The following is a 144,179-nucleotide window of genomic DNA, read 5'->3' as shown; positions in this document are numbered from 1 at the left end:
GCAATGTTCTTGACTAAGCTGCACCTTTGCCGTTTGAAAAAGCTGGAGAGCAGCGGCTAACTTGGTCTCTTTTTGCCTCAGTTCTTCTTCCAAGCTGCGAACTCGTATAACCTCGTCATCCAGACGAGTTTGCATCTCGAGCTCGCGTGCTGTTTTCTGTGCAACGGCCTGTTTTAAAGCCTCGACACTTTTGATCTTTTCCTCCATGGACTTCCTGATTAGTTCCTCTTGTCGGGATTTCGCTTGCAGCTCCTCACTCTGAGACTGCAATCGTAGCTCAAGGCTCTTGGCGTAAGCCACAATTTCAGCGTTTGCGGCCGAGAGCATTTTAATATTGGCGGAAACCGCAGAATCCATCTCCTCCATTAAATTCCGCAGTTTAACCATACCCTCTTCCCTAAACTCCTTCAGAAACGCAATCAGTGGTTTGCACATATTGCTTGCGAGTTCGTTCATCATTCCCTCCACCTCAGCTTTCAGCTCAAGCAAATTCTTTCTCAAACCTTCGAGCCCGCTCTCTTGCAGTTTGACTGCTAATGACATCAAAGCCTGATAGCTTTGTTCTGCTACACGCAGCCGATGTGTTATCCGGCTGTCGTGCTGTCTCATTTGTGCAACGCGCTGGTGAAGATTCTTGAAATTTAGGATGTAATTCTGCTGCAGGGACTCACAGTATTTCTCACAATCCTGAAATCTATCCGTGATGGATTCTTCTTGAGATCTCACTAGACTTTCCACCATCTTCACCACACCAACCAACTGGCGCAGTTGCTGCTTTTGCAAAAGTGAAAACTCTGCGATATGACCAGCGGCCTTTGTATTCACAGATCCTTCCTACAACCGTTCGATTGGTAAGCTACTCGTTTTTTAGAAGACACAAGCCGTCGATGCAGAAAACATGACTCGAAGCCAGAGAATGCGGTTGCAGGTTAGGAATTTCGCCTTCGACGTGATCTATGCCAATTCTGTAAATTAGTTCGACAGTATGGCTATCTACAAACCTTATAGCCATGTAGCCATTGGCTTGCTCTTGACGCAGCTGACCATTGCTCTTCCTTCGGTGCCAAGGGGACGCCCGAACAGAGTGTCAACGAGGCGGGCTGCAGAAAACAAAACTGATCAGAAATTGGAAATTACACTACGACTCCAACACCTCAGATAAGCTCCAGGTGATACACTCACACTATAAGGCGCTCCAACAAGGTCGGGGGAGAGCGATGAAAATTTCGTGACAGAAGCGTTTCTTCCTTCATCCGCGAGTTCCTCCACCTTTAAGCCTACTAAGCGGATTAAAGGGATCGACAAGGAGTTGAAAACATCATTTGCCTGCAGCCATAACGGAAAATCACTTTTCGCTTCTAAAAGGTAAACCTTAAGTGCTCGGTCATCGAGGAAAAACTTTACCTCAGCCATGCCTTTGAGCAGCTCTGCTCTCAACGCTTCAAAGCACAGCTTAGACTCTGCAAGCTGCTGCCAAGCAGATCGCAACTTTGCGTGCAGTCGATGAGCCTCCAAGCTCCCATTTTTGGCCCTTTCCATCGCCAAAGATGAGGGATTCGACAATGTTTTTGGATGCCTTTGGTGGATGTAATGGAAAGGCAGGCCGCAGGCAGAACAGAGTTTGAGATGTGAGATGACGATGTGCGCAAGAAACAAATGGACAAGTGCTTGAGGAGAAATGACAATGCGCAAGAAATATATTCCATATGGCAAAGGTTTGGCATACGTTAGTTGTAATTCCATCAACATTCAACTCAAGCAAGCAGAGTTACAAATTGCACAAATTGCTCCCCTTCTTTTTTTTTTTGGACACTCACCCACCTTGTAAATTAAGATCGATTAATTAATTTGTGTCCTCTCACGAAATGTCAATTAACCTAAGATAACAAACAAGGATAAACTTAATTAAGCCGTTAATTTTTCATTAACCATCCAAAAATTAACATCCGGTATCGTTGAGCGATCCGATAACTATTACATTCATTGCAAATGACATTTAGCTCTTTTCATGTTCTCCATTGGATTATTTGCTATGTGCATTGAAGAGAGAATGCAAACATAGATTGAAGTGTGTTTGCTCCTTGTATTAGAGAGGGCTAAGGTCAAATATTTTTAAGACATTTCTATTGAGGAGAGAATGAAGAGTTGGGTGTAAGGAGCATGCTTAAAAACATGATGATATAAACATTATATGGATAGATATGAATAGATAACAAATCTCTGGAATTTAGAATTGACATCTCACACATCGCTCTTGTCATGTCCAATGTTGCCTTATCTTAACAAATCCTAGAAATATTCTCTAAAGGCCTAAGAAATGTATTGATTGTTGATACTAATGAATAAAAACATACACACACAAAGAAACACACTACTTCCCCACCCAAGACCTCGAATCATTAAAAAAGTTAAATGTCTCATTACATAGAACCATCACCACTGGAGCAAAGTCTACAACATTGTTACTTTACACACTTGCCTCTATACTATTTGCTCCATGATCCTTCTCCATCAAGGTCCGAGGTAGGTGAGAATTCAATCCCGATCTAATCAAACTCTAATGCAGAATTAATCTAGATAACGAAATACACAAGCGTCGATGAAAATAAACAAATCCCAAACTGACACATTGCCATTACATACAAAAGAAAATTAAGAGAACCAACCTCCAAGTGACGCATAATCACATTCCAAATAAAGTAACCAATAAAAAAGCAACACCTATCAAAGTACACGAAACACAATGAACAATAAAAATTTCATTGGTGACATTTATAAAATATTCCATCCACCCTTACAAAAAAAATCCAAACATGGTCGTTCCAACAAACGTGACCACTAACCACTACCACAACTAACAAAACAATTTATTGCATTTCACCAAAAACTTCCCCATTATAAAACTTCCGTTCATCTCCATCCATCTCCGTCAAGAAACTCCGCCAACACTAAACCATTGCAACACCGACCATATCTCTGAAGAAAACTTTCCACCGTCACCTTCTAGCATAGGAGCTCCACCATGCAAATGACAAATGCCAAACTAGCAATGCTATATGTAGCAGAACCTTAACCACCACTAAACCGGTCCATAGAACTATCAAAACCTTCAAGGCAGCACCAGACCATTTCTCTCAAGAAATCATCATCTTCATTCAAATCCTTACTAAAATCATTCACATCTTTGAAAGTGCACAACCAATAGGAATAGGAACGACATGACCAAACATATCACCACTTAGAAGAACATAACCACCACCAAAACACTCTAATGCAACACCAGCAAAAGAACTAGAAGGCCACCAACATCAAACACTCCACAAGAAGACCCGCCACTTGTTGTTAGCCCAAAACATCACAACCAACCCCAACATTACCAGCCATTGCATTACAAATAGTAGTAACCGTGAACTACCATAACCAATAGCTAACAAACCACTAGCAGGTACTTAATTCCAACAACCATCCCCTGAAGAAACTTTATCAACCACATGTGCACACTCCGCAATGCATTCATCAAGAACTACCTCATAACACCTTCTCTTACCCGATTCATCATATGGTCTTTCAATAAGGGTCTCACAAGCCTGACGCTGAATATCCTCAGTAGCATTGTACTTTTCAAAAAAAGAAATGTACCTATGACCAGAAAATTTTGTTGCAACCTCTGTAGAAACATTTTTATTGAGGGAGTGTCTAAATTTCCTACAAAAGGGCAGAGTCCTTATGCTCATTTCATTCCTTTTTAGTTTAAAGCGGTCCTTTTGCCTCTCCATTATCTTGATCTCCTTTTAGATTTGAACATATAGAATAGGTTCTCAAAGCCATAGAAGCAAGAAAGCTTATAGGAATATGAAATCCCCTGCCCATGGAGTCCTTGAGCAAGAGCAAAAGAGGAAAGCTCATGAGCAAAAGAGAGCTTGGAGAGCACAATCTTGAGCCTTTGCTAATGTCCACATCCTTCCTCTTCTCCTCCACCCCCTTCTCCTCATATTGGGACTTCCCATGACATGGCCCCTCTGCCTTCTCCCCTTTCTCCTCATCCTCCTCCTCTCCCCCTCCTCATGTGCCTATCTTATAGACTCCCCATGATTCTGCTACTGCCCTTGCCCCTTGTCCTACTAGTTTGGAGGCCTTTGCTACTATTGAGAAGGATTTGACTTACACAAGTCACAGGCATACATTATCGTGCCAATAAGATCTTTCACTCATTATTTTAAGATCTCATGCTTTTGTCATAGTCAGCTCTTCTTACTCCTTGATTGATCATCCTAACTTAGAAGAGTGTAGAGTATGTGGGACTATGGATTTCCATTCCATCAAGATAACCACTCATCATGATCCCACCATCTATTTATTGAGATGCTATGTGATGAAAAGTGTGCTCAATCAGGATAGTGTGGATGGTCGTGGGGGGATGCCATTGATTCCCATAGCATGATCTTGAGTGGTACCTATTTACAACACGTATAGAAGCACGGCAGGTTCATTAATTTTTGCTAGTATCAGGCTGATCATGAGGCATACATCTATTCCCATCCTGTGATCACATTCAATGCATAGCAGCAAAGGGACTCCATGTTGGCAACTTGGTGTGGAGGACCATGAGAGCTCAATAACTACAGTTGGCATGAGAGAAAATCTTGATCAGTAGCATATAATGATTGTATTGATAATGATGTTTATTTATATGGACATTATGTTGAGTTCTTGGATCATCATATTGAGGATTGATGATGGTTATTTATATATTATCATTGTATTTGGTTCCTGTCATTATATTGATGATGAGTCATTTGAATATTTTGTCAAATGTAGTATTGAGTTCCTATTATTATTAATTTTCTTAGCTTATATGGTTGAAATTCATTAGTGCATTTTAATGTAGATCGAAATTTATTTTGGGCTCCAAAATACATGCATAGGTGCTCCAAAAAATATACATTTTTGTGCTTCTACCATCATGCACATATGTATGATGGTTACAATACTTTGGACAAGTCTTGGAATAACCAAGATCCATGCCCTCACAAAGTTTTGTCAGATTTTGATATTATTTGTGATGTAATACATGCGTATTTTGGTATTTTTACAATGTATAAGTGCTCCAAAATATATGCATTGTTGTGCTGAGAATTATCATCATGTGCATGTGTCCGATGGGTACAATACTTTGCACAAGTCTTGGAATTACAAAGACGTATATGCTACAAAATTTGGTGGTATTATGATACCCTTTGTTTTGTAAGACATGTGTATTTCTGTGGTTTTTACCATGTACCATGCATAAGTGCTCCAAAATATATGCATTGTTGTGTGTCTACCATCATGCGCATGTGTTCAATGGCTATGATACTTTGCACAAGTCTTGGAAAATCCAAGACCCATATTCTTGCAAACTTGGTGATATCTTGATATCATTTGTGTCATAAACATGCCTATTTCCATGTTTTTTACCATGTACCATGCACAAGTGCTCAAAAACATATGAATTGTTGTGCTTCTACCATCATGTGTATGTGTTCGATGGCTACAATAATTTGCACAAGTCTTGGAAAAACCAAGACCAATATTCTTGCAAAGTTTGGTGAGACCTTGATATTGTTTGTGTCATATAGACTTGCCTATTTTGTGTTTTTTACCATGTACCATGCACATATGCTCCAAAAAATATGCATTGTTGTGCATCTACAATCATGCACATGTGTATGATGGCTACAATACTTTGCAAAGTCTTGAAATAACTAAGATCCATGCACTCACAACGTCTAGTTGGATTCCAATATCATTTGTGTCGGAGGACGTGCATAAATTTTTGTGTTTTCTAATCATGTACCATGCATAAGTGCTCCAAAAAATATGCATTGTTGTGAGTCTACAATCATGCATATGTGTCTAATGGCAATTATAATACTTTTCATAAGTACTAAACTAGGTAATATTCATGTTCTCACAAAGTTTTGTGGGATTCTGATATCGTTTGTGTTGTAATACATGCGTATCTCCGTGTTTTTTATCATGTACCATGCATATGTGCTCTAACAAATATGCATTGTTGTGCTTCTACGATCATGTCTATCTGTCGGATGGCTATGATACTTTTCAAAAGTCATGAAATAGCTAATATCCATCCACTCGCAAAGTTTGTTGGTTTCCAATATCGTTTGTCATAAGACATGCAGCAGCTCCATGTTTTTAATCATGTACCATGCATAAGTGCTCCAAAAAATATGCATTGTTGTGATTCTACGGTCATGCATATGTGTTTGATGGCTACAATAATTTGTACAAATCTTGAAATAACTCGGATCGATGCACTTGCGAAGTTTGGTTTGATTTTGAATCTTTGATATCGTTTGTGTCATAAGACATGGATATTTCCATCTTTTTAAATCATGTACCATGCAGAAGTGCTCCAAAAAAGAACATCAAGTGAATTCTATTATACAGTGGAACTTAATATCCTAAAAACACCCATTGAAAGGAAAATCTGATATATACTTTGACATGTGGTTATGGTTGACAGATGCATATTTTTCCTACATGGTAGCATTGACATGTAAAAAAATGGGCCACTTTGATTTCCCACCCTTCCATTCGGTGTTTTATGCACATGAAACTTTGCAAGAGAATTTAAATGATTAGAAATAAGAGTCATCCAAATTTTGGTACTCATCGGATATTTGGACATGCGGCAACATTCCACCTTTTTCTTACATGGAGGTACCCACACATAGAAAAATGTGCCACTTTGATTACCCACCCTATCAATCCGTGTTTGATGCGCATGAGGCCTTACAAATACATTCAAATGACTGGTAAATGAGAGTTGTGCAAAGTATGATTCCAATACCATACTTAGACATGCAACCACCTATGCCTATCTTTTTTACATAGAGGCACCCACATGTACAAAAATGGACCATTTTGATTGCCTACTATTCCAATTGGTGTCCAATGCACATGAAACTTTATATTCACTATGGAAAAATATAAATCAATTGACTTAGTTGCCACCATTATGTGGTCATAGTTATATCATTTCCTTCACCAAGTGCTATGGGAAAAAGCCCCCTTCCTCCCAATTTGATATTCAAAGGTTATCACTACTAGCAATTAAACATTTACAGCATATAATTAGGAGCATTATTGAGTTGAGAGTGATTCTAAAAAGAGAATCCACATTGATTCAGGCCCAAAATACTTGCTACCATAGGGGTTACTCAATCTACATTGTCAATTTTTAACACTCAATGCATGGCTCAATAGTTATGAAGGAAATGTCATGTCCAAGATTAAGCTTTAGAAGAAAAATAAAATCACATACCAAATAATATTCTTCAATGTGCAATGGGGAGGTTTGCTTCAAGCAAACAAAGTCACAATGTTCAACTTAGGTTTATGTAGGATTGCACCCCACTACAAAATAAATACGATTTCAATGGTGTGGTTGAATCAGCTTATATGTGAATGGAGAGGACACTTTGGTTTATGGAAAAATAGGGGGAAAATATAAGGATGTGCCCTATTGATCTAGAAATATGCTTAAGACTTGCTACATAGGAGGCTTAGCGGAAATATTAGGGAGGGGTGGGCAGGAGGGAGGGGGGAGACACGCATAAAATGCACAAGCCAAGGAGGAAATTCTAGGGGGAAGCAAGAAGGAAATGCTAGGGGGTGGGGAGACAAAATAATAAAGTGCACAAGGCTAGGAGGAAATGCTAGGGGGGTGGGGGGTAGGAAAGGTACAAGGACTTCACAACAAGAGAGTGGGGTTACAAAAATTGTCAAACTCTAAAACTAAAACAGATTAGGGGCCTCTAACATACTCTTTATTTATGGGCACAATGAGCCATGGTAGCATATCCATACCTCTATCCTACCTCTACACCTCATGACCCATTACATGCACATGACATCCATTGTCATTGGTAATGGCATGCTTGCCACCTCTTTTAAGGCCTTCATCCATGCCTCCAAGAGGCCAAGTGTCCTCATGTGCATGACATGTAATACTCAAGTGCCGCATGGGTACCTTGAGCATGACATGTAATACTCAAGCACCACATGGCTACCTTGAGTAGTCACACTTGTGCATGCCATCGATCAAGGTATTGGGCTCCACGTGTGCATGCCACATCATAGTCATGTGCTACCTAGCTACCTCGATCTAGGTATTGGCCACATGTGCATTCCACATCACACTCAAATTGCCACATGGGTTTACCTTGAGATAGTCCACATGTATATGCCACCTAGATACTTCGATCTAGGTATTGGGCTCCACATGTGCATGCGACATCATAATCAAGTGCCACCTGAATACTTCAATCTAGGCATTGGCCACATGAGCATGCCACATCACACTTAAGTGCCACCTGGGTACCTTGAGATAGTCCACATGTGTATGCCACTAGATACCTCGATCTAGTTATCCCATCCACAAGTGCATGCCCCATCAATATCAATTGCCACCTAAATACCTCGATCTAGGTATTGGCCACATGTGCATGCCACATCACACTCAACTACCACATGGGTACCTCGAGTTATTCCACGTGTGCATGCCACCTAGATCTTCATTTCCACCTTGCTTTGCCACCTAGGAAGCCACTTGGACAAACGTGTCAAGGCACAGGTATAAATTGCCACATCATGATATCCTTTCAAGCCACATCATGTGCCACATAAGGTGCCACATATGAACAGTACCTCGTTCGAGGTATATAGGTGTCCTAGATGGCTACCATGTGGAGTACCTCGATTGAGGTATTTTGTCCACTTGTAATGACACCTAGACACCCAAGCCTAGGAAGCGAGACATCCAAGCCTAGTAAAAGGGGCATGTGTCACTATGTGATTCAGTGAAATACCTTGATCGAGGTTGGGCTACCCACTGTCTGTTCTTTGGATTCCTTTGTATTTTGGTGTGCTCCTTGTGTCCCATTTTTCCCAAGACTACACAAAGTGTATACCCTTATCTTGCAACCACCCCGCCCTCCTATCACCCTGCAACCTGCCCTGTGCAGAGTCAGCTTGATGTGACCTCATTCTTTTGGTTTGGCATTATCTTCTTTATTCTGATAAGTCATCTTCTATTCTTTGCTTGCCTCACAAGCTAGTTGGTCTCGATTCTAGTGGCAGTTCATTGATAGTCTCCATGGCCTCAATGGCAAGATGTAGCTTGTCATGGCTTGCAAGAGAACCAGACAGAGGCTGCGAGATAGGAAAGTTGAAAAGCTTAGTCAAAGAACAAGAAACATATTAAGGGCCAAGGAAAGAAATGGCATAGCATCGAAACGGCAATGGAAGACAATTTTGCAACGTTTACGAAGGGAGAAACAATGAGAAGAAAGAAGAATTCTTGCAGAGCAATAGCAGGAAGCCGTTGCAGATGCATGCATTTGATCATTTCCATTGGGAAAAGAACACAAGTAGTAGTGGTCTCACATTTGGTGGGAGCATTCGAGGCAGCAACATCAGGCCATTCAAATGAATACTAGTCTCGAGTCTTCACCAGCTTTAGCATGCCCAGCTTACATCAACAAGTTGTAAAGAGAGTGACATTAGCTATGTTGGCACACAATGTCAAAGATGTTGTCAATTACAAGGACCAAGATGGCTCTATTAGTTGGACACAGATTGGAAGCAATACAAGATCATCCCAATCCGAGAAGTTTGTGGGCTTCAAGAAAACATAAGAAAGGGAGAGACAGCCTAAGTGCAAAAGTTATTGATTGAGTGACAATGTGGGATGAGCACATCATATACATGCTTGATATAACACAGGTCAGTGGTTGCCTAAACCAGTCCGGTGGTTGTTCGTGAATGAGTTTTGGAATAGTTTGATTGTTTAATTTAATTTCTAAACTGGGCTGGCTTGGACTTAATGTGATTGTCCTAAACTAGCCCGATGGGTGGAACATCATCCAATATATTTCCTATGAATGAGTTTTGGAATAGTTTAATTATTTAATTTCTAAAGTGGGATGGCTTGGACTTAATGTGATTTTGTCCGATTGGAATATCATGCAATATATCACTATATTGTTTTAGGTCAAACACTAGTTATATGATTGTACTAAACTAGCATGGTTGAACAACAATATATTTTACAACAAAAAGAGATAATAATGTATTGTTATTATCCGATTGATGATCAGCACAGTGGTTAAATTTGCTATATTTCTAGTAGTTAAATTAAATTTCCAGGTTGGTTTGTGTCATATTGCAGTTAATTTTTAAACCGGGCTTAATGTGTGTCCTAAACTAGTCTGGTGGCTAGAACATCATGCAATATATCACCGAGCTGGCTCAGTTCAAACACAAGTTATGTGAATGTCCTAGACCACAAATATAAATAGCGGATGACCAACCCAGTGGTGGGTTGCAATTGCTACGTTTCCTCTATTGTGCTTCTTAGTAGTTAAATTATTTAAGTTTAATTTTCGAGCTAGTGGTCCAAGTCTTGTACTCGTTAATTTCCAAACCGGGATGGCTTGGACTTAATGTGAGTGTTCTAAACTAGCCCATTATTTAGAATATCATGCAATACATCATTGAGCCTGCTCAGCTCAAATCAGAGTTATGTGCTTGTGTCCAATTCCAGCGTGGTTGAAATAAGAATATATTTCACAAACAAAAATGATTGATGACCAGCCCAGTGGTTGGTTGAAACTGCTATGTTTCATTATTTAAGTTTAATTTCCAGGCTGTTTTGGGTCATACATCATCAATTTCCAAACCGGGCTGGCTTGGACTTAAGTGATTGTCCTAAACCAGCCCTATGGTTGAAATTGTTTTGTTTTGTAGTAGTGAAATTGTTTTGTTTTCTAGTAGTTGATTACTTTAATTAGCTTGATTAGTCTTTTTTTTTGCATGTGCCTGTGTTTGTTTTCCTCATACTAGTGTAGAAAGCATAGTGTTTGTTTCCCTGAAAGGGAGAGCAAGGAGCATAGGGGGGCAAGTTTCGGAAGGAGCTAGAAGAACCCAGATTTTTAGGCTGGCTAGATTTTTAGGGAAAGCATTAGTGCAAACTTAATTTTTTGCATGCACTTAAATTAATAAGATCTAGTCATCATAACTTAGCTTAACCTCATTGATTCATGAGGGAGGGGAGTGATCTAATTAATTGAATTTCCATTAAAATTTCTCTAGTGGGACATTTAACCTCATTGATTCGTGAAGGAAAAATTGGGGAGGTATTTATCAGCCATCTATCAAAGATAGCGGGTTCAATCCCTCGATTGGCATCGGATCACAAGCGTAGAGTTGAAGATTTTTTGAGAAAAATGCAACCTAAGGTTTTATCATATCAAGCTGCTCTGTTGCAAAGACATTTCTCATGGAATGAGATTAAATACACAGTCTACTCTATGGCTAGTGGAAAATCTCCAAGGCCAGATGGGATTCCCATTGAGTTTTATCAACATTACAAGAAGGTGTGTGGTAAGGACATGCCTATTCTCATTAACCATTGTTTTCATAAGGGTTATCTAACTAGGAGGATAAATACAAGCATAGTGAAATTAATCCCTAAGGGCCAAAACAGGTGTCTACCTGGGCATTGGAGGCCCCTTACTATGTTGAGCTATGTTTATAAGTTATGGCAAAATCTATGGCCAACAAGATTAAGTTCATTCAGAGCAGAATCCTTCATGCTAGGTAGTATGGTTTCATAATTGGTAGAGATATACAGGATGCTATAATGAATGTTTCCCTTCCTATCAATTATGTTGTGATCCATAATGAGAGGTTTATTTTGTTGAATTCATATCTTGAAAAAGCCTATGGCAGAATTAGTTGGAGTTTTACCATTGCCACTATGCATTAGGATTTGGTCAACAATTTTGTACAATGACAACAGTATTATTTTCCACTAGGTTGAGACTTAATGGTTATTTGAAAGGTTCATTTGCACTTAGAAGATCTATTAGGCAAGGATGCCCTCCGGCTCATTTGCTATTTGCGATTGTGACTAGACCTCTACTTTGTCATCTTGATTATTATTGGCTTAATAAAGGATGCATTAAAGGATTGTCACTACCATATGAATCTAACTTTTGTACATAATTTTTTGCTGATGATAACTCGAGTCTTCTGGTTGGAGGGGAGGAGAATTTAAACAATTTCTCGTTTTTCTTTGAGAAGTTCTTTGTGGTCTCCGATTCTAAAATCAATCAAGAAAAAACCATTGCAGTTTGGTTGGGGTGGCATGCCTTACCTGAATGGTATGCAAGGTTTTCTTTCACATGGATTAGAGCTAATGACATTATATAACTTAAAATTAAAATTCCTATTATAAAAAAAGTTCAACTTATATACAAAAAGCTGTTTCAAAAAGCTTAGCTTATATACAAGAGGCTCAGCTCAATTGGTGAGCTAGGTGTTTTATCGACACAAGAAAACTTAGCTCAGCTAGTGAGATAGGTACCCAAAATGCTTACTTGACACTTTGCTTAGCTAGTGAGCTACCCAATGCAGCCACCCTTTGCATGTGTTTTGCTTTGAGGTTTTTGTGGATGCAATCTCGGATGTAAAGATTGTAATATGCCATTGTCTAAGTCATGGAAACATCATTTGTGCCTTCCTATTGTTGCACCTATCCACAGTAAGAAAGTAGATGTTGCAAGATCATTAGCCATTTGGGTTAGATGTGCAAAAAGAAAGGGCCTTGAAGGGTAGAACTGGCCCCCTGAAAGGAAGGATCCTGAAGGGAAGAAGCCCAAGCTCAAGCCTCATGAAGGGCCAATCCTTCCATCAAGACCGATCCTCCCATCATGGATCAAATGTACCCCAAGAAGGGAGCTCAAAGAAGAAAGTAAAGTGTGGAACTCATGATAATTCATCTAAGATTAATTGCCACTAGCATAGTGGTTTCCTTTGATTATCAAGATGAATGGCATACAATTCATTCAGAATCTGTGGTCACTAACCTGATGGTTGTACAAGGTAAGTGTCATACATTTTCCCTCGTTTGCCATTACTAAAACAAGCACGGGATTTATTATTTGGGATTTACTAAAACAAGCATGGTGGGTTTGGCATTGTAAATACATTTCCATTTTTCCAGGATAAGTGGAATACATTTTCCTTGTTTAGCTACACCCATACAATGAGAATATATTTTCTTGTACTGTCTTAGTCTTTCATGTAAGAAAATAGTACGCAGCGAAAGATAACAACAAAACGCAAGTACACGATGGAAAGCTGGAGAGAATACAAAAATTCTGATATACCAAACTGCTGATACAACTGATGGTTGGCTGTCCACCCGTGCGCTCTACAGACAGAGCTTCGATGGTGATCTAGACAGATGCTGGACGGAGGACTATGAGCGTGAAGAACTGGTGATCTGATGATAGGGGGTGGCCACTTATATAGTGTAAGTGGTTGACGGTCGGCCCTGTAATAGGCAGTCGGCCTAATAGACAGTCGGCTTGGAAGACCACCGACCCTTCAGAAAACATGCCGGCGGGCAGATGAAGGATCGCGCATAGGTCATACCGTCGGGCCTGGGGCTACCGGCAGCCCTCGGACCCTGCCACTAGGGGCTTTGCCCCCAGACCCCCACCGGGGGCCTGCGCCCCCCGGACCCCCTGCAATCGGGGGGGCTATCGCCCCCCCGAACCCCCCCTTTTTGCAGACGGGTATCTACTCTTGGCTCCTAAGCCGTCTCATAACCATCTGGTCTACTCTAAGACCCCTTCCAGTGTCTAAACTGGGGATCCCTCCCAATATCCGATACCCATCATGGCTTCTCCTCATATGGGGGCCTTACAACATTGGGTACACAGAATATTGGTGGGTTACATGAGAGGTGGACATTTGAGCTAACTCTAACACCCCCCCTCAATGTTCACCCGAAGATGAACTACGTGTTCGGACCAATGCCGAGTCGATGTAGATGCCGCAACAATAAATCACTCCCAAAAGCCTTCATGAAGATGTCTACGCAATTGTCCTCTATGGGACAATACTCCAGCTCTATGACTCCATCCTCGATGAGCTCTCGTACGTAGTGATACTGGATCTCTATGTGCTTTGTACGAGCATGGAACACAAGATTCTTTGCAATGGCCATGCAACTCTGATTGTCGCATTTTAGAACCGTCGCATCTTCGATTGGAACTCCTATGTCTTGCAGGATCCTCCTTAGCCAAACTGCTTCACAAGCAGCAATGCATGCTGCCTTGTACTCAGCTTCCGTCGAAGATAGTGCCACTGTTGGTTGCTTCTTGCTAATCCAAGAGAACACTCCTGAACCAAGTGAGAAACAATATCCAGAAACTGACTTTCTAGAATCACAATCTCCCGCCCAATCTGAGTCACAGTAACCCGCCAAGGTCTTCCCTGCTCTGTAGGTAATGCCATACTCCAGTGTACCTTTCACGTACTTTAGCACACGCATCCCTGCTTTCCAATGGTTCTCTCGAGGTTGATTTGAGAACCTACTAAGTACACCAACTGCAAAGCTGATATCAGGTCTAGTGTTGCACAGAAAAATGAGACTCCCCACAAGTTTCCTATACTCCTTGATGTCGACAAGTGGTGATGCATCCTCCACTGAGAGCTTACCATTCACCTCCATGGGAGAGACCACGTCCTTACACTCGGTCATATCGAATGCCTTCAAGATCTCGCGAGCATATCTCTGCTGAGAGATGAAAATCCTGCCAGGTTTTTGCCAAACCTCAATGCCGAGGCAAAAGTGCATGAGCCCCAAATCTGTCATCTCAAACTCGGAACTCAACGACTCCCTCAACTTTTGCAGCATCTTCTCATGATCTCCTGTGATGATCAAGTCATCCACGTAAAGGACTATTACCACATACTTGCCATCCTGCTTACAAACATACAGGTTAGCATCAGAAGCACTTTTTGAGAAACCAATAGATATGAGAAAGCTATCAATCCGTTGGTGCCATGCCCTTGGGGCCTGTTTCAGCCCGTACAATGCCTTCTTTAGTCTGCAAACCTTGTTCTCTGAATTGGCACCTCAAATCCTGGTGGCTGGAACACATATACCTCCTCCTTGAGATGTCCATTCAAGAACGCAGATTTCACGTCCATTTGAAACACCGGCCACTGCTTATGAGCAGCCAAGGCAAGTACCACCCGAATAGTTGTCATCCTTGCTGTAGGAGCAAAGGAATCCTCAAAATCAAAGCCTTCAACTTGAGAGTATCCTTGTGCAACAAGCCTAGCCTTGTACTTTTCCAAAGATCCATCAGATTTGTACTTGGCCTTCCATATCCATTTGGTACCAATGATCTTCCTTTTTACTGGACGATCAACCAAGTCCCAAGTCTGATTCTTCATGATGCTGTCATACTCCTCTTGCATGGCAGCTTTCGAATTTGGATCGTCCATTGCCTCATCCAAATTCGTAGGCTCTTGAACTTTCATAATCTCAGCCATCAAGGCCATATTGACTATGTGTTCAGAAGCCCTTTTCTGCTCCTCTATCCTCTTTGATCGTCGAAGTCCATCTGCAGATGACTCCGCCAAGTCTGGAACCGGATTCTTCTCATCAAAGAGCTGCCTTGACCACTTTGGAAGTGGCTTACCTTGTGGAGCCAAGGCATGTTGTGGTGTTGGTGGAGTCTCTTCCTCGAAGTACTCCTCCTCATTCTGCAACTCTGCTTTAGATACGGGCACAAGGTGAGTTACTTTTACGGCTGATGATAAAGTGGAAGGGCATACCTCCTCCTCCACTGTATGTGGCTGTTCCCAAAACACCACATCACGACTGACCACGATCTTCTTTGCCTCTGGATCATATAGCGGGTACGCCTTTGACTCCTGGCTATAGCCCATGAAGATACACTTTCTGCTCTTTGGATCTAATTTCTTTCTGGTGCTATCTGGAACATGAACAAAGCACTCACATCCAAATGTTCTGAAATGAGAAGCGGAAGGCTTTTTACCTGAGTTAGCCTCCAAAGGTGTTTTGCCCATCAAGGCCTTTGTGAAGCTTCGATTGAGGATGTAGACTGCTGTATTGACTGCCTCAGCCCAAAAAGACTTAGGCAATCCTTTACTAGTGCCATGCATCGTGCCATCTCCATGGCAGTACGATTGCGACGCTCTACAACACCATTTTGTTGCGGAGTACGTGCAGTCGTGAGTTGGCGCTTAATGCCATTCTCGTGCAAGTATGTGTCGAACTCTTTTGATAGGAACTCTCCTCCTCGATCCGTGCGAAGCTTCTTTACCTTCAGCCCGCTTTCGTTTTCCACCATCTTTTGCCACTGTTTGAATTTTCCAAGAGCTTCAGCCTTATCTCATAGAAAATACACCCACATGTATCTACTGTAGTCGTCGACGATAAGCATATAGTAGTTACATCCCCCCAAAGCTTGAGTCGGAGCTTTCTCACTGAGATCAGCATGAACCAATTGTAGAGGAGCCTTTGCCCGATAGCCGCTCTCATGTGGAAAAGCCTTCCTTTGTTGCTTGCCCATCATACAAGCTTCACAAGGTTCCTGCACCTTTGAGAGTGCAGGCAAGTGTGCAACCATCCCTGTTTTCTGCATTTCCAAAAGAATAGGATAACTAAGATGACCAAATCTTTCATGCCATACCTTACTGATGCCCACTCCTGAAGAGACTGTTAGTGCCGTCAGCTCGTACAGATTGTGTGGGGGTTAAAGGTCACTGTGCCTTAACCCCAGTTATGTACAATACTCAAACACATATATAAATGAATGAAAAAGAAGATTAGGGTGGTTCTGCACCCACCAAACTTGTGTGGCTCTCTGTCTCTCTCTCTCCTTCTTCCGTTCTTGCTTCCGTTGAGAGCACTCTCAACTAGTATCAGAGCCCGAGTGATCTAGCTGAGTGTGCGTGAATGCTTGGAAGCTCAGCAGCTCTGTGGGAGGAAGGAGAAGCTCTGTGGGAAGCTTTGTGGGTGATTTTACTTGCATCCGAGTGTGCAGAGACCTTGGAGGAACATTTGGAAAAGTCACTTTGGCTTTGCGAAGTGGTTTTGAGAGCTTGTTAAGAGCTTTCAAAGAAAAAGTCGTTTTTTGAGCTTTTCCCTGTTCCGTTCGATGACAGAGACTCCGTATTGACTTGTAGAGGCAACTATTGCTTGCTTTTGGTGTCCACATTACTTCAAGAGCTTGGAAACACCTTCATTCTTGAATCCGGGATCATTTCATTGGATTTCTGACTCACTGTGTCAATTCCTGCGTTTTTTGCCTGGGTGTTGGAACTCAAGTTTGGAGCAACCATTTGCAGATCTGTCAGTTCCGGTGGACTCAGGAGGTCCTAAAACTTCTATGTTGCTCATCATTCGCACTCCGGTGGAGTTTACAGATAGCTCTGTTTCCAAAAACGTTTTTCAGTCCGTGTGTTGGACCCAGTGATTGAGACCACGGTTTCCAAAACTGTCTGTCCCATTGCGTTCCGGATGCCCAAAAACCCCTACCTATTAGTTCTTGCGCGATTCGGTGAAGGATTTTCAGAGTTATAAATCTCTGTGTATTCGATTTCGTCTCTCTGTTATGCATTTTTCATACTAAGGTTTTGAAACCTTAGATTTATGCCACATGGCAGTGGATAAGTGTTGACTCCCATTTCTCACTCATCGGTTGGGATTTTGGAGTTCTGGCAGAAGAGAGATATTTGCAGATTTTCTTGCTGAGTCCGATTATGCAATGGCACCCATGTTTTGAGGCATCTCAGGTTCTATTTTCAGTAGCGCTCATTACCATGGGACTATGATTTCTTGAGCATACCTTATGCAGATCACTCTGGTTGCAGTTTGAGCAGTGTGCGCTCATTTGTGGTATGCATTGGGTTGCAGTGGATGATTTATAGGCCATTTGGATGCATTGCGGTCCTTGTTGGATGCGCTGATAGGCCCAAATTGCCTTGTGGGATGCTATTTTTTATGGACGCTTTGCACATGGATGCTATTTTAAGCTGAGGGACAGCTTTGACACATTGCAGGTGATGCACTGATAGTGCTATGCTCTCTTGGATGAGATATTATTGATGCATATGCCAGTGGACAGTGTTTATGCTTGAGTCATTTGGCACTTATTGGCATTTTCTTTTGGGCCAGATTTGCTCATATGGATGCATAGTATATGCACATGAGTCAGATGCTTTGAGCTTTTGGTAATATTTCACTCTATTGTGGCATACACATTTGGGTGCACTTGGTATTTGGTGTGATTCTCTCTTGTAGGCACTAGCATTTGGGATTTTGCTTTATTTGCATCATGGCATCCTCTTCCATGCCTGAAAAGGAGTTTTTCAGCATTAAAAAGTTTGATGGGACAAACTTTTCTTTGTGGAAAGAACAGATAAGGGATGTGCTTATTCAAAAGAAGCAGATTAAACCCTTGGCAGGGATTGAAGCTAAGCCTGCAAATATGTCTGAGGATGATTGGAATGAGTTGGATGCATTAGCAAAGTCTACTATTAGACTTCATCTTGCAGAGTCAGTTTATTTCACAGTAGTAAATGAGCAGACTACGGAAGATTTGTGGAAGAAACTGTGTGCCACCTATGAGAAGGAAACTGCCTCTAATAAAGTACCTCATGAAGAGGTTGTTTGAGCTGCAGATGAAGGAAGGGGTCTCCATTGCTTCTCATTTGAATGAATTCAATATTATTTTCAGCCAGCTTCAGGCTCAGAAAATGAATTTTGATGCGGAGACTAAGGCAATATTTCTCTTATGTTCATTGCCATCCTCATGGGATACCTTCCGTACAGCTGTCAGTAACTCTGCACCTGGTGGAGTACTGAAATTTGATGATGTTGTGGGTAGCTTGTTGGCCGAGGAGATTAGACGGAAGTCTATGGATGGCAACAAGCAGGATGCAGCCTTAAATGTGCAAAGGGGCAGATCACAGTTTAGGGGGAAGTCCCAAGAAAGAGGGAAGTCACGTAGCAAATCCAGGGCACGGAACATTGAGTGTTACCACTGTGGCAAGAAGGGCCATATGAAAAAGGATTGCTACAAGCTGAAAAGAGAGCAAAAGGATAAGAAAAAGAATGCAAATTGGGGTGCAAATCAAAAGGAAGAGAGTCCAAGGGAGGACAAAGGAAAAGTGAAGATCGAGGAGATCAATGCAGTCACACGTGATAGTGACAATGATGTTCTCTTCATGTCTAGTTTATCTGCAGAGTTGCTTACCACTTCAGATGATGCATATTCCCAGGATTGGATTTTGGATTCTAGTGCTTCATTCCATGTTACTCCCCATAGGGAATGGTTCTCCACTTATGATAGTGGAAAGACAGGTTGTGTGCATCTTGGAAATGACTATGCATGTGACATAGTGGGAGCAGGTGACATAAAGTTTTCTTTTGCAAATGGGTCTGCATTCGTTTTGAAACATGTGAGACATGTGCCTAAGCTGACCAAGACTCTTATTTCACTGGGTCAGCTAGATGATGATGGTTTTCATACCACTTTTGGCTTTCAAAGTTGGAAAATTCAGAAGGGCTCTATGCTTTTGGCCAGGGGTGCCAAGTGTGGGACTTTGTATCCCTTACATGTATCAGGGGTATTTGATCATGTTGTTGCAATAACCGAGCAGCCAAGCACTTCTTTGTGGCATTGCAGGTTGGGGCACATGAGCCAGAATGGAATGAAACTCTTATGCCGTTTGGGTTATGTACCGCATTTGAGTTTCTCTGATTTTGAATTTTGTGAGCACCGTCTCTATGGGAAGCAGACTAAATCAGCCCATAAAAGAAGGGGAAAGAAAGAGTTTGAAATGTTTGATTTGGTGCATTCAGACGTATGTGGTCCCATGCCTACACGGTCATTAGGCGGGGCTGAATACTATGTGACATTCATTGATGATGCAACTAGGAAAGTGTGGGCTTATGCTATAGCTCAGAAGAGTGATGTGTTCCAGGTATTTCAGAAATGGCTGGCCTTGGTTGAGAATCAGTCAGCTAGAACGCTTAAATGCCTACGGACTGACAATGGTGGAGAGTATCTCTCTCATGACTTTCAGCATTTCTGTGATACACGTGGGATTAAGAGGGAGCTCACATCCCCTCGTACTCCAGAGCAAAATCCAGTTGCAGAAAAGATGAATCGTACCATTCAAGAAAGGTTGCAATGCATGCTTTCCAATGCAAGTCTTTCTGGTGGTTTTTGGGCTGAGGCAATGAAGACTGCAGTGCACGTGATCAATAGATCACCTAGTAAGAGTTTGGATGGTGGTATTCCTGAAGAGGCATGGAGTGGCAAGATGCCCTCTTACTCTCATTTGCGTATATTTGGGTGTGAGGCATATGCACATGTGCCAAAAGAGCTTCGAAAGAAGCTAGATCCTAAGTCTAGGAAATGCATCTTTCTAGGTTATGGTGAAAGTGGAGAGATGGGCTATCGTCTCTGGGATCCAGAAGGAAAGAAGATCATACGCAGCCATGATGTGGTCTTCAATGAGAAGAAGATGCATAAGGCATCCATGAGGGATGTGGAAATGAGGAGAATCACTTTCCAGGATGTGAATCCACCTGCATATGTTGATAGACAGCAAGCTGTCCATGCACCAAATGTGCAAGAAATGGTACCACCAAGTACTCCTACAGGTATACAATCAAGGGTAGATGATGGATCATCTATTGGTGGAAATGATGAGCCAAATGTGGCTGATATGCAAGTGGGACAGCAAGCTGAAATGCCCTTGAGACGATCATCTAGAGTGTCTAGACTGCCTGATAGGTTTGTTCCAGGGGTAGACTATGTGATGCTTACTGATTGCGGGGAGCCTTCTTGCTACAGAGAGGCTATGATGCGTGAGAATCAACGCAAGTGGGAGTATGCTATGCAATCAGAGATGAGTTCACTTATGAAGAATAAGACTTGGGACTTGGTTTCTTTGCCACATGGAAAGAAAGCATTGCCATGTAAATGGGTCTACAAAATGAAGGTCACAGGTGATGATGTGCCTAGATACAAGGCCCGTTTGGTTGCTAAAGGGTTCAAGCAAGAGAAGGGTGTGGACTTTGATGAGATATTCTCTCCGGTTGTGAAGATGACCACACTTAGATGCATGCTTGGACTAGTGGCAGTAGAGGATATGGAGCTTATGCAAATGGATGTCAAGACAGCTTTCTTGCATGGGGATTTGCATGAGGAAATTTACATGGTGCAGCCGGAAGGCTTTGAAGAAAAGGGCAAAGAGCATTTAGTTTGCAAGCTGAAAAAGAGTCTCTATGGTCTTAAGCAAGCACCTAGAGAATGGTATCAGAAGTTTGATGCTTTCATTTGGTCCCAGGGTTTTAGAAGGAGTGAAATTGATCACTGCCTCTACACTAAAAGGGCTAAGGATAATAGCCTGATAATCTTGGCACTATATGTGGATGATATGCTATTGGCTAGCAAGAATACTTATGAGCTAGATGCATTAAAGGCCAAGTTGCATGAGGCCTTTGATATGAAGGATTTGGGATTTGCAGGTCATATTCTTGGTATGCGCATCACGCGTGATCGGAGTAGGAAACTCCTTTGGCTTTCACAAAAAGAGTATGTTACAAAAGTATTGCAGCGTTTCAATATGGAGGGGGGGAAGGCAGTGAGTACTCCATTGCCTCCATATGTGAAACTGAGTCATACAGATAGTCCCAAATCAGATGAGGAGAGGGCCATGATGGCCAAGGTTCCTTATGCATCAGCGGTTGGGAGTCTTATGTATGCTATGATAGCTACTAGACCAGACATTGCATTTGCAGTGGGAGTTGTTAGCCGGTATATGGCTAATCCAGGAAAGAGGCATTGGGAGGCAGTTAAGTGCATCATGAGGTACATGAAGGGTACCAAGGAGATGTGCATTTGCTTTGGTAAAGGAGACATGCGTGTACTTGGGTACACAGATTCAGACTATGCAGGGCATGTGGATAGTAGGAGATCCACTTCCGGTTATGTGTTCACCTTTGCAGGTGGTGCAGTGTCGTGGATGTCTCGTGCACAGAAGTGTATTGCTTTGTCTACCACAGAGGCTGAGTATGTTGCAGCCACAGAGGGTTGCAAGGAGGCTATATGGCTTGATCGGCTAGTGGGAGATTTGGGGATTCATACAGGTGTACCGACATTGCATAGTGATTCCATGAGTGCTATTCAGCTAGCACGGAATCCAGTCTTTCATGCAAAGACCAAACACATTGAGCTCAGGTACCATTTCATCAGGGAGGTACTTGAGGACAAGCGCATAGAGCTTGTCAAGGTTCATATAGATGGTTCATACAGATGATAACCCTGCAGATATGCTGACGAAGAGTCTACCTAGTCAGCGGTTTGAGTATTGTCGTGCATTGATGGGCATTGGATAGTATGCTCACTGGTTGTTCTCCCTTAAAGGCACATTGTCCTTTAAGTGGGAGGTTGTGGGGGTTAAAGGTCACTGTGCCTTAACCCCAGTTATGTACAATACTCAAACACATATATAAATGAATGAAAAAGAAGATTAGGGTGGTTCTGCACCCACCAAACTTGTGTGGCTCTCTGTCTCTCTCTCTCCTTCTTCCGTTCTTGCTTCCGTTGAGAGCACTCTCAGATTGTTCTTCCTTACTGCCTTGCCGACCACCTTGCCCGCTGCATTAAGGATTTCTGCTCCGGTCCTCTTGAAACGCACCTCCAAGTTGCGATCAGTTATCGCAGCAACCGAAAGCAAGTTCTTCTTTAGCTGAGGAACTAGTAATACATCAGAAAGCTCTTTAGTTTCACCCTCTTGAATGGAAAGAGAGATAGTACCTGTACCTTCCACAGGGCATTTTGCATTATTACCGACCGTCACGTTCATGGGCTCTTCTAGAGGCTTGAAAGAGCTATACCAGTCCTTCTTTCTGGTCATGTGACGGGACGCTCCACTATCAAGGAGCCACGAATCATTCGTTGTTGAAACTTCTGTTGAGGAGCATATTTCTTCAATTGCAACCCATAGCTCCAACTCAGTTTCAACTGTGTTGGCAGATTCCTTGCCTTTCGAAGAAGACTGTGTAGTGCCATTCTTTTCGTCCTGCTGCTTCTTTCTGCAATCCTTGATCATGTGACCGCTTTTGTTGCAGTAGTGGCACTTACCTGAAAACTTCTTCTTCTTACCATTCTTCTTCTCTCCACCCTTCCCTTTGGATGTGGTTGAGAATGCTGCATCACTTCCGCCATCGCGGGTCTTCATTCGCATCTCCTCCTCTAGAAGCATCGCGCTGAACTCTTCAAAAGTGAGGGGTGGATTTCTTACCTGCGTGTTGAGTGTCGTGACCAACGCATCGTACTTTTGTGGAAGGATCCGAATGCACCTTCTGGCCAACTCTTCGCTGGTCTTTGTAATCCCAACCGCCGCCATCTGATCACGTAGATTCTTGATCCGTGTGATGAATGTCTCAGCTGATTCTCCATCAGAGCACCTCTCTGCAGCAAGCATATTCTCCAGATTTTGAATTCTGGTCTGATTCCGCGTTTCATACTGACCTTTCAGTATGTTCCAAGCCTCACTTGCCTTGTCTGTGTGCTGAATCAGAGTCAAAACAGAATCACTTGAACTGGTAACAAGAGCGCAGAGTGCATCTGCGTTCCTTCGTTTCCATGCCCGAAGAAGATCTGCATTTGGTGGCGTTATGACGTTGGGGTTGTTTGGATTCGGTGATCCAACCGGTTCTGGATCCAATCCCAGAACAGTATCCAGAAGCTCATATGAATCCAAGATCGCGCTGATCTTGAATTTCCACAAAGTATAATTCGTCCCATCAAGCTTGCCTTCAGTGAAGGCAGGTGGACGAATTCGCAACGGGGTTGGTGCAGCCATCACTCCTAGTAGCCTTTGCTAACAAAGCTCGTTGAACTTGCAATAAAGTCGTTACTCAGAGAGGTGCTCTGATACCATGTAAGAAAATAGTACGCAGCGGAAGATAACAACAAAACGCAAGTACACGATGGAAAGCTGGAGAGAATACAAAAATTCTGATATACCAAACTGCTGATACAACTGATGGTTGGCTGTCCACCCGTGCGCTCTACAGACAGAGCTTCGATGGTGATCTAGACAGATGCTGGACGGAGGACTATGAGCGTGAAGAACTGGTGATCTGATGATAGGGGGTGGCCACTTATATAGTGTAAGTGGTTGACGGTCGGCCCTGTAATAGGCAGTCGGCCTAATAGACAGTCGGCCTGGAAGACCACCGACCCTTCAGAAAACATGCCGGCGGGCAGATGAAGGATCGCGCATAGGTCATACCGTCGGGCCTGGGGCTACCGGTAGCCCCCGGACCCTGCCGCTGGGGGCTTTGCCCCCAAACCCCCACCGGGGGCCTGCGCCCCCCGGACCCCCTGCTATCGGGGGGGCTATCGCCCCCCCGAACCCCCCCTTTTTGCAGACGGGTATCTACTCTTGGCTCCTAAGCCGTCTCATAACCATCTGGTCTACTCTAAGACCCCTTCCAGTGTCTAAACTGGGGATCCCTCCCAATATCCGATACCCATCATGGCTTCTCCTCATATGGGGGCCTTACAACATTGGGTACACAGAATATTGGTGGGTTACATGAGAGGTGGACATTTGAGCTAACTCTAACATTTCACTACTCCAAGACACCCCATGATGTGCTCATGCATGTCTACATCCATTTTGAAGACAGTGTTGCCCTCTTTTTCTAGGCACAGCTTGCAACTAGAGCTTAATAGCTCTTACTAGATGAGAGTAAACAAATGTTTGCAAACTCTTATGTAACAGAACATCATTATGGACTCTCTTGGATGTTTCTTTGTACCAAATAGCTCCAACTACTACATTCCACTTCTCATAGCTTGTTCCACAATGATCTTTAAATGCTTCCTGAACCTTGTGCTTGGGTTTGGTACACTACAACATAAAGTATGGGTCATCTTTCCCCTTGCCATCATGCTCCCACTCTACCATCATGGGAGATAATTGCCATCATGTTCCCCCTTGCCATGGCTACAAAGAAATTCCATGTTAGACCGGTCAAGGATTTAAACCTTGAGAAAAAGTAGAATCCACTGGCTGATTTAAATTTAGAGAAAGCACCATCTAGCCACACCCATTGTTGGTTTATGTTTTCTTATACATGGGATCATTATTTTTTAGGCATTCCCAATGCAAGGGAGTTTCCATTTTCCGAGCAAAAACCCCCGAGCGACAAGTAGACAAAAGGTGGGAGGGGTCAAAATATATAGGCTCAAGTCATTTTTGGAGATCACAAAATTCCAAATTATTTCTAGGAATATGTAAGTAAGTATGAAATATTGATGAGTAGAGATAGATATAAATATACCTTTATATAATAAACATATATAATGTCCAAGTGGTGACTTATTTTATGACTTTCAAATATCCTTTCTTTTCCTTTCACCATTGGCTGAATCATGGAATTTGAGCAAATATCCTATTTTATAGTTCCTCAAGATGATCTAAAATATATATATAACACCTTTTTAATAGACCCTCCAAGTGTATTCTGCCATAGGAATATGGTTTGAAGAGCTTGCCCCAACCCTATTCCACTGGCGGAATACCCTTGCAAAGCCTACAAAGAAGGGGTCATATCTTTTGCTCAGCTCAGATTGACGAGCTGTAAAAAGGAAAAATGTCCAAAATTTCATGATCTATGTAATGGTAGTCTTAAAGTCATAATTTTTATAGGTATAAAAGAGATAAATTGGAAATTTCAAGATGTACATGAGAGTTACAACTTCTCCCTAATTCATATTATCGTAGGAAGGAGTTCAATAGGGACCACATTTCCTTAAAAGTACTTAGGTTTAGAGAATCAAGAATATTTTGAAAATCCCTCGATTCCCTTCCCATATTTGATAATGTATTATAGATTATTCTATGATCTTTTACTCATCCAAGGAATATGGTATACGGTGTTACATGAGAGCTTCTCAATACTTCAAATATGGGATTGTTGAAGCTAAGAAAAACTCTTTTAAATCGATTGGATTACCATAATCCTCAAAAGAGAGCATGGTAGGGAGTTTCTAAAGTGTTCACTATTTGTTCATCTATAGTTGGTATTCTCTAAAATGAGGGTTATAATGATAATAAGTATGTATATGGTTCCATAAATCATAAATTAAGAAAGAATTGTATATTCCTTTGAGATATATACTAGCATGATTGGTGTCAAAAATTATCGCTCGGACCATTCTGCTCGTACGTTTTTGCTCGAAAATTATGCTCATCTCCCAATGCAATAGAAAAGCATGCTGCACAAACAAGTATGGTATATGGAGCCTAATCTTTTTTTAGAGGTTGTTTTTTTTGCCATGATTTTGACCCAAGCGTGTTTATACCCATTCTATGAAGGGGGGGCAAAGCCCCCCCTAGGACTATCACCGAGGGTTCCGAGGGTGGCCAAAAATACATAAAAATTGATGCATGAGTTGTGTGGTCAAATTTATAAGATAAGGATATGGCTCACATAGCAGGAGATCAGTGGATATACTACTTGAATCTTGTATCTTCTCACTTGCTAGATAAGAAAAATGCAGGACTTACTATTTCTCTGTGGACATAGTCCACACTAGGTGAACCACGTATATCAGTGTCTCTCTTTCTATTTCATTTTGTGCGCTTTCTGTATTGTGTATTTTATGCATCCCTCTTCTCGCATGGTTGCTTTGTTATCGTGTTGCTCCTAACCAAAAGGTGTCATGTTCCCTATCATCTAAAATGTAGAAATGGTATGTGCATTGCATTGACATGGACTCTAAGTCAACAAGCAGATTGGCATCATTCATGTAATAATCAAGCAAATTATTGTACATAATATGCACTAGAATTGTAATTTACTTGTTGTACCAGTGAGCTGCATTGACATGGACTCTGAGTCAACAAGCAGATTGGCATCATTCATGTAATAATCAAGCAAATTATTGTACATAATATGCACTAGAATTGTAATTTACTTGTTGTACCAGTGAGCGCTTTGTATCTCATCTTGTCTATCCTTGAAATGAGTGCTTTTTTGCAAACTCTATGACAGAGGCACTAGTGTCATGGGGAAATTTGGCAAGGCACTTCCTAAATTGCTTATCTTGCCAACTAGCCGTGAAATTATGAAGCACATATTTTGGGATGGATTGAACCACTCTACAAGATTCCTCAGTTGAGTGCTCGTATACAATAGTAGCTATCTCTTTTTCTCCAATCCTTTAACATTAACATTTTCAAACCTCCTCCATTTTAGAGAAACAGGGTTGTCTTCCCTCATTTGATTTGCGCAAACATCAAATTGCCTCTTCTTCAAACTAGAATGCGTGCATGTGCCACGAAAGCATTCAATGTGGTTCCACTCAGAGTCTCCCTCTTACAAACCACTGGCTCCCACAAAGACCTTAGGATACCAAACCTGGCCTCCCTCGTAACGCATGATGAGGATCTGGGTTGCCTACAGTCATTAGCAAGACATGTGCATCTATCTCCATGGAGCAATATTAGACCTCAAGTCATTCGAAGCTTACCAGACCAAGTCAAAGTCTATGTATTTTTGACAACAATACACATTCTTGTCTTTGAGTTTCCTGATGTACCAGGCTTGCAATGCTCAAAGATTCTTTTCCCAATCAAAAGGTGAGGGTTTCAAGCCATAAACTTCAGATAAAACTTAGTCTGCTTACCTAACATGCAGGAAATGAAATTTTGGAGAAACAAACACTATGTTTTTTGCACTACGATAAGGAAAACAAACACAGGTACATGCAAAAAGGCAATCTAATCAAGCTACTAGAAAACAAAACAATTTCACTACTATAACACATAACAATTTCAACCACTAGGTTGGTTTAGAATAGTCACATAATTGATGTTTGACCTGTAGTAGCTGGCTGATATCGTTCCAACCACTGAGCTAGTGTAGGACAATCGCCTTAACTCCAAGCCATCCCATGCATGACTCAAACTAGCATCAAAATTAAACAACTAAATTAATTTGACTACTAGGAAACACAAACACATCAATTAGATAATATCAAAACTTAGTTTAGGACAATCACATCAACCAACTAAATTATATATTGATGTTCCAACCATCGGGCTAGTTTTGGATGGTCATAGTCCAAGGCAGCCTATATATGACCCAAACTAGTCCAAAAATTAAACTAAACTAATTTAACTACTAGTAAAATAAACTATTTTAACTACTAAGCTACACATCAATTTCAACCACCTGGTTGGACATCAATTATTTTCGTTGCAAAATGTATTTATGTTTATTTCTATTCAACCATGATGGTTTTAAAAAATCACATAACTTGTGGTAGACCTAAACCAACTTGGCGATATATTGCATGATGTTCCAACCACACCGAGCTGGTCTAGGACAATCACATAAGTCCAGGCTAGGCCAGTTTAGAAATTAACTAGTATATCACCTTGACCAGCATGAAAATTAAACTTAAATAATTTAACTACTAGGAAACATAGCAATTTCAACCACTAGGCTGGTCATCAAGCATCAATCCATTCCTAATTTGTTGATAAAATGCGATCTAATTTCATGCTTACTACAAGTGAAATATGCTCAAATATACTAGAATATTTTGCAAGATGTCTACCAAATAGCTAGTACACTTACATTCTAATACTAAAAGCACACTATTGAGGATTTTTTTGACATAAGAAGAAGTGTCTACCATCAATGAGAACTTGTTAAAATAGGCAACATAGCATCATATTTTCCTTTTTGTCTCTTCTCATGAAGCAAAGAGACTCTCTTCAAATCTTTGTTCTTTATTATTGCTTTTAAATATTGTTTGTTTTTTTGTAGTTGTCACTCAAATTTTTTTTAAAGGTATTTGGCTATATGTTGCACTTTAGTTTCTAGATATATTGACCTCCAATATATGTCATTAGCAGAGGCCTTCTTCACTCCAAGGATATTGCACTTTTGTTTCTAGATATATTTAGCTTTAATATATATTCATTGGCAGAGGCTTCCATCACTCCAAAGGATGACTATTTGCTACTATCAACAAGCAATCAACCAATAGTGACCATATAGAACTCAAGCTATTGTATTGCTCCCAAAAACTCTTCATGAGTGTAGGTATTGTGGGATCTGTGGGAATGATGCTCATCTCCATCCTCCTATCTATCACTATACTGACCGCCCCTACTACCACAAAAATGGAGCACATAGACTTCTCCCATGAGCCATGCAGGTATGAGGGCTCTCAAGGGACAACTAATATTTTCCTCTTCTTACTTCCCTTTGCCCCTCACCACCATCACAATTCTTGCAAGAAAACAAATATGTTGCAAGATTGCTAATTCATATGCCTACATGTCATGCTACAAGATAGCATACCATATGCCGACATGCTCAAGTATAGATTTGACCTTAAGGCTAAAAATATAGACAATATGCATGAAGTATACTTGTAAATTTCCCATATAGGTGTTAGAATAGCTTTGACATTGCCAGGCAAGGCATGGCATTTTGCTTGGATTTTAAATTATAAATAGTTATTTTATTTATTATAAGTAGCATAACATCACTATAGTTATATGAGAGTCTTGGTCATTGTGCTTCAATGCCTTAAATTTCAACTGGTCTTGCCTAGTCAATCTAAACTCCTACAGCTCTTTGCCAGCACTTGGTCAATCTAAACTCCTATGGCTCTTTGTTAGCACTTGGCTTTTAATAGCTACTTGCCTAAGTGCTTTGCATGAATGGATATTGCAAGTCACACATAAGTGAAATGAAAAGAAGAAGTGAGGAAAACAGGGATGAAGCTCTCATCGCATGAACAAAAAACCATTAAGAAGTCCCTATATGATCCGAATCCGCAAAAACTGGATGAATGAAGTAGTCTTGTATCCAACTCGACACTACATGCAAAGGGATTTTGTTTCCCCTTACTGGTAGATATGATCTTGTTCAAAGAAAAGGACCCTGTTACCGTTTTGTAATAAATGGGATCTTTCTCTCCAAGATATATGGAAAAGGCATGCCATGTTGAATTGGATTAATGCAAAGAACAAATGAAAACTCATGAGGGCATATTTGGACACCACATTAGTATGAATTCATAAGCTATGAGAAAGTCTTAGCATATGCAAGAAGCCAAGAAACCATTTTAGATGGTTGCACATACCTTTCACCCTAGAAAGACCATCTAATCAACAAGTTATCCAAGTCCAAATTGTCAGAGCTTCAAAATAGAGAATAACTTTTATGAGAATCCAATCAAAGGGTTGCATAAGAACCATAATCCAAGTTGGCAAATATCAAGAATTTAGTATACTAACTACTAACAGTGAGGCAAGACTCGACAAAGATAGCTCATGTATATTGAAAATTGAGATTTTCTACTCCTTTAAAACAATCCGAGCATGAATTGAAGCTATTCTCTTGCACATACAATATCAAGTGGAACAACCTAGATATCCACAACTCACTCAAACATGAATTCAAACGGTAGAGAATAGCGGCGGCGCTATCGAAGATCCAAAATGACTCTAGATTACGCAAGGAGAAAAATGACTTGGACAATGGACCTCCTTGCTCATGCCTACCAACCTTTCCACAGGTTACAAAGACTACATCAACTGACTACGGACCCTAGGCTACAAGTAGTTTCTCACACTACAAAGGAAGGAACTGTGCCGACTAGGCGACTCTCATCTAAGCACCATATATCATCTCTACATAGGTATGACGCCTAAAAATAAGCTCCACACTATCTTGCCTACATTTTTGTAGGTCACATAGAGGTCATCAACAGAGTTGTCACCTTGCAATGGTCGGTCAAATTTGTCACGTGTGCCAGCTCCTTTCAACCTATCCACTCTTGCAAACAATGCCTGTCCTATGCTTCCATTACACTGTCATCACCATAAGCTATGGTTTCCTTGAAAGTTGCAAAGCATTCTACGTCACACCTTAAATAAATTCAAGGCCCCTACCGATTCTCTCCAACATTCCTCCCTTGAAGCCGAATGGGAGAGAAAAACGAAATGAGAGACTATCTACTAAATTTATTGTAAATAAAAGGAAAGACTAGACAACTCGAGACAAGTGCAACAACAATAACCACCATAAGGATTGTATCTACAATTCAAGACAAAATCTAAAAGGCCTAGTCATGATCCAATGATGTAGTGAATTAGTATGTTCATCCCGTAGCAATGCCTCGCAAACCCTTCAATCTTTCCACCTTCTAAGCTTTCTATCATTTCTAGCAATGCTCTTTTACATGACCTAGCTTGCTGCAATATCAATTGCCATGCTTGCTCTTTCTCGTGCTATTCTTTTCCATAGCAACATAGGTAGGTTCACCTCACTGTTGAAGAGATTCATCTCTCTTTTATTCACTAAGTAACAAAAGATATAGAATTAAGAAAGTTCATATCATCATCCACGCATAAGATTCTTACTGTTTCAGTATAGCTAGGGGTAAGACTCGTCAATAAGATAGCTTTTTTATCTTCTTCTTCAACTCTAGAACTGGGCACCTAAAATTGCTTCAATAAGGCCTACATCCGGCTAAGGAAGGTCCCCATGTTTTTTGTTTGTCCCATCTGTAGGTCATCTTGCTTCAACATAGCCTTCACGCCATAAAGTGTCGACACGGATTTCCTCGATGGACAACCTTAAAAACCTTCAAATAACACCTCTTACTTATGCAATACTTGAACTCCCTCAGACTTTGACGAGAAGAGATATTGTGGTGGCAAACCTAGCAAGTACTCACAAATCCTCACAATCACCTCTAATTTTACAATCACTTGGACTCTCATGCAATTCTCATGCAAAGTTCTCACAACCTGGCTCTGATACCAAATATTGAAATTTGACACCCTTACAACAATCTGAGCATGAATTAAAGAAATTCTCTCATACATGTGATATCAATTGCAACAACCCAGATATCCAAAACTCACTCAAACATGAATCCAAACGGTAGAGAATAGTCACGACACTATAGAAGATCCAAATTGACTCTAGATTATGTAAGGACAAAATGTGATTCAGACAATAGACCTCCTACTCTTGCCTACTCGCCTTTTCACACGTTATAAAAGACTACATCAACAGACTAAGGACCCTAGACTATGAGCTGCTCACACTAAAAAGGAAGAAAATCGTGCCCACTAGAGGACTCTCATCTGAGCACCATATATCATCTTTGCATAAGTGCAAAGCCTAAAGAGAAGCTCCACACCGCCTTGCCTATTTTTGTAAGTGGCCACGTAGAGGTCATCATCCGAGTGGTCACCATGCAATGGTAGACATAATTTGTCACGTGTGTCAACTCCTTTCAACCTATCTATGCCTACAAACAATGCTTGCCCTATGCTTCCATTAAGCTATGGTTTCTTTCAAAGGTTCCAAAGCAAGGCCCCCTCCAGCAACATACGGTGCAAACACGTTTGACCCTACAACTTTCCAAATTAGTACATTTATGGAGTACTAAGGAGCAAAGGAAGAGGTCAAAAAAGTTCAACAAGATGGTAAATTTTATTGCTTGAAAAGAGACTACTAATACTCAATGTGGTTGACTTCAATATAGCCCCGAGAGGGGACTGCCAACAACTTTTGGATAGATGTGGGAGAACTTTTGGAATATAAGATACTTGGTGGGGGTGTCTGATGATCAAGGGGTATGGGTGGTTATGTGTTTACCAGGGAGCATCAAAGTCTTCAAATGCTATGGACATGCTCTACACATTTGTATGAAGTCATGCATACCTATCAAGCGCCGCATATCATCATGTGCTTGTCCTTTCCTTACATCATCAAATCCACCAAGAATCCTCACAAATGCATTGCCCCCAAAAGCAGCCTGGTCTAGTAGGCTTACGATTGCAAAATTTCGTTGCCACACAATGTCCTCCAAGAGTAGGAAGTGCTTGTCTTTGCTAACAAAACATGAATACAATACCGACGACAAAAATGGGTTTTCATCATCAAAAATGAAGAGAATTCGATTTATGCTCCCATAATTCACAGTTCTAAATAAAGGATTATACTCCTACATAGCCATCTTCACTTATCACAGACCCATACACATGGGCCAAACACATGGTCATACATTTATATGGTGTCCCTCTCCATGACCTTGATGTGGCTATTTTCACTCAGTCATACCTACAAGGGATCACCGGTTGAACATGCTCATACATGTGGTTGAGTACGCTATTGATCCCTTCCTGGTTTTTACATGTGACAGTCTGCTACTTTCCACTAATAATGTCCTTGTCATAAGTCCACGGGTCATGACCTTGAGAAAAATCAGATCTTGAAGAAGCTGCTCCTGGCATGCTGTCACCACATCAGCACTTTTTCAAAAACCCTTTCTTTCATCATTCGTGGCAAACAGAGGGGTAGGCAATAAATTCATCTTGGCAGAGAAATGCTGTAAAGAAATTTGAGTGGTAGAGCTTGCAGTTTCACCCTAGCAAAAATCAGCCCTTAGAAAAAGTCCTCATGGCATGCTATCACCACATTAACATCATGCACACCACCGCTGCTTTGTTGCCATCCCAAGTAACTACTTGAATGCAGAACAGCGCTTTTCCATAATCCCCTTTCATTCAAGGGTGTGATAAATTCATCTTGGCAGAGATGCTGTAAAGAAACACCAGTTTTCTTTGCAGCCACCCTTCTCTCCGCTGTTGCTTCAAACAGAGGAGCAATTGCCCCAAAACCCTCTTGTATTGTCATTTGTGGAACCAGAGCTTTCTATTCTGTGAAACATCCATTAACGAAGGTGCTCAAGACGTGCTATTACCACACTGATATCATCCACACTACCTCTGCTTGCTGCCATTTCAACTAGCTTCTTGCATGCATCTAGAATCCTCTGCGGTGGGAGCTTGGCCTCACTCCCTATACAGCCACCTTCTACCTTACTAACTTCATCAAGGGTGTCAATAAATCCATCCTCAAGTACTGATTTAGCGCAGTCTACAGCTTCCTGATTGCCTACCTGAGATGATAATGCACACACTGTTAGATCAACTAACCGAATGAGAACTACAGCTCTCGTACAAAAATTAAGAGAGGGACTCAAATTACCTTATCCCACAACCCGTCTGATGCCAAGATCAAGAACTCGCAATCTGACGTGATTAAAAGCTTCTTTACCTCTGGCTTAGCCACAATGAAATCCTTCAAATGCCTATCACCAAAGCCCCTTGAAACAGCTATTACTCCTTGTACTCTCCAAACTCCATTGAAACAATCTACGTAGCCACCCTGAACAAGCTTTCAAGAGTCAGTGACGCCTGATGTTTAGACGATATTTACACAGACAAATTGATAAACCAAAGGTTCGGGTGATTTTCATTAGAGAGAAGCACTTACGAGGCTCTCAATCCTTTGTCTTTCATCTTCCCTTCCTGCCTTATGATCATGAGTAAGAGCTTCAGCTTTACCACCCCTGCTCATTATTATCCTGCAGTCACCTACGTTTGCAACCACCAGATACCCATCCCTCACAAGGGCAGTTGCACAGCTTGCACCACTGTCCAGGTTCTGCCATTTATTTAAAAAAAGATGTCAGGTTTCCCATACTTGCAAACCTTATAAGGAATAGATATACAATAGAAGACTAGAATATGTCCAAGCGTTAAGAACACTACCAAAGAAACAAGCCATACCTTTCTTAAAAAATTAGCATCTGTGGCAAGAAATGCTGCGGTCACGGCTGCTTCTATGCAATCTTCCCCTTCAATGGTCTTGGCTATCTCTTGAGGAAGATTTTCAGCCACAAATTTCACTGCACTGCAGCCTCCATGTCCATCGAAAATTCCAAAAAAAGCCTGCATGCAGTACACGATCGATCACCTTCCAATTCAACCTGTTTCACTGAAAGCAACGCAGCATCCTTTCGGAAGGAGAAAAAAAAAAGAAAAGGAAAGGAACCTGCTTTGAGTGCCCTTGAAAGTTCGTGATGACGCTGTGAGCATCCTCCATCACCTCCTTTCTTCCTTTCTTACAGGACACTCCGTAGTGTGATCCTCCTATATTGACCTCTTTAATCTGCTCTTGAATATTGCCAGGTGTAGGTACATTCGGAGAGTCTGGTATGTCCAACTTGGGAGGCCGCTTCCTCTTCAAAAGAGGGGAAGGGGCCTTGAATGTAGAAATCGGGTTCTCATCTTCGTGGACGTCATCTTGCCTGTCCTTGTGGCATTTGATGCTTTCAATCTTCTCCACATTCAGCTCCTTCAAACACCCAATTACAGGAGGGTCCACCCAGCTCTTGGGAGGCAGTGCACTGAATTGATTAACAGTTCTTACAACCGATGAAGACCTGGCAGAGTTGGAACGTGAGAGTGGCCCGGTGACAGTAGCGATCACGTTATTAGCTCCTTTCCAGGAGGCCTTCATAGGAGAAACGGCTTTGGGCGGGGGCGGGGTGCACATCCCCAGGTGTTCAGCATCATTAATTCGAGTCTGTGTAGATACCGGCGTAGACGTGGCTAATGTGCAGAGGCAAAAGGTGCAAGAGTTGCAAGAGCAAAGACGCCTAACTGCTGCATGAGGGGGAGTGTGATCAGGAGACGTGGGAAACGGAGAACGAGGCAGGAGATGAGAGAGAAGAGGAGCCAGGGTGGATGAGGAGGTTCCAGGGGGAGCAGAGGGGGAGCGAAAGCGGTGGGAGAAGGGGGGAGGAGACGCATTCAAAGGGGCAGCACAAGACATGCTGCGGCACGGGAGGCTAGTGGTCGAATGGAAGCTGAGCAAGGAACAAAGGCAGCAGTGCCACAGGAAGAGGAGTAGGAGTAGTAGTTGTAGCGGTAGTAGTAGGAGTAAGTAGGAGTAGGAGTAGTGGGAGTTGGGTGGACGATGGTGGGAAGCGTGAGGCGCAGACAGCCGTATGAACGTGGACCCGTCAAACACTTTGTTATCCTGGACTGAGAGTAACAAAGAGGCTGCAGGGCGTATGAACTTGGACCAAAAACGTTCAGGGATGCCATGTGAACGTCTCGGGCGTGAGAGCAAGGCATCAACCGGAACGGTCAAAATCTTTGACTTGTACACTTCAAACACACACACACGCGTCAAACTCGTCTCCCTTGCAAGTCATAGATTTTGACCGTTCCCGTTGATTCCTTGCACGCCTACGCGCAAACCTTTGGAATTTTAATTCCCTTAAAAATTATCACTTCCAAAGAAAAAGACAAAGATCTTAAAAATCAAAGTATGAATCATTTTGCAGAGAAACAAAGTCTCCAAAGTTGTGGCTCCATAATGTCATGCAATATACACAAATGCAAATTGTCTAATTCAACGCATCTCTACAAACTCAAATTACTTTAAGGCTATAGGTGGGAAAATTACTATTAGAGTATGAAAGATGGGAGGAAGGGGGGGGAAGGGAAGGGAGGTTTTGCCATGTGCCCCTTCTAGATTTTTCTGCACCCCCCTACACACTTATAAAAACATGCCCTTCCCCTTCCACTCTCCTCTATCACAACTCTCCATTCTCAATCCTCCCCTCGATCCTTCGCCCTCCCCTTCCCCTCTCTTCATATTCCCTACACCAGATCACCCGTTGCTCCTAGCAAGCTAAGGTCTAATGCACATCTAACACACTCCGGCAACCTCGATCGGCATCCAAAAAAGGATATAGGGTGTTGAATGAGGAGTCGCACTCTCTTGGATAGCAAATGTTGCCCTCGTGTTCCCTTTGTCACAAGCCTTTTTAGATCAAGAGGCTGCCCAAAAGATTTACATATGTACAAAGAATTTTGCACAGAACTAGTTCTTGGCGGAAGGAGAGAGGAACTTCGTGTTGAAAGCAGTTCCGAAGAATGGAAATAGCACTGTCACTATGAAGGTTGCCACCGAGCAAAATGCAAGATCACCCTAATGTGATTTCCTTGGTTGGCAAGTTGAACTGCACGACACATGAAGTCACCAGCCCTCAAACTAAAATGCCTCATTAAAAACTCTTCAGCACCTGCTCGGAAGGATTGAAAGATGCGCCCTCTCCTCTATCAAAACCCCTCACACCATACCCTCCTAGATATAAAATATTCTGATGGCTACAAATTTCTCAATCTCTCTGGATTTAATGCGTCTGGAGAATGTTGAATCAATTAGAGCTTGAAATTACAAACTTGTTTAAAAAAATTGGCCGCAAATTGGGTGAGTCAGTTGAAAGATATAGATTTTTGGAATTAGGATAGCCATTAGGTAAAGGCTTCTTGAGAATAAGAAATGAGTTTGCAACGTGCAATTTTTCCTGCAGCAGCAGATGAAGGCTTTTACAATATTTGTCCAAGCTTAATCAAAATAAAATTCCATCCATGGCTTGATTTCCTTTCCTAAGTTCAAAATAAAATGCACCCATGGCTTGATTTCCTATCCTGACCATTCAACCACTTGATTGGCACTTTAAGCACTAAAATTTCATCATCTTTCTCTTCCTTACTATGCAACACATCATCTTTCAAATTGCCAACCACGTTAGTAACAATTACCCATACAATTACTTTTGATAAACAAACATCAGTTAATCTTTCTCTTCCTCATTATACAACACGTCATCTTTCAAACTGCCGACCACGTTACTAACAATTACCCATACAAGTACTTTTAATATACAAACATCAATTAATCTCATACAATTATTGTTGACATACAAAGATCAAACATACTGACACAAACATCCAACGCCATCAGTATTAATCGAAATCACTTGACAAAGTAAAACAATTAGATTATACATGCAATCACATAATAACATAAATCAAACTAGCATCATTAGTAATGACCCACGGTTTTATTTTATTTTTAAAGAAATCACCCACGATATTAAGCAAGTTGGCCCAATAAAACATAGATTTGGCTATACACACAGTTACACAATAACAATAATCACACTAGCATCATTACTATTAAGTAGAAATCACCCACATATTGAGTAAATTTAATCACGTGTTCCTAACTAAACCTCACAAAATGCATCCTCTATGGACTATCTTTCCATAGACTATGGACCCCATATGAGCAAGAGTATAATTATTAATATCAATATCATAAGTAAATAATAATGGTTAAAAATGTCCATAACATCCCTTTTACTTGACCTTGATTGTGTTTTTAGCTTTATGAGTCAACAAGTTTATGGAAAATGATTTCCATAGCATCCCTCTTACTTAAGTTGCAACTGACCTTGATTATATGTTTAACTTTATGAGTCACCAAGCGTAATACAACATGTGAAGACCATCCATTAAGCATCATTGCTACGATACTGTAAAAACTATCTTCAAGACTTTTAATTACCAAGTTACACATTCAACATACAAACTTTGAAAAATATTCAAATTGAAATGTATGGACGAAGCAACATTTTTATCATTCCATCATGATAGTTACGAGAATGTCCATAATGTATCGATTTAGTTATTCTATTAATCTTAAAAAACACAAACCTATAATACTATTTAATCTCTTAACATTCACGCGATACCATACCAATAGGATAGGAAGAGAGGAAAGCATAAAATAATTCAATATGTATAGATAGACATATTTATAAAAGTGCTTTTATAGATATGTACATATACATATAAATATGTATTTATAGACATATATAGACATAATTATGGAGATATACACACACACACACACACACACACATACACACACATACATACTTCACAAATATCTATACATACATACATCTCTGTGTGTGTGTGTGTGTGTGTGTGTGTGTGTGTGTGTGTACATGCATGCATGCACGCACATACACACACACACACATAGTATAAGAGTATGCATATATGCATGCACATACATGGGCCAAACTAGAGGAAACAGTTAGGAAAAACCAAGCCCTTGTTGGAAATTTCATTAGCATAGAATGATACAAAATTTCATTTCATGTTGGCCATCTAGAATGTGAAGGTTGAAAGCTATCACTTGAATGGGCTCCCCAATCGACCGAGAAACCGCATGACATGTGTGCATGCACACATATGTTTATATACGTATGCATATAGATATAAGTGTATGCATACATGTGTGTGCGAGCACATGAGCATGTACCAAAACATATGCATAGAGGTCCGTGCATGCGTGTGCATGTGCATTGGAGGATAAATACTTTAATAAATCAAATTAAGTTTAATTTCAAATGTATTATTACAACCAAACCTTGTTTGGGTTACAAAAAATGAGTAAATAAGTGTCAAATCCATCAAGTAGTCCAGGTTGTAAGGTCAGGGTCCACTTACCTACCACCATCCAAATAAACCATATGTTAGAACAGTATAGCTTAATTTGGGTAGACAAGTAATACTTGTTTGCCCTAGCTTGTTATCGCTTAACTTAGGAACAAGAACATCTCTCCAGATTCTAGCGTATAAAAGTATAATGATTCACCAAGAAAAGCACTAATAAATAATGCATTAACTCAGTTTTAAAGGAAATGTACCAATAGACTAAAGTTGCATTTAAAGGAGTAAATTAAGTCTAGAAGAAATTAATTTTGAAAAAAATGTGTGTGTGTGTGTGTGTGTGTGTGTGTGTGTGTGTGTGTGTGTGTGTGTGTGTGTGTCCCACCCCCAACCCAGAGGGTAAGAACACATGGCGGGGAGTAAGCCCACCATGTGGAACTTACTCCCCACCTAATAGAATGCTAAGAGATTTCTGTACGGTAGAATGGATAAGTATGATAAGGGTGAAAAGTGTTTTTATAAGTAGTTGCGTACTCCAAATTCACAAGAAGGTGGATCCAATGTTTTTGCACAAGAAACCAATAGTTAGAAGTCAAAATTTGGGTAGAATGTTAATGCCTATTTCGCTTGGCTTGTTATTGCTTTACCTAGGAACAAGAACATCCCTCCAAATTCTACCGTATAAAAGTATAATGATTTCACAAAGGAAAGTAGGACTAATAAATAATGCATTAACTCAGTTTTAAAGGAAATGTACCATTAGACTACAGCTGCATTTAAATGAGTAAATTAAGTCAACTAATTTTTTAAAAAAAAGTGTAAGCGTGTGTGTGTGTGTGTGTGTGTGTGTGTGTGTGTGTGTGTGTGTGAGAGAGAGAGAGAGAGAGAGAGAGCAATATGAGGAACAACAAGGAGGGAATGAGAAAAATGGGTATAAGGCAAGTCTTAAGATAATCTCAACTCTCCACACTCTCTTCCATGCATCCCATTGAAAAAGTACTAACAGCAAAATAAAAGGTTAAACCTTTTAGTCAATCTAAACAAAATATATATCCCAATCTCTCTCTGTGTCTCTCCTTGATCTAGAAAAGTTTGACTAACAGCAGTAATTCATGCAATCTTTTTGTCCACTATTTGGAGGTCACAAGAGCCAAAGAGATGTAAAAGAGAGAGAATAAGTTCTCGTGATGATAGTATGTCATATGAGTAAAAATTATAAACAACATTCTTAGACATCCACAATGCATGCATGCATGCAACCATGTTCCGTGAGACTATGCATTGCATGCAACCAACATAGCCAAATCAATGGTAGAGGTGGTGGTGATGGACTTTTGGTGATAGTAAGGCTCAAATCAATGGACCTAGGTATAGAGCTACTCACAAAGGGACTTGATGCCCACAACCCCCATAGCCTCTCTATGCCTCCAAATAGTGCTACATGGCAAGTGCATCCTAGATGATATGATCTAAGGCCTTTCCTATGAAGCTAACTACTTAGTACTATGACAATGCTCTAAGGCAAGAGTCAACCCTTGTGTTTGAGATATCATGAGCGAGATGGTTAAAGGTCTATGTTGTTGAGCTCTTGATATAACACATATTGCGAGGAGGGGGGGCGATGGAGTGTTGCATCCATACCCATGTTTCCCTTGCCTTTCCTTCTTGATGGTCACCAACAAAAGTTTGGCCAGATGCACCATAGTGCATTTTTAATCATCTCATTCTTGATCATTATTGATAGACTATGCAAAAGGTTGGGCACAGTGCCCCTTTGCACATATTTCCTCTTTAGTGCATCTTTAATAATCTCATTCTAGGTATGAATGTGATAGTTCAGGTAATGGTTATAAGAATTTGAGAGGTCCACTTCCACCTATTGAGTTATGGGTGAGAAGGAAGGGAAGGCCTGCATGAGTTATACAAGTGGAGGATTAGGGGAGTGGGTTGCTGGATGGAGTTGTGGGAAAGAGGGGCATCACATGTCTAGTGATAGGTGCAATAGTAAAGGGGGCAAGGAGGGGGTAAGCGGGGAGAAGACATGGGAAGTGATGCCAAACAAAGGTTGGTGGAAGAAGTAGATAGTAGGTACAAAACGGTTGTGTCCATGATTTGAAGGTGACGTCCACCTTCCATTGGTGTCATAGATAAGCATGTGGCAATAGGGTGTGAAGATGTGGAAATGGCAGAGAAGAGAGAGGAGATAAGGATGCGATGGAAAAGTTTGGAGAGGAAGAGGATGATGGAAGGGTAGAAAATGGAGGCAGCTCTCTAAAAGGAGAGTTAGTGGTGTGCAGAGTGTGACTGAGGACAGATGGAGCAAGGTGCATGTAGTAGAGGGAGGTTGTTCACAAGGGAATGGGTGGGCAACAAATTGAGGGGAGAGGGGTAATAGAGAGGCGGAGGGTTAGGGCCACAGGGGGTTGGCTGGAGACATAGGAAGGGCTAGAGATGCACGGGAGGGGGTAGGGTACACAAGGGTGGACATGGGGGGATGCAGATATTATAGGGACAAGGGGCTGGGACACATGGGGGGACATAGTAGTGTGAGATGGGACACCAAGGTTGGGGGGCTAGGTTGTAAGGGGGGATAAGTCAATTGGGGATGAGGGGGATGCAAGGGGACATGGAAGTTGGAGATGTGGGGGAGTTGGGTACACAGGGGGACATTAGAGGAAATATGAGGAAAAGGGATGAACGTATTGGGTATGTAGGGGGGATGTGGGGTTTACATATGGGGCACATGGTGGGAATGGGAGGGTGCTAGAGGTTTGGTGGTATGCAAGGGGGACGCGATAGGGTACACAAGGGGGAGGCAAGGGACCCGAGTTCAAGTATGTAGGGGAAACAAGGGGGGGCATGCAAGGGTTAGGGACAAAGGGAGTGGGTATGCAGAGGGAAAGGGGGGGAGGGTAAATAGAGAGGGACACGAGGGATGATTCAAGAGGTTCAGTATGCAAGGGGGATGCCAAGGGGTATGCAAGGGGGAAGTGGGAGGACGATGGGTATGCAACAGGCTTGGATACAACAAGAAAGATGGGAGGTTTGGGGGCACAACGAGGTTGGGTACACGAGAGAGATGCAGGGTCTAAGGAAATGAAGGGGGAATGCAAGGGATTCAGACAGGGGATTAAGGCACACATGAGGGTTGGGTAATGGGCGAGTTGGAGGTGCATGGGGGCTAGGGGTATGGGATGCAAGGGGTGATGTGATGGGTGAGGTGGGACACAAGGATTGGGGATTGGGATGCAAGGGTAGACACTGGGACACAACAAGGGGATCTAGGGGATTTGGGGAGTAAGGGTGGAAGGCAAATGGGAATAGGGTGTGAGGGTCACAAGATGGGGTTTGAGTACCACAAGATGCAAGGTTGGGAGAATAAGGGAGAGGGGAGGAGGCAAGGGGGACTTGGATTAAGAGAAGGGGAAGATGCAGGGTTGGTCGAGGAGAAGTGGGGGGAGACTCAAGTGGGGAGTAGGGGATGGTGGTGGGAAGCTAGGGGAGACTCAGATGGCGGGGGTAGAGGGTGAAAGGAGAGGGCAATTGAGAAGGGATCTAGGATGAAGGGGTAAGAGGGAATGCAAAAAGAGGGTGGGAAGGAATGGGGGAGGTGAAGGGAAAGGGTACAAGGTGTAACATTTGTGCTAATGAGTGATTGGGGGAGATTTGCATCGATAGTGAGGGTAGCTAGTGAGGGACATAGGTGTTTGCAAGGGCACAATGGGTATCAAGTGAAGGGACTATGAGGGAGGCTCGCTCTGAGGGTAGGTGAGGGAAGGGTAGCCAAGATTTGTTAGAAATTGAGGGCTAGGCCTTGTCCGAGGGAAGAGACAATTTATAGGTGAGAGAGGGGAGGAAGCCAAGGCAGTGATGGTTAAAAGGGAAGAGGGGGGATGGAAAGAAAGTTCCCGAGGATGAGTGAGAGCAAGGTCAGGGGGTCTAGCCAAAGCGGACAAAGTTGGATCGGATAGGGGAGGGGGAGGAGTGGGCTTATCCATAGCATTGCCCATAACCGCTGACACCTTTGATATTTTTTATTTTGGTCTATTAATGAGGCCACTAGATTCAGCATCTAGGGTGCTTAGTAACACAAACCCTTGAGAGAGGATGACAATCACCTTGAATGGTCCATTCTAGGCATATATGATTTTTCCTTTTTTTTGAAAAAATTTGCTTCATACATAAGTACACATTCTCCTTTGGGTTCAACTTGAATTTCTTCAAGCGATGGTTGTGCCAAGCCTTTCACCTTCTAGCCTCAATTTGCATTACTTGTTGTGCTAATTGCCTCTCTTCATCAAGTTGAGCTAGGGCCTCTAGGACTCATGGAAGTATTCCCTTCATGGCTACCCAAGTTATACTCAAAAGGCATGATTGCCTCTTGTCTATATGCCAATTGGAATGGGGAGTGCCAATTGTGGCTCTATAATCCATTCCATAGGCCCACGACTCATGCCAAATTTGGGATGTTTCATAGTAGATCTTCAAAATTAATCTCCTGTGACACTTTATTTGTGCACTCTAGATCCATTAGCCCTATGATAATAAGCATAAGACTAGTGATGAAACATTTTGTACCTCTTGAGGAGAGTTGAAATGACATCATTGATGCAATGTGTACCTCGATCACTCATATTCTCTAGAGGGTAGCTATAACTCATGAACACTAATGAGATTAAGGAAGTTGGCCACATTGTCAACCATGTTATCCATCATTGCCTTGACCTGTACCCATTTGGTGGCATAATATTTGGCTATCAATGTGTACCTTTAACCTAATATGCTGAGCCAATATGGCCCACAAAATTAATGCCCCAATGCTCAAAAGGAGCATAAGCTCTCTAATAGTGAGAGGGTTCTGATTGAGGCAATTTGATCAAGGTCTTACCCTTTGACATGCTTCACGTTTCTACTTGAATACTTTGGAATATCACAAGATAAGGCCACCATAGCCTAGACTATAGCATGTTCATCACCATGATAAGTGCAAAATAATGGCGCTCGCATGAGCATCCACCAATATGTGTGGGATATCATGAGTTTTTGAACACACCTTTAAAGGATGCCATCTCTACCCATTTGGTATAGTTGTCTACATATCATCTAATACCATGCACATTTGAGAAGTAGCGCATGGTTTTTATTGGCCATCATCTCTTTAGGAAAAGTGCTAGTGGAGCATAGAGTGGCTACATGTTCGTACTAATATAGTGTTGCTTCTACTTGGAATAGGGTGATATTGCATAGATCATCTAGGATACCTTCTTCTGTGCTACATTCCTTAGACTCAAGACTTTAAAGGAGGGTTTTTTTTAGAGAAAAGAAACTTCTATTAATGCTTGGAAAAACCCCGTACTTCTAGCGTCCATAAAGGGACTAAATATGGTAAAATACAAAGAAAATGCTAGGAAAAAAACAGCATGTGCACCAACCGGCTCATTGCCTAGGTTGCCTCAGGAATAAGGGCTATTAGCCACAGAGTCCTATACATCCAATGGATATCACCAGTGAAGAAACTGTAAAAAGTGCCTACAAGCCAAGCCTTGCAGAAGCAATCCCACCTTGCAAAAGCTGTCTCACCTTTTGGCGGTCCCTCTCAAACCTGGACTACCATGCTCCAAGGTAATGTGCAGCATGAAGATGATATCCAACCAAATGGACACTAATGTGGCCGCCAGAGTCATCGTCAATGCCCCCATCACTTGATTGCAATGACAAACACGTTCCAAGTGGTAATGCTTGCCATCGTCTCCCAGATACTATCCTCTAGTGAGAAAGAGGAGCATGAGTAAGAAGGTGGTACTACATCATAGGCCTCTATCTAGGAGACCTGCTGACCATGGATCCTATAAGCTGGCAGCACTGGATCAATGGAAAAAGTGTTCCCACCTTCTATAAGCCATGCTACCATCCCCCAAATGAAATCTCTTTACATCCACTGTGTACTAGCCACTATTTGAAATGACACAAGCAAATTCTATGAGCAGCTACGCAGCCCCACAGGGATCATCTCTAGCATTCCCTCTGCACAACAAAGGCACCTTCCATCGACTCACATCTGCTCTAGCTAGGGACTGATGTCCAATCCTCCATGAGCCATCACCCAAAAAAAGTAGGAGATCCTCAGTGGTCTTAGGCTGTGGTCCAGAGATGAGGCCAAAATCATGAGCCTACCTGGGAAGATCTTGCTCTACCTAGTGTCCCTCCCTTGATGGGGTTCAAGGTGTGGCCTCTAGCTGGATCTAACAACCGATGTGATTATGTAAGATAAAGGCACCTCCTCCACTCTGTCTACCTCTCCTACCCGTGCCACCAAAACCACTGCCTTGGGTCCCACTATAAGTCACGAAGAGGCCAGCCCTCCCAGAGCCAAAGGCGCCACACTACTCCCTTCAGTCCGAAGAGAATCGTGTCTGGGTCAATGTGCCTAGTCATCCTACTACTCTGATCCGCTACCACTCCAACCCTACAAGTCACCCATATTCCCGCCATCGCTCCCCAACTCTGCCTGTAAAAGGCCACTTGGTCCCACCCTTTTAAAACAACGACAGAAAGAGAGGAGTGTGTCCTTGTAGATGCGGACCCTAGGGGTACCCTTTTCTTCAAGAACTACCCATCCTAGCAATGTGGAGTCTAGGGTGAGCGCAGACCCTCCCACCAAAAGGCCAATATCGCTACCTCAATCTCTGTCATCCTGGTGCCTGTCCCTCTTATATGAGAAAGCATTTGTGTCCTGGCTGGCACCTTGCGTGGTAGCTATCTCCAGGCTTTGAATGACCTTGCCTATGGCCATTGACCCACTGTGCCCAACCAATGTGTGTCCTCTGTCCCAACATACGTTCCTCCACATCCCAAATGGGGCTAGCATGGGTTTAGGATGGGAATCTTTTTGTCATCATTACACCCATCCTAGACCAAATGGTCTAGGATGGATTTAGAATGGAAGTAGCCACTTTTTCTCCCATCCTGAACCATGGCCTCTATACCTTGGCAACCAAAATGGGTTTCACTTTTTTAGGGATTCCAAAACATGTGAGGATGACAAGTGTCCTTGTCCCCACCTAAACACATGAAATGATGCCATGTGTCCTCTTCCACCTAAACCTAGCCCTAGCTCTTTTTTTGTTAGCATATGGTGGGATCGGAATAGGATAGAAATATGCATGGGACCACTTGGGACCACCTTTTCCCATTCCCATCCTATTTCTTCCCATGTGCTAAGCCCCTTATTGGCCTCTCTCATAGGTTTTCGTTTTTCCCCCTAATTCTCTCAATTCCCCCTCTAATTTACTATGGCCCTCACCTATCTACTTCCCCCATAATCTTTCTATTCCTTATTACCCTCATTCATCTTATTGTCCCTTATTCTCCCCCTTATCCTCCCTCAAATAGACTACTTATATTTTTTCTTTTTTCGTCTTTAGTGCCGTATTTTAAATTCTCTTTTAGGGCTTTTTTTTTTTGCACCCTTCATCCCTCCTTTCTTTACTTTTTCTTATAGGCTTTATTAACCTTCATCCTTACAAAATACTTTTTCTCCCCATATTTCCCCCCTTCCTCTCTCCCTATTTTTCCCTTCTACCTAACCCCTCAACCCGATCCACTTTTTTAAAAATCCCATCTTTTGCACTTAATACATATACATATACATATATGTATACATATACATATACATATATGCATATGTATACATATACATGTAAATACACACACACACACACATGTACATATACATATACGTGCATGTGTGTGTGGGGGGGGGGATTTTTATACTATGTTCTTTTTTTTAAAAGTATGTTAAAAACACTTGGGAACGTGCAAGACAACGTTTTTTCAAACAGATTATAAAAAATTGGCTGATCAATTAATTATTGTGTGGTAAACCTATGCACTTGTGTGGTACAAAGAAAATATACCACAAAGTTTTTAGATACACTACACAATATAAAGTAAACAAACTGTGCCATATTCTTGCACACCATATGATATGTTATCACGTGCATGCATGCCACATGTTGGCTTTTTTGACACATATTTGGAATAGGAAGATTTGAACACCACACAATAAAGCTATATACTATAGGTGCATGTGCGCTAGGTCTATAAAAACCCCCTCCCACCATATCCCACATAAGTTGCAATTTTCCCACTATAGTCATCATTGCGAGATCGCCTATTTTCCATTTTTCTCTGATTTAGAGAGAGAGAGAGACAGAGAGAGAGAGAGAGAGAGAGAGAGAGAGAGATGTTTCTATTTGTGTATATCAGTCAAGGCTGAGTGATGACCCAATTTAGTCGATCAAAAATGCCTCACCCTTGGCTAATGTGTGGAGAGAGAGAGAGAGAGAGAGAGAGAGAGAGAGAGTCACTATTTGTCGTCGTGTTTGTTGATTGAGGCTTGCTTTCTTCAGGGAAATTTAAGCAAATTTAGGGGAAATAAAGGAGAAAACTAGGAAAAAAGTAGAGGGGGGGATAGGAAGGGGGGGGTTAGGAAAATTAGAAAAAATATGTAGGAAAAAACATTAATGGGAAATTTTAGGGAGACAATTGGGGAAAAATATTAAGAAAATTAGTTTAAAAGTATAAAAATTTAGAAATAAATTAGAAAACTTAAGGAAAAAAGGAAAAAATGGGGAGAGAGAGAGAGAGAGAGAGAGAGAGAGAGAGAGAGAGAGAGAGAGAGAGAGAGATGTTTCTATTTGTGTATATCAGTCAAGGCTGAGTGATGACCCAATTTAGTCGATCAAAAATGCCTCACCCTTGGCTAATGTGTGGAGAGAGAGAGAGAGAGAGAGAGAGAGAGAGAGAGAGAGAGAGTCACTATTTGTCGTCGTGTTTGTTGATTGAGGCTTGCTTTCTTTAGGGAAATTTAAGCAAATTTAGGGGAAATAAAGGAGAAAACTAGGAAAAAAGTAGAGGGGGGGATAGGAAGGGGGGGTTAGGAAAATTAGAAAAAATATGTAGGAAAAAACATTAATGGGAAATTTTAGGGAGACAATTGGGGAAAAATATTAAGAAAATTAGTTTAAAAATATAAAAATTTAGAAATAAATTAGAAAACTTAAGGAAAAAAGGAAAAAATGGGGAGGAGATGTAGGAAAAAGTGAGGAAAGTTTTTAGGGGATTTTTAAGGAGAATTAGGAGAGAACACGGTATTAAAACTTAAAAGGCTTTTAAGGAAACTAAAGAGAGATAAGAAATGATAAAAATAAAGAAAAAAGAAGATATTAGGGAAATTTGTTTTAAAAAAGGAAAAAAGGGAAAAATTCAGGGGAGAATAAGGGAGTTTGAGGGAAAAGAAATTAAGGAAATTAAGGGGGGTTGTCGAGGGGAGCTCTAATGAGCAAGTGGTAAAACCAATGGAGGAAGGGATTGTGTGTGTGTGTGTGTGTGTGTGTGCGCGCGTGCGCCCCCATTGTTACCTCTATTAGAGTACAAGACTCTAGGTGAGGTAGTAGGTCATCAACCAGGTGATGACCTACTATCTACCCATAAGGAGGAGAAGGCTTTGTAAGTTTCAATTTAGTTGTGGAAATTATCAATGGAGATATTCTCTCCAATTAATTTCATCAAGGAGAGAGTTATCTTTACTTGAAATTCTTCGTGTTTTGGTTTTTGGAAAGTGTGTGTGAAAGCGGTCTCAAGATTTATGACAAAAGTGGATGGGAGTCGAAGTTTAGACAAGAAAAGATATCATGAGATAAAAAAATGAGGGACTTGAGTGTAACGAAAGTGTTTAAGAGGGCAATGGTGATAGGATTGAAACCTGTCATTTGTATGTAAGCAAAGGAATATGTGATGGAAGAACGTAGGGTCAGCGGTGTAGGCATGAGGTTTTAATGAAACCTATTGAATCTATGTAGTGAAATGTAAGAACAAGACGAGGATATTTTGTTCAATAGGAAAGTGTGTTTGTGTTTAAAAGAAAGGTTGTTAGGGGGGACAAGTATATTTCCATCCAAAAATAAAGGAGTTAAAAGCTTGGATTATATCTAAATTAACAATGAAGTGTGAGAAAAGTGTATCTCTAAATAAGAATTGAAGGGATATTTTAGTTACTATTCGATTAAAAAAAGAACACAAAATTTCTTGTTGTGATTATGTTTATTATGAGATTGAAAATAAAATAAGCCATTGTTAAGAACCCAACTAGTACACAGCTCCAATGGTTCTGGGCAAAGAATTTAGAAACCAGGTGCCAAAGGAAGTCCGACTGAGGGTAAGATATGAAACAGAATCATCTTCAAGAATTTAATATGTTTTAGTATGGAAGTGATTGAGAACTTTGGTTGGCAGCCTTTGACCTAGGGGGGGAGTGAAGGATTGATGGAGTGGAGACAATTTTGGGACTTTGGAGAATGTAGGCAGGGATTTCTTTTTTTGGAAAAGGAGCTATTGTTGTTGGAAGGGGAAAGGGGAAATGGAAAGTATGTTGATGGTGAGGGAGGTGCTTGGGAGGTTTAAGAAGGTGTAAGGGAGTGAGAAAGTCAATAGAAGTTGCATGGATTAGGCAACTTCAAGTAAAATTACTGTGAAGTGATAAAAGGTGATAAGGCAAAAGATGATTTCTTTGGGAAGTTTGGAAACTCGATTTAGAAGGGCAAAATTTTCATCTTGTAGGGATCCAAGAGGGAAAAGAGTGTCAAGGCAATTAAGCATGTGCAACAAGAGAATAGAGGATTTGCAACATATATTTGTCTTCTTGATGAAGCAAGCACAATTAAAGTAGGGTCAAAAAATCATACCAATAGTTTTTCAAGGAAAAAAGTAGGTAACTTGCATACAAAAGATTCAGTTCTTTGCAGGGTGACTAAGGTGGAGGTGGTTTGCTTAAATTTTGACCTTATATAGTGTCAATAATTGATTCACCATTTACCCATAGATGCATGAGAAAAAATTTTAAGGACTTGGTAATTTGCAAGGATGCTCAAACATTATCTTAGAATGCTCCATGAGGCCTTGCACTTCGGCAGATCAGTAGGTTCTCATGCTGAAAATTTGTTGTGGAATACTATAATGTGACTCCTTCTCAATTCATATAGTGCGTCAATGATTGATCTCAACCAAATGTTTTATAAACATTGGCTCACCGACGACTGAGAAGAGAAGGTAAAACATGGTCATCTATGTTTTTCTTGTTGGATGGTGGTAGGTATTCAGATATCCCCCTCATCAAGTTGTTTTTTTTTTTTTTTGAAACTCTCATGCCCCTCCATTGATGACAAAAATTCTATCTTTCCACTTCGCAAAAAATGTTGTTACTCTACTGCTTCTTATATACTCACGTTGAAAGTTTCTTTTTTGGTCAAGAAATATAACCTTTCTCTCTAATTCTCATCATTTAATTTTGAAAAAAGAGTCCTTAATATTTTACTCTCTCTCTCTGTCTCTCTCTCTCTCTCTCACACACACACACACACACACACACACACAAACCAAGTCCAACTTGGTTCGAGTCACATTTTCTCTTCTTAATACATTTTATCAATTCATTATTTTTTTATATTAATTATTTTCTTTTTTAAATGTTAATTGGTATTCTTATTTACAATATAATTGTTGATATTCTTACTTAAAACTAGGTCTTCAGCATTTATCTTATTCTATGAATTCTTTTTAGCATTTATCTTTAGTGTACGGATTTAAAATTTTGCCACTTTACTACTTCTTATATAGTCATTTTCATAGTTGCTTTGTTCAATCTTGAAGTCTAAGCCCCAATAATGTCATCTTAAGATCTCAAAAAGATTCTCATTGCTTCACCCACAAACAAAAATACATGAAAGTGATGAGAGGAAATCTTTGCTAGAATGATCTAGAAATTTGAAATCTCTCTGCTCTTTCCCCTTTTATTGGGCTGATCTGTACAAAGAAGTTTCAAGTGACCCCTCTAGTCCAAGCATCTAAAAATAAAAAAAGTAGAAGGGTAACCTCAAAAATACCCCCATCTACTCTATCATAAGCTTTCCTAAAATACAAGAGTGGAATGCCCTATAAATAAAAGAGACTCTTGACCATGAAAGCGAAGATAGGGAAGTGACCAAAGCCTTTGACATACTTCAACATGCTTCCATGGATCCCCTATGCAACAAAAAGTGTCCATCTACGTCAAAGACCACTTCCTTTGACCCGACAATAGAGATATGGTCTTATCCTCACTCATTGTTGATTGAAAACAATACCTATTCCTCCATTACATTGGAGAGGGAGGAGATTTAAATACGGTAGGCAAGTTGATGGAATGCTAAATAACATTGGAAATGGAGCAATCATGGATTCGGCATAGCATAAAAGAAGGTGTGGAGGAATGTTGAATTAATTGAAATTATTAATAAAATAAGTTGTAAGTTTCAATGATCATTAAAGGTCAAATTAGGATTTATACATGTGTGATATGGTTTAGAGAGAAGGTTCTTATAGAGGAGAGAAAGAAAGAGAGAATAAAGGGTTGGAAATTGCTTATTCACAAGAGGAAACAGCAAGAAAGTGTAAAAAGGCCATTGTGAAATAGAGAGATAGATTTGTGAAAATAAAGAGATAGATTTGTGTGTGTGTGTGTGTGTGTGTGTGTATTGTCACTTTTTTTAAAAATGTGTGTGTGTGTGTGTGTGAGAAAGACAAGAAAAAACCCCTTTACAAAGTGAAATGACAAAAGAGCAAGGACAATAGAATAGAAAGAGAAACTTAGAGAATCAAGGGAAATTTTGAATAAGTGGGTGAGCACCTACTAGTGTTTAAAAAAGGTTAACAAGAGTTTGGTAATAAATTCAAAATTATTTTTGCTAAAGCTGCAAACTTTTGAAAAAGTCCTGGCAAACGTCACTTTTATTGAAGAGGAGGGTCTGCATTCCTACCACCATCCAACAAGAAAAATATGGTAAGAACCAGCTTAAACCTTAGTTGGGAAGACAAGTGTCATAAACACCCCTCCCTTATTATCAGGGTCACAATTTAAAAAAACATTTAACCCCAAACTAATCGAGCTTAGTGAGAACTTATAAGTGTAAAGTTATTTGAAGTAACCATGAGGAGAATAATGAGAAATAAAGAAAAAGGAAACCAATGTGAGCATTTAATTACACCAACATTAATAAGAGACATAATAAGTACATAGATTATCTATTGATATTCTTACTTGGAACTAGGTCTTGAGAATTTACCTTATTCTATGAGTTTTGTCATTTATCTTTAGTTTATGTATGTAAACATAGTCCACACTTATCTTATTTTGTGGATTCATTAGTATTTATCTTAATGTATGGATGTAAAATGTTGTCACTTGGATTATTCATTTTCACAATTGCTTTGTTTCGTCTTGAAATATAACCTTCCTTTTGTACTCTCTCTCTCTCTCTCTCTCTCTCTCTCTCTCTCTCAATCCAAGTCAAACTTAGACTTTATTTGAGTCTTACTTTTTTCTTTTAACTTATTCTATTAATTCATTATTAATTTTCTTTCCATAAATTTCTTATTTCTAAGTTAAATTGGTATTTTTATTTTTCATTTAATTATTGATATTTTAGTTGAAACTACATCATTAGCATTTATCTTGCTCCATGAATCCTTTAGAAAATACGCTAGTGTATGGAGAAGGTTAATCAAAATGTAGTCCACATTCTTCTCATTGAAGCTACAACTTGTGAAGACTAATATGTTAGTTTAGTCTTTCCTAGACGAGCATTTCTAGGGTCAGAACATGCTCAAAAGACAAGCATGTCTGCATAGAAGATGCTCGAAAAAGATGGTTGATAGGGACACATCCACTTAAGATAAAAAGAATTAGTCACAATATCAGCATGACTAATTATATGATCATACTAAAGCCTATTTTTTTCTTATGTATTGGACCCCCAAGCTTTATGCCAACTTTTTGTTGACATATTGCCAGTTTGAAGAATAAGAAACACAATGCTATGGGGAAATTTTCCATCCCAATACACACCATTTTGGCATCCCTAGCACTCGTTAATTTGCGCCTTGTGTGGGCTACTTTTCGCACTAATTCGCTCATAACTTTCAACCGTGACCTCCAATCGTCCGCACCGGCACAATCCCATATTCAAGGGGACAATCCTAGGCACAATTATAACACGATGGTCCCTAACACACTGACACATCTCTAACCCCCCTAACTCACATACATCATCAACCGGACTTGCGGAGGAGTTACCCGATCGAAGATGGGAACAATTTCTTTTAACATCGCAACAATAATGGCCGACACAATAACAATCAAGGCAAGTAACCCCTGGGTTTATTAGAACTTCCAAAATACAGTGATTGGGGTGATCCAGCAGGATTCCTCCAACATTTTGATGCCACATGTCAAGTTGGAGGGGATCAATCAAATGAAACCAAGGTTGCATGGTTCCCCATGGCCCTTAACTATTGAAGCCTCCAAATGGTACCTCGACCTCCTAGTGAAAGAACGAGCCACATGGGACCTGCTGCTGCAAACCGAATTAAAGAGGCGGCTCCAAATGGAAAGACTCTCAGATGATCCCACTTATCGAGATGCCTCGTTCGAACATGTGAGTCTTCGATGGGTATGGTACTTTGTATGGGATTAAATCTCACTAACGTTTTGAGGCTCGTGCAAGGTATTTTGCCCATCATATCTCATTTGCATTGTCGGTATCCAATTTTCCATTACTTCTCACTATGCATCATGCCCGAGGGTCAAAAAACATGCATTGTGGTGCCTCATTTGAACCTATGAGTCTCTGATGTGTGCACTACACTGCACTAGACTCAATCACACCCACTATGAGACCTGAGCAAAGTACTATGCCCATCGAATCTCATCTGAATGTTGGGATCATTTTTCCTCGCTTTTACCATGCATCATGCATGAGGGTTAAAAAACACACATCGGGCTACCTCTTTTGAATATGTGTCTTCTATGGGTATGATAATTTCATGGGACTTAATCTCACCCACTTTGAGTATCGTGCAAATATCATTCCCATCAGATATCATTTGCATGATCGATCTCATTTTGCCTTTCTTTTTAACAGGTGCCATGTAGGAGGGTCAAAAACACACATCCGAGGTGCTTGATACTTGCACCACAAGCTTCATGTACCCTCACACTCCTTGTACGTTGCACCACAAAGAGAGGCTTGACATTCTAGTCAAGGATGGAAAGGAGTAGTTCAAATGCAAGAAAAAGAATTACTTTAAAATATAGAACTTTTGAAAAGCATGAGTGTTTGTACTAAGGGTTGCAATATTAAGAGAGAAGAGAAACAACGCTTTTTGCTTTTATCAAGCTAAAACTACAACATTAAGCCATCGAGGTGCTTGAATGGGTCGTATTGCCAGGTTGCCTCATTTGTTTAATAGGGCCTTGGGTTCTTAATTGGTATTCGTTCTTCTCTTGCTTTCCTTCTCTTGGAGAAGGAAGATTTTGCCCCAACTACTATCACCTCTAGTTACTCATGGGTTTCTTTGAAACAATTCTTTCCCCAAGCCACCTCACAAGATTGAAAGCCTTTAAACACATGCATAGTTCAAAGGCTACAGAACATGGCACTATATGGTGAAATGTTGAACAATTCAAAGTAATTTGTGTACATATAAACATCAACAATCCGATGCCATTATTGACACATACGTTCATATCAAACAATAATGCAAAAAAGCTGGAGAGACCATAATGATCCACACAATAGCTATGGCAATCAAACCGAAAGTTGCAATAATAACTAGAGCAACAATAATTACAATGATCCTGTGCATAACAACCATCCGATTGCAAATTAAATTTTGATATGCTTGCAAACTCAGGCATAACAATATTGCTAATTACTACTAAAAGGAAGAATCTAAAGTTAGAAGAGGTTCAAAGTAAATATTGTCGAAGCAATTAACACAACTTTTTATCTATGAATTGAGTGATCAAGGAACTCCATATCAAGAACGCGAGACCAAAAACCCATGATTTTCTAATATGTAGACCTTTAGATTATTTTCCCAAAGTGGCAGTCAGAAATGAATCAAAAGTCAAAATATATGAAGGCTAGTCATAGATTAGAAAAGCAAACCCTACAAGATGTCGTAGTTATTGCCAAACGGATGGGTGTTTCAGTGCCTACCATAGCACTAGGGAAAGGATAGCTTGACAAGCACCAACAAAAGAAAGAATGGTGATGATCACATATTTCTTTCACTATCCACAAAAGAGAAGCAATCACCAACCCATTTGCTCAAATTGAGATATGAAAACTCTAGATAAGTGAAAGTTCATAGCTGGATTTAACGAAGCCAATTTATAAACTCCTCTCTTTTGAGACATAATAGATGACAAAATAAATACAAGCCATCCAAAAATGGGTTCTAGACACGTGTAGACCTATGATGCAAATCTGAGAATTCCTCCATTCGCTTTTGAGGACATAATGGATGAGGAAATGCAAGCAATCCAAAAATGGGTACACCAGCTACATAAAATGAATGTATGCAAATCGGTGTTCAAAAATAAAATACAAACCCAAAGGACACCATATATTGGCGTACAAAGCTCAGCTTGTAGTAAATGGTTGGTTATGCACATCTAGTATTTAAGGTCAAGAGAGTCTATCTAGTCTTAAGCAAGCACACATGTATGATTTCATGAGTGCCAAAGTGGGCTTCAATAAGTTAGATGAGAATCATGCGTTCTGGTTTCAATGTGCAAGAGCAGGAAAGAGCATTTGCACTCTTGAGGTAGATGATATCATCCTAAGAAGAGGCAACAAAAACCTCTTTAGTTAGGTCAAACGTGATCTAGCTTCTAAGTTCAAGATGAAAGATCATCATTCAATATCTGCAGAAAATTAAGCTTTGGGAATTGTAGGATGCCATCTTCTTGTCATTACAGAAAGGAATTAGGTAATTAATCCAACACTCAATGACATACTTTGTCAGCAATGATCAGGTACCTGTTATCTCTTAACTCAAATGACATCTTGCTCATATTGACATTGTCTTAGCTCATTTTATGGTAGACACAAAAGCGAGTCATTACAGGTAGTATTAAGAATATTCCTTACAGATTTGTTCGAAGCTGCGCTTGTTAGAACCTTTCCCAACAAACCTGTTCAGTGGTCAAAGAGAGGATTACCGTCGAGGGAATAGCACTATCTACAATAGAGAAAAAGTCTTCCGCTCTTCAACCTTGGCCTTGAGCTCCATTTCTTGAGGTAGTGATTTCCCACTTTGTCTAGTTGCTCGACACCATTCAGCTAACTCCACCTGAAACCAGTTCGAAGGACCAAATAAATGACCGGTATATTGAAGATCCAGGGATTGGAAACCTCTCTCATATTATTGCTTTCCCGTTTTGTTCTTTGCAGCTACTAAATTAAAACTAGAATAGAGCCTCCATTTTCTTGTTATTTTCTAAATCCATGCTGCCATTCTGAGCTACCACCTTTAAATATGCATCAGAGAGTGCCAAACCATTAGTCCGCGGTGTTGAAAATGAATAAGCAGAAAAGACACTCTAGAGTCCCACCTCAGTGAAGCTTTGATTAGATACATACTGACTGTCAACTGTACATTCCATATCACCTAAGTCAACCACCAAGGACAACCTTCTTATTCCAAGGCTGACTTCTAGAGAAGCACCTGCAAGAAAGGCAATAAAACATGATTGGAGCATCGAACAGCCAAATATTATTCAAGAAAAAACACTTGAAAAGGCAGAGTAGACTTGGTATTTGGGAGACACATGCACACATGGTGATTTACATGTGCAGAGAAAAGCGCAAAATGTGCGCGTATGCATATATATCTAGAAGAACCGTAGAAGGTTCCCAAACTCATTCGTTCACTGCAGTTATGATTCAATGATTCAGTTCGTCACCCACAAGGTTATCAATGCACCATGCAAATCAAGGACTAGCTACTATGATATCCAGACCAACATTGTATTGTAAGCAACCAACAGAGGATGCACACAGCTTTTTTTAAAAGAGCAACCATTACCAAACTTTAGAGCACACAAATCTTCATAGTGTTCGTTATTCAAGGCTCTAAAGATTTACAAGGTTCTAAGGTTATTCCCAAGAACTCTGGACTATGTAATTGCAGCCACAGAAATCAGCATTTTATGCTAACCCAGAAAATTTAGAATTGCATTTGCAGATATCTGGACTATGTAGAGAACTTGTGGTTGTAGATTGGTTATAAGTTTTGCTGAGATATGCAGGGATAATCCACTAAAAATGCAATAAAATTTTGCAATATATAATTCCTAGGATAGGACAGCCCGTGTATACTTACGATAAATTAAAACCTACAGGTTTTGCATTGCTGTGTTTAAAAGTTTTAGGCAAAAATCAGACTGGAAATGAGCGCTAGACACTAAAACTTAAATACAGCGATGAATTGTTATGTTTCACAGGTTAGCTGACACTTAGTTTTTTTATTTGGGAGGGCAAAGAAAGGAACCTTCTATTAATGCTTGAAAAACTTCATACAAAACAGCAGCCCCGAGTGCTGAGTATGGAAAAAACCAGATCAAGGCTGAAAGAAGTAAAACCAGCCTGTTCCAAAGAAACCCAGCTCACTGCGTAGGTAATCTTTGGTACAGGGGCTAACAGCCAGATGGGGGGACTATACAGCCAGCGAATCCCTCACAGAGTTAAAGTGTAGAAAACTCCAGCAGGCCAAGCCTTGCAGAAATGTGTGCGCCTCGCGATAGTTGCCCTAGAGCCCCGGGTCCCACGTTCCTAGGTGGAGCACAAGGTGTAGATAATATCCTGCCAGATGGCGACCAAGGTACCCGAGTGTGGAACCGGATGCTCGTCCATCACCAGACTACAGTGAGCAACCCAAATTTTCCATGCCGTGATATTGGCTACTACTTCCCACATGCTATCCTCCGGAGGGGGATGAGGATCTGGTCTATCAGGAGAGACCACCTCATGGAGCTTTATCCTCTGAATGCTCTCACCCTGTATCCGGTAAGTTGGAGAGACCTCATCAATCTGGAACGCGTGACCTCCCTCAATCAGCCAAGCCACCATCCCCCAGATGTAGTCCCTCTGAAGGCTCTACATGCGGGTCATAATCCTAAGGGCCATCCAAATCCTCGTTGCACTACGACAGCGCCAGACACAGTGCAGGATCGTCTCCGATATTCCAGTAGAGCAACAATGACACTGCCCCTCCACCCGCATTTGCTCCAACCATGGGCCAGAAGAAGTAGGACATCTACCTCGACTGGACCATAAACGCGTCCAAGACCTGGAACAAACCTCCAGGGACACTCTCTAAGCCAACCAATGCCTCTCCCTCGAAGGGCTCCAAATCGAAGAATCCATCTGAAGCCTCCTACCAATCCGTGTGGTGTAGGAAAAGAAGAGCACTTGGTCCACCTGCTCGGCGAGGCCGATCTTGGAGGGCCAAAACCATTCTCTCATATCCCACTGGACCTCTCTCCAGAGCCTACCCTCCCAAAGCCAGAGGCGCCATCTGGGGCCATCCTGCTTTGGGATGCTGGGAGGATCAATATGCCACTCCTTCCCCAATCGGCCCACCACTCTGATCATCTACCAATGAATTGTTAGAATTATTGCTATAATTTCGCAGTGACCAATGTAATGTAATAAGTAGGTTAGGGGCACTTTTCCCTCACTTTGAGGTTTTTCCCCCTAACCACAGTTAGTTCACTAACTATGGTTAGTGAAGGATAAGGTTTTGTCACTTAGACAAAACCTATCACTCCATTCAGTTGTAATACACTCATCTATTTTTTGCAACTATCTTTTCAGCTCTCTCTCACTCCTGCTTCTTGCTCTCACTTTTGCTCTCTCCTCTTCTCACATCAATCCCATCCATCTCTGGCTCTCAGTGAGTGCCTGAAGTAGACCTCCATATCCTACACTGAAAAAAATCAGGCTGTGTGCTCCCTCGCTGCATCATCATCCTAAAGGGGACCCTGGTCCGAGAAAACCAACCCAACCATCTGCTGTCCAACCACACACGAGGCTCCTCCTACCAAGACTAAGGGATGGCTAGGTCAATCTCCCTCATCCGATGCCTTGCCTCTTGCAAATGTGCTAAGGCTCGTAGCCTAGCCTCTGCCTCCATGGGTAATTTACTCCATCTGCCAAAGCATCAAGCTGGGCCACTATCCCACTGTGCCCAACCAATGTGAGTCCGCTGTCCGAGCATACGCCCATCCTGATCCCTGATCTCCGGATGCCAAACGAGGGGCTAACACTCGAACTCCTCTCTACAATGGGGCTGAGTGCGGATGAGGCCCCTTGCTAATCTCTGCCAGACCCTATGGAGGCTCCTCATCAAGGGGTAACCCTTCCCCATAAGGGAGCCTCTGAGAAGATCCATCGGTGTGAATGCTGCCACTGCCCCCAGTGCGTGGGGTGTTCCTGAGAAGCCCTCGCTTTAAGAGGAGCTTCCAAGGCTCTGTGTCCGAGGTGAGGCTATGCACAACCAACTTGCCCAAGAGGGTTTTGCTCTGCATCTCTGAATCAATGATACCCAAGCCTCCCACAGCTTGTGGCATGATCACTGTCTGCCAAGCGACTCGGGCTCTAGTATTCCTCGTGCTATCTGATCCTGCCCAAAGGAAGTTCTAAACCAACGATCGGAGCTGCCCAATGCACCCTCTGTGAAAGCACCAACAGGAGGTGATATACCAAGCCGTAGCAAGGAGGACCTGGCTTGCCACTAGGGCACGGCCCGCTAGGGAGAGTTTGACCGAGCTCCACTAGAGAAACTTACACTGAACACTCTCGAGGATCGAGGCGATCTGCTGCTCTACAGTAATATCAATACTCAATTGGCATTTGAGGTATCTCGCTATCTGGCCCCACAGAATCTAGCGGAAGCCAAAGTCGCTCCCCCACTCTTAAATCTCATGTGTCTCTTCAGAGCCTGTGAAGAAACCAATGGATTTTGTCGAGTTAAATCCGCGTATTCGAGGCGTCACAGTAGATAGCCAGGGCTCCTCTACCTCTCTCCAAGCTCGCTGTGATGCCCTCTGCATGCAAGGCCGTGTCATCTATAAACTCAGAGCCTAGCAACCCTATGAGACCCACCACCTGTGATCTCAAGTAGTAGCCTAAAGCCTCCGCCACAAACAAGAAGAGAAAGAGAGAGAGAGAGAGAGAGAGAGAGAGAGAGAGAGAGAGAGCATCGCCCATGTGTCCACCGACAAGCATCTGACTAGAGCTCCCCGCTTAAAGCGCAGAAACTCCTTTGATCCATCTGCCTGAGAAACTCAAGTACCCTCCACGTAAGACCACTCCACCCTATCGTAATCCTCTCAAAATCCAAGAGAAGGACGGCCAACGGCTGTGACTCCTCCCTGGACCAATCCACTGCCTCCCAGAACGTGAAGATGTTGTCCAGGATGATGCGCTCCTAAACAAACCCCGCCTATGTGTTCGTGGATGATGTCAGTGAGATGGAACCGTAACCACAAACTCAAGACCTTGGCAAGGATCTTATATGCAGTGTCAAGCAAAATGATCGGTCTCCACTGTCGGATGTCTGACCTATCTCCCCTTTTAGGATCAAACAAATCCACCCCCTACTCAGGGACTGAGGAAGGGAGCCCGTGTCGAAGATCTCCTAACAGGCTAGACGGAAAGGGGTGGAGATGATCTCCCAAAAGTTCTGGACGAAGATCGGAGTCAAGCCATCCTCACTAGGACACTTCAGGGTCGAGAGTGCCTTGAGGGCTTCCCAAAGCTCCTCATCCGTAAAAGGCTTCCCCAGAGTCCTGCACAACTCCCACGAGGCTACCGTCGGAACGCAATCCCAAACTAGCTCACCGGCCACAAGGCACGCTAGAGTCATCCTCTCCATCTGAAAGAGCTGGTTGTAGAAAATTGTGGTCAGCTCTAGAATCTCTTGTGGATAAGTGTGCATAATGCCCTGCGGATCCCGTAAACGTTGCAACTGTGTGCCTGCCAATCTACATCCAGTGGTTTGAAAGAACTGCTTCGTCATCCTGTCCCCCTGTTGTACCCACTAGGCTCGAGAGGAGTGATAGGAGAACTCAACCCGCTGAACCTCTGTGTCCTGAAGCTCAAGGCACGTGCTCTCAAATCTGTCACTAAGCCACTGAGATCTTGGGTCCTGCTCCTAAGCCTCTCTATGGAGGCGAGGTCTCTCCGCAGTGCACGCTCGGGCTCCTGAAGAGCCCTCCTCTGTCTGAGGGCGTGAGACTAGAACTCCTCAATGCTCCTCTAGATCCGCATCGGCCACCCACGAAGCCCAGCCCTCGCAAGCTGCCAACTCTGACTATTACCAAATCTCTGCCATAACCTACTGAATCTCCCCATCTTGCAAAAGATCCTCTGGAATGCAGACCCCTTTTGGGGAAGACCTTCGTGGGGTTGCTCTAGGTGGAGTATTGCTGGAGAGTGATCTGACATCGTGGTGCCTACCAGAATCCCGGTAGAGCCGCCTTTGTGTAGTGCCCAGTCGCCAACGTAGAAACTGTCCAGCCTCTCAAGCAGTCCATCATGTCTCCTTTGACCAAAAGAGAAGAGACTTCTTCCATGTATCCTCCTGAACTCTGGCTCTCGCCACATATCTCTGCCACTGATCATGAAGATGAATTGCTCCCAGGTGCTCTACTCTGCTACTGGCATCTCAGAGAATGAGGCACCGCCCTGCTTGTCCTCCCCAAACTCTAGGTTGTTGAAGTCTCCTCCAACAATCCAAGAGTCAACATCTGAAAGACACTCTATCAGCCTCCTCCAAAAGACCGGACAGTGCTGTCTGCACGCTAGGGCATACACGTTCAAAATCCCAATCCTAAACTCTCCCATCCTGACTCCCATCCAAACTGCCCATCCTAGGATAAGCTCACCCTGATCATAGGCCACTGGGGCCACTGTCTGTGAGATTGAGATGCAAACCCCTCAACTCCATCTTACGTCAAGGAACCACACCTCTATGCCTCTCCCCGTAAGGAGATGGTGTCACCGTCTGATGTCTGATGCTAAGAACATATGCTCATGTATCAAAAGGATGTCCACTGCCTAACCTCTGCAAAACCTGCCGAAGGATCACGTACTACGGTTGACTACGAGCACGATCGTGGAGCCCGTACACGTTCCAACTCACTATGGTCCAGCTCATGAGAACAAGGAAGCAGAAAACAAGGCTCTCATGTGAGTGGGTGCATGTTCCAAAAGACTGCCTTTTGTGACTTTGCCGATGTAATAAAGGGGGAAAAGGGCCAAGGTAGAGTCCTTTAGGTGGAAAATGTGGAGGGACTATATAAGTCCCCATCCACCCCCTACTATGTACTTTTCCCAATCTCTCTCTATCTCTATCTCTTTCCTTCTCCCTTCTCTCCCCATCTCTCTCTTCCTCTCCCTCTTCCCCCTTTCCACACTTCTCTCTCCTTCCTCCTCTTCCTATCTCTCCCTCCTCCAATTTGCCCCTTGTCTCTTTCATTGCATTGGTATCAGAGCGCCTTCCTAGGACCCAGCTTCAACGTCAAGCTGTCAACGCTACCAAATCCTACCAACAGCATCAACCTGTCAACGAACGATGAACGTGAGTAAGAAGGGTCGATAGGATCTGCATTTTCACCCACTTTTCAACACGAATATCGTCAATCTGAATTTTCACAAGGCAGCAAGAAACACAAATGAGCAGAAAGCAAGACTAGCACCATCGACTTGCTTTCTCCCCTTCAAATCCGATCAGACGCTTCAAACGGGATTTGGCACAACTGAACAAGATTTGCCCCGAAGAGATTTGGATCCAACCGCATGCCTTCAGTTCTTGAATCCCGCCCTCGAGCTTTGTTCCATAAGCCCGACCTGCCAGTTCCGTGGGTCCGTCCTGCCTATTCCGTGAGCCCGTCGTGAGTCGACATGAGCCTATTCCGTAATTCTGTCGTCACCATTCTATGATCCCGTCGTCTCCATGGCTGTCATCCGTCAATTTCTCACACCGTTCTCTCCGCCGCCCTGCTGCGATTGGCTGAAATCTTTGGGTAAAATCAGCATGGATTTAAATGCCCTATCACTCAGCTTTGTCCACAAGGGTAGAATTGTAGCAATGCATGGCATTGCCACTCCTAAATTGCAAGTCATTTCAGCAAGGCAGTTGGCCAGAGAGCTCAGGGCATGCCTTCTACGCATTGAATGTATCCGTATCTCACGGGGGTAGCATTCCCCGTGTTGAGGATCGTGATATGCAGCAGTTGCTATCGGAGTTTGCTGATGTATTTGCTGATATGCCATCCCAATTGCCTCCCAAGAGGGATGTGGATCATGCCATTGTTCTAGAGCCTAGCATTAAACCCATAAACAAAGCCCCATACTGTCTCTCTTGCGTGAGAGGGCGCTGAACTCAAGCATGCTGACTCTGCCTACTTTGTGGAGGAGGGGGGGGAGGTGCACGAGGGAGGCCACGGGGGCAATCTCATAGCACTTCTCCTTTTTCCTCTCTGGTGCTTCTGGTGCATAAGGATGGATCATACCGCATGTGCATTGATTACAGGGATCTAAACAAGGCCACAATCAAGAACAAGTTTCCAATCCCCCAGGATAGATGACCTGTTTGATGAACTCAAGGGTGCTCACTTTTTCACGAAGATAGATTTGAGGTCTGGTTACCATTAAATCAGGGTGAAAAAAGGAGATGAGCACAAGATGGCCTTCCGCACAGAACAGGGCTTGTATGAATTCAAGGTGATGCCTTTTGGACTGACTAATGTACCGGCCACCTTCCTTGATGAACAAGATATTGCAGCCACTTCTTTTCATATGTATGCTGGTTTTCTTTTATGATATCCTCATTTATAGCAAGGATAGACAAGAGCACATTAAGCATGTGAAGCAAGTGCTGGAATTTTTTAGGATGCATCAACTTTATGCAAAAGCCAAGAAATGCACTTTTATGGCGGAGGAGGTTGAGTACCTGGGGCATATTATGAGTAGACATGGCATTCGGGTGGATCCTGCAAATGTGAAATGCATCAAAGATTGGCCACAGCCACAAAATACAAAGCAGTTGAGAGGATTTTTAGGTCTTGCTTTCTTCTACAAGCGCTTTATTCGCAAATTTGCCAAGAGGGCAGCTCCTCTTACTGACCTCTTAAAGAAGGATGCTTTTGGGTGGTCAAAGGAAGCACAACGCAGCTTTGAAGACCTGAAATTTGCTCTCACTCATGCACCTGTCTTGGTATGCCCTGATTTTTCACGTCCTTTCATTGTGGAGGCAGATGGCAGTGGCAAAGGATTGGGGGCTGTTCCAAGGCAGGAACACAGGGTAATAGCCTTTGAAAGCAAGAAGTTTGATGCCAGTGAACTAAACAGTAAAGGTCCTCTGCCTGGGTAGTCCCCCAAATTGATTGTAATAAATCATCTTTTTTTGCCTTTTTCATAGAAGTCTCCACCAGTCCTTTCATGTGCATTCCATAGAGCAAGGGGGAGTGTTTTCTTGTGGACTGAAGCAGGTTGTCATGAGTGGTCAAGCTCTCATATCAGGCCTGACTGAGTTTTAGGTGTTGGCATTGTTGTAGTATTTCGTATCACATCATTGCAGTCTCGAGTCCAAGCTTCATGTGTGCTTGCATTTGTGAGAGTGGTCTTGTGTATAGAGATTGAAAGGTCAAGGTAGGTAAGATGAGTGATGTCATCAATGCTATGGGTGTGTGTGTGTTCTTTGTGCAAATCATGTAGATTTCTCTATGAATGCCAATGTAATCTAGTGATAAAATATATGAGTCCATTATTCTGGAATGGGTAAAGGCTGAAGCAGTCCAACAGCACTCTGCATATAGTTTAAACATCCTTCCATAGTCCCTCCCAGTAATAACTTTGTTTCACCCTCTCATAGGTCTTCAATAGCCTTGTATGACCTGCCAAAGGTGACGAATGCAACTTGTGCAGTACCAGCAATTTCAACAAGATAACTCGTGTCATGGTACCATATCAGTCCAGTGTGGAGCTTATGATTTGGATGGGCAAGACAGTTAGGGTCCTGCAAGTCTTGAAATAGTGTGGCAGATTAAAGGTCCAACCAATACTCTTGAATCCCATGAATCCAATCTTTAAAATCTCTGAGATTGATGATAAAGTACAAGCCCACATTCTGGAATGTGAATCAAGCACTAAATTCTCCTTTCCTGCTGTGTATTCAATGTCGAAATCATAGTTCTGCACAATGGAAAGCCACCTTTTCTGTTTAGGAGATAAATTGGCCGAGAGAGGAAGTATTTGAGAGTTACATGATCTGTTTTGACCTTAAAGTCACCGCCAGAAATGTGATGATGCCAGTTCTTAGGATAGCTAACATTTATTCATCATATATATGGTAAGTCAGCTCTTTATCATCTAGCTTGCGACTTTCATACGCTATCACACCAGGCTCTTGTTCTAATGCAGCTGCAATCCCTCTACCACTTGCATCAGCTTTTATGGTAAAAAGCTGGGAAAAATCTGGGCACACAAGCATAGGAGCTGATGTCAAGGCATTCTTCAAGTCTGGGAAACTCTTTCCTGCAATTTTTGTCCAGAAAAAGGCCTCCTTTTTAAGCTGGCCAGTAAGAGGTGCTGCATAATGCTTGATAAATCTCCTATAGAAAGAGGTAATCCCAAGTGGTGTTTTTAGTTGTGGCCATTCTCTTACACAGTTGACCTTATTTGGGGTCCTCTTTGATTCCAATGCTGCTGACAATATGACCAAGATACTCCACCTCACTTGCCATGAATGCACATTTGCTGGTGAAACTTGCAAACGTGTTTCATGGTGCAGATGTATAGACAATATCTTCAAATAGCAAGCTTTTGTGCCTTGGGATATGTGCCAAGTCTTAAACAACTCCAATTTTACGCAAAGATTGCAAATAAGCTGCATGACTCAGTAAATATTTGCTGAATTGTCCAGTGTTGACGTGTCTTCAAACTTGACAAAAGCTGTACCATTTTCAACACAAAACAAACTTCATGATCGGAGACAAGTTTGCAAATGTCTTAATGGTGGTAAAAAAACCCTAAAACCCAGCTTGGGTTGCTTGACAGCAAAAAGAGTAAAAGTTACCCATTTGTCAAGCTTTCGTCCATTGTCTTGGTGGGACCTTTCCAACTGGGCTAAAGTGCAGAATTCCCAAGATGTTCCTTTTGTAGCAGAATATGGGCATAGAAAGTACAAGTGAGTTCCCTGAGTGTCTCAAGAATGGTGCATTACTCTTGCACAACAATATGTGGGATTGAGAAAACTCACTACAGAGTAAAGAATGAGCAAACATCCATATGCAAGCAAAAGGAACTGCGTTGAAGCTCTCCTTCACAATAGGACGTGCACGAGGGGAAGGGAGAGTGCAAGTAGTGAGAGGGAGACGTGGTAGTTGGTTTTGATACCAACTTGCAGGTGCGTGATATATGAAGAGCAAGAGCTGCATGAGCATGGAATGGGAATACAATGGTGGCCTATATACTAGGTCCAAAAGTGGTGGCATGGCACCCAACCCTCAAAATTTAAAAGTCGACCAAATTGGAACCACAGCTAAAGCTAGACTACATAATATTTCCATTGCTAGTATCCAGCAGATAAATTCCACTACCATAGAATGAGAATACAAGTTTGGCCTATATACTTAAGCCCAGTTGTGGTGTCAAATCCTGAAAATAAAAATTATGAAATCAATATCATGGCTAAAAGCTAGCCTGCATTGTACATTTTCATTACTTAAATCCTTCACTCATCTCATCCTCTAAACTTGCCCAATGTTCATGAGTAAAGCCCTTAAGGATGTATGCCTTCACACATAGTGTTACAAAACAGTACTTGAATACATGGTATCCTTTGAATACCTTTGTGTTCTCTTGGCTGCTTCCCTTGGATACGTTGACTCACCTTATGGACTGCATAAGAAATGCCAGGCGTGGTAGTTGACAAATGGATAAGGTTGCCTATGACCTAGCTGAACAGTGTGGCATCCAATGAAAGCTAAGATGTCATAGGCTGTTGGCTTGGCATTATACCATCCATGGGATTTTTCCAATGTCTGCAGTTCTGCATGTTGAACCTCTTTAAGATACCCTCTATATAGTTCACGTGTGATAGATGATCCTGTCATCAGTCAAGATGTATAATCTCAAAAGATATGGTAAACAAGTCTATTGTGTTGTAAAAAACGAATGCATCGTATGTTATCCATAGAAAGCACAGCAAGCACTAAATCGTCCTTTGTCTTCAAGTAGTAAAGATTTAGGTCTGCAAACTTTTTCTCAAAATCTTTTGAAAGAAGTGCTGATCACATACCATGGCCCATGGTTGACATGTACGATCACGTTCGATGCGTACCGTTCGATATTAGTGTGGTACTAAACAAACTAAAAAACCTTAGGCGTACGTCTGATGGTACGTTCAATACCCAAAAGAAAGACAGAGATTTTAGAGTTTTGGAGTAGATACTTGTACAAGCTTTAAAACTTGTACAAATATGTTATATAGGTGCTTGATGGAGATAAAGAGGGAGAGAGATGGAGATGCTTGATGCAGTTTGAGCCTTGTCACTTGTTGGAAATGGAGAGGAGGTAGTCGAGACTCAGAGTCGGAGGTAGATGCTTATTGTGAGATCATAGTGAGGAGAGAGGGGGGTTATATGAAACTTTGCCATTTGGGAGGCCCAAAATCAGTTTGGCAGAACCACCACCTATAACAAAACCAGCCATCCAAAACAAACGAATGCCCAAAGGAAAAAAAAACAAACAAACATAACGTACGGATCGAACGGTACAGTACGGGACGTTCCGTACGTCGAACAAGGGCAACCGTGCCATGGCCTTGATGCTTGCTTCAAGGGCTTGTTGCTCTTGCTCTTTGTCTACAAAGCCTTTTGGCTGCTTAATTTAGACTTCCTCTTGGAGATATCCATTCTAAAATGCAAATTTGGTCTATTGGGAAGATGGGTCAGTTCTTTCATGCTGCCATAGAACACATTGTCCTCTTTATGTTCAATTTTGCCACAAGAGCGAAGGGTTTAGGGCAGCCAAGTCCCTTATACTAGTTGTATCCTTTTTCCACCAACCTAGCTTTGAACTTTTAAACTTTGCCTTCAAAGTTCTTTATCATGTATATCCATGTGGTACACTTACGTTCTTTCCCCTTGGTAACTTATGTAAATCCTAAGGGTCGTTCTTCATTATTGAGTTATACTCATACTACATGATATTAAGCCATTCTTTCTCCCATGAAAGCTACATTGAAGGGATGGGATTACTTGATGAGCTTTTTTATGGTTTTATTGTCATCTATCTCCTCAATCACATCATGAATTATCTCCTTTGCATCTTAGATAGGCTACTCTGCATAACCAACAAATATGCATAGGTAGTGTAGCTTAACACATCGAGAGATCTCATTGTAGGTTTGACCCTTGTGAATGCCCCTTTTGGTGTCATATCCCTATAAAGCTTGATAGTTTCTCTCTTGAAAAAATACACAATTCTATTTAAAGCTTCAACCCACATTTGGCACTTTTAATATTTGAGGATTACTCTAGTGCACTCAAGTATATTTTTCAGGCTTAGAAAAGCCCTCTATGGATTGAAGTAGGCACCTAGGGCATGGTATGCGAAGATACATGCATTTTTGACAGCCCGTGGTTTTCAGAATAGCCCAACCAAGGCCACTCTTTATGTCCGAAAGAGTACATCAGAATTTTTTAATTCTAATCTTATACATGGATAACATGCTTATCACTCGGCCAGATATGGAAACAATTGCAAATTTCAAGGCTGATTTACAGCATTCTTTTGCCATGACAGATATGGGCCAATTGCACTATTATTTGGGCATACAAATTGCATGTGTTGAGGGGGGTATAATGATGAGTTTGTCCAATATAGTGCTAGCCTTTGTCATGGCTGAGTCTACCCTTCATCTCCGGAGTGCCAACATAAACTCAATACAAAGACCTTTGTATAAATGGATGCTCGGGTATGGGTGGGTGCGTGGATTTGTATGTGTGAAAGCATATGTTTATACTATGGTCTACACCCACTGTTGGTCGCTGATGATGTCAGTGGGAATAAAGAATAAAATAGTAGCTAGTCCTTGCTATGTTTGATGGAGTTTATGTCATTGCTATGTGTGATGGAGTTTATGGTTTTCAACCTTATGAGTGACTATCGTGAGATTGAAACTGAACACTGTGTTGTGTTTTTAGAGGATGAGTTTGGGCATGTTCCTGGATTGGTCTCATAGCCCATTCTCTACTGATTCCTGTGCATTTGATGTTGTCAGTATCAATCTTTATTGTTGGAATTTCAGAAATCAGGGTTTGTGAGCCTTAACAATGATGCGACAGCACAAATGTATTCGAATTCCTTGAAGTGTAGATGAGGATCTTTCCTTGCGACCCCATCCTATGGCAGTGGCATTCATGTCATATGCTTTGTCCAAAATAATGCATTCTTTATTCTAAAATGTACTATCCTTGCATGAGATTTGGCTTAAACAAAACAGATCAATCAGGGACCTAGTGCACACTGCATAGTACACATCGATAATGTGCCTCATCCCACCATCTAGAAGGCATATGGAAATATCACCAATCTCTTTATGGGAAATTTCTCACCATTCCCATACGTAAGCTCGCCATTATCCAAACGAGTGTTCATATTGAATTGACTCCTGAGTCCTTCGGTGTTGTAACTTGTAAGATATGAGGCTTTCCACTACCCAACAATCAAAAGCAATAATTTGAGGACTCCGGTGCCTCATAATTTTGTCAAGAAGAAGTCTCTTTCACCTAAAGTTTTAACCTATATCTACAATCATGTTAATCCTTGTGGTCCTATCAAGGAACACCGTTCCCCCTCTTGGAACGAGGGAACACCATTCCGGAGTAACAGGGGCGTGAAGAACTACCTCGGAGTGCCATGTGGCAAAGGAGATCCCAGAGCGCCGGGGAATGTAAAAGAACTCTGGAGGGCCATTTTTGCTTTAGTCTGCTGCCCTCACCCTGAATTCTTTACTCCCCTTAGCCTTTCCAACTACCCTTCTACTCCACCCCTCCTTTCCAATCTCCCTTTTGTCCACTCTCCACTCCATGGGTCCCTCAGGGAATGACAGTCCCATAGCATTTCCAAAACATCATTCCTTGATGGTTCGGTATCTGGTGCTTGGCATGGCAATCTATGGGCTGTAAAACAGTGCCATTTTTGGCACTTTTCCTTGCTCTTCTGCCCGCACCCTGCATCCTTTACTCCAACTACCCTTCTACTCCAACCCTCCTTTCTAAGCTTTCTTTCCTCCACTGCCCACTCCATGAGTCCACACAACTCAACTCTCCCCTCCACTCTTCTTCTAGCTTCTACCTTCCACTGTCCTACGTCCTCTCAAGCCTCTCTTCCCTCTCTATGTTCTCTCTCTCCATGTTGTACATTCATACGATGGTGTGGCATTTCCCTTCTAGAGTCTGTGCTCCCCCTTTTGGAAACATCCCTATTCGGGCATCTATTTTCCCATTCCCTTGTAACTATGATATCCCATCAACCTCTCAAGAAATAGAAGTTTTCTAGTAACTATGATATCCCATCAACCTCTTAAGAAATAGAAGTTTTTCTTGTGATGCTAGCCTACTAACATACAATTGAAAGATAAGGCCTATTAAGGACTACTTGAACTAAATTAGAATCTTTTATATCTATGTCAAATTGTGCCAATTCATTTTGGAATCCTGTAATTATGATATTGAATTGTACAACACCTTCAGTCTCTCCTTGTCTCAAGGAATATGACATGCTCTTCAAAGCAAGAATGCAAGGTATATAGGTCCTTCAAGGCCTTCCATGTGGCATCAAGAATATCAATGGCCTCGGTTTGTGAGATCACATGCTTTCGTACTGAGAGCTTTAGAATAGCAAATTCCCTTTTCAGCCCTTTGATAAATTGGCAATTTCCTTTGCACGTGCTTCTAGCTCTAGAAATTGTGCTTCCAAATGTGATTTGTATGCATTATGTCACTGACTGAAGTCAGCACGCAAGGCGCAGGGGGAGAGAGAGAGTAGTTCGAGAGACACCTGCGGAGGAGCAGCTGCAGGAGCCCATATTTTGAGACCCCCCCCCCCCCACCCCCACCCCCACCCCCCACAGCGGTAGGGGACATTGCTAAGCCAGTTGATCCTCCCATGATGGAGGTCCAACGTTCGCAGTGTTGGGTGATGGAAGCTTAAAAATGAAGCACAATGGATAAAAACGAGATGATGTAATAGATTGCTGCAAAACTCAAGTGTGGAGGTTCAAAGGAGAGCCAACATAACAAAACCCTAGGGCTAACTGCCCTAACTGGACTAAAAGTCCTAACTGAACTAGATGGTACATAAATTAATTGTACCAATAGTCCTAACTGACTATAACTAGGCCTACAAGGCTCATACCAAGGTATAAGTGGCATCTATGGATAGCCCATGAGATAGCCTACAAACCCCCTCCATGGTATGTGCTGAAGTATCCTGGACATGGCTCAAGATACCTAAATATCTAGTGTCATGGTTGCACATGTTCGTCCTGTAGGATATAGCAACCTATGATTGTACAAAGTACAACAGATCTGTTGGGTGTTGGAAGCAATGGAAGCACAATGGAGAAAAACGAGATGTTGTAATAGACTGCTGCAAAACTGAAGTGTGGAGGCTCAAGGGAGAGCCAACATAGCAAAACCCTAGGGCTAACTGCCCTAACTGACCTAGATGATACATAAACTAACTGTACCAATAGTCCTAACTAACTATAACTAGGCCCACAAGGCTCATACCAAGGTATAAGTGGCATCTATGGATAGCCCATGAGATAGCCTACAAACCCCTCTCCATGATATGGGCTGAAGTATCCTGGACATAGCTCAGGATACCTAAATATCTAGTGTCATGGTTGCACATGTTCGTCCCGTAGGATATAGCAACCTATGACTGTACAAAGTACAACAGATCAAGTTACAAAAGGTACTTAGTTTAAAGCTTGCCGAAAAGCCTCAAACTTAGGTTGAGGTAGAGCCTTCATAAAAAGATTTGCCAAGTTGTCTTCAGTGGGAACATAAGACAACTCAATATCACATGCTGATAATCGCTCTCTAACATAGCGATAGTGAACCTCAATGTGCTTTGTGCGAGCATGGAAAATTACATTCCGTGCGATAGCCAAAGCACTCTGACTATCAGGAGCAGTCTAACATGCACAAAGATTTAGCTTCCGAAGCCAAACACACTCCACTGTAGCTGTAAAAGCCGCTTTGTACTCAGCTTCACAGCTAGAAGTAGCAATTGTACTCTGCTTCTTACTGAACCAAGAAACACATGAAGTACCAAGCATAAAACAGTTGCCACTATGTGATACATGAGTGTCAGTTCAACCAGCCCAATCACTTTCAGTGAACCCATGCATGACAAGTGAAGTATCAGCCCCATAGAGAAGGCCTAAATGCTGAGTGCCTTTAAGATATCTGAAAACACGCTTCACGGCATGCCAATGGTGCATAGATGGGCTGTGCATATATCTGCTCAACTGTGAGACAGCATACTGTAGATTAGGTCTCGTATGGCATAGGTAAATCAAACAACCAACTGCCTGCTGATAAAGAGTGACATCACCTGTACCTCAAATGAGAAGTGAAAACCAGTTTCTAATGGTGTGGATACTGGCTTGCAATCCTCAAACTAAAAACACTGCAAAAGCTGTCCAATGTACTTGGATTGTGACATTAAAATGCCCCCCTCACTGCTAGATAGTAGTAAAGACCAAGATCAGACGTAGCAAATGTCTGCTGCAAATCAACTTTAAAATCTGCAATTTGCTGAGCATGTGTCCCAGTTACAAGCATGTCATCCACATAAAGGACTAAAATCAGCAAATCTGTCCCACGCTTGCGGATGTAAATGGTAGCCTCTGTAGGGCTGTTCTAATCCAAGTGTGAACAAATGAGAATGAATTCTCGAATACCAAGACCGAGGTGCCTGCTTCAATCCATAGAGGGCCTTTTTCAAGCAGCATACCTTGCTTTCAGAACCTTCAACCTCAAAGCTAGGAGGTTGGGAAACATAGACCTCTTTCTGCAACTGCCCATGAAGGAAAGCTGTCTTAATATCAAGCTGATGTATCTGCCAATGAAAGTGTGCAGCAAAGGCAATAACAATGCGAATGATAGTGACCTGGAAGTGGGAGCAAAAGTCTCCTCAAAGCCAATGCCATACTGCGAAGCATAGCCCTTAGCAACAAGACAGGCTTAACGGTCCACTGAACCATCAGCTTTCCGTTTGATCTTGTAAACTCACTTAGTTCCAATGGCATTCTTGCCATAAGGCAAATAACACAACTGCAAAGTGTCATTCTAATGGATAGAATCCAATTCAGCTTGCATGGCCTTCATCCAACAATCATTCTGAAAGGCATCTTAATGACATAATGGCTCTTCATTGCATGCTGTAGCAACCAAAGCATAAGCAACAAAACTAGCACGCTCTTTTTGGACAGCTACTATCGTACGGGCTAGCAAAGAAGTGTGTTGTTTGCTGTCTTGTAATGTGTCAAGGAGACAACGGGGTATCTTTTTAGGCTCCTAAAATTTTGCTCTGTCTTGGTCAAGAGCCTAGTGCAAATGATCCTGATCAATGATAGGCATATCAGGCTGAATATCTGCATGCACATGAGGCTGTAAATGACCAACAGATGGAGGAGGGACAACCTCAGATGGAACATCATCCCGAGCATCGGATGGAAACAAAGGCATCAAGCTGTCAAATATGTCTAGGGCACCAACAACGGGCTATTTTTGACAGTCCAGCAAAGGCATAGTGGAAGATTCATCAAACACAACATCCCGACTGACAAAACACTTGCCCGTGCGGGGCTGATATAGCTTATAGCCCCTGCTCTCTGAACTATACCCAAGAAAAATGCATTTAACAGCTTTATCATCCAACTTAGTGCGTCTCTGTGAAGGCACATGAGCATAAGCTAAGCATCCAAAAGTCCTCAGTTGGGAAATGCGAGGCTTACAACCCGTCCAAGCCTCATAAGGTGTGATAGTCTGCAATGCCTTTGTAGGACATCTATTCAAGATGTAATTTGCACACATGAGCGCATCTAACCACAACTTATTAGGCAAATGTTTGCCTTTCAACGTGCATCTTGCCATTTCCATCGTTGATCTATTCTTCCGCTCAGCCACGTGATTCTGTTGAGTATAAGGCACCGTGCATCAATAATTAATGCCACGGGAAGCCAAAAAAACAGCAAACTCCTTCGATATGTATTCACCCCCCCTGTCTGTATTAATGTGAGCAATGTGCAGCCCACTCTCATTCTCAGCCAAGGTAATAAAGTACTTGAAGCATGAAGAAACATCAGACAATGCGAAAATCCAAGTGTACTTGGTGAAATCATCAATAAAAGTAACAAAATAGTAGAATTCCCCAAGAGCATGAACCAGATAAAGCTTACGTGAAGCACCAACTCTCCCATCCTTGGAAAACGCAGCACGGTGCATCTTACCAAGTAAGCATGGTTCACAAACATGTTTGGTAGGCATATGCATTTTGGGAAGATCCACAACCATATCTTCCTTATATAACTTCTCCAGGGCTCCAAAATTGAGGTGTCCAAACCTCTCATGCCACAAATGAGTATCTGCCATGGTAGAATCAATAGCAAAGGCATGTGCATCGGCAAGTGCAGCATCATCATCTGAACATCTGTCATAAGCATCAAGTTTGTAAAGACCGCTAGACAATGTGCTAGTCAAAACCACGGTAGAGGCATGTGTAACATCATACACTGCACACCTCACACCATAAAAAATAAGTTGAAAGCAACATGTAGCAATGGCTGAAATAGAAATGAGGTTCTTACGAATGCCTGGAACATGAAGCACATGCTCTAGAGTGACAATACCACCAGAGACAGAAGTAAGAGCAACTTGCCCAATACCTTTCATGATATATGATGCATTATTGGCACATGTGACACTGCCCCCCTTAGATGTAAGCTCCAATGACCTGAATAACTTCCTACAGGAAGTGATGTGCTTGCTAGCACCACTATTAAAGAAGCACGCATCACGAACATCTGAAACTGCCATACAAGCATCATGAACATCAGGATTATACTGACATGTAACCAAGAAAGCCCCATGGTGGTCTTGTGCGAAATTAGCGGACTCATGTCGATCTTTTGCACTAGAAGAACCAGATACTGCAAGACCAGACTCCTTCTTTTTCTTTTCAAATGCTATGCGCTTCCTTCATTCAGAAATATCATGCCCAGGTTTCCTCGATAGTTACATCTCTTCTTCTTTTTGTTATCCCGTGAAGAATGGCACCATGTGAATGATCAGCATGGGAATGAGAGGGCTTTCTAGCTGAAACCTTGCCTTAACCTTTTTGTTTATGATGAGCAGCAAATGCTTGATCACTAGCCATAGTAGCATTGCGATTCACACGACTTTGCTGCTCATGAAGAAGAAGAAGAGCAACAAGCTGGTCGAATGAAAAATGATTGGCATCACTCCCCGCAACCAACCTCAATGTAGTAGCAAAGCCTTGATATGAATCAGGCAACCCATCAAGGGTATTAGAAACCAGCTGAGAATCAGGCATAATCTCATCAATGTTGGCCAGTTGCTCTTTCAAATCCTTCACATTAGTGAGATAGGGATCCATGTTACCACCCTCATCAAGCTTTAAATCTTTCAATTGCCTGCGGAGATAGGTAACCCTTGCCTCATTCTACACTTGATACAAAGATGCAAGCTGATTCCATGTTTGCTTAGCTGTCTTGCAACACCGAATATGAGGGATAATAACCTGTTTCACTGAAAGAGCAATCAAGGCATGTGCTTTGGCATCACGACCATCCCATTGAATTTGCTCCTGTGAAGGAGGCAAAGCACCTGAAGCAAGAGGTGCAAGAGTCCTCGCTGTAGCAGTAGAACCATCACCTGAAGACCCATCACCTGAAGAAGCAGAGGCCGCACGTGTAGCACTAGTAACAGTGTGTGTAGGCCTGGCCTCAAAACCTGAAACAATATGCCATAGATTCTTAGCAACCAAAACATGTCCCATCATGTATGACCACATGGGGTAATTGGTGCCATCAAGCTTGTCATCGGCCCCAATCAGCCCAAACAAATCATCTTTGCCACCAGCCTGGTGCTGAGATACAAGGCAAATGCACCAACTGGCAAAGCAAATGAGAGAAAGGAAACCTCTCAGAATCAAGTGCCAAAAAATTGCCCAAGCTTCAAAGCTTATGTCAACAAGAGACTCTGCTGTCCCAAGGTGTACCTGTTGCAAGAAAAATCCCCAAAGGCAACACGAGGCCTTCCAAAATGAAAATGAAGTAGAAATTGGAAAAAGCCAATGCAACAACAGCTTACCCAATGATGAACAGCAGTGACAGGCTCTGAAAGCGAGCAAATGAGGGCTGAAAATGAGAATTACAGCAAAAGAAGTGCTTCCACGAGGAGGAGAGCACGTAAAAATGGAGAGAAAGAGATCCAATGGAGAGAAGCTCGCAGCCCGAGGCAAAGGGATGCCAAATGAGGAGGGAAGGGCTCAAAGAGAAGCCTCCGGATCAATTCAGCAGCTCCAAATGGCTCCAGATGCTGCCACGCAGCTCGAGGCAGCTCATAATGCTGGCGCGCAGCTCGAGACAGCTTCGAAATGCTGGAAAATCTGAGAAATGACTGAGGCAGCCCGTACTGTAGTGAATGTACTGAAATTCTAAAAACCGGACAGAAGTACGGAATTTTTTGATAGATGTACGGATTTCCATACAATTTTTGACATATGTACGATTTTTATTTTATTTTTTTGGTGACAGGTTCGGAATTCCATACAGATGCTGTAACTGCTCGCATGTGGTCATTTTTTGTTGCAGCAGGCTGGAAAATGCACCGAAAAATAGTTCCCTTCGTGATAGTTGCTCCAAAGTGCAGTCTTCTCGCGATAGGTTTTTTCGAGACCGAAGTGCTTGGAAAGGTCTCAAACACTCGTGGGAGTGTGAAAACCAGCAAGACCAGCAAGAATGAGAGCTCCAGAGGCTGCCAAAACAGCTTGGGAAAGCTGTCAATGGCTGAGGGAATGGATTCCCAACCTGCTCTAATACCACTGTTGGGTGTTGGAAGCAATGGAAGCTCAAAAATAGAAGCACAATGGAGAAAAACGAGATGTTTTAATAGATTGCTGCAAAACTGAATGTGGAGGCTCAAGGGAGAGCCAACATAACAAAACCCTAGGGCTAACTCTCCTAACTGGACTAAGTGTCCTAATTGACCTACAACGTACCGCATTCAGGCTGCACACAAAGCCCTGGTCGCGATCCTGGTCGGAAGGTTTATCGCCCGATGTGCATGTGCTTGGTCGCGATTCCTCGCCGGAAGGCGTGTCGCCCAACGTGCATGTGCTGCTACCTGACAGCTGCCCCGTCACCTGACACTCTGCCACGTCTTATCCTTGCTGGTGAGCACATCGTCGTACTTTGTGGCTGCCTTATTGGTCACATAGCTGTGTGCATAGACCCCGAACAGGTTGTGCACCCACCACCTTACAAGTCGTCGCTCAGGCAGCTCAGCACCTGTACAGGTCATCGCTCAGGCATCTGCCATCCTTCCTTGTGATTGGAACCCCTCGTGATTGAAGACACATACTTTTTGACAGGAACCAGCTCGAATAGACCTACAAGTCACAGATTGGACAAGCAGACTTTGGACAGGAACCAATATACAGGCTTGTTGGAAGTGGACTGTCCTTTGATGAAATGGGGACTAGACCCCATTATTCAAGTTGAATAAGAAACAGGATGTCACCCCTTTCTCGAAAGCTTACAGCACAAAAAACAACTGAAGAATTTACAAGCTTATGGACATGTTCATAGAGCTACAAGCTGAAAATTTTGAGCTGAGATCAACAGTTATACAACTCCAGAACAAGGTGTTGACCCTGGAGCAAACAATGGAGAAAGGATGCAAACAGGTTCAGGATTTAATGCAAGCAAAAGAGGAAAAGGCCATTGTGGCACCTAAAAACTGGGTAGATATCACCAAATTTCCACCCATTGGAAACGCTAATGAGCAGCCTATCCAAGACCAAGTCCAAGCCCAGGCTCAATCTCCTTTGCACCACTAGGGATATGCAAGAACAAAAAGAAAGACACAAGAGAGCTCACAATCTTGTCATTCGTGGTATGCCAGAACTAGACAGAAAGAGCCCCCTTGAATTGGCCAAGGAGGTGACAGCATTCTTTGCGCAGTATTTCGCGATGTCAGATGTAGCAGTATACGGGGCCCACAGAGTGGGAAGAGTCCAAGAGGGAATACCTAAGAAAAGAGCTATAGTATGCACGGTGATGGATGAAAGAAAGCGGGACATTATCCTAGACAGTAGCAGGGTATACCTTAAAGGTTCCCCCTTCTATGTCAGTGAGGACCGCACCCCCAAACATCAAGAAGCAAGAAGAAAACAACATGTTGAACGGTTGGCAAGACAAGGCAAAACACCTCCTCCTCAAGAAGACACTAAATAGGGAAGCAAGACCCATGGGACATACACGCCTTTGCAAGTACTGTTCTGGAACTGTATAGGTTTCCCTTGGAATACAGAAGTCAGCATTAATGCTTTCATACAGGGAGCAGACATTTTTTTTTTGGGAGAAACATGGGAAAGCGAGATATGCCGAATCCCAGAAATACCAGGATATGTTGTACACACAGTGTACCACAAACAAATCGGAAAGAGACGCCAAGGAGGAGTAGCATGCATGATCCAAGAACACTTAGCAGGAAAAATCAGCATGTACAGAGCTGATAAATACAAGAGGTTTATGTGGTTGAAACTGGAATTTGGTGAAAGCCCCCTCTTCCTTGCAGGATGCTATATACCTCACCATGAATCCCCTTTCTATGCCCGGAACGGAATAGATTCAAGTGAGGCATTTGAATCACTATGCCTAGACATTGCAGAACTGAAAGAACTAGGCAAGGTAATAATCATGGGAGACCTCAATGCTAAAGTTGGATAGTTGCAATTTCAACCTATCATGCATGATGAACTGGACAAAGAAGATGCAATTGAGATAGATGCCTAATCGCACAGAGCTTCAGAAGATGATACCATCAATGCACAAGGAAGAGCACTCAGATGTATGATGAACGGACTGCACATGCCAGTTCTGAATGGGATGCAACTCTTTCCACGGACTGACAGAATGACATGTTTCTCCGCTAGCGGGGGGCACAGTGTCGTAGACTATGCCCTGGCACATGTCAATACTTTGCATGTCATAGAAACTTTGAGGATAGGAGAGAAATATCTGGAGTCCGCCGACCATCTCCCAATATGGATGACTCTTGGTATCCACACTGAAACAGAAGTGCAGAAATTTGCAGCCAATTCAAGTGGCTTCCAAATAGACCAAGACAAGCAGGAAGAATATGCCATCACACTGGATGCAAAGCTGAATGCACTGGCAATCACACCCACATGGAAAGCCCTCAGAGAGGCGGTCCTTGATACGGCAACACAGGTTTTTGGGCAATCTCTCAAGACAAGAAAAAAATCCATAAAGGGATGCCATGTAAGAAATTGACACATCCCAACACTCCTGAAACCTCTGATCTGCAAAACAAACACACACCACGTGAGAAACTGAGCAGGCTGCTCACCACCCAACCATGACATCTACGGGATGTGATCCCGAATCAGGAGATGTCCCCTCCGAGCCACGAGTTGAGCTACTGGCACGAACTCCTAATCAGATCCAAACCATCCTGGTGTCCCATACCACCAGGTGGCGCTGTGAAGCCCTGGATCTGCCACTGGGCCTTGGGCTACGCTAAGATGCAGGCGCGCATCCGCGACTCAATCCAGGAACAGACCTGGCACCTGGGAACGAAACTTGCTCCCAACTGCACCACGAGAACTGAACCCCCTGGGCCCCTTTTATAGACTTGGGCCCCAGCGCCAAAAATAGCGAAGACCTATAAATAGTTCGTACCCTTGCCACTCAACCCGAGAATCAAGCCTGCCTAGCTCCTAGCCTCCCCAGGCTACCTGAGCTAGTCCTCTGTACCTAGTACACGTCAGATACCAATCCGTGCACATGACATACTCCCCCTCCTCTAAGAACTCACTCCTGAGTTCGCTAAAAAACCCGGAAATGTTCTCTGAAGGTTTTGTAATGTCTCCCATGTGGCATCCTCCTCAACACGATCCTTCCACTTGATCTTGTATTCCGTGATAGATCGATTGCGAATCTATCTGTCACGAAATTCAAGAATACACTCAGGTTCATGGAGAATAAAAGTCAAATCAGTAACTTCTATTATCTCGTGATGAGAAACAAGTTGATCATCCGCACCCAAAACTTCTTTCAGTCTACTGACATGAAAGACTGGATGGACTTTAACATCATGAGGCAATTCTAGTCGATATGCTAGTGGTCCAATCTTTTTAATGACCTTGAATGGGCCACAGTATCTGGGGGATAATTTCGGAACCAAACCAGTACTTAGGCTCTTGGATTCCTTAGGAATTCGCAAATATACCATCGTTCCTACAGAGAACTCTCTAGGCGAACGATGTCTATTAGCATAAAATCTGTCCCGATCTTGGGCACTTCTAATAGACTCCTTAGCAAACTGCAACATTTCTTACATATCTAGCAAGAAGTTCTTAGCAGCATCATTTTGAATTCCTTTTAACCCAACCATAACTGGTGACTTAGGTTGAAACCCGTACATAAGCATAAAAGGACTATAACCAGTACTAGAATGCTTTACACTGTTGTAAGCAAATTCTATCATAGATAGATAATCTTCCCATGAAGACTGTCTCTTAGATACATATGCCCGAAGCATGTCTTCAACCAACTGGTTGACCTTCTCTGTACTGCCATCGGATTGTGCATGATCCGAGGAGCTCATACTTAGAGTAGTTTCCAACTTCTCAAATACAAGCGTCTAAAAGTTACTTGTAAACTTTGAGTCCCTGTCACTGACTATGTCAGATGGCAAACCATACAGCTTAAACAAGTGGTCCACAAACTCGTGAGCCAGCTGAACAGCTAAAATAGTTGTTCTAGTAGGTAGGAATCTAGTCATTTTTGTCAAACGGTCGACTATGACCCAAATGGAGTCATGACCCTTGCGCGTTCAAGGCAAACCAGTAATAAAATCCATGGAAATACTTTCCCATTTATTACTTGGAATCTGTAATGGCTGTAATAAACCTGCGCTTCTAAGGCATTTTGCTTTAGTAACCTGACAAACCCGGCAACCTATTACATAGTTCTCAATAAATGCACGCATCTTAGGCCAATAAAAGGTATGCTTCACAAGAGACAGAGTCCTATGTATACCCGGATGTCCAGCACTAGGAGCATCATGACACTCCCAGAGAATCTTGGATTTAAGATCCGGAACATCTGGTACACAAATCTTTTCATTCCGGAACAGCAAGCCGTTCCTAATCATCCACTGACCTCCCGCCGCCTGTACCATAGGTGGCACAATCCCTGAGTCCTGGTCAACCATGGAGCTCCCATCCTGGACTCTCTACCAATAAGAACTGAAATGACTATCAGTTGCGTATAGCCCTCTCAAGGATTGAAATAGGTCTGAGGATATTTTCGCAAATGACAGAGCATTTACAAACTTAACTCGACTTGAGGCATCCGCCACACTATTCAACGAACCCTTACGATAATGTATTTCAAAATCAAAATCTTGCATTAATTATGCCCATCTAGCTTTCCGTCCCCTCAATTCAGATCCATCACACATACTTAATTGACTGATGATCAGTCAATACAAGGAACTTTGAACCATACAAGTAGTGTCTCCAAACCTTAAGAGCATACACTACAGCATAAAGTTCCTTCTCGAGTGTGGGCCAACGATATTGAGTGTCGTCTAGCTTCTTACTCTCAAAAGCTACAGGTCTGCCCTCTTGGAATAGAGCTGCCCCAATCGCATAATCACTCGCATCGGCCTCTAAAACATAAGGCCGGGTAGGATCGGGTAATGCAAGAACGGGTGCTTCCTTGATAGAAAACTTCAAGGTTTCAAAAGCCTTGTTCATTGCATCATTCCAAGAGATCGGCTGGATAGACCAGCATCCACGACCTTTCAATATGTTTGTCAATGGTGCCGTGATATGTGAATAATCACGCACAGACTTCCGAAGAAATACCGTAAATCCTAGGAAAGAACGAAGTTGTTTCACAGTCTGAGGGATAGGCCATTCTAAAACCTTCTGGATACGATCCAGATCAATGCTAATACCTTCAGAAGAAATTTTGTGTCCTAAGTAAATGATCTACTTCATAAAGAAGTCACATTTACTCATCTTGGCATAGAGCTTATGCTGTCTTAGAATAACTAAGACAATCCGGAGGTGTCCTATGTGATCCTCAAGCGTTCGACTATATACCAAGATGTCATCTAAGAACACTACAACAAATTTGCCCAGAAAATCCCTGAACAAATCGTTCATCATCTGCTGAAATGTGGCAGGAGCATTGGTCAAACCAAAAGGTAGTACAAGAAACTCGTAATGACCATACCTAGTTCGGAATGCGGTTCTATCTATGTGTTTAGCATAGATACGGATTTGGTAATAACCCGTACGCAAATCAATCTTAGTGAAATACTTTGCTCCGGCCAAACGGTCTATCAAATCATCGGAACGAGGTAGAGGGTATCGATTCTTAATTGTCACTTTATTTAATCGTTTATAATCTATACACATTCTCCAGGAAGAATCTTTCTTCTTTCTTAGGAGGACAGGTGCACCCCAAGGTGATTTACTTGGGCGGATATAGCCCATATTCAGGTAATCTTGTAGCTGGGTAGCTAACTCATCCTCCTCTACCTGGCTCATCCTATAAGGTGGTACACTGATAGGTTGAGCCCCTGGGCTAAGTCTATGCGATGATCTACTGCCCGTTCTGGAGGTAAACCTTCCGGCAGTTGAGCAGGGAATACATCCTGAAAACTATCTAACAACATTCTCAATTCCCGGTGTTCAAACACACTTAAATCATTTTTGTTTATTACAGAGACAACAAATAAAGAAAGCGGAATCAAAACACACTGATAGACATCATAATGAGAATTGTTTAATATATTCCAATGCTGCATCGCAAATACAATAGGTCCTTGAGAAGAGGGAATTTTATCACACTGAATACAAAATTGGGTGTCCTTATCTACAAAAGAAAGTGTATGCTCCGTCCATCCAATCTGAATATTGTGGGTTTTAAACCACTCTATTCCGATCAACAAGTCTACATGCTCCAGGTGCAACCTTGCGATCCCAAAACTGCTTCCCAGCTGGAAGCTGCACCTCATAGGTGTGATCGCTAGGTACTGTGGACAGCCCCATCTTCTGCACAAATTTGTAATTAACAAAGTTGTGAGAGCTGCCCGGATCAAAGAGAATGTGAACCTGTTGGTCCATAACTTCTCCATAAACTCGGAAAAGATCATGGGAACCAAACAATGAAGTATTGAAAGTGCAATTACAAGAAAGTGGGCAGGTAATGACATTTACAGAAATACCTGTCATCGAGACTTGGTTCGCTCCTTTGGCTTTGGTACTTGGACCCGCCTGGAGCTTCGGTCCAAGCACCAACTTTTGGTTCTTGCGCTTTGGACACTCATTCTTGGTGTGGCCCCGCTCCTCGCAATAGAAGCAACGTCCTTCTTTCTTGAGCCTCAAAGTACGAAGGAAACGGGCTTTACCATTCTTTGCTTGAGTCAAGTTTTTCGTGGAGGCGTTATCAGTAGACTTCGTCTCCCCAGTACCAGTCGTAGGCTGAAAGAACTTGCGTTTGTTCTTTCCACTCGTGTCGGAAACTGTAGTTGCTTTGGCACCGGCCATGGTATCATCATAATTGCGCGCATAATTCATGGCCTCCTGCAACGTTGTGCATTTGTTGTTCTTTATTTGCAACTTGTATGAATCTGGCAAACCATCCACGAAGAAACCTAACAAGGTCACTGGATCCATCTTTGTGGCCCTGGTTTGCAGATCCCGAAATCTTTGAAGATAAACTTCAAAGGACAAGTTTAGTTTTGACATATCGAGGGCTTTAAGCTTGCCAACAATATCATAATCGTCCTCTTTCTTCAGGAACTCCTTCCTGAAGACCCCTTCAAAATCTGTCCATGTATCTGGCTTAAGCTGGAGTTCCTTTCACCATAGCAACGCTTTACCTGACATGAAACCCGCTGCAAGCTGGATTTTCTTCTCATCTGGGTATGGGTGGAACTGAAAGTGTACCTGCCACTTGTGTAACCAAGTGTCAACTACCTCCTTCGTTCGAGACTATTGATCTCCCGGAAAAGGGTCTGGAGTTATATTCGGGCCTAGCACTGAAGCCATGGCATCCACATGCATGAGTGCCTGCACGGTGCTAGCCAAAAGGGTGAGAGTCGCCTGAATCCCTTGGAGTTGCTGTGTCAACCCCGTTTGATTCGCATTAACCTGCTCGAATTTTCCATCCAGAGCAGTGGTAAATTCACTGAAGGCCTTTTTCGTAATCAGGTCATCATAAAGACCCTGATCCTCCTCTCCCACAGGAGTGTAATCCAAATCCTGCTCTCCCATGGTGAACTCGGGATTTGCAGAATCAGACATAACTGAAATCTGATTTGAATATAGACTGAGAGAAATAACTGACTGAATCGAAGCGAAAAGGAGAATGGAGCAGAGGAAAACCGTCCCAAGAGATGCTGACGGAAGGAGATGCTGGAAAGTCCTGTGTACCTAGTACACGTCAAATACCAATCCGTGCACATGACAGAAATGGTATGATGACGAATGCAAGAAACTCTGCAATGAGCTGAAACATATTTCTGATGCAAACCTCCACGGGCAGAAGGAGAAGCAATGCAATGCCCTCACGAGGAAGAAAAAAAGGAATTACATTCTGGAAAGGGAAAACAGAAAGGGGTGGAAACAGGTTAAGAGACTGAAGAAAAAGATCATGGGAAATATATCAGATGAGGAAATGCTTGAGTATGTTATCAGACTCTATAACCATGCCAATGCAACAGACATGGGAAATGAAGAACTCTCATATGCTTCAGTCAACCCTTTCACTTTTGAGGACATTGAAGCAGGGCTGAAGAAGATGGCAAATGGAAGGGCCCTTGACCACATGCACATGTGTGCTGAACTCTTAAAATGGACAAAAGATAGGACACGACACTGGCTATCACACATACTGACAAATGCTCTACATCATGGCTTTCCTCTTGACTAGCAAGAGAATTGGGTTTAGCCACTATTCAAAGGGGGAGACAAAACTTAGTCACCAATTATAGGACTATAATGGTTAGCTCCACACTAGCTAAACTTTTTAGAACAATGCTTGAAGCAAAAATCAGCACTTGGGCAGAAGAGGCCAAGAAGAGGGCCATTGGACAAGCAAGCTTCCGTAAAGAGCATAGGATTGCAGATCATCTGGTCACATTAAGAGTACTCATGGATGAAAGCAGACTCAAAGGAAAAATCTTTTATGCTGTTTTGTAGATTTTAAGAAAGCATTTGATACAGTCACGAGAGGTGGCCTATGGAAAAGAATGCAAGAACTCAAAGTTCCCCTGACACTAAGAGTAGGCATCTCCCAAATCTATGAGAAAGTATTATGCGGACTAAAACAAGAGCATGGATTGTCAGCTGCATTTCAAAGTAATAAGGGGGTAAAACAAGGCTGTCCTCTCTCACCTACATTGTTTGGAATCTGCATTGACAAGTTAGAAGAACTCATAAATGAATTTACAGCAGAAGAAGGGGTAAAAGGACCCACACTCGGGATATGGACAATACTGTTGCTTCTATATGCAGATGATGTGGTTCTTTTTGCTTATGACTCTGATTCCATGAATCAACTACTACAGACACTTTAGGTCTTTTGCGATGAAAGTGGGTTGCAAGTTAATGTCACCAAAACCAAAATGATGGCAGTATGCACCACTCAACTTGAACACCTTCCTGTTATTAGCTTTGCAGGGCAGCCCATTGAATATGTCAACACCTTTAAATATTTAGGCATCGACATACCAGCCGACCACAGATGGTGGCAATGTGCACAAAGAAGGTTGGACACAGGTTGGGGAAAATACTATCAATTTGAAAATGATTGCAGGCACACTGACACCTGGAACTGGAAGATCCGGAATATGTTGTCTGATGCATATGTGGTTCAAATAGTGCTCTACGGAGTAGGAGTATGGGGAGGTAGCATCTCTCCATCTACATGGAATGAGATTGAAAGAATGCAGAAAGCATTCCTACGACAACATCTAGGAGTCAAGGCTACTACCCCGTACTCTGTGCTCCTTTTGGAAACAGGCAGGAGGCCAATTAAGTTTCATGCATTGATCAGAGTGATGCAATATATAGTGGACGTACAACAAATGCCAACAGACAGATTACCACACAGAGCATGGACAGCAAGTATGAAACTTCAAAAGAACCATAAAAGCAAGATCATATGTACAGGATGGGGGACAGACATAAGGAAACGGTTCAGCAGATGGAAAGTGGAACCATACTTAACTATGCCACCTGAAAAGGTCAAACTACAGGAATTCCAGTTGTCCTTACTGTGCACCCTACAACTCAATCGCTGACAGTAGAAAGGAAGACCAAGTTAGAATACTATCAAGATCAAATAAATTCTCTATGCTGGTCATCATTCATGAAATCAGATGCCTCTGCTCAGCCATAGATCAACACTCCCATCCCTCTTCTCTATCGCAGGAATATTGCCAGATTTCGCACACGGTCACATACCTTGGCCATAGAGAAAGGAGCTTGGCTGAATTTGCCACGACATGTCAGAGTTTGCAGATTTTGTGATTCACAGACAGTCGAGACAGAGGCACATGTAGCCCTACATTGCCCCAGATATGAACATATCAGGGATGATTACCAGCAGATACTGATACACACCACACAGCTCTCATCAGTTCTCTCCACTGCCTCTCCGGCAACGTTGGGTCTTTTGTCACTCGTCTTTTTTTATACCGTCAAGAACTTGAAAACTCTTGACCCCTCCACATTGGAGGAGATTTTTTTTGTACTGAGGATTAGGTCCCATAGGTCACTTTTGGCCCCCCGAGGACAATAATAAATTCTACTTCTACTTCTACTTCCCTCCCTGACACGTCCCAGCACTCCTGAAACCCCTGATCTGCAAAACAACCACACACAACATCAGAACAGAGCAGGCTGCTCACCACCCAACCGTGACATCTACGGGATGTGATCCCGAATCAGAACATGTCCCCTCCGAGCCACGAGCTGAGCTACTGGCACGAACTCCCAATCAGATCCAAACCAGCCTGGTGTCTCATACCACCAGGTGGCACTGTGAAGCCCTGGATCTGCCACTAGGCCTTGGGCTACGCTAAGATGCAGGTGCGCGTCCGCGACTCAATCCAAGATCAGACCTAGCACCTGGGAACGAGTCTTGCTCCCAACTGCACACTGAGAACTGAACCCCCTGGGCCTCTTTTATAGACTCGGGCCCCGGCGGCAAAAATAGCGAAGACCTATAAATAGTTCGTACCCTTGCCACTCAACCCGAGAATCAAGCCTGCCTAGCTCTAAGCCTCCCCAGGCTAACTTGAGCTAGTTCTGTGTACCTAGTACACGTCAGATACCAATCCGTGCACATGACATACTCCCCCTCCTCTAAGAACTCACTCTTGAGTTCGCTAAGAAATCCGGAAATGTTCTTTGGAGATTTTGTAATGTCTCCCATGTTGCATCCTCCTCAACACGATCCTTCCACTTAATCTTGTATTCCGTGATAGTACGATTTCGAATCTGTCTTTCACGAAATTCAAGAATAGATTCAGGTTCGTGAGGAATAAAAGTCAAATCTGTAACTTCTATAATCTCATGAGGAGAAACAAGTTGATCATCTGCACCCAATACTTCTTGCAGTCTACTGACATGAAAGACTGGATGTACTTTAACATCAGGAGGCAATTCTAGTCGATATGCAACTGGTCCAATTCTTTTAATGACCTTGAATGGGCCACAATATCTGGGGGATAATTTCGGAACCAAACCAGTACTTAGGCTCTTGGATTCCTTAGGAATTCTCAAATATACCATCGTTCCTTCAGAGAACTCTCTGGGTGAACGATGTCTATTAGCATAAAATCTGTCCCGATCTTGGGCACTTCTAATAGACTCCTTGGCAAACTGCAACATTTCCTGCATGTCTTGCAAGAAGTTCTTAGTAGCATCATTTTGAATTCCTTTTAATCCAACCATAACTGGTGACTTAGGTTGAAACCCGTACATAAGCATAAAAGGACTGTAACCTGTACTAGAATGCTTTGCACTGTTGTAAGCAAATTCAATCATGGGTAGATAATCTTCCCATGAAGACTGTCTCTTAGATACATATGCCCGAAGCATGTCTTCAACCAACTGGTTGACCTTTTCTGTACTGCCATCAGATTGTGCATGATCCGAGGAACTCATACTTAGAGTAGTTTCTAACTTCTCAAAAACAAGTGTCCAAAAGTTACTTGTAAGCTTTGAGTCCCTGTCACTGACTATGTCAGATGGCAAACCATACAGCTTGAACAAGTGGTCCACAAACTCGTGAGCCAACTGAACAGCTGAAATAGTTGTTCTTGTAGGTAAGAATCTAGCCATTTTTATCAAACGGTCGACTATGACCCAAATAGAGTCATGACCCTTGCGCGTTCGAGGTAAACCAGTAATAAAATCCATGGAAATACTTTCCCATTTATTACTTGGAATCTGTAATGGCTGTAATAAGCCCGCGCTTCTAAGGCGTTCTACCTTAGTAACCTGACAAACTCGGCAACCTTCTACATAGTTCTCAATAAATGCACGCATCTTAGGCCAATAAAAGGTATGCTTCACAAGAGACAGAGTCCTATGTATACCTGGATGTCCCGCACTAGGAGCATCATGACACTCCCAGAGAATCTTGGATTTAAGGTCCAGAACATCAGGCACACAAATCTTTTCATTCCGGAACAGCAAGCCGTTCCTAATCATCCACTGACCTCCCGCCGCGTGTATCCTAGGTGGCACAATCCCTGAGTCCTGGTCAACCATGGAGCTCCCATCCTGGACTCTCTGCCAATAAGAACTGAAATGACTATCAGTTGCGTATAGCCCTCTCAAGGATTGAAATAGGTCTGAGGATGTTTCCGTAAATGACAAAGCATTTACAAACTTAACTCGACTTAAGGCATCCGCCACACTATTCAACGAACCCTTATGATAACGTATTTCGAAATCAAAATCCTGCATTAACTCTGCCCATCTAGCTTTCCTTCCTCTCAATTCTGAGCCATCACACACATACTTAATTGACTAGTGATCAGTCAATACAAGGAACTTTGAACCATACAAGTAGTGTCTCCAACCCTTGAGAGCATACACTACAGCATAAAGTTCCTTCTCGAGTGTGGGCCAACGATATTGAGTGTCGTCTAGCTTCTTACTCTCGAAAGCTTTAGGTCTGCCCTCTTGGAATAGAGCTGCTCCAATCGCATAATCACTCGCATCGGTCTCCAAAACATAAGGCAGGGTAGGATCGGGTAATGCAAGAACGAGTGCTTCCTTGATAGAAAACTTCAAGGTTTCAAAAGCCTTGTTCATTGCATCATTCCAAGAGATCGGCTGGGTAGACCTGCATCCATGACCTTTCAATATGTTGGTCAAGGGTGCCGTGATATGTGAATAATCACGCACTGACTTGCGAAGAAATACCGTAAATCCTAGGAAAGAACGAAGTTGTTTCACAGTCTGAGGGATAGGCCATTCTAAAACCTTCTGGATACGATCCAGATCAATGCTAATACCTTCAGAAGAAATCTTGTGTCCTAAGTAAATGATCTCCTTCATAAAGAAGTCACATTTACTCATCTTGGCATAAAGCTTATGCTGTCTTAGAACAACTAAGACAACCCGGAGGTGTCCTATGTGATCCTCAAGCGTTTTACTATATACCAAGATATCATCTAGGAACACTATAACAAATTTGCCCAGAAAATCCTTGAACAAATCGTTCATCATCTACTGAAAAGTAGCAGGAGCATTGGTCAAACCAAAAGGTAATACGAGGAACTCGTAATGACCATACCTAGTCCGGAATGCGGTCCTATCTATGTGTTGAGCATAGATACGGATTTGATGATAACCTGTACGCAAATCAATCTTAGTGAAATACTTCGCTTAAGCCAAACGGTCTATCAAATCATCGGAACGAGGTAAAGGATAGCGGTTCTTAATTGTGACTTTATTTAATCGTTTATAATCTATACACATTCTCCAGAAAGAATCTTTCTTCTTTCTTAAGAGGACAGGTGCACCCCAAGGTGATTTACTTGGGCGGATATAGCCCATATTCAGGTAATCCTGAAGCTAGGTAGCTAACTCATCCTCCTCTACCTGGCTCATCCTATAAGGTGGTACACTGATAGGTTGAGCCCCTGGGACTAAGTCTATGTGATGATCTACTGCCCGTTCTGGAGGTAAACCTCCCGGCAGTTGAGCTGGGAATACGTCCTTAAAATTATCTAACAACATTCTCAATTCCCGGTGTTCAAACACACTTAATTCATTCTTGTTAATGACCGAAACAACAAATGAAGAAAGTGGAATGAAAACACACTGATAGACATCATAATGAGAATTGTTTAATATATTCCGAAGCTGCATCGCAGATACAATAGGCCCCTGAGAAGGGGGGATTTGATCACATTGAATACAAAATTGGGTGTCCTTATCTACAAAAGAAAGTGTATGCTCCGTCCATCTGATCTGAATATTGTGGGTTTTAAACCACTCTATCCCGATCAACAAGTCTACATGCTCTAGATGCATAACATAACATGTGAGAGCTCCCGTGTAGGCCTGAATCCGGATAGGATGCACTTCAACCTTGCGATCCCAAAACTGCTTCCCCAGCTGGAAGCTGCACCTCATAGGTGTGGTCGCTAGGTACTGTGGACAGCCCCATCTTCTGCACAAATTTGTAATTAACAAAATTGTGAGAGCTGCCCGGATCAAAGAGAATGTGAACGTGTTGGTCCCTAACTTCTCCATAAACTCGGAAAAGATCATGGGAACCAAACAACGAAGTATTGAAAGTACAATTACAAGAAAGTGGGCAAGTAATGACATTTACTGAAATACCTGTCATCGTGACTTGGTTTGCTCCCTTGGCTGCGGTACGTGGATCCGCCTGGAGCTTCAGTCCTAGCACCAACTTTTGGTTCTTCCGCTTAGGACACTCATTCTTTGTGTGGCCCCGCTCCTCGCAATAGAAACATCGGCCTTCTTTCTTGAGCCTGAGAGTGCGAAGGAAACGGGCCTTACCATTCTTGGCTGGAGTTAAGCTTTTCCTGGAGGCGTTGTCCGTAGACTTCGTCTCCGCAATACCAGTCGTATGCTGAAAGAACTTGCGTTTGTTCTTTCCACTCGTTTCGGTAACTGTGGTTGCCTTGGTACCGGCCATGGTATCATCATATATGCGTGCATATGTCATGGCCTCCTGCAACGTTGTGCACTTGTTGTTCTTTATCTGCAACTTGTAGGAGTCTGGCAAACCATCCACGAAGAAACCTAACAAGGTTACTGGTTCCATTTTAGTGGCCCTGGTTTGCAGATCCCTAAATCTTTGAAGATAAACTTCAAAGGTCAAGTTTAATTTTGACATATCGAGGGCCTTGAGCTTGCCAGCGATATCGTAGTCATCTTCCTTCTTCAGGAACTCCTTCCTGAAGATGCCCTCAAAATCTGTCCAAGTATCAGGCTTAGGCTGGAGTTCTTTCCACCATAGCAAGGCTTTACCTGACATAAACCCTGCTGCAAGCTGAATCTTTTTCTCATCTGGATAGGGGTGGAATTGGAAGTGTACCTGCCACTTGTGCAACCAAGTGTCAACTACCTTCTTTGTTCTTGACTTTTGGTCACCCGGAAAAGGATCTGGAGTTATATTCGGGCCTAGCACCGAAGCCATGACATCCACATGCGTGAGTGCCTGTACAGTGCTAGCCAGAAGAGTGAGAGTTGCTTGTATCCCCTGGAGTTGCTGTGTCAACCCCGATTGATTAGCATTGACCTGCTCGAATTTGCCATCGAGAGCAATCGTAAATTCACTGAAGGCTTTTTTAGTTATCAGGTCGTCATAGAGACCCTGATCCTCCTCTCCCACAGGAGTGTAATCCAAGTCCTGCTCTCCCATGGTAAACTCGGGATTTTGAGCATCAGACATAGCTGAAATCTGATACAAACTGAGAGAAATAACTGACTGCAACAAAGCACAGAGGAGGGTGGAGCAGAAGAAAACCGTCCCGTAAGAAGCTGACGCAAGGAGATGCTGGAATCTGGCGAATCGGAAGCCCACGAATCCCGAGGCCTCCCCGAACCCGCAACCCGGATGCGCGTGCTGCTGGAGTAGCTGTACGGTCTGCTGGCGCAGATTGGTATCTGACGTGGCTGTACGGCTGCTGACGCAGGCCGTACAGAGGCTGACAGAGGCCGTACAGTGTTGACGTAAGTGTACGGCGTCCGTACAGTGCTGCAGGTACAGGGCGCAGTCGAGATTTGAAGCAGCAGCAGGTGCAGGGGCTGGCGCAAGTAGTCCGTACAGGCTGTACGGGCTGATGCAGGGCCTTCGATGGCTGCGCAGGCTGACGCAAGCAGGGGGCGGATGCAGGAGACTGCACGAGGCAGGGCGATGCTGGCGCAGGCAGGGTACGGACGAGGCTGTCTGGCTGGCGCAGATTTCGAGGGGAAAGCTCGAAGCTTGAGGCTGCTTGTGGGTAGGCTAGTACCCTGCCCTCACCTATATAGGGTGCAGGGCAGCCTTATTTGGAAGCTGAGCTTCCAAAAAAGGCCAAGCCCCTCCAGCTTTGGAGGGGTGCTTTTTCGAAAAAAGCACCCCCCTGCGCAGGCTGCACGCAGCCTTATGCGCAGGCTGTTCGCAGCCTGTTGCACAGGCTGTACTCAGCCTATTGCGCAGGCTGTTGACAGCCTGTTGCGCAGGCTGTTGACAGCCTGTTGCGCAGGCTGTTGAGCCTCTCCTTGCCCCACCTAATCCGTACCATCCTAAGCGCTACATCCCCGCCTCCCTTGCTGCCTTTTTCCTGCCCATCTCTCCTACTTTTCTGCTCTATTTCTCCTTCCTCTAAACTTCTCTCAGAGGCCTTCAGAGATCTCGATTTTCTCTCTCCTATTCTTCTTTCTTTTCCAGATATCTCTCCACCCCTTCTATCCCAGGTAGCCAGCGAAAACGCAGCAGGAAATTTCAAAATTTAGGGCATACCTGGAAGAGAAATCCGTCAAAATTCTCGCATCAGAAGTTCCTACCTCAAGAGTTGGCTCTGATACCAACTGACACGTCCCAGCACTCCTGAAACCCCTGATCTGCAAAACAACCACACACAACATCAGAACAAAGCAGGCTGCTCACCACCCAACCGTGACATCTACGGGATGTGATCCCGAATCAGAAGATGTCCCCTCCGAGCCACGAGCTGAGCTACTGGCACGAACTCCCAATCAAATCCAAACCAGCCTGGTGTCCCATACCACCAGGTGGCGCTGTGAAGCCCTGGATCTGCCACTGGGCCTTGGGCTACGCTAAGATGCAGGCGCGCGTCCGCGACTCAATCCAAGATCAGACCTAGCACCTGGGAACGAGTCTTGCTCCCAACTGCACACTGAGAACTGAACCCCCTGGGCCTCTTTTATAGACTCGGGCCCCGGCGGCAAAAATAGCGAAGACCTATAAATAGTTCGTACCCTTGCCACTCAACCCGAGAATCAAGCCTGCCTAGCTCTAAGCCTCCCCAGGCTAACCTGAGCTAGTTCTGTGTACCTAGTACACATCAGATACCAATCCGTGCACATGACACTCCCCTTCCTCTCGAGCTCCCCTTGCCCCCCTTCGCCCCTCCTACTATGGTGATCCTCACCACCCATCCCCCTCCCTCCGCCTCCCCCCCCCCCCCCCCCCCCTCCGTAGCAGGTTCTTCAACCTCCTTCCCCTCCTCTCCCCTCCCCTCCCTTCCTTGGACCTGCCTCAACTCTCTTGCCATCAGGCAAGGGTAAGACAATGCCACCTTCCTCCTCGTCGTAGTATCTCGTCCCCTCCCTCCATTCAGGGGGGGGCCAGAGGGAAGGGGCTTGTCCTCCCAGTCAACAACTCTCAAACTTCAGCCTGGACATCCCCTACCGTGGGACTTTTGAAGATTGGGGCCTTGGAACTATCTAGAGATTCTAGACTCTTAGCCTCTACCCCTGGAAGTAATGCTTGTGATCTTGCATCCCAGAAAGGGGGTTCGATCAGCATAGTGGGCTCCCCAACACACCCAGTTTGGAGATTCTAGTTTGCCTCCACAGGGTTGGAGAAGTGGTCTCCAGTGGTATTTGATGCTATGTTGGGAGATTAGATTTCACGCATGATGGACGAGTGGATGGGGCCACGAGGACTAGACCTTTGGCTCGCCCATGGTGCTGAAGTGAATTTTCAGTTGAGCTTCACGCGAGAGTAACCGATGTGTGGTTTGGCAGTAGGGATTATCAGATTGCCGCCTCAGGGAAAGATCGATTAGGCATACTACTGGCCACTCCAGAAGTGTGCTGATTTGTTCGGGGTGGAAATTTCCTTCATGATGAGTGGGCACGGAAGATTGGCATTGAGCCGGTGTCCACCCTAGTACGTTGGCGTACGGACATGGAATATTCGCCCTCCAAGCCCTCGGCTGCAATGAAGGAGACAAGGGGCAAATTGGAGGAGGGAGGGATGGGATAAGGGAGGAGAGAGAAGTGTGGAAAGGGGGAAGAGGGAGAGGAAGAGGGAGAGAAGGGAGAGAAGGGAGACGGAAAGAGAGAGAGATAGAGAGAGATTGGGGGAGAGAGTGTAGGGAGCACGTAGGAGGAAGGAGGTGGGAGTAGATAGGTTTAGATGTCACATGAGCAAAAACCGACAGCTCAAAAGAAGGAAAAAATGATGGCAGGTTTAGTTCGCCGGTATCTTTGCACAGCTGAGTGGTCTTTGCACAGCTGAGTGGCTCCTCCAAAACAAGTTGGTCAACAGCAGATTGAAGACATATCGTGTAAAAGAAAAAGAGGCCGTTTATAACTGCATTTTCCCTCGCCCACCATATTCTTAATCTTTTAAAAGGGATGTATGTCGAAGATGTCAAAGGAAGTGCTGGAACTGAGGAAGCCCAAAAACTTCTAGACAACAAGCCTGCCCCTGTATTAAAAAAATTTCGTCTAGCATCAAGTGAGGTTCCAACCCCACACTGTCAAGTGGAAGGATGCACTGTAGATCTGGCCTATGCCAAAGGCTATCATCGCAAGCACAAAGTATGTGAAACTCATTCAAAAGCCGAAAAGGTAACAGTTGCAGCTCAGGAGCAACACTGTAGCTCTTTGAATGCCGTGCTTGAAGAAGACGTGCAGCTGCACATAACTGGACCTCATCGGGGCAATCTGACTGAGGTAGAAGCAGGTCCGTAGAAGATGGCAGCAGCGGAGTTCTGCAGTTTCGCATAAGCTACCCGTTTTCCAATCTAGAGCGAAAAATCAAATCTATAGCTGTGAGAAAGGATGGGTGTTCTATAAAGCCATCACAAACCAAATCTCTTGATGCCTCTCATCATTGAGTGGATTCAAAACACTAAGATTAATAAACATGGCCAAATCTGCAAATATGGATTGATGATATACACTGCAAATCTATGAGAGCATCAACAAAGCCATCGGAAGAGAAATGGACACTAACTGAGCCGCATAAGCAAGATACAAGAGCAGCAGGCCAACCTAGCTCTCATACCATATTGGAAATCTACATGATCGGCACAAGGACTGAGGCAAAGAACTTGATTTTGATTGGTTCTATAGCAAAAGTACAATGCATCTTTATAGGCTAGGCAAGCCTTATCGTCCCCACACAGATACATCATTGATGATGTCACTCATATTACCTACCTTGTGTAACCGGCCTTCAGTTTCCTAAAGGGCAGTAGACCAAAACTTGAATTGCATATTCATTATTCACAGCCTCATTGCATCATTTCCAACGACTTAACTTAAACAACACCACTTGGAAACAATTTGAGAAATAACTGGATGGAGGCTAGAGTGCCCCTGCTCAATGAAACCAAGTACAAGACACCACACTGGCCCCAAACACTTGGCCCCCCTTCCAGTATTTATTTATTTCTTTAACAATGAAATTGGTACATACAACAAGGGCTCACCCTTGTGCTCTGCCCCAAGGGCAATTCCATTGTCCAAGCCAAACCTTGGCTATAACCTGCATTCCATCCTAGTGCACACACTAGTACCCAAGTGCCAAGGCAAAGCTAAGGCATTCACCATTTGTCCGTGACCAACTGTAAAGGTATCCAAGCATTCCACAAAGACTGTAACCAACTGTTAATGACCAGGCATCCATACACTTCCCAAAATGCTCAAGCAGCCTCAAGGTTTCCAAAATGCAATACACTGCCCCTCGGGCACTCTCCCAGGCACACCCTCTGTAACTGAGTGTCTGCTTAAGCCTGTAAGGTCCAGAGGAAGCTCCAAACAATAAATGGAGCAACAACAAGCTTCCAAAAATCACCAAATGCAATCACATGGAAGGGATAGCGACCAGAGAACCCAAACCAGCTTCAACAGACTTCAATCCAGCTCCAAAACACCTCTAGAGGCAACACATCCAATGTTGAGGCTAGCAAGAGGAACTGGCAGCTAGGAGAGGAGAGGGAATCAGAGAGGGGGAAAGAGCAGGAGGATCACAGGCAGGGGGAAAGAGCAGGAGGATCACGGGCAGGAGAGGAAAGCAATCAGCCAGCAACCTGCCTGGGGGTGTGTGCAAGGAATCGTACAGTCAGCCGTACAACTTGGAAAACTGCACGTACATTAATCAATGCGCCCCGTACAGCAGCAATTAAGACCTTGGGAGTCGTGCAGCAGCCTGTACACTTGCAGCCAGCCTCGATCTACGTGCAAAGCAGTCATAAAAGCCCTGTACAGCTAATCTTCGGAAGCGTGCCTCCAGCAAAAGACAACCGTACAAATTCACAAAGGGCCCACCAGCAGCCTGTGCAGCAGTACAGCTTCTTCAAATCACCAACAGCACATACGGTGACCTCGAGGAGCATGCAATAGCCGTACAACCTGCAAGGTGCGTAGGACTCTATACAACCAATGATCAAAGCGCCTTGGGATTCGTGCCAAAAATGTGAGCAAAGGAGCAGCCTCGAAAATCGTGCAACAGCCAGTAAATGTGGGGAAAAGGCGATCTCTAAAAATGCGTGAAAAATGAATCACCCCATAGAAAACGTACGTTGGCCTTGGAAGGAGAGGAAGAGGGTGCCACGTGGCCCCCACATTAAAGCTCTAACCCTTGCAAACCAATGGAACATTGGTTTGCCCCTCACATTAAAATCCTAACCCCTTCTAACCAATGAAACATTGGTTTCCTCGGGCCTAACTTTAAGACCCCTCTAAACCTTGCCTTGCCCCTAGCAAGTAGGCCTACTGTGTGCACCTAGGGACTTCTGGGAAGTGTCGCTTCCCCTAGCGCTAGCCCCCTAAGCCAAAGTTAGCCACGGTTCATAACTTCACGTCCTCGTGAAACCTTGACCTTTGTACTCACCAAAGGGCAATACACAAGATCACTCTCACACATACAATCACACATGAATCTTCGAGTCCCCAATAGATTGCCCGTTATTGCTAAAGCCTGGAATAGCACATATGTTGTTGATAGGCTTCAATATTCAGCTTCAATGATTGCATCACAATTCATGGAACGTGTCTTCAAATTGCATGGAATGCCACAAGAAATTGTTAGCGATCATGATGCTAAGTTTATGGGACATTTTTGTGAGAATGGCTCAAATCTATGGTACACTACTTACTTCTAGCATGGCTGACCACCACTCAGACAGATGGCCATACAGAAAGAATGAACACATAGTTGGAGGAGTACCTTTAGCTGAATTTTGTTATAACAGTACAAAGCACTTTTGAAGCTATGTATGCGTGTAAGGTACATGTTCCCTCTACAGTTTTCAATAAAGCACTGACTAATCAGCTTTATCACAGCAATGCAAAGACAACATGGCTAAAGCTCCAGCCTACATGAAGGTGTATGCATATCAGAACGGCAGGGAATTATTTTTTGAGGAGGCCTCAAACTTCACAAATCTCGTTATGCCTCATTGAAGGGAAAAAATACTAACCTTGCCCATAGGTACTATGGTCGTTATAAAGTGTGGAGGAAAAATTGGAGATGTAGCCTATCAGTTGAAACTGCCCTCATCTTAAAGAAATGAAACATACGTGGAATATGATATCAAGTGGACGGGTGTTCCTGACGATGAATCTTCTTGGCAGCCATAGCCTATTGTGGAGCAATACCCCACTTGCTCTACTGATGCAGTGATTAATGAGGCCATAGCATCTTTACTTCTGCTTGGAGATGAACCGATCTTATCTTTTCTTGATGCTGATTTCTCCAAGAAAGTACTATACCAGCATCAATGATGTACGGCTGTATATTCCACCTGTTCTATGATTCTCCAAAATTTGAGGATAAATTTTATCATGGGTGGGGAGGAATGTAACAAACGCTAGCTATTTAGTTTGCTATAGCTTGTGTCCTTTGGATAGGGTAGGTCAAGGGTGAAATACTCACTTCTTAAAAACTTGTATGTTCTGGTGAAGTTACTTGGGTCTTCAAGTTTAATCCTTGTTCAGTATGCCATGCGTCACATTGGATTAATCCCATATAAAATAGTGTGTTTGACAGGAAGCTGCCATGTGTCAACCACTGCATTGGCATAATCCCATATACATATTTATAATTCTATAGCCAACAGTAAAACCATAAAAGGCCTTGCTGTCCCACATTTGTGCATGCACTTATAAATTAATCTGGATTTCGTATAACTGAGTCTCTTGCTCAAACCAAAACTCAACGACTTTTCTATTTGTCCATGTGCATCCCATCACATGCCACTTTGTGAGCCTAGCCCATGACTCATTCTTTCCCAAGAAAAAAGGTTCCATTTTATTAACTGTTTTGCACTAGTTGGTTTCCATTGGGTATTTCTACTCTAGTCTAGGGATTGCCTAGGTTACCTCTGCTTCAAACAAAGCAGTTTCTACTGGTTTTTCTCATGCCTGGATCCTCAACGCCATTGTCCTAATCCTCCAGAGCTGTAGAACCTCCCGAGTCCTTCTACTAGGCTGCACCCTGGGTGCTTTGGACTCCTCCTGCCGGGGGGTCAGTCTGCACATCAAACTAGAATGCTTGGCCAGCTGCTAAGTATATTGAAAGTAGCTAATAATAGGCCAGTTGATCTAACGGCTTAGAATGTGCCACATGGCTTCATAGGATTTTAGAGTTTCATGAAACGCTCTAGTGTTGGCCAAGTAAAAAAGTCTCGTCATCTGGAATCGGGGGGGGCAGTTTGTTGGGACATCCTTTCGCGGCTCCCCTATGATTAGGAAGCTGCCTCGTGCTTGTGCTCTGCGTTCACTTGCTCTCGAAGCCTAGCACGCCACCTCCGGTTCTTAAAGTCTACCTACTAGGCTTCTTGCGCTTCACCTTGGTCCAAGTTCCTTCAAAAGCCTCAACCCAGGGAGTCTCAAATTCCACCCTTTAGCCAACCACACGATGGGTTTGCGCCGGGTGAGATGCCCCTGCTTGTAGCGGGGCGGAGAAGGAACACTTTCCCTGAATCCTCCAACAATCTCGTGCCAAGTGCCACATCTATTTGCATTGTAAACGCTATCTTGGACTCCCTAGAATCTTGATGCATTACCTGAGCTCTCCATCATCAAGAGTCTCAAGGATGATCTCCTCGAGTAAAGTATCGGGGCTCTCAACAATCAACCTGAGGCAAGGAACATCATCTGCCACAACTATTGTTGCTTTTTGGGGTGGAGACTTGAGAACGGTGCCGAAAGCCCTCCCAGTGGACCGAAGGATGGGTTGATACTCCTTTGGTAACCCCAGAGAGTGAAGCGTCACGGGGAAGTGGGGGACGTGATGAGTCGAATCCATGTCGACTACAATGAGAACCAGGGTACCAAGGAATGGATAAACCAAGTGTGGGCCGAGGAAAAGAGGACTTCGCTCCACCAAGATCAACATGGTGTCAAGGAGCTCTCGGTTGGAGGAGGCAAATGCCTCTTCCGTAGATGGTGACACCCTAGATATTGTCACCTTCTAGTGCTAAGCTCTAGTCGCGAACTTGGAACCTTGTGGGAGAGAGTCTTACAATCCTATCTATCACTGCTTTGTGCTTGAGTTCTTGAATTGCTTTCTTCACCTATTGCTAGGTTAGTTGGTACAGTTACTACATGTATCACTTAGGACAGTTAGGACACTTAGCCCTAGGGTTTTGTTATGTTGGCTCTCTCTTGAGCCTCCACTCTCAGTTTTGCAGCAATTCATTACAAAGCTCGTTTTTGTCTTCTCTCCATCATTTCTTGAGCTTCCTTTGCTTTGCCCTAGCGTACATGTTTCTGCCCCTAAGCCAGAGCAGGTACTAGAAGATGATCCAAAAGTTGACGAGTCCCCGCCGCAAGAGGAGGCTCAAGGATTTGAATGTGTTTCTAAGTGGTTGATAGAGACACTTTGAGATTCTGGAGTGACGGATATCCCTCCAGAATAGCTCGCAAATGAAAGTCTACATAGATCACGTTGAGGTAAACCCGAAGGAGGCACCTCTGCAGCTTTAATGTCACAGAAGCCACTAATGAAGTACAAGAACCCTCTTTAATTGCTGCTCGGGGCACCCTTCCAGCTCATTTGGGTTAATTATACATCCAAGAGCTGAGAGGGGGTCTTAGAATTAGTCATCTCTTGTATGTATATTAGAGAGTAAGGGCTGCTATGTGGGTGTGCCCACCTAGAGAGGTGTCCAATGAGTTAGTCTTTTCTCACTCGGTTTTGTATAGGTTAGCCAGGACAATTTGCCAGGGCTAGAGGCAGTGTTAGCACGCTGCCTGGTATAGGCCACAATATGGGTCAGTAACCAGGCCAATCAAAGAGCTAGAGATCGTTTTTGGGAATCCTTTGAGATGCCAGCTAGACTAAGACCCTGACCAGGGGATGTTGCTTTGATGTCATCGAAGCCACCGATGAAAACCAAGAACCTCTTTAATTGCTGCTCAGTGCACCTTCCAGCTCCTTGGGGTTGATTATACATCCAAGAGCTGAGAGGGGGTCTTAGAGTTAATCATCTCCTGGATGTATATTAGAGAGAAAGGGCTGCTATGTGGGTGTGCCCGCCTAGAGAGATGTGCAGTGAGTTGGTCCTTTCTCACTGAATTTTCTGTAGGTTAGCCAGGGCATTTAGGCTCTTAGCCAGGGCTAGAGGCAGTGTTAGCAGGCTGGTTAGGTCCTGGTGTAGGCCACAATATGGGCAGTAACCAGGCCAATTAGTGGCCAGCGAGAGGCCAACCTAAGACCCTGACCAGGGATGGGTCAACTGACCTGACCAGGTCGGCTTAACACCAGCAAATCTTAGTCAGGTCAGTCAGTGGGTTAGGTCAGACCAGGCGGCTGGTAGATCAATCTATTGCATCTAGGAGAGGACATAGCCAGGCTCTCTAACGACCACACGATTTTGGCAGGGGATTTCAATGCAGAAGCGGGCTCAAAGCAAGGGTTCATCACAATGGAGGGTAGAGACCCCATATGGATGGAGGAAATGGAAGAGGACGAGAAAAGGAGCACCTGGAAAAGGGCATCCGATGAAACAGGAGAAATCACACAAGGGGCAGTCACCCTATGCGGATGATTTGGACTCCAGATATGTAACGATACCCCCTTTCAAAGACAGAGAAGACTATACATGCAAAAACCCCCAAGGGTCAAGCGTGATCATAAGCCTCGCTGCAAGACACAAATTTCTATGGAATACCCCGAGATTGATGAAGAGACCCTGGAGTCCGACCACAAAGCAATGTCACTAGGACTGCAAGGAACACAGTTTGCTACAGAAAAAAGAAACCTACAGCACCCCCCAGGACAAGAATGGATTATAAAAGGCGCACATCTATGAGAGGGAAATGGAAACACTAATATCACATCCTCAGATGCCTTCCACATGCCAAGCAATGAATAATTTCATGACAGCAATACTGCAGGAAACAGCCCATATATGCTTCACCAAAAGCAAGGGGCGGAGTATAGGCATGCCTTGGAACAACTGGTACGACCAGGACAGCAAACAATGCTTAGAAAACAGCAGACATAGCAATCATGGTAAGCAGCAAGGTGGCAAAAAATTACGTAACAGTCATAGTGGTCAAACTGTACAGCACATCAATGAGCGGAAAATCAGTAGATGGGCGGAGGCACAAGGTATGAGGGCACCATCTCAGGCAAGATTCCGCCCGAAACACTCCACAGTGGATAATTTAGTCGCTATAAGAGTGACAAAGGAGGGAGCCAAGAATAAGAAAAAGGCTGTCTATTGCTGGTTTGTAAACTTCACAAAAGCTTTGCACACAGTTCCACAAAAAAGCTATGGGAGGGACTAGAAAAGCTCCAAGTCCCCAAATACTCAGAGAAGCCACCTTTCAACTATATGAGAGGGTGTCAACCAAGCTAGCACAGTCACTAGTAGATGGGTCATGCTCCAAGAAAAGGGTCATCATAAGTAGCAACATAGGGGTCGAGCAAGGCTGTCCCCTGTCACAACTTTATTTTGCCTTTTCATTGATGAACTGGAAGATTGGATGAGAATACACAGCAAAGAGGGATTCTGGGTTGCGGGATATGCCTTAATACTACTCATTTAAGCAGATGATGTAGTCTTCTTTGCAAAAGACAAGAGGGATATGCCTTAATACTACTCACTTTCGGATGCACTAGGCGAATCCTGCAGACACTCAAGCATGAAGGTCAACATCGCCAACTAATGATCATCAAATTAACTCCCAGTACTATAAGATTCTGGCTGCGATTTAACCAATTCTTGGGACAGTTTGCAACACCCAACACACATATACAGATTTTTGCACTGATGGATCATGTACAAGATCAACATGCAGGGCCCACGCAGAATGTCAAAATTTACATGCAGGCAAAAACATTGAATCGCCTGGAATCAAAGAGTACAATTGGCCACGCAATCTAGAACGATAAAGATACTACACACGCTTTAGTTGTTCATCCTGTGGTGGTCTCAAGATAACAAAAAAGAGGACGCCAAAATCAAACATAAGAAAACTCAAGCACTTGCAGAAGAGCTTTGCATACGATTCATGTCAAAGAAGGGGAAACCTCTTATGCATGCCATTCGGTAACCCGTACCACCTAGCTCCTCCTCCCATTTGCCAAAACGTAATCTTAAAAAGAACCCTCGTGCATGCAAACTGAAGTCCCTAAGACCTGCCCACCTGCAAAATATCACAATGGTAGGGCAAAAAAAGCGAGTAACAATGAGCCTATTGTATTGAGTAACTCAAAAAGATGTTAGCAAGCATCATGTGTTGAGCGGGTTCTGTAAGGCACTGAGAGACTAATCAAGTAGCAAGAAAAGGACAAAAGTGTATGTTTACTTGAACAGGTCTGCTCGAGACAAACGGATTGATTCAATGGTCTCAAGTATGCCCTCTGGTATGAAAGGGACTCCCCCAAATGATTTATGGTGAGACTCAGCATATTTTGGAACGCCTAAGGAAGAGTAATAATCCTGCCTTGATTTGCCATCCCAAAAGGATGGTGACCCATTTGACCTCACAGTAACGTGATTTACAGAATCTACAGGTGTATCAAAAGCTTTGTGTTTACATATGCTGAATTCGAGCACGTTATTCTGGTCCCCTCTCATGGAATCCACATTTATGTGAAGAAGGTTCTGTCCCTGACTGATTGTATCAGTTCTGTTGAAAAAAACTGAGGATGTGCCTTGCTGATTGTTCGTCCTCTCACCACCATCAACACTGCACACTTCCTTTGAAGAGCTGCATGCCTCTAGATGTCTTTTATCCTTACAGATTTGGTTCCCACATGATTGAGATGGCCTCAGCTTATTAGTTAAACAAGCACTTCCACAAGGACTTGGAACTCTGTTCTTCGAGGCAGCACTCTTTCTACTTCCAAAATATTCTTGACATTGACCATGTCCCTCTTTTTTAGGCTTTGAGTCTTCCTTTTCCTGTACGGATGTTTCCAACATTTTAAACCAGCATTCAGCTCCCCAATGACCTTTACCAAGACATCGCAGGCAATATACAGTCTTTTTCTGTGTTCCAAGTCTGTCTAAAATAGGTAATCTCCTGTCTAGATCATTTAGTTCACAATCCCTTGTTTCTGAGCACTGTAACACAGAATGACCATTAAGACCACAAAATATACACATGGAAGGACCATCATTTTGATCTTCCTGTTTAGACAGATTGGCTGTATAGCTTGCACATTTCTTTGTCCAATCCTTTACAGAGGTCATAGCAGCAGTAAAATCAGCCATGCCTTCGGGATTCAAGTCCTCAACTGAACATTCCTCAGATGGATGGAGGCTCCCACCCCTGAGATACTCTGAGAGCAGTGAAGCACCCGGTCTCTCAGAAAATCTGTCCAAACAAGCTGCCATACCCTTCTCTGCAAACAGTACTTTCTCAGGCTCTGGCGTCATACGCTTTGAAATGACATAAGTTGAAGCATTACCTCGATTTACTGGCTTCACCATGCTTTCCTGCAGTAAACTCAAAGGATCCACCTGCCATGATGTTAGTCCCAGATAATCAGCCTGCTCCTTAGCCACTCCGCCCTCATTAGTCCCTCCTTTGCCAAGGCAGTTGCTCTGCCCACTATGCATTTTCAAATCACGTTTGGAAGGTAAACTCCCAAGCATACTCTTTGCTGAGAAGCGACTTATCCACATGTTTCCCATACTACTACCAAGTTTGGAAACTTGCACAGCACCATCTGCTTTCTTATCATGCTTCAAATGTTTAACACAATCACTATCTTCGACAGCACTATCAACATTAGGCAATTTCCCAAGTTCCAAGTTGCAAAAATGATGTTGGACTCTTGTGCCACCTCTCCCTGCCTCTTCTGACTGCTTGAGAGAAACCGAAAGGCTATTGGAACTTGATTCAGCAGGTCCCTGACAATTTCCAGCCTTCCTAATACCGTCAGACTCACCTTCAGACCCTGGGAATCCGCTTGTGTTTAGTTTGCATGGATCAAATTCTCTATTCAGTGATACAGCAACAGCCTCCCCTTGGGAACAAGCCGTCACTGCAAGACACATAATGGGCTGCATATGGGTAGAATCCACTGCATTCATCTCTTCATTTTGGCTAACACTGATGCCTGGAGGATCTATGCCATTTTCTGATGTGCCTAGTATCATAGGCAAAGACTCTGGCCCAGAGGATAGAGAGTATTGAGGAGCAACAGCAGGGACTGCATCAACTGGACTGGCAGTCTCAGCTGTTTGGAATGGTCTTATGTCATTTGCAGTAGCAAATGATAAAAAATCACATCTCCTGCCACATTTAGACCATCTATCATGTGCTTGGGCTACCATGTCTTTTCTGGCCTCATCCAGCTCAAAAGTTAAAAATCCTGCATCATGGTTTGTACCTGTTGGCCTGTTCTGGGAATGCCCTACTTCTCCCACTTCAGCATCTACAGCAGAGCAAGCATTGTTTGCAACCACAGCCTTGCTTTTCTGTTGAGCATCTGCAAATTCAAAACATGCCAAGCATAAAGTGATGTTTGAGAACAAATTACTTTACCACTTTCACTTTCATAAGTTGTTATGTACAATGAAAAAAGACCACTTCAGGGACATATATACCATCTAACACTTCTCCCCTAAAAAAGTATTGATCATGGTACTTAGGTACAGTAGCTCTCTATCTAAGCTATTATCATGTAAAAGTTTGGCTTTTCTGCCAAATTTAGTATCATGTACATACAGAAAGCCTTTAGTGATTGTCTTCAGCTCACAAGAGACTACTCACATAAAGCAATACGATGGAAAATCAATGGGCAATGACAAGCATTTGATGTAATTTAGGTGGCAATGACAATCATTTATTGTGCACTTTCAATGTTTAGACTGACTAGCATTATTGTAAAACGATAACTTTACATGTCATGTTGATTACTCATTGCAAAGTAAAAAAGTACACTTTAGAATGAAAACATAACAACTTGTTGATACACAAAAAGTATTGATATTATCTCATTGTGGCACTTTTGGTACTGTAGCACTTTATCTAAGCAACTGTCACATAAAAGTTTGTCTTTACTGCCAAACTTGGTATCATAAACATACAGAAAGCTGTTGCTGGTGGTCTTGATCTCACACGAGACCACTCACAAGTTTTAAACCCTATCCTACAGTGGACACAATCTATAACACCCCTGCTCACGAGCAAGATTGTTGTGATGGACAACCATAGCTATAGTCTTGTACACATAATATAGATTCCTCATAGCCCCTCGTTGTAACCATTGCCATTGCAGGCCTCTTCAATACTGAAAATTCCCAACAAAAAGATGGCCAACCACACATACGTGCTGGGCATATATGGTATTCTAAGACATAATTAAAAAGCATTTGAGCCGATATGTGCTTTTAAAAATATGCTTCAGCCACCATTATGCTCAACGAACCATTTGTCTTCTACCATCACTCTTTTACTAAATGAAAGAAAGAAAACGAATACTTTGCAACCTATACCACACAGACTTAGAGCATATCTTGTGTTACGCTCTAGCCGAGGTAGCATGACCTCGGAAGAATCAGTCGACATTTCCCTTATAGGATCTATCTTTGTAATATATGTGTTTGCGCTTTATGTCAATGATCGGGAGGGATTAATGTCAAGGTCCTAGGTGAGGGCTGATAGCACCAGACTAGATAGGTCTGAGACCAAGGGCCTAGTGCAAAGAATGTGCCTAGGGGCAAGGAATTAAATGCATCCCAAGTGAGGGGTGAAATGTTGCATTAGGAAGGCCCTATATGGATGACATGTGGCATCTAGATCTATCTAGGGATTTGGGGTCTGTCAAGGTTAGTGAGAGAATTGAAGAATGTGATTTTACGTAATTTCGATATAGCTCTCTCTCTCTCTTGCTTGAAGACTTGGCAGAATTGGCTAGGTGGTAACGTAAGGTGCTACTCCCGTGATCTATAGAGAAGAGAAAGGCAGAAATTTGTTGACATTTGGTATCAGAGCGAGGTTAGAGATCGAGGGATATGAGATTAGTAACGACGAACAACAGGGACGGACTGCTGAGCGTGACGTCCAACGGAGACTCAGACAGAGGGATTGTGGTCTTCACGTGACAGAACGCGGCGGGGTGTTAGGACTGGTCGTGATAAGGGAGCGCAGACACGCGATGCGTGATTGAGCGACACGCACAATCTACGACGAATTTGGTGAAGACCGTCACGTACTGACCTGTTTGTTCCGCTTTGGAATATGGCTGGTTATCAGTAAGTAGACATGGGTCGTGGAAGAGCGAGCGACACGCATAACTGATGCATCGAAGTAAAAGGTCACCGTGGTCTATTTGGAGCTACGTCGACGGACGGTAGGTGGTGGCTTGGTTACGGGTAGAACCGGAATCGTGAATCGAGAAGGGGCAAAATTGATCGCGATTTTAAGCGACTGGGAGAACTAAGTTGTGACTATAGTTCAGTTCGAGACTTCGTGCAGCTGATAGCAGCGATTCAACGGCAGTAGAGAAGCTACGAAGGACCAGAACACAGGCGCTGTTGACGAAGCCAGACGCTGTGACTGTGGGGAACTAAAGGTCGCTTGCGAAGGGTGGTGCAAAACCAAGACACACGAAAAAAATCGGCTCATTGTGTGAAGATACGTTCCAAAGCACAGGGGTGAGCCTGCAAGACTGTCTATCGTGGGATTTGCATCAAAGAGCCAAGTCGGCCGTACCTGCGAATAGCTGGAACAGCCGGGATCGTCGAAAGATCAGGGGCGCCTTTCTTTCCGTGCAGTTTTTTTTTCTGTTTTCCTATGGTCCTGTGAATTCTGCACTGTAAAAAAAAAAGACACAACTAAGGGAAGAAAAAAAAAAAAAAAAAAAAAACCCTCCCTTTCAATAAATGGAAGCTGAAGGACAGAGTTCAAGGGTGAATCCTAGCGAGTCTAGAGTACAGTCAACACAACCAATATCACATCAGGCAGCACCTACATTGGTTGGTAGGATTTCAATATTAGAGGATGCTTTACAGCAGATTATGAACCAGCAACTTCAGGCGAATGCTGGTCAAAATGAGATTAGGGAGATGGTGCAAGCCTTGTCGGCTAGACCGTCTAGGATTGATAAGGGCAAAGCTCTAGCTGAGCCAGAGCCCAGTGTACATTCTTTAGAGCGCGCAAGGGTCAAAGTGCCTAATATCGCTAATTATAGACCGGAGAAGTACGCTGGTCGGATGACCGAGCGCAGCTCTGATGTGATCGAGGTTTGGTTGCACAAGTGGGAAGAAGCCTTCGCCATTTGTGAGATTAAATCCGATCTAAAGAAAATCCGCGAGGCCACACACCTGTTTATTGAGGCAGCGGACAGATGGTGGATAAAGCAACAGAAGGATCAAGTTGCTCCAACCACCTGGGAAGGGTTTAAAACTGAGTTCAAGAAACACTTTCTCCCACCTGATGAAGAATCCCGAGCTTGGGATGCTTATAGAAATCTTCGTCAGAGGAGCTTGTCAGTGGCAGAGTACACTGACAAATTCAGAGAATGTGTTATGAAAATAACAGACCCTCTCCCTATGTTGGTTCAGTTAAAAGATTATATCTATGGACTGAACGACAAAATCAAAATGGAGGTTCGGGCTAAATATGTAACTACATTAGATGAATCTATTGCAGTAGCCCTGAACTATGAGGATGCCAGAGGCAGATCTGGTGGATTTGTGCAGGCAGGGACTCAGTATGAGCACTCGAGGAAAGGGGGATTTCAGAGGAAATGGGTTTCAAAGACAAGTGTCTCGCAGCCAAGTGGCCAAACCAAGCAGGTGAAGCCGGTTGAGGGACCAGCAAAAACAAGTACCACCGTTGGGGTGAAAAGGAAAATAACTCCAATGGCAGCCCGGGCTTGGTCAAAGTCCTCGTTGACCCCTGAACAAAAAGAGAAAGCTAGGAAAGAAGGATTGTGCTTCGGCTGCCTTCAGCGACATCAGTGGAAGGATTGTCCACTGAATAAAGATCGTCGCACGGCTAGTATGATAATATCTGAATGCGACGTGGAAATGCAGGAGAGTCCCAGTGCGGAGCATATGCAGATGCAACTGGCGGGACCTTCTCAGAGGTTAGTACCTTGTTTGTTCTGTGTGTCTGTTACTAAGTTAGTGACGAGTGCACCTGATAACATCCTATCTAAGCCCGCAGCAACGGGGTATACAGCCTTCAATGATACGGAGTTAATCAAAATGAAAGGGCAAGTGGCCAGTCATGATGTCATTGTGTTGTTTGACTCAGCGTCAACTCACAATGTGATTAACTCCAAGCTCGTGAAGAGGCTGAAATTAAAGACAAGTCCATCTGACTATGCGTATACAGTCAGAATGGCTGATGGAAGTTCAACTGAAGTATGGGACCAAAGGGTTACCCAGTTGGAGCTTCAGATTCAGGACTATACTGAGAAGCTTGATTTTGAAATAACCAAGCTTGCTCATGCGGATATAGCCCTGGGAATGGCGTGGCATTCTAGGAAGAATCCAGCCATTGATTGGAAAAAGCACGTATATTAATTCAAGATGAATGATGTGCTTTATGTCTTGCGAGGTGGAAAAGATATACCTCAGGGACCGTTGGTTTCCGTAATGGAAATCAGAAAGGCTCAAGTAGAGTTTTTATACCTTTGCACCGCATCGGTAGAGTCGGTGAATGATTCTTCGGCTAGCACTGATGTTACGCAAAGTGGTGAGATGGCCAAGCTGGCTAATCTTATAACAGAGGAGTTCTCTGAGTGTTTTAGGGATGAACTACCTTATGGGTTACCTCCAGAGCGGAAAGTTCAGCATAAGATTGAACTGATCCCGGGGGCAGAACCTGTAAATAGACCTCCCTATAGAATGAGTTTTACTGAAGAAGCGGAGGTGCGTAGACAACTGGAAGAATACCTCAAGTTGGGGCAGATTCAACCAAGTTTCTCACCCTTTGCTTCACCAGTGATATTAAAGAGGAAAAAGGATGATACGTTTCGCCTCTGTATAGATTACAGAGCATTAAATAATATCACTGTTAAGCACAGGTATCCGATGGCTCGGATTGATGATTTGCTAGATGCATTACATGGAGCCGTGATTTTCAGCAAGATAGATCTTAAGTGCGGCTATCATCAGATCCGGATTAGAGCCGAGGATGTGCATAAAACCGCTTTCAGGAGCAGATTTGGTCATTATGAGTTTTTGGTAATGCCCTTCGGACTTACCAATGCTCCAGCGACCTTCGTCATGCTTATGAACGATTTACTACGTCCGTATATCGGAAAGTTTGTAGTACATTTTATTGACGATATCCTGATATTCAGTAAAAGCGTTACTGAGCATTGTGAACACTTAAGAGTAGTATTCAGTACTTTGAGGAAAGCCAGTCTTTATGTAAATAAAAAGAAAACTATACTGTGTATGGTTAGGCTTGAGTATTTAGGGTTCATAATTACTCCACAGGGGGTAGAAATGGATCCGAAGAAAGTGGCTGCGATACTGACTTGGCCAATCCCTCAGAGTCTGACCGCGTTGCGATCATTCTTGGGATTTGTCCAGTTTTATAGAAGGCATATCAAAGGATATTCTGGAATAGTATCGCCATTGACTGATCTGACCTCAGATAAAGTACCTTTTATTTGGGGACAGAATCAATAAGAAAGTTTTAACACCATAAAACAAGCTGTGGTCACAGGACCGGTGTTAAAAATAGTTGATCCCCAGAAACCGTTGTTCCTAGAAACCGATGCAAGTGGCATTGCGGTAGGAGCAGTTCTCCTTCAAGAGGGAAGGCCAGTAGCCTTTGAAAGCAAGAAGCTTTCTCCCTCTCAAAGGAATTGGCCAACTCATGAATTAGAGTTGTATGCTGTTATCCATGCTTTGAAAACATGGAGGCATTATCTGTATGGTTCAGAGTTTTATGTGGATGTAGATCATGATACTCTGAAACATTTTTGTAAACAACCTGACTTGAGGGGCCGCCAAGCTAGGTGGGCAGAGCTCATGCGGGAGTTTAATTTAACGATTCGGTACCGAAGAGGAAAAGACAATAAGGTAGCTGATGCGTGTCTCCATTATGCACAACCTGAGTTTCACGGTATTAGAGAGTGCTCTAATGACCGAGATCAGAGAAACTCAGAAGGTGGACGAGTTTGTCCAGAGCTTATGGCCTAAAGCTCATGTGTTAAAACCCGGGGAAAGTGAAAAGGATGACCTGGCATCCAGAAAAGGCCAAACTTATGCAAGATATACCATAAGGGATGGTATGCTAGTTAGAAATGGCAAGGTTGTAGTACCTGGTCAGAATGATCTCAGGCAGAGAGTCATTCGACAATGCCATGATAGCCCGTGTGCGGGACATCCAGGTGTCGAGAAGACATATGATCTCGTGAAGCGAGATTTCTTTTGGCCAAAGATGAAAAAGCATATTCATGAATATGTGACACGGTGTTTCTCGTGTCAGGTAAGTAAGGCCGAGCGGGTGAAGCCACCCGGACTTTTACAGCCCTTGGAAATACCACTAAGTAAGTGGGAGAGCATTTCCATGGATTTTATTGTAGGACTACCTGCAACGCAAGGAGGGTATAATTCTATCCTTGTGGTGGTTGATCGTCTAACCAAGATGGCTCACTTCATTCCGACTAGAGAGTCTATTAGTGCCCCGCAAGTAGCGGATTTGTTTATTAGACATATATTCCGTCTGCATGGATTACCTAGATCCATAGTGTCAGACAGAGATGTCAGGTTTACCGGTCACTTTTGGACAGCGGTATTTGAGACACTAAGGACTGAGTTGGGAATGAGTAGTGGGGATCATCCTGAGACGGATGGTCAGACGGAGAGAGTCAACCAGACTTTAGAGGATATGCTGAGAGCATATGTGTCATTGAGGCAACATACATGGGACAAGTGGTTGCCATTGTTGGAGTTTGCCTACAATGATAGGAAACATTCATCTACTGGGTTCAGTCCGTTTGAACTGAACTATGGTTATAGGCCAGCCAATCCGACTATAGTTGGAGTACCTCAGAAAGTGGCTAGTGCCGCGAACTTTGTAGTTCAGATGCGGGAAATGCTAGCACTTGCGAGAGCTAATATCCGTCAGGCTATGGATAGAGCCAAGGTGTATGCGGATGAAAATCGGTCTATAAGAGTGTTTGAAGAAGGAGAAAAAGTTTTTCTCAGAATTCCTTCGCACTCGAAGTCGTTGACTTCAGGAGAGTGTGCTAAGTTATCACCTCGATACTGTGGGCCGTGGTTAATTCTAAAGAGAATAGGCAGTGTAGCCTATAAATTAGAATTGCCACAGGGGTGTAAGGTGCACCCGGTTTTTCATGTTTCACGTTTAAAGAAATTTTTACATACTGGTGACTCACTAATCGAAGGTGTGGTTTTGTTTCAGGAGATAGAGGATATTGCAAGGCGCAAACCAACAAGAATCCTGGACCGAGGAACAATGCAAATACGAAATCGGAAGATACCCACGGTGTTGGTTGCATGGCATGGTCAGCCTCTATCCGAAGCTACATGGGAATCCGTATATCAGTTGCGGAGAGTGTTCCCAGACTTTATCATCGAGGACGCTGATGTCTGAAGAGGGAAGGAATGTTACGCTCTAGCCGAGGTAGCATGACCTCGGAAGAATCAGTCGACATTTCCCTTATAGGATCTATCTTTGTAATATATGTGTTTGCGCTTTATGTCAATGATCGGGAGGGATTAATGTCAAGGTCCTAGGTGAGGGCTGATAGCACCAGACTAGATAGGTCTGAGACCAAGGGCCTAGTGCAAAGAATGTGCCTAGGGGCAAGGAATTAAATGCATCCCAAGTGAGGGGTGAAATGTTGCATTAGGAAGGCCCTATATGGATGACATGTGGCATCTAGATCTATCTAGGGATTTGGGGTCTGTCAAGGTTAGTGAGAGAATTGAAGAATGTGATTTTACGTAATTTCGATATAGCTCTCTCTCTCTCTTGCTTGAAGACTTGGCAGAATTGGCTGGGTGGTAACGTAAGGTGCTACTCCCGTGATCTGTAGAGAAGAGAAAGGCAGAAATTTGTTGACATCTTGATGAAAGCTGGAAGGAAAACAGGTTTCACAAAACCCTCTCTGATCAAATGACTTTGTCAAACCATTGATAAATTTACATATTCCTTGAAATGACTCTCCATACATCTACAAAAGCAATTGAGATACTGTTCCCAAAAAATTATATTCATGTAACCAATTGCTCATCCAATCCTCTGCTTGTTAGGACTGCATTACCAACACTCTAGGACATGATCCTTGAAAAGGATGTCATGTTTGGCGAATAAAGGTGCCTTGTGACCAAAGCACAGACACAAGAATATCTGATACTATGTATGGCACACCTGAATTGATCGTTTCTAGTGCACAGAAATTTCCATCACAAAAAAATCCATTTATTCTGAAATGATTTTTTCCCATGCTTTCTTATTTAATTTTCACAATCTACTTCTCTAACACTCATGCCCCGTACAACGAAAAAAGTGCATCCATTCATCAATCCCTTCTCAAAGAACCTTGGATAAAAGTAGAACTCCCCTTTCTCAATCCCTTCTCGAAGCATCCGCTCATCAATCCCTTCTCAAAGCATCTAGGATACTAGTAGAACTTCCCTTTCTTGCATGCGGCGTAAACATTTGCCTTATGTTTATTAGGTCAAGCTGTTATTCCCTTGCGAATCGAGATACAATACATTTGGAGTCTTACAAGCAATGCATCTAAATCTTCCATGCAGATAACTCTAGAATAAGATGATTGGACGAAGTTAGACTCACTTAATTGATCTCAAATGTAATTGGCAAACCACCCACTACTAATTCCTCAAATCCACTATCTAGTAGTTCACCCCTCTCAATGTATTGTTTTTTGCGCGTTTCATTGCGGAAATTATAACTAGATGCTTCTAGGAACATGGTATAAAAGCTAACTGTAAAATGAAATTTCAACCTGACAAAAAAAGGCCAGCACGTTAAAAACCATCAACTTCATGCTAAACAATGGGGACTTGATACTATCATATCCCCACCACACCATCAGTTACCACAAGAGTGGGGTTAGACCATTATATAAACATATGATCTTGCACAGGTGCATACACCTACACACCCATGAGTGTGCACTTATGCGGATTTTCAGTCTCATAGACCCATCGGTCTTCCAAAGACTTTAATAAACTTTCTTTCTTTCTCAAAAGTCCAGAGGTAAAAAGTAGACTCAATCATAATGAAGGTAACATTTCATGAGAAGGCTAATCAAAATAGCATTGGTATTCTATTCACCTAAGCTACAACTACTTGAAAAGGTATGGTTATGTCATTTTATGCTCCTCCCAAACTAAAAAGTTGGAGCAACGAAGTTTACATTGAAATGTGTTCAGTTAGTACAAGCTATTTCAAACTTGGGTTACAAGCTTTGAGCTTTTTACCTTTTTTGGGGGGACAAGGGAATTTTAAAATGTCTTCTCCCCCCCACCTACCCCCCGATGCCCCCCCCTAGGGTTTGTTAGCAATGGTCCACACAACTTCCCAAACCTCCCTCACCAACCCTATCGAACTACATGCACCCTTTACTCACCCCCACATGAAGCCCTTCATTCTAGCTATCATCCCCCTCATGCCTAGCAAGGTACTCATCCTCATGCTAGACACGTCCCCTCACTCGATCACCAATCATCTTCACCATTGCATAGGACCTTACACCCTCAATAACCAAGTCTAGATGAGACCTCCCCCCAAGTAACCCATATAAAAGCCCCCTTCCATGGTCTACCCTTGGTCAACCCCCTAGAGAGTCACGCTTGTAAGGCTAGGAATTCAATACCTCAAAAGTGTTTGCAAATGAACATAATTGGAAAGCTGAAATAGGAGAGACAAGCCCGTAGTTTAGACATCCTAGCACCCTCATACAACTGTGTTGATTGCAACTCTCAGATTTTGACCTCAGACTCTGACATCACGTGTACATGTGATGTAGTGGTCCTAAAAATAGAATCCATCATGTCTACCATATCCTCGTCATCATCTCCTAGACTATAGTCTTGCTCAAAGTGTGAAGGTATATGCGCACCCTCGTCACCCTCCTCATCCTGTTTCACGATTTCGTGTAAATATAAGATCTTGTCTCAAGGTTTCGTGTCATAATGGTATCCAATATTAACCACGAACTCAAATACCATTGACTTACTGATGATCCATCATCATGTGCGAGAATCAAATTCCCAAATGAAGCACACGACATAACCAAGGTTTTCACGTTTTTGTAGTTGTTGATGAGAGGAATCCTAATCCGAATGCATCACATGCTAACAAGGACCTACAAGAAATGTCCACAATATAAGTGCTAAATGTATACAAATATGCAATAAAAGACCTTTACAAGCCAACAATCAATATCACGTATAATGAGGTCATCACATATAATGTTGTTGTGTCTAAATGCAAGATACTGTGCACTAGAGCATGGTATCTTATAAATGTTCAGCTGTTTTCCAAGACAACGTTCCAGCCACGTGGGAGTGCATAAGCTATGCCATTTGAGCTATAGGAACCCAAGCCCTTGAGTTCGAGAGTGTGCTTTCTCCTAGGTGGAGTTTGCTAGACCCTATAGCAAACAACCGACGTAGCCATGGACATGGCCCCCAACTAGAACATCCTATCCCATAACCATATATATATACCTTTGTAAGACTAGAATAAGTCCAATCATACAAATTTAGAATTTTTGTTGTTCTAAAGATCAAAAATCTACAAAGAAAAAAAAAAGAAAATGAAAGAGAAGAAAAAAGAGGTAAACAAAAACTTTTATGAAAAGCAAAAGAAAGACATACTTAGCAAGCAAAGCAACACTTATGTCACAACAGCCATGCCTACTATTGATTGGACAGCTGATGCAGATGGCAATCCTGATGATCCTAATGACAATAGTGAAGCTAGAATCAGTCATCGTAATGGTCATGCCATCATTACGTTCAACTCGCGAGATTTACATATAAAGGTTCTACGACAATCTCATAAGCTGAAAGGGACCAAGATATGGATAGCCGAAGAACTTACAAGAGCTCAACTTAAGGATAAGGCAACAGAATTAGCCAAGGTTAAGGCTGCTAGAAAGGGCGGTAAATGGGCAGTTTATCGTGAAGGAATAGCACTCATTAAAGAGATAAATCAAAACCAAAAGACTCTCAATCTTAAACTGATGTATGGCCAGCTATATATATGTATGCTTTCAATGTAGGTACTCTAAATTAATAGAGTTGCTCTTTGCAGTCTCTGGGAGTTGCCATGTGCCCTCCCTAAGCAGATGTTTTCTGTTGTCTCCAGTGGACATTTATACTCTCTCTCTCTCTCTCTCTCTCTCCCTCTCTCTCTCATTCTGATGTGGACAAAAGGGAACACAAGTGTAGGTCTACTTCAATGAGAAGGCAGCGAGAGTTCGGACAGACGCACAGGCTGAAGGGGTTGGTGCGTGTCTAAGAAGACACATGGGCATATGCCAAGCATCCAAAAGTCCTCATGTGAGTAATCCTGGGCTTATGACCTGTCCAAGCCTCATAAGGTGTAATGGGTGTCTTCAATGCCTTTGTGGGACATCTATTCAAAATATAATTAGCACACATAACGACATCCAACCACAACTTATTAGGCAAGTGCTTGCCTTTCAACATACACCTAGCAATCTCCATCACTGATATATTCTTACGCTCAGCCACGGGAATCTGTTGCGGAGTTAAGGCACCGTGCACTAATGATGAATGCCACATGAGTCCAAAAAACAGCAAACTCCTTTGACATATCTTCACCCCCTCTCTCTGTATTAAGGTGAGCAATGTGCAGCCCACTCTCATTCTCAACCAAGGCAATAAAATGCCTAAAGCATGTAGAAACTTTAAATTTGGATTTCACTGCGAAAATCCAAGTGTACCTGGTGAAGTCATCAATGAATGTAACAATATAATAGAGTCACAAAAGAGCAGCAACCCGCATAGATGCACAAACATCACTATGAACCAAATGAAGCTTGCAAGAGGCACCAACTCTCCCATCCTAAGAAAATGCAAAACAGTGCCATGCTTGGAAGGCATATGCATTTTGGGAAGATCAACAACCATACCATCCTTATGTAACTTCACCAAGGCCCCAAAGTTGAGGTGTCCAAATCTCTCATGCCACAAGTGGGTATCTACCATGGTAGAGGAACCAAGAGCAAATATGCAAATCCAACATCATCCAAGCATCTGTCATAAGCATCAAGCCTAATCAAATACAAAGAGCTCAGCATCTAAAAGCTCACTAATGACTCCTTGAGTATCTTCCAAGGTACATAGCCTAGACAAATAGTCACCTCCTACATGATTCAAGTTCCCAATCTTTTGAATAATCTTAAAATTAAACTCCTATAAAGGAAGCATCCATCCTTGAATGATTATTTTGTTGATCAAATAAAACAAGGCCTAAACATTAGACCCATCACCTGATGAGCCTGAAGCAGTACCTATAGTACCAGAGGCGGTAGCTGTAGCACCAGAAGCTGCATTGCATGTAGGCTTGGCCTCAGAGCCTGAAACAATGTGCCACAAATTCTTGGCAACCAATACATGCCTCATCATGTATGACCACATGGGGTAATTTGTGCCATCAAGCTTGTCATCAGCCCCAAGCATCCAAAAGAAATCATCCTTATTGCCAGCCATTGTGCCAAAAATGCAAGGCAAAAGCATCAATTTGACAATGCAACTAAAAGGAAAGCAGCCTTTCAAAATCAAGTGCCAAAAATCTGCTCAAGCTTCAAAGCTTATCGCTACAAAAAACTCTTATGTCCCAAGGTGTACCTGTTGCAAAAAAATCCCCAAAAGGAAACACGAGGCCTTCTAAGGCAACACGAGACCCTTCCAAAATGCACATGAAGCAAAAATTGGAAAGAACCAATGCAACAACTGCTTACCCAATGATGTAGCCCGAAAAGACAACAGTGAAAAGGCTCTGAATGCGAACAGAGGAATTCACCCTTGAAGGAGAGGTAAAAATGAGAGCAAATGGCAATGAGAAATGCCAAGAGAGGGCTGGAAATGAGAATAACAGCAAGAGAAACTGCTCCCATGACGAGGACAGCACTTGGAAATGAGACGAGAGTGATCCAATGGAGGGAACTCGCAGCCCGAGATAAAGGGAAGCCAAAAGAGAAGAAATAGGCTCAAGGAGAGGTTTCCGGGTCACTTCAACAAGCTCCAAACGTCTTCAAACTCCGGCACGCAGCACAAGACAGCAAGAAACACCTCCAAAGTGCTGGCCCGATCTTCGAGGCAAGTCAAGACAACTGTAAATTGCCAATGATGGCCGTACAGCATTAAATGCTAATGCACTAGGTTCGTACAGTTGCCAAACTATTCCGTACAGCCATAAATGGGCTGTACGGAATCTGTACAGCATTTAATGCACTGATTGCAGGTCTGTACAGCCTCCGACAAGCATTTATTGCAGGCCCACAGTTTCATATAGCCACGTACAACCGTACGGAATCCGTACATGTGCAAATCGCCACACGTGTGAAGCCGTACAGGTAGAAAATAGCTCAAGAAAGCTGAAACCGCCTCGAAATGCAGCAAATTGGCCAAAATGTACAGCTAGAGCACCAAAGACTCGATTTGTGGAGATGGAACTCCTCCAAATGGCCTCGAATCACTCCAGCTTGCTACAAATGCCTTGGAAATGAGTTGTCTTGCACGAATGAGGGCTCAAGAGGCTGCCAAACAGCTTGGAAAAGCTATGAATGGCTGAGGGAATGGATTCCCGACCTGCTCTGATACCACCATAGTTTTGTCCATACGTTACCATACACATATGTCATACGAGTATGGAAGTATGATTGGAGTATGGTTCAGCCCCTAGGGCTGAAACATACGTGACCCTAATTTAACTCAAAAACATTTAGAAAGATATACATTGTACACATTACATTGACATAGGGCTACTAACTTTCAAATTGAAACTTCAGATTTCAAACTTGTATTAATATTAAAGTCATGATTCATGAAAATTCAAAGAGTCTAGCCTCGGCCCTCCAAAGACCAGAGTCATCTGGAATTTGGATTATGATACATAGTGTCAATGATAGATCAATACTACACCAAACATCATGATCAAAGGTAGTAGGTAGTAGAAACTTGGAAGTAGGTACTACGCCAAAACATCAAAGGCAAAACATCATAGAAGAAAAGGCTGCCACAGCCCGAAAATAAAGCTGAAAATTGAAATGCATCACGATTCACAACCGATGAGGCTGAAGCCTCAAGCTGCAGCTTGCATCCTCATCCTCATTCTCTTGCTCATCCTCATCCTCATCATCATCATCATCATCATCATCATCATCTGCATCAGTGCCATCCTCCTCCTCCTTGAGACCATCCTTGAGGCCAACCATAGCCAAAGTCGGCCAACAGTGTACAAAGTACGGATTAGCAACGTACGAATTGTAATAGTTAAAAAATGTGTTTTCCAAGGTTTTGGCCAGGCACAAAATCGATCCCCCCTCCCAAACAAAACAAACCCGCCACAGACACGACATGTTGTAATGAATTGCTACAAAACTGAGTGCATGCCAGCATAACAAAATTCTAGGTATAAATGCCCTAACTGGACTAAGTGTCCTAACCGTCCTAAGTGGTACATGTAGTAATTGTACAATCTAACCTAACTAAATGTAACTAGGACTACAAGGCACATACCAAGGAATGAGTCGCACCTATGGATAGCCAATAGAATAGCCTACAGAAGCTAGTATTTTGAACAAGCGTCCTTCCTTGACTGTTTTTCCTCCTAGCTGATATCCTCTGGATTTGTCTATGACCGTGCATTCATTTCCATCAAAGATGACTCGATAGTTGTGTTCCGTCATTTGCCCAACTGACAAGAAGTTTTTGCTGAGCTTTGGAACATAGAGTACATCTTTCACCGATCCTTTCATACCAATGAAATTATTCATAGGGACAATGCCTTTCCCTTGAACTGGATTCGGTGTGTTATCTGCCATATAGATAACATTCTTCCGTCCTTCTAATGGTTTCATCTCTGTCAAAGGCTGCCATGTGGGCATCAATTGGACTGCCACACGAGCAATGGAATATTCCAGCCACATGAGCTGGAAGGCCCAGAAAATGGAGCACACAAAGCTGCCATGTCGGACATGGGGCAGTCAATATCCCAGCCACATGGGCTGGAATGCCCAACAAATGGGCAGGCCTTTAAGAGGATATAGGACATGGCAGCCTGGAAGAGACCAGACCATGTGCTGGAGCAGGCAGCTAGAGGTCAGGCAAAGAAATAGCTGGGTTTTTTGCTGTCCCACAGAACTGTTGGTTCCCGTGGACATTAATAGACTTTCTTTCTGACAATTTCTAAAATGCCTCCTCTCCTTTTTGAATTTCAAGCTGAGATGGGTCATCTCTTAACCGTTTCAGCATTAAACATACGCCCATCTCCTCTCTTATGTCCATGACGACCATTTTGGGATTTATATGCTTGCTCACTCTGATCTTTATGAGTGAAGGTTTCTTTGTAGTATGGACCAAAAACAATCTACATATACTGAAATAGTCTCGCCTTACCTTTGCCACAAGGTATCCTGTTCAAATTTTCTGAAATTAGGAACTCTGTTCACAGAGGGCACAGAGCAGCTCCCAGCGAGTGCATAAGCAACTCCAAGTTATTATAAGGTACCTACATTGTAGACTGAAAATTAAGACAATAAACAGCAATACTGATGAGGGGGGAAAAGAGGAAAACAGGATTCAACAAAACGAGGGCAAGGGCAATGATAATCGGCAGAGAAGCTAAGGAAGGAACGTTCCATGATGGGGCAGAAGGTGAACAGAGGCTGAGATAACTGTAAATAGAGACCAGCTGCCTAGACCTTTAACAAATAAGGAGTAGTTGAGAAGCTGGGTTTTAAGATCCAAGAACAACCAAATCAATGAATATTGCGAAGTAAGTGAGCATCATGTGGATGCTGAGGAAGCACGATAATACGAAAACTCAGCAATAAAGTTATGTGCATAGCGCTCATGCAGCTCACAAATGCAAACTGTGCAACTCCCACAACGTGAAAGTACCAATATACAACCACAACTACTGGTTGACCTCAAGAAGCCCAATCCTGATGGGACTTCCATAGTGACAATCGGACTGTGGCAGCCTTCCTCCTGAAAGCCAATGTCAACGCACTCCTTCAAGGCCTCTAAAATGAACATTCTGCTTTCTACTAGGGCATTAAGCTAATACGTAATCATACACAAACTGTACAAACAACTGTGCCGACAGGAGGAGTAGGAAGGATGTATCAAAGCAACACAATAAAGGTCACAATTACGCAATTGCATACCTCCTGACTTAGATCCAGCGCATGTTGGCCCAGTTGTAGAGTTATGAACAGGTCTCTCTTTCAAGACTTGGAATTCACTTCTGCCTGTAGCTCTTTGTTGCTTCAGAGGCGCACAATTAGTATTTCCACATTTTCCTGTTCCTGATCCGTAAGATAAACCTTCTTCAGCAGCCCTAGAGATATAACAACCCTCTCCATGGTGGTGGTTAGGATTGGATGCCATTTTTATGTCGCCTGACATAATCAAGCCTGCATTTGCACCTGCACCTGCACCTGCACCTGCACCTGCAACAACTTCTTCCCGGATACTGCTTACACTTCCAGAACACTCATCATTGCAATTTCCAGGAGAGTCACTGCAAGCGACAGGCCTCCTTTCTAATGCTGACCTTGATTCATCCGTCAGAACCATATCAGGATTACCTTTGTGGCGTTTCCGACGACCTGTCACATTAAAAAAATATCATGCCAAAGCTAAGTTGCCTGCATGAATAATCAAAGGCACAGAACGATTTGCGGATACTATTGCATTATTAGGATGGCTTTTTGAATGGACGTAACACAAATATCACCTCCTCTTGTATCCTTCGCATGTTGCAGGGATGCGTGAGATAGATCCCGTGAAGAGGACATTTTACAGTTTATATCCTGGTTTTAAGCTGAGCCATCAGAAACCTAAACAATTTCAGCACGTATATTTACGAAACAGAGCTTCGCGGAGAAGACACTGTAGGCGCATCAAAATTAATGGTTAAAAGCTGTGAAGCAGGTGAGAACTTCACATCCAAGTGAGCTGTTCAAGGAATACGCAACGTATTAAGGAGTGGCATTCCTTAAAGATGTGTCATTATCAGGTTGAAGCATCGAAAACTATAATTGACACGCAAAGAAGGCCTCAATTGGAAGGTCGACCAGAAAGGAAGACCGAAGAAATGCCGGCGCCAAGCTTCAAATACAGGAAGTAGAGCTGGCATTGTTTAATATGGGATCATGAGTGCCCTGTGGCAATCATACAAAATATATCTACGTATGCAATTGGATCGAAATCGGTAGTGTGGAAGGGATGACGAGTGGAGCGCGCTTTTTGAGCGTAGAATGTGGGGATAATTCATAAAAGCCTTGACAAGGTTGGTGATTCGTCATTATTGCCCACCATCTCACACACTCGATTGCATTGCTTGATTCCTTAAGCACTTAGAGCACGGTCCCCCATGGCCCTAGTGCCCCTATCTCTCACTTCCGCTATCAGCAAAGCTCATTGGGCTAAGTTCAAATGTGGAATTAGGTTGTGGAATTAGGTGACAAAAGGGTCTATATAACATGGTTGCCGGCAAATGCATGTCACCAATCCCCTTGGAAACCCTCAGTAACAATCCTAGGGGGAGAGTTGCCCCCCCTACCTCATTCATGGAATGAGTATAAGCACAACCAAAAACAACCTCTAAAAAAAGATGAAGTTCTGCACACAACAATCTCCCACATAGAGACTGATCGTAGTAACTCCACCATTACTACACTCACTAAAATTCTTTAGATTTGGCTATCTCTCATGTTGTTCCTCATTCTTTAAGACTAATTGAAATTGAGCAAGAGCTCAACTTCTCCCTGGTACCATCTTAGTGAACATGCCTACAGTATTCTAGTTAGTGTATATCTTTTTGAGCTTCAATTATCCATCCTCCAAAATAGATCAAATGAAATTATACCTGAGCTCTATATGTTTTGTTCTTGAATGGAAGGCTGAATTCTTTGCAAGATGAATAGCACTCTAGATATCACTATACAAGTTGCTATTTTCTTGCTTCTTCCCAAGTTTCTCCATAAACTTTTGTAACCAAATCATCTCTTTCCTTGCCTCTATAACTACAACATATTATGCTTCCATTTTAGAAAGTGCAACAACCTTTTGCAACTTTGAAACCTAGATTATTGATGTTCCACCTATAGTGAAAACATACCTCGTGGTCCTCCTTCTTCTATATTTATCATCTGCCATATTTGAATCAACATATCCTTGTAGAGAAACATTGAAAACTTTAAAACATAATGCATGAGCAGTTGTGCCTCTCAAATATTTGGGAATCCACTTTATAGCCATCTAATTTTCTTTACCTAGATTGTTCATAAATTTGCTCAAAACTCCCACTGCATGTGCAATATCTAGCCTTGTACATACCATTGCATACATCAAGCTACCAATTGTTGATGCATATGGAACCCTTGACATATAGTGAATATCCTCCAGTGTCTTGGGACACATATCCTTGCATAATTTGAAATGATTAACCAAAGGTGTGGAAACAAGTTTTGCATTCTGCATTTCAAATCTTTCCAATAGATTTTCAACATACTCACTCTGAGACAATGTCAACTTGTGGTTTTTCCTCATACCAAGAATTTGCTTTACAGTACCCAAATCCTTCATTGCAAATGTATTTTCCAACTTCCACATGAGCACATTTATAACCTACATGTTAGAGCCTACAATAAGCATGTCATCTACATACAACACCAAGATCATGTATCTACCATTGTCTAGTTTTTTAGAATAATCAGAGTGATTTAAATGACATCCACACCATAACCTTGTTTTGCCATAAACATGTCAAACTTTGAATACCATTGCCTTGGAGTTTGGTTTAAACCATATAGCGGTGCATTTAATCAGCTTTGAAGCTTGTACAGGCTATCCTATCGGCTATAGGAGCATTTGGTGTACCTCACTGCCTTGTATTAGACGATGCAGTTCTCACCTTTTGGCAAAATTATTTTTCCAAATTTCAAATTCTCAACCATGTGTAACCATGCTCTTACTCGCTTTAGTGACAATAACATATTCTTCAACTCAATGGAAAAGGCATCAAACTCCCCACGTCCATTGTACGTGATGGTGGCATTAGTCTTCCAAACCTTGCATTGATCATCCTTATGCATAAAAGCAACATTTAATGGTAATAGGAAGACCTTCGCCTACATGTTAGTGCAAGTGATCAAGTTGTACATCAACAATAAGTACCGTCATTCTCACTTTGTCACAATCGATGTGTCCACCTTAGGATTAGACAAACAAAGGATCAGCATGATCACCAGTCTTTCCCTTGCAAAGTGTGTGCCTTAGGATCAGCCAAATAGAGGATTAAGATGGTGGCAAGCCATTCTCTCACTCCTCTCAGTTTTGGTGTTTATCTTAGGATCAAGCTTAACATTGTGGAAACAGCACACACAAAGTCAGTGTGTGTGCTTGCACTCACATGTGCAGGTATGAATAATCATATGTGTTAAAATCAATTTTTAATGCTTAGCCTTATGTACATTAATGATACATATAGGAATCCTATATTAGTGGTGAAAATGTTTATACAATCAAATTAATAGTCCAACATATATAGTTGTACATGTACTTTGATTCGTTCTCTCCCTTCGTTCTCTCCCTTACTTGTTGGCATATTGCAAGTGTAGCACGCCAGAGAAGGGCTTGAGTGAGGACCATGATGAGCACTGACTGCCTGAGCCTGAGTTCTCACAAAACTAGATGCATGTCCTCAGTACAAAAAATGTGGTTGAGAGGATAGGGACAAAAATGGCAGCCCACAATCCCCAAGTTCCTGGAAAATAGTCCCCCTAAATATGATCAACATCTTTAGGGCACTAAAAGAGGTCCAAAGGGTGCGGAAAGTGAAGATGGGCCTCCATTGGTTGAGGTATGTGGGTGCTGCCACCGCACAACATGAGTTCTCAACGACTCATTGGGGAGCTACTTTTAATAGAATCAAGGCTCTCTTAGGATCCTTAAAAGCTGAGAAATGCCTCTACATACAATTAAGCCCCCATTGGAAGTTGATCCACCATGGAAGTATAAGGCTTCAAAGGCCAAACCTCCCAAGACTCCTTCCATGGAGAAACAGCTCTCACTAAGGGTCTTGGAATACAAGGACAAAGAGGAGTCTAATGTATGTCAAGTCCCCAATCACTTCAAGGCATGTACAATCCAAGACCGCAAGATACTCCTTGAGTAGGCCAAGGGAAGTGCCAAAAAAGGAAAGCATCAAGGGTATGATGGTCTAGCTAAGGTCAAGGAAGTGGACCTTGCATCAGATAGCAGAGACCCTAAGCCAGTCTATATAGCCGATGACCTCTCCCCTCAGCAAGAGGAAGCTATGATTACCCTCTTACAAGAGTTACAGGATTGCTTTTCATGTAAATATACCAACATGAAGGGTATGCTACCCAAAGTCATACAGCACACCATCCCCATGATGGAGGACATAAGGCATGTGTGGTAGAGACCCTACCCTATGAATCCAAAATATAGTTGATCAACGTAGGATTCATATATGAGATTGAGCATATGGATTGTGTGTCCCCAATAGTTATAGTGCTAAAAAAGAATGGTACAATGAGAGTATGCATAGATCTCAAAAAAGTGAATGCCACAACTCACAAGGACCACTACCCAACTGCCCTTTACAAAGCATGTCTTGGAGAGGGTCGTCAACAAGGAGCCTTATAGCTTCCTAGACAGGTTCTCAGGATATACCCAAGTGTCAATTGCACCATAGGACCAACACAAAACTATTTTCCATGGAGTGGGGGGTTATGCTTTAAAGGTGATGCTTTTTGGGCTCACTAACACCCTTGCTACATTCCAAAGGCTAATGATTATGGCATTCAAGAAATACTTGAGGGACTTCCAATCAAATGGGATGACCAGCTCATTCCAAAAGGGATGACCATCTCAAGTACCTGAGACTGGTGTTTGAAAGATGCCATCTCTATCAGATTTCTCTCAATCCCTTGAAGTGCTAGTTTTTGGTTAAACACAGGGTCATCTTAGGACATTTCGAGTCCAAGAATGGGATCTCCACATACTATAATAAAATTAAACTCATCTTGGAGTTACCCCCACCCCACCAATGCAATGGGTGTACAAAGGTTTACTAGGCACATGGGCCACTATTGTAGATTCATATACAATTATGCCAAGATTGTCTGCCGATCATACAAACCGTTGGTCATCTTCTACTAGATGAAAGAGTGCCAATCCTCCTCCAAAACCCTCAAGCTTATCCTGACCTCAGCCCTCGATCTTGCGAGCACCTGATTGGTACTTGGTCTTCATGTCCATATCGATGCTTCAAAATTCGCAATAGGGTGTGTTGACGCAACCAAGCGAGTGCAACGTGGATTACTCAGTTGCCAACTAAATGAGGTCGAAATAAATTATACCATAGCGGAGCGAGAAGGACTCACCATGGTGTATGTGGCCAAAAGTTCAGACATGCCTTCCACTGGAAATTGTAAGCACTCACCATGGTGTATGCAGCCAAAGGTTCAAACATGCCTTCCACTGGAAATTGTAAGCAATTGAGGAATGCATTTTATCAATAATACAATCTACATTTTAATGAGCGAGTTCCTCATGGTTCATAGGAAATCCACTCCTTATTACCCTATAGAAATTGCCAAGCTAAGAGCTCGAACAAAATCTTGAGCAATACGATGACATGTACAATCGAGGCCAGTAGTAACGACTGGGAACATAAGCTTACTGTAGCACTATGGGCTTATCGGACAGCATATAAGGCCACCACTAACTGCACACCCTTTAGCCTAGTATTTGGGGTGGAGGCGGTCATGCCGATGGAATTTATTATTCTAAGCCTTAGAGTTGTGGTTAGAGATCGATTACCTGAGGAGGCGATTTACAAAAGGCTGATTGATCTAGAAACATTAAGCCTCATTTTATTTTCACTGACTTTGTTAACTTGGAACCCTAGCTTCATGCCCCTTCCTTGGTCACTTTTGGTGGTAGCGATGCTATTATAGCCTTGTTCATCACTTTTAGTAGCTGCTCGGTGGTTTCTTTGATGTGAAACTCTTGTATCTTGTTATTATGATGATGGCTTTAGTGCGCATGCTGCCTACAATGTCCTATTCAACTTCGATGCGACTAATTCGACTTTACGATTGTGTGGAACTCTTGGTAGCATTTGTCTACTACTATCTTAGTTAAGGGTGCCTCTCGGCTCCTTCTTTGCTTTATGCCACCCCTCTATGTAGTTTTTGCTCGTATATATATGTGTATATATATTTATATACATTTATTTACAAGCAATCCTCCATAGATTTCTCTTTTGCTTCTTCCACTGCCATACACCACTATTTCAGTTATTGTCTGTTGTGTGATTTTTTGCCAAGTCAACTGTATGGTTGACTATGGCTCATATAAAGTTTTATTGATTCCCTTGGTTTTAATAGGTTCGTATAGTCTTTAATAAATTTTATAGTTCCCCCCTGAATTGATATATATAACCTTTTACTTTCTACCTTTTCCCCAACTCTTTTCTTTTGCCAAGTAAAACCTTCCTCTTAATTTATTTTATAAAAAAACCTTCTTAGGACTTTAGTCTTCTAATCCATTTTGATTTTTTAATTATTATCATTTAGACTCTTAAATTATTGGCTAATTGATTATTCTTTCAAGAAGAATTATTGCTTATTAATCTTTAAGTATGAGCACATCTAGTATAGTATTTTACTATATTTTCCCTTGGTGATTCTGATATTAATTTGTTAATTGTTGTAGACTTGCTCATTTTAAAGTTGTTATTTTTCCTCTTTGGTTTATCAAATAATAAGATAAGATTGACTAAACTAAGGGAGTGGATTACCCCCCACTTCAAGTTTTCTTTTAAGGGTGAGGACTACCCCCCTTATAGTCTTACACACTTTGGTGGTAGACTAGTATGATGGATTTGTGACATTGTTAGTACATATAACATGCTATTTACAAAATTTTGATGTTTGTGAATCTAGACGATTGTCTTTGTTCCTAGGTAAAGCAATTACACACCAGGGAATATAGGCATTACCTGTCTACCCAACTGAAACTATGATGTTCTAACACCTAGTTTTTCTTGGATGGTGGCAGGTAAGTGGACCCTGACCTTGGAACTTGGTCTACCTGATGGATTCGACACCCTTTTCCAATCTTGTGTTCCTATTTCAAACTAAATATGATTATAAAATCTCAATTTTGTTAGAATTTCTGAAAATTCTCAAAATTTTGCAAGTCCCAACTTAACTTTTTATCCAAATGGTGGAATTAATTGTATGGCTCATTTATTGATGGGACTATTAAATCTAAACACACACACACACACACACACACACACACATAACCCTACTCTCCATTTCACCATGACCTTTATAAACTTCCTTGCTTTTGCCTCCTTTGTGCATCAACCCTTTCCAACACCTTATTCTCTCCTTCATGTGGACCTTCTTTGTGAAGCTTCTCACATATATATAAGACCTTAATTCTACCTTTAATGGTCACAACCTTCCAAGTAATTGATTTTAAAATAATTTTAAATGGTTCAATGTTCCACCACCCTTCTTTGTGGATTATGCCAAATCCACCATTGCTAGATTACCAATTTTGATTGACATTCCATCAACCTTCTCACCCTATCTCCTCTATCTTCAACATAATGGAGGAATAGTTATTGTTCTCGATTAACAATGAGCAAGGAAAGGACCATATCTCTATTGTTGGGTTAAAGGAAGTGGTTTCTAGGGAAGATGGCTACTTTGTATTGGATGGGGGCTTTGTAGAAGCATGTTGGAGGAGGTCCAAGGCTTTAGGTGCTTCCCTATAATCGTTAAGAGTCTCTTCCATCTCTAGGTTAGTGTCATCTTCAAAGAGAAGCAAATTAGTAGAGCTAAGAGAGGTAGTGTCTATGGGTGAGGTCTCTTCTTCTAATTGTTCTTCTTGGAGATGGGATCTCCAAGGATAGGATCCTACTATATTTCTAGCAACCCCTAGGACATTGGTATCTACATCCCTAAATCCATCTTCCATAGGATTTGCACAAAAACAAGATAGGCACTTCACAAAATTAGGTTCCCCATTATATATGAAGTTGAGATATGGAGTTCATCCTCCTTAGCTCCCATGTATGTCCCTAAGACAGGGCCTTGTCAAACATGGGAAAAAGTTCCTCTTAGCTATCAACAAATGAAGTTTGCAAGATGAATTCATGGATGATGTAGCTCTTGTTGAATCATGGATGATGTAGTCAAGGCATTAGAAAAGTTGTTAGAGTAATTGAGGAAGTGATGTACTTGGAAAATTAGGAGCTCAGCTCATGAAAATTGAAAGCAAAAGTGAAAGTGCCTCTTACCGCTATATATTCCCTGATCCTATAAATATGAATTGTAAAAATAAATGCCTAATATTCTTTGAATAATTTAGACAATGAAACCACATAGTATAAACATTTAAAAAAATTGCACCACTACCTCCAATTCATGAAGCAAAGACTTGCAAATGCCAAAATAATTTGTGCCACTATCTCTAATTCATGAAGGAAATGCATGCAAAAGGCAAATATCGCAATCCTTAACTTAATTCTTGCACTAGTTAATTACATTTTTTACTTCTTCCGTAGTGGAGGCAACTAGGTCTAATGGGGTTTCTAGTGTTAGGGTCATTGTGTCTAAATCAAAATTTTAGATGACCATATCTAGATGTCTCTCTCTTTTGGTAGAGAGTCGAGATCAAGAGCAAGCATGACCATTAAGGATTCACAAGACCTTTGGATATTTCACTAGAAATTTCCAAAAGAAGAATAAAAGGCTCAAAAAGTCTTTTAATGTTTCCCCTCCTCATAGTGCTCCTTTGACACCTCTTACACATCCAACACCAACAGCGCATGCTGCACTAGCTACCTCCTATTTAGGTGCAATTAAAGTTGGTGCTCCAACTACTCCACTACCTACAAGTTAGGAGGCCCCTTCTCCCTCTCTAATAGAGCTTGGTCATAGCTAGTGATATCCTAGTTTTGGTTGTAGACAATGATACACCAGAACAATTTAGGTCTCTACTAGTGTTGCCTTTCACCTAGACTTAGGCTAGGATAGGGATGATGTTCATTCACATACTTCCCTAGGTCCTAGCCTCTTGTTTGAGCATCCCCCTTCCACTTCAAATTTTTAGACCCCCATCATTGATTGAGGGAAAAATGTAGCTCCTACCTCCTTAGCTCTTTTATAGAAAGACCATGCTTAGTTTAGAGGAACTCTTTTACTTCTCTAATTGATTTTGGAGAGGTAGAGTTTGTGCCCTCTACCTCTGGTGATGTGGTCATTAGTTTTCCTATCAATAGAGCATCTTCTTCCACATGTGTGGTGGTTCTTTCCCCATGAAGTTTCCTCCTCTACACTGCTCCAATAGATCTTCTACATAGGAGGGAGGTGTGTCTACCACTAGGTAGAGTAAGGTTTTCCAACCTAATTCATTGTTAGATAAAAAATTCAAGGTCTTAAGGGTGTGCCTCATAGTGCCAAAGGCAACTAACTTGTAATTAGCATCATTTGGTGTTATTGGAGGACATATCAACAACTTTTAAGTCAAGAACACAAGCTAAAACACAAGTTGAATGCTAGAGATTATGCGAGTGAACTCGTATTTAGCCATACGTTTTATAAAAAAGAGATGAAGTTGCAAAAGTCAAGAGAGTTGATACTAATTTTTTGAAAATTTTATCTCCTAAAGAACAAATCTAATCAAATACAAACTGCTCACAAACAAGAGCTAATTTTGAGGACAAAATTCACGTGATGCCTCTGAGTGCCTCCTACATCTTGAACGACAGTGGTGAGAGAGGGATAACTATTCATTGCCCCACTTGGTTTACTCGATCGACATAAGCTTCTCTCACCCATCTCCCTAATCAACCTTATTAACCTAAGATTCTATCATCTTGCCCCCTCGCCCTCTCGCTTAGACTCTGCAATATGGACTTGTCCCAAAATGTTTTTATGTATATAAGTATAGGCATTTTTTGCACAATTTTGATGTCAAGGTTGTATGATTGATCAACTAACTGTAAACTTTACACTAGTGCAATCCACAACCACACATAAAGCTTTATATACATAGTGACTGTAGTAATCTTTACATCACTAGTCAACATGTGTGTGCACGTGCCGTGTGCATGGACATATGTACGTGCATGTGTGTATGTAAGTGTGAGTGCACATACATGTGTGTGCATGTGCATGTTCCTACATGCATGCACACACTTGCACACGCATGTGTGCATGTGTGTGTGTCCATGCGCACATGCATGTATGTGTGTGAATTTGGACTTAGCATATGCAGTAGTTGAGAGCTTTACTCAACACCATGTGACCTTCTCTAGAAGTGCACCACTTTGTGGATCACTTTTTGACCTTTTTTTGATAACTTTTGATGTTTTTCATCTTTGTTTTCTTTAGATACAAAAATTTTAGATATTGAGGAGACTATATAGTTTTACTTGTGCTATGCAATTTGCTTACATTCTATATTCTTGTTCCCTATTTGCATACTCACCTATTGGCATTAATTGATTACTCTATCGTGCCCCCTCATTCTCAATTAACCAATGCCTAATTCATGCAATTCTCAATTTAAGTAAATTAACCTATGGCCCTCCCCCTTCATCTCTGATCCACGCCTCGCCTCGCATTGCCTCCCCTCATGCCATCTCCACTCCCTTCTCCCTCCCCTCCCTGTGCTCAGCCTTGTCCCCCCTCCCTCCCTCTTTCTCCCCTTGCTCTCCCCTGTGCTCAACCCTCGCCTCCTCTCCTCTGCTCTCCCTCCCCTCCCTCTCCTCTCCCTCCCTTCCCTCTCCCCTGTCCATCCCTCTCCTCCCTCTGTGTCCTTTTCCTCCCTTTCCCCTGTGCTTAGCCCTCCCTCTCCCTCCCCTCCCTCTCTCTCCACTCAGCCCTCCCTTCTTGTTCCTCCTTCTTTGGGAGGCTTTCATAGCCCCCCTTCTCCTCTACCCTTCTCCCTTTAGCTTGGCCTACTCTCTATAATAGCCAATAGAACCTTCTGGAGAGTAGAAGCTCTGTATCTAATCTTCTACATCACACAATGAGTTGAGTGAAGCCTTACCTTGAACGTTGATCACATTAAAATTTTGGAGCCACTCCCCCCCCCCCTGCGCTACACAAATTGATAAATTGCATCATTTTCCCATTAGGGGCCCTATTCTCCTTTACTTAATGCTACTTCACTCTTTGATGGCTTCTCCATTTTTGGAACTTGATTTACATTGTGGTCATGCTTCATAGGTAGGTAGATCAGTTTTACAATGATCTTGGAAAAACTTCTTCATGGATCCCTACCACTAGTGGAACAACCAAGAGAGCAGCAAGTGTGTGTATGATGAGTTTGAAGTGAATGATTTTTCAAAGTGGGTTGTCTAGTCTGATCTTCTCTTGTGAAACTTTGAATATCACCACCAATATAATATTTCTAAATTTTAAAAATAATATTACCAAGCAATTTATATAAATAGATGGTTGGTACAATCCTCTTTAGGTTTGAGACATGCTCAAAGAACTATCTTAAGTATCCGCTAGTCAACCCAAGCCCATGGATTGGTGGAGGAGTTTGACAAAATATGAAGAGGGGAGATGAGAGTGGAGATGAGGAGAGAGAGCATAGCAAGAGAGCACACCACAAATGACTAACTGTACACTAGATTTAGTTAAAAATGTAGAATATATACAAACCCATTTAGGATTAGGGTTAAGGGATCTAACCCTTTCCTTTATAGCACTCTATAAGGTTAGTGCTATGCACATATGATCACACGATGGTGCTATGCACATGGGATTACATGTTGTTAAGCGTGAACTCTCAACACCTTCCCTCAAGATCAACATCATAAAGTAGGCCTTCCCTCAAGATGATGATTCTGGGGAATCGAAGAAGGACTGAACATTACATTCCATCATACCCCTTTAATGGGAATGTCCTTCCTCTGTGTCAAACCAAGAGCTAATCAGTGTTTCTCGAATAGCTCTTTACCGAGTGGTTTGGTAAAGATGTTTGCAACATTCTCTTTGCTATCACAATGCAGTAGTGTGATGTCACCAAGTAATACTCTTTCTCTGATGAAGTGCTCTTTGACATCAATGTGCTTTGTCCTGGAGTGATATATTGGATTCTTGGCCAATGCTTGAGCCGATTGATCATCACAGTATATTGTTGTTGGCTTTGACTCATCAAAGTAATTTGTTTCTGACAATAGTCTTCTGAGCCATATAGCCTCACATGCACCTGTAGTGAGTGCTCTATATTCTGCTTCAGTCCAAGATAAAGAAACAGTTGGCTGTTTGTTTGACAACCATGATATAGCACCTTGACCAAGGAAAAATGCATATCCCTGTGTCGATCTCTTGGTCTCATGATCTCCGGCATAGTCACTGTCATAGTATCCATGCAACCATGGATGACTTCCTCTGTATTCTATCCCAAATTGTCTTGTACCTCTGATGTATCTCAAGGCTCTTTTGGCTGCATTCCAGTGAGACTATTTTGGATTTGCCATAAATTGTGCTAGTGAGCTTACTACATAACAAATATCTAGCCGTGTGATAGTCAGATATATAAGAGATCCAATGAGCTACCTTTAGTATCTGTTGTTGACTATAGGTTTTTTTGAATCTTTAGTAAGTTTCAAACTCTGTTCCATGGGAGTGGCTATAATCTTGCAATCTGCCATATTAAACTTCTTCAGGAGATTGTCAACATACCTGAGCTGACTCATGAATGTGCTATCTGAATCTCTCTAGAACTCAATTCCAAGACAATAGTGCATAAGTCCAAGATCTTTCAGGTCGAACTCTATAGATAAGTCTTGTTTGATGTACAAAAGTGCAATAGTAATGTCTTCCCCTTGAACTTTGTAGTAGAGAGTATGATCTGCATTGGATTTCATGTATCCCAAATTAATAAAATACTTGTCAATTCTATTGTACCAACTTCTAGGTGCTTGCTTTAAGCCGTAGAGACTCTTCTTGAGATGGCAAACCTTATTCTCCCTTCCTAGTTCAACATAACTTGGTGGTTGTTGCATGTAGACTTCCTCGTCTAGGTAACCATTAAGAAATGCATTCTTGACATCGAGCTGATACACATTCCATCTTTGAGTGTTGCTAGTGATATCAAGAACCGTATGAAATCCATCTTTGCTACTGGAGCATAAGTCTCATCATAATCCTAACCATATTGTTGTGCAAATCCTTTTGCAACTAGTCTGGCTTTGTATCTTTGAATACTTCCATCTAGATTGTACTTCACTTTGTATACCCATTTGTTTGCTATGGCCTTCTTTCCTGGTGGAAGGTCGCATAATTCCCAAGTATTATTCTTATACAAAGCATCCATTTCTTCATTCATAGCAGTTTGCCATTCTGGCTTGTTTACTGTGTCTTCGAAGTACACTGGTTCTTTTGTAGCCATGATGGTAGTCATAAGAGCATAGTTGGTCATTTCCACCTGAATTGTTGTTTCTGAGCATATGCCAATCTGGCTGGAGGTCTAGTTTCCAGTAGACCGTCTGAGCTGCTGTGGCTCTGCTTAGGGTGTTGCTGGAAATTCTTACTCTTCTTCATCAACCTGTTCTATAGATGATTGTGAAGTCGATGCTTTAATCTCCTGTGTAGTTGAGGTTTTCCATTCTGATTCTCATCAAAGATTACATCTTTGGAGATAATGACTTTGCAATTGATGGGTTCATACAACTTATATGCTTTGCTTTCTTCATTGTAGCCAACTATGATGCATTTGCATGACTTCGCATCCAATTTCCTACGATGATCATCATGTATGTGAGCATATGCTATGCAACCAAATATGCTGATATTCCCAATGTGTGGCTTGTGTCTAGTGAATGCTTCATAAGGAGTCATACCTTATATCAGTTTGATAGGAAGCCGATTAAGCAAATAGTTTGCAATGGCTATTGCTTCTGCCCAATACTAATTAGTATCTGCACATGTGAATTGTCTTCGAATACTGTGATTTCTGCAAAAGTTTATTAATGCTGAAGACGTATTCACCTCCTCTATCTATTCTCATGACCTTGATCTTTTTGCTTGTTTAGTTTTCTACCATGGCTTTGAATTCTTGAAAAATGGAAAACACTTCAGATTTCTCTTTCAAAAAGTAGACCCAACAATATCTGCTATAGTAGTCGATGAAAGTTAAGTAGTAAAGTAAACCATTGATGCTGTGGGTCTAGGCATAACCCCATACATCTGTATGTATCAAATCAAGAATATCTCGTGCATGAGAGGTACTTCTACCAAAGTTGGTTTGCTTTTGTTTGCCAAAGCAACATGCTTCACAAACTTTTCCAAGAAACTATAATTGCCATATTCTGATTCCTAAGATCTAACAAGTACTTGAAATTAACATGACCATATCTCTTGTGCCATTTTGCAAATAGTGGCCTCTGTTGTGGTTGAGCTGACATGGCATGCTTTTCTGGTACTGTAGCTACCATTCTGTATAAGCGTCCTTCCTTGACACCTTTTGCTACTAGCTAACATCTTTTGGATTTATCTCTAATAGTGCATTCATCTCCATTGAAGATGACTTGATAATTGTGTTCCGTTATTTGACCTACTGACAAAAGGTTCTTGTTGAGCTTCGGAACATAGAGCACATCTTTCACCAATCCTTTCATACCAGTGAAATTGTTCATAGGGATAACACCTATCCCTTGAATTGGATTCATTGTATTGTCTGCTGTGTAGATGACATTTTTTTTACCTTCTAATGGTTTCATCTCTATGAACCATTCCTGATGATTTATCATGTAAGATGATGCACTCTTGTCGATATACCAAGGATCCTGTTCCACTTGGTCGACTTGATAGCTAAAATCCTCTTTGGGATTGAAATCAGTGTCTAGGTGCATTGTCTAGGTGCATTGTATCAGTTTGCTGCATTTCCTCGCTTGCAAGAAACATATTTCCATGTTCATTTGCAAAATGATTGTGACTAGAATGTCCACCACGATGATTTCCTCTGCCTTGGAAATTTCCTGGATTATTGCTGGATTGACCGCCTTGGTCGTATTGCTTCTTGTGGCAATCTTTTTCATAGTGTCCAAACTTGTGACAGTAGTTGCACTGAATGTTTGACACGTTGGTGGATGCATTCGCTCATCCTTGGAATCTTCCTCGATTGGAATGATTTCCTCTTTGATGATTCTAATGTTGCTGAGGATGATGCTGATTCTAATTCTGACTTTGTTGATGACTCTTGATGATGATGACCACTTTTCTGGAATGATCTACCTCTACCTTTGCCTTTGCCTCTACCTGAAGTTGTGAATGCCTAATCATTAGAATGACCTTTTCGTGCTTAAATGGCCTGAGTCTTGAGTTCTTCACTAAGTAGGATTGACTGAAGTTCTTCCAGTGTCAGAATTTGCCATTGGATGGCAATACTCTGGACTAGATTCTCGTATCCCTCTCCTAGTCCATTCAGGATGACTTGAACCATTTCTGTTGGGTTCATGGTCTCTCCTGCTACTGTGAGTTGATTGTTGTAGTCTGTAATCTAGAGTACATAAGCATGACCGGTTTCGCTGCTATTGCAAAAACTCTGGTTGATTTGGTTTCTCAGTATGAGAATCCTGGATGTGTTCTTAGACTTGTAAAGAGTTGCAAACATATCCCATGCTTCTTTCGATGTCTTGACTGTGTTAAGCTGTCCTAGCATGATATCTTGCACATTCTGCTTGATCAGATGATAGGCATACTTGTCTTTCTTATCCCATTCTGCTTGAGCTTGGGCAATGATAGGATCTGCTATAGGTGTGGAAACTATTTGTGTAGTTATAGATGCCATTGTAGATCCCCCTACTATTGCTATGACAACAGGTGGAGTTGAACTAGCTGGATCATCCAATGGTCTAGGTGTAGATCCATCGACATACTCCCATTTGTCCTGAAATACTAGAATGGCCTCCAGATTGAGGTTGCTAGTTGTAGACATGGTGTAGGAAATGTACTCAAAGTGTCGTGAAAATCACTGTATAAATCAATTGTAAAACACTGACTCTGAACTGTCAGTGAAAATAGAACTGTAATATATGAACTCAGATCTGTGTTACAAGGCTTATGGCAAATGATGCCAGGAATAGCGAAGAGGCTTTACAAGGCTGAAATGATGTGCACAATGTGTGAAATAGCCATGTAGGCTTTACAATGGTGGCATGTGTGTGTGAAATCAAATGCCATCTGCCCATTGAACAATCAGCAATGCCTCTGAACTATCTAAAGTCTGCTCACTGAATTGATGAACGTAAGGTTTCAGGTAATGTAATGATGTGAAACCGTATGTGAGCATATGGACTGTGACTCCGAGTAGGTACTAGTCAGGAATTTCGGGCATGGCTTAGATTGGCAACTTGGGGAAATTCAAAGCGTCCCCTCTATGGCTATCTAGTCTACTCTAATCTAGATCTATACCAACCGTTAATCGATAAAAGAACATCGAATAATTCCTTTTCTTTTATCCTTTTTAAGTGTTGGGTCAGATGCATCGATGTAGAGGCGAATGTGCATGAAGGAAGTGGTTTTGTCAGCGGCAAGGCTAAAATGTGAGTGATACTTGCGCCAAAATGTGCATGTGATGTGAGAGCGCATAGAGCATGGTAAAATGAGCAACTTTCCTTTTTGGAGTACCCTCAAATTCTTCTTAGATCAAGAGATACGACTTGATCTAGGTGGAGGGGCAAAAGGAGTGCAAATGTGCTCAATGATGATGTGTCACCGTGGGTCACATGCAGTGATGATGTGGCATTGTGTCTAGCAAGAGGTGTGCCTATGGAGCAGTGTGCTGAGGTGGCAATTGTGTGCACATGCAAGTTGCACAGTGTGCCTGCAGAGTGATAACTGTGCCTATAGGGGTCAGAGTGCCACGTGGCAATGATGATGTGATAGCTGAGTGGGATGTTGATGTGGCAATGTTGACTGGTCAAAGGTTTTGGCATAGTAGTGATTCAGAGATTGAGTGATCGATTGTTCTCTTCCATGAGAGGAAAAATTTCATTCATTGAGAGTTCTTTGAGAGAATTTCTGTCGAATTCTGCTCATTTCGTCAGTGAGAGTTTTCTAATTAGATTTCATTAAGTGTGTGAGAGATCTCTATGGGACTTTGAGTGAGAGAGAGAGAGAACTCTCTGTGCAACATAACGCTCTGATACCATGAACAAATATGAAAAGGGGAGAGGAGAAGAGTGGAGATAAGGAGAGAGGGCACAGTTAGAGAGCACACCACAAATGACTAACTGTACACTAGATTTAGTCGAAAATGTAGAATATATACAAACCCATTTAGGGTTAGGGTTAGGGGATCTAACACTTTCCTTTATAGCACTCTATAAGGTTAGTGCTATGATGGTGCTATGCACACGTGATTACATGATGTTGAGCGTGAACTCTCAATAGAGTTGGCAAGACTAAAATAAATTTCAATGCATCTAAAGCTTAAGAGCTACACTACAGTGCTTAAAATTCTTATCTTTGAAAAGGAACTCATGTTTATGGAACGGATGGCCTAGCTCCCTTAGCTCAAAACCTTACATGCATCTTGCAAAAGTTCAGAACAAAGGAAAAATTAGTGTATACCAAGTGCATGTATGTGTACACAAAATATGAAAATATAAAAGATGATTTTATAAATCATGGTAAGAATAGGTCTCCATGTTCATACTTAATTTCAAGTTCATGGTCGGTTGAAAGATGTGGAAAGAGGGTTTAAAATTCACACCAAGATAGTCTAAAAGATGATGGAAATACATCTTAGTTTTTGCAATACCTTGGTAGATATCTATGCCAAATTGAACCTAGTGACAAAGTGCGGATCGTACTTAGCCTAATCTATCACTCAATGAGGCATAAAGATCACGGAACATCAAACCATAGAAGAAACTCCATGAGAGAGACACACGATAGGCAATACTCAATCTATTGTAAATGTGTGTGTGTACTCAACAATACATGATAGGCCTCTTACATAGAGAGTGCCCTTTGAATAGTCAACACACGTGGGATCCTCTGATCCACATCTCTCCTTGTGGATATCCTCAATCCATATCACCACATCATGTAGTCCACATCCTAGGGTGGCTACTTTAATTCTTTCCTATACCATACCTTAGCCTTTAATCTATGTGCTCATGGCACCATATCTCAACACCTCCCCTTGGTGCCATGATCCATTGGCTACCGGAAGGTGGTCAGATGTGAGTTTACATTCCATCACTTCCCCTTAGTGCATGCATTGCTACTTAAGGTGGTCAAGTGTGGTGTTTACATGTTAATACCTCCCCTAGGTGCTTTTATAGCTACTCTCAAGTGGTTAGGCTTGATTACAAAACATATGGGCTGAAGGTGGCAAGGATTTTGCTTTTCATTGCTTCATGTCAATTGTGTTCGCTTCTTCTCTTAACTTAGCTTGATGCATGATGCTTTGTTCTTCCATGTTCCCTGATTCTTTATGTGTGGATGCCATGTTCTGTGCTATGGTCATCTCATGCATTTGTGCTTTTGGCATGCTTTATGCATTCATGCGTTGCTTTTCCATTTGTTGCAAATGTCTCCAATTGATTTCTTTCAATATTGGCAGTGTCTAATTGTGTACAATGATTCTAACTAGATAGGCATGTAGAGATTAAAAAGATGACCACTTTTCCTTTTTGGAGCATATCCAAATTCATCCTGGATTGCAAGTTACACCTTGTCAAAGTTTTTGTGAAGAAGAAGGGGCCTTGATGATGTGGCACAGGCTATTCACATGCTACTTTACAAACTGTGCTTAGCAAGGGGTTATTGTGCTAAGGTGGCACTGCTAACTGTGCATGCTTATGTGGCACAACTTTAACCAAATTGAAACTCAACCAACCCCTATAATTGAACCAAACCCTGTGTAGCCTAACCAAACTTTTTGAACTCAAGGTTAGCTAAACTCAACCATGGTCCAACTAAACTGAACTTAACCAAGGTTGAACTTAACCATAGTTAAAGGCCTTATCTACCACGTGTCCTTATCCTTGCACACCCTGGGTCAGATGAACTTAACATGTTATCCTTCCACGTGTCTTTGACATCTACTGCCACGTGTCTTAAGGTTTACAACCTTAGAAAAAAGAAAAGCTTTGAAGCTTTCTTTGGAACACAGGATGATGGCAACACGGTGGGCAAGAGCACTGTGGGTAGGAGTCTAGGGCGCTGTAGTTCGATGGAGCTATTGGTGAAGCCGAGGTCACAACAAGCTGGAGGCTTTGTGTTCCAAGGTCAGCGAGAGAGTTCACTTGCAAAGAAGAGTAGAGGCTCTGTTGAGGCTGCCATCGATGACTGCACTTCAATCTGTTCGGTGATGAAAATCCTACAGCAAATTCAGCAATCTGCGACTTATATTGGATTACCTGAGTAGTGCCTCTTTGCAAAAATGTGTTCATCTTTGGGGGCGATCTGCTAGCCGAGCGCGATAGCCGACGAGCGCGATCTGCAACCCGTCTCTAGAGCGCTTCTCGATTCACCAGATACTCTGTGTTCTGGAGACCATGCAGAAAAGGGAGCTGCTCATCTTCTGACTATAGAGGGGCTAGAGGGTGCTAGAGATGGAGAGCTACTAGAGGGATCCACTGCTTGGCTAGGCATTTGGTTGTCAGCTATATGTGAGGCTTGGACATTGTAGCTTGTTTTGTCAGTAGGAGAGTTGTCGGAGTAGTGCTCACTGGCTTCTGCTTGTTGAGGAGCGGGCAATATGTTTGGTGCCTAGAGCTGCTACACGAGGTCCGCATGCATGTTGATGGAGCCGCTAGGGAGGCACTAGCATTGATGGTGGCTGTAGCTAGAGGTGACCAGTTCTTCCTCGAAGCCTTAGTTGCCGTTGGAGGTGGTGCATGTTGTTGCAAGACCGGTCCTTTGTGGGTGCTGCTACCATGAGCCTCTGAGGCTTAAAGGATGGGAGGAGCGTTCAAAGATGCACGTTGATGGAGATGTCTTGCAGGTCAGCTGCTTGCATTGTTGGAGAAGTCGGCATACATAGCTCTTGAAGAAAGTAACTCTTTCCTTGAAGAATGTGTTAACAAAACAAATCACAAAAGAGAACACTCTCTCAAACTCAAGCTAAACAATTCTCTCAAGAGAAAACCTCTCATGAGGAGCTCTCAAAAGCTCTCACAAACTCTCAAACTCACAAGACCACGAAGATGGAAGGAACTTCCTCTCAAAAGAACAATCTCTCAAGAACACCAAGATGGGAAATGCCTCAAGGGAGGGCTTGTTGCCTTGATAGGCTCTGATACCCTGACAAAGTGCAGATCATACTTAGCCTAATCTATCACTCAATCAGGCATAAAGATCACGGAGGATCAAGCCATAGAAGAAACTCCATGAGAGAGACACACGGTAGGCAATACTCAATCTATTGTAAATGTGTGTGTGTACTTAACAATACATGATAGGCCTCTTATATAGAGAGTGGTCTTTGAATAGTCAACACATGTGGGATCCTCTGATCCACATCTCTCCTTGTGGATATCCTCAATCCACATCTCCACATCATGTAGTCTACATCCTAGGGTGGCTACTTTAATTATTTCCTATACCATACCTTAGCCTTTAATCTATGTGCTCATGGCACCATATCTCAACACCTAGAGCACATATGAAAAGACACCTCTTTGAGATGAGGTCATGGAATGCACTAATCATAGGATATGCCAAACATGGGCTTGGCGAGGAAATGCTGAAGTGTCTTGAACAGATGCAAGTAGTAAACAATGATTTCCATTATCATGAATGGAAATATACATAGTTTAGGTTTCTAAGTTTTTGGTTTCTCACAATGTCTTTTGAGAGAATGAAGCTAAAGCTAAGATACTAGTGCTGACTTCATGAAGTTATACTAGTTCTTGAATACTATGTGCCAAGTTCTGAAATTATTACCTAAAGGTGACTTTTGAAAATTGAGCTTACAAACATCAAAATAATCTCGGTCAACCAAGGAACTTCTCTTGTTGATCATGCACATGCCCTGTGGAGTACTTACCTAACTATCAACTATGATTAGTTGTCTATTTCTTGAAAGATGGTTGAATCATGTGTAGTATGTAGGTTCTACTATTGATAATGGCCATGAGCTTTGGAGATTTGTAGATTTGTATGTTGTTTGTGTTGTTCTAGTTCCTTTATTTCTTGAGGGTGTGTACTTGTGCCGTAATTTATGGTCATAATGCCCTTTTGTCATTATGGGTTTATCTTTTACATCTATTGGATTTATAATTTCTTAACGTGCTAGAAGTTCACCACTATCATTCTACCCCAATGCTGGCCCCAACTTTGGAGGCAAAGTTTTGTACATTATCTATAAGCCTATTTTCTCAATTGATTCATGTACTTCAACTGCTTAGCATATGACCTTCATGCTAGGATATTAAATTACACTTCTCTAGTAGCACCTACAATGTGTACATGGGCTTGATAGATTGGGGAATAGTTTCTTAGAAAATTACCCTACAATACTAGATGACAATCATAGTACAAGGCAAGAGATAGAAAATAGAAATCTACAAGTAGTATCCACAAGTGGCACTAGAACGTGCTGCCATCCTCTACCGTTTCCCTCGTGAGTATGGAATCAATTCTATAAATTTTTGCATCCTTACCATTTTTAAACATTTGCTAATGATGAGCCATGCAAAGTTGGGTACTAAATTATTTTTGATGCATGCTAAGGAGAAAGGATGATTCACTAAAATTTTCACACATGGAGAAATTGAGCTTTGCCATTACTAGAACATGGAGGCTTATGGCTTAATAGAGAATATATGAGCTTTTGTACCACACACCACCACTCTTTTAAAAATGTAATATTCTTTCATGAATAGAAACCCTTGAGTACAACATTAATTCTAGAATTATCTTGAAGAATGCATTTTTCACTATAAATCTCAAATTTCATTTTCATTTGTAATGATACAAGTTGGCATTTCATTTCTAATGAATTGGTCAAAATGTGCAATGGAGAAATACTTTGTTAAATGCCTTTAGCTTCAAGTGCGTGTCTTTTTTATATAAAATATAATTTCCATGAAAATTTAGATGCTACTTAATTATATGGTTAGTGGATAGTTCTTACATTCCGAATCTCCTTTTCATGTACAATATTTCCATGTAGTATTATGTGTTAATTTTGGTTCCTTTTCCAACTTCTAAATTTTTAGTTGGCCCATGAAATGCCCCATAGAGGATATCATATATGGTTTCATTGTGAAAAATGTGGCTAATCTTGCTTGCATGATTGCACATCAAATCCTTGATGATGAGATATCAAATGAAGTTAATGAATCCATGTCTAGGCATGTGAACGATTTTGATTATACAAATTGATTGGATCACAATGCAAGATATTTTGAATGGCCAAGCTAGTCCAAATGCCACCACACTTCTATGTCAATGAGTATATCAGCCCTACATCATATAGCTGAAGGAGAACCCATTGTATTTTAAAGGATAAT

General features: G+C 42.5%; 3 protein-coding genes across 4 annotated transcripts in view; all 3 read right to left on the bottom strand.

Annotated features, from left to right (window-relative positions):
- Positions 1-1,539, bottom strand: part of LOC147886081 (uncharacterized) — a 10,260-nt gene extending 8,721 nt beyond the window's left edge. The window contains exons 1-4 of the mRNA XM_087395055.1: positions 1,405-1,539; positions 1,183-1,326; positions 1,002-1,100; positions 1-834 (exon numbers count right to left, since the gene is read on the bottom strand). The exon at positions 1-834 is cut by the window's left edge and continues 318 nt beyond it. Coding sequence (XP_087251181.1) covers positions 1-834; positions 1,002-1,100; positions 1,183-1,326; positions 1,405-1,539 — 1,212 coding nt within the window. The remainder of the gene's footprint in view (positions 835-1,001; positions 1,101-1,182; positions 1,327-1,404) is intronic.
- Positions 1,540-32,934: 31,395 nt separating this feature from the next.
- On the bottom strand, positions 32,935-35,817 carry LOC147886080 (putative protein phosphatase 2C 2). The gene is made up of 5 exons (XM_087395879.1): positions 34,874-35,817; positions 34,609-34,770; positions 34,313-34,483; positions 34,025-34,204; positions 32,935-33,935 (listed from the first exon to the last, which is right to left on the bottom strand). The coding sequence occupies exons 1-5, from the start codon at positions 35,654-35,656 to the stop codon at positions 33,708-33,710; spliced, it is 1,524 nt and encodes a 507-aa protein (XP_087252005.1). The 5' UTR covers positions 35,657-35,817; the 3' UTR covers positions 32,935-33,707.
- A 20,262-nt stretch (positions 35,818-56,079) lies between these two features.
- TZP (zinc knuckle (CCHC-type) family protein) lies at positions 56,080-122,839 on the bottom strand. 2 transcript variants are annotated; one of them, XM_087395735.1, is made up of 6 exons: positions 122,367-122,839; positions 121,795-122,238; positions 103,755-105,888; positions 103,453-103,592; positions 56,642-56,754; positions 56,080-56,379 (listed from the first exon to the last, which is right to left on the bottom strand). In XM_087395735.1, exons 1-6 carry the CDS (start codon positions 122,425-122,427, stop codon positions 56,269-56,271), a joined length of 3,003 nt encoding a protein of 1,000 aa, XP_087251861.1. In that variant the 5' UTR covers positions 122,428-122,839; the 3' UTR covers positions 56,080-56,268. The 2 variants fall into 2 exon arrangements, with proteins under 2 accessions (XP_087251861.1, XP_087251862.1); XM_087395736.1 differs by having other exon boundaries at positions 103,477-103,592.
- Positions 122,840-144,179: the final 21,340 nt, after the last annotated feature.

The sequence above is a fragment of the Dipteris shenzhenensis genome, chromosome 24 (genome assembly GCF_047967505.1).
Source record: "Dipteris shenzhenensis isolate YYH24624 ecotype China chromosome 24, Dip_SZ_1.0, whole genome shotgun sequence".
Classification (NCBI taxonomy): Eukaryota; Viridiplantae; Streptophyta; class Polypodiopsida; order Gleicheniales; family Dipteridaceae; genus Dipteris; species Dipteris shenzhenensis.
Note: the sequence above shows the minus strand (reverse complement) of the source record. Positions and strands in the feature narration are given on the sequence as shown.

Bases quoted from the DNA above. Each gene is read 5' to 3' on its own strand.
- LOC147886080 (XM_087395879.1), bottom strand. From the start codon at position 35,656: ATGTCTTGTGCTGCCCCTTTGAATGCGTCTCCTCCCCCCTTCTCCCAC. The intron at 34,205-34,312 runs GTAAGTGCTTCT...AAGCTTGTTCAG, and splicing joins GACAAAGGATTGAGAGCCTC to GGTGGCTACGTAGATTGTTT. The intron at 33,936-34,024 runs GTAATTTGAGTC...TTATCATCTCAG, and splicing joins CAGACGGGTTGTGGGATAAG to GTAGGCAATCAGGAAGCTGT.
- TZP (XM_087395735.1), bottom strand. From the start codon at position 122,427: ATGTCCTCTTCACGGGATCTATCTCACGCATCCCTGCAACATGCGAAG. The intron at 105,889-121,794 runs GTATGCAATTGC...TTGAATTTGCAG, and splicing joins CGCTGGATCTAAGTCAGGAG to ATGCTCAACAGAAAAGCAAG. The intron at 56,755-103,452 runs GTATGCAAAGCT...CCTTTCTTGCAG, and splicing joins CCCCTTCTTTGACATGAATC to GTGCTTCTCTAGAAGTCAGC.